The following is a 144,179-nucleotide window of genomic DNA, read 5'->3' on the forward strand; positions in this document are numbered from 1 at the left end:
CAACCTGATCAGAGGGAGGCAACTTTTCATATAGATGGAACAGATGTTGTGGATGCTAAAAGTCTGCAAGGATTCAAAGAGTCACCAATGGAATTTACAGAAATAAGCAGTATGTGTACGTGTCCAAAGTGCACCTTCACGGTCACAGAAGTTCAGTGTTATCTGCAGGCTCTTACTGTCTTCACTGTGGGCATAGACCAAATTTGGCACATTTGGATCCACAGAAGTGGTTAGGTCAGGCATACTGCAGGCATACTGATGTAGTAACTGTATCTTTGATTGCTGGCAATTCAAAACATTACAACATCTCCAAAGCAATTTTTAAGTATAGTAAAGGGGAAAAGTACTTTTCATACAGACATTTATGAGAGCAATAGAGTTTGAGTTTGTTTTCATATTTTTTAGAACGGCAGTTCTTCTTGTTTGATCAGTGTAGCTGATCCCAAACTCACATGTGGGCAAAGAGCAGAATGCCATCAGCACCACATCTTAAGCTATGTAAATGTTCACAAAATGGAGGAAATAGAAGTGATGAATTAAGTGAGAGGCTTTTGTTATGATTCTTTTAGGTTTTAAGGGTGAAAAATTGAGAATGGATCTCCTCAGAGAGGAAGGAGAGAGAATGGCACATATAAAGGACGCAATTTATCATCCTGAACACTGGTGACATTTCCATAGGCAGCTGAAGACTAAATATGTCTGTTTTTTTCAACTTGTGCTGGTAGAAGAAAGGAGCCTTATGCTCTCATTTTTAAAAGGGATATCCACAATAAAGAGAGCATAAATCAGTACACAAACTACTAGTAGAGCTGTAGTTAGCATGCTTAGCCCCATAGCATTTTCCTGTGTGGCTATTTTGGGAGGAAAGGAATTTGTTTATTTTTGAGTGCATTTTTTATGTTTTTTTTTTTTTCTTTAAGAGGCCTGCGATGTGTTAGAAAGCATCATGCGCATAGAGGAACTGCAGCTCTTCCTTTAAATTCAACAAACTGGTATTTGGTGAAAGAAACCCCTGAATGATTTACTTTTTTCACAAAGAGAGGTGAAGAGTAGAAGAGGAGTGGGAAAACAACAGATTTTTTAAATTATATTAACACTCACTACCTGCAAAAGCATTTGTAGAGAGTTACCCAAATCTCTTGTGGGCATTTCAGCATAAGTCCAATGCAGAAATACACCAGAAACGAATGACTAGTTGATTGGGCTACAGGCCAATCTCAGCTACAACTGTATGGTATCATAAAACACCTTGGCCCCTTCCACAAGAAGAAATAATCAAGTCTCCAAGATACTGTGTTCCGAAGCAATGTGGTTTTTCCAGATAATTCTCATTTTTGGAGTCACTGTTAATTTTCTTTAGGCCAACGTACAGTTCGCATTCCTGTTACAAAGGGTAACACCTTAAAAAAGAACTGAGATGGTCAGAAAGCAATAGGAAAAGAATGCTAGGAGCAATTACTTCCTCCAAAGACACCAGGAGTCACTTGGGTGTTTTAAAAACATAGGTTAGATTCAACCAGGAGGCTCAGGAAGCCAACCTGGTTTCCTCCCCCTTGGTTTTCTCCCCAGTGTGGAGCCAGCAGTTCCCCGGACAAGCCCTGCCAGCAGCTTGCACCACTGCTCCACTCAAGCAGTCTCTGTCCTTCTCAAGACTCTGTCCAACTGGGAATGAATAGTGTTTTGTTACTAAAGTTATTGCATTAAGACTCACCGCCATTGACAAGTCAGTAAAATTTTCTCCCTATAACTTATTCTAACCACACAAATCTATCAAAAAAAAGAAAAAAAAAAAAAAAGAAAAAAAAAAGTCCCACATTTCTATATAAAGTTGTTCCAGCAATTATTTTAATTAAATGATTATTATCTTCTGTATGTTATTAGAATACACAGTAGTAGCTCAATGCTCACAAAGATTTACATTTGTGTTGGAATAATATTCATGAATTGGGAATTAAAAATCTCACTCAAACGTGCCTTCACACAGTGGGCCAAATAAAGCAAAGTTGTTCAACAAGGGACTTCTGTGTTAGAGACCTTGAAAATAATGACTTAACAGTATGCTAACTTGTTGAAAAGAATCTCATCAGAGGTCTATCCAGCTATGACATGTTATGGATTTACTTTGGACTGAGCCAATGGCCTGAGGTATGCCATCACGATGAAGGAATACAACTTGAAAGATATATATGTCTGTTTTAAGCAGGAATGTTCATTCATTAGCTCACTGCTTCATTCACTAAGCTATGCACAAACTGCTACACAAATGAATGATTCAATACAGACGCCTTTAATACAGCACATAGCCGTAAGTAAGTAGCAAGGTGCTTGCCGTCATGAGTCTCCTGGTGAGACAGGGAAGCAGTTTCTTTGTGTCTGTGTTGCAAGGCAACAGCCTAAAATGGAAGAATACAAACCAGACCAGGTAAAGTATTCTTCAAACAAAAATGACCCACACACTTATATGCTGTCAATCGCTCCACACATGTCATGGATGATATGAATTTATTGGGAAAGGGGAGTAAGGGTAGAAGAGAAAAGTCATTTCAAGGTCCAGGCTGAGCAAAACTGTTCAAAACGGCAGCTCCAGGGGCCACTGAAATAATATAGAAGCTTCCATAGTGCAAACTATGCTAAAGTGGGCAATGCAGTTTATTTCCACATGTTCCCACCCTCAGCGTATGTCATTTTCTAAATGATACAGAGGAAATCGTTGAAGACTTTCTTTATGAGGCTAAACTGTTCAAAAATGGGCAAAAACTGTGCAGAATAATTTTCTAGGATGTAAAAGCAGAAGAAACAAATAAAATCACAAAGTCCTTGTATTTAGAATTTCCATTGTTAATAAAATAATTTGTCAAGGCTCAGAGAGAACACTTTTCCACGGAAAGTTCCCAAGTTTAAGAAGTATACTAGAGGAGAAATTTTAACAAATATAAAACACTGGCAGGAAAATAACAAGAGGAAGCAAAGAAAAGACCAAGTGATGTAAATGATAAAAAGTTTTCAAGAAAAGAATAGTAAAATGTCTGCCTATTTGAAGAAACATTAAATTTGACCATTCTTTTGAAGTCATAAAGTGCCATAACAAAGACTATTAAGAAGTCAATTTGGTAACCAGCTCTAGAAGGTGTTTTAATAAGATGGCTTAGAATATAAATGAAGGCAAATTCTCAAAAGGAATTCGTAACTAAAAATAAGTCTATTACAGTAGAAACAGAAGAAGGCACATTAAATAATGTTATATAGAGACGTGAGCAAATGGAATTTTGATTTAGCCCATAACTGTAGAACAGAAAACACAACTGACATTCTAACCTGTAGACCTTCCCAAACATTACTACATAACACTAGAGGACTTATGTTTTCTAAAAGTATACATGTGCCATTGCAGCTTTATAGTGATTTTTCATCATGTTTTTTCACCATAGTTTCTCTTAGGAAAAACAAACAAACAAGTTCCAAACTTTTAATGGCCTTCCCTAGCAAAATACTGTAACTGCTAATACTCCTGTTGAACAATGGAGTAGAATGAAGTGCCAGTGGAGGGCCTGATTTAAGAAGGACAGAAGATCATAAACACACATGCAATATATTTGTATACTTTTTTTTTACACAGATCCATCTGTGCTCCAGCTCTTTTTTGAGTAGCTGAAGAACTGCATCTTTGTATATACAACCACTGGACATTAAATCTAATATTTCTTTCACAGTGGACACCATGGTTTTTGATACGCATGCTTTTAACTTAGCTTGGATACATCAGTCTAGACAAAACTGCACCAAACAAAAATGACTTGAATTGGAAAAAATAAAGACAGATGCACTCAGAAGTAGGACCTTTTGTTGGCGACACTTTAAAAACAGTCCTCCTTTCTTCTGTCATTAACCATCATTTTCTTTTTCCATTTTATTTTTTATTGTGATATTGTCATTCGGAATACATATTTATACTTTTTCTTTAGCCATATTATATAGCCCAGAGATGGCTCTTGGCCCTCTAACTTGACCAACTGTAGAAATTAGAGAATAAGAAGCAACAGTTTCCACATCAGCTAAAGTACCTATCTTAGACTGGGTGTTCTGAGAGATATGCTGTAGCTCAATTTAAGAATTGCAGCAGATGGAAAATCCAGCACAATGGTATGTCAGAATTTATTCCAGACATTAATTAGTATAACTTGATACTTCTGCTCTGTTTCCAGGCCAGAACTGTCAAAGTTAAATTTTCAGAAGTTCCATTTTTATTATTAACTAGTTAGAAATCAAGCAAGGACAATAATTGATAACTGGCAGTTGAGTTGAAATATTTTTAGTTAATGAAAGAGGAATGATCGAGAGCATCCATCCCTGAATGTTCTTATATAATGTGATAAAGTCTCCAAACCATAGTAAATCAGTTAAGTTTCTTTGGTGGCTCAGTATAGGGCACATTTTCCAGACCTCGTTTTTTTTTTTCTTCCAGGTTTCTTCTGAGCTCATTTCAGTTTGTCAGTGTCTTTCTCAAAGTGTAAATGCCAGAACTGGACAGACTATTCCAAGAATGCTGTCTCTAATGACATAGACAGAGGGAATATCACCCTCTCCATCCACATGCTTAGACATGGAAAGATTGCATCTGACATTTTAATCACAGCATCACTCTGGTAGCTCAGTTTTAAAGTATTATTTGAGTCTTTTCTAGAGTACCTGCTCTAGAAGATTCAGCACTACATAAATTTTTGATCCTTTGGACTCAGATCTGGCTATGTAAATATGTCTTGCTTTAGTGAATCCGCCCTAATGATTAGCTCATTCTTCTTTTGTCATCATTAGATGTTTGTCTAACTATTATGTCACCTGTATGCTTTGCTATTAACATTTCCACATTTTCCAGACTTTACTAAAGATACTGCACAGTCCTGAACAAAGATCCTTACAGGACTAAATTGGAAACACCCTGCATGGATATCCCACATTTATGCATATTTCTTTATTGCCTCCATTTTAATTAATCTTGTAAATACATTTCAGTTGCAAATGCCAGGATTAACATTTTCTAGTCCTTTGCCATTTCCCCAGTATTCTATAAATAAATTTAAAAAAATAATAAATCATTATGTTGAAATTAAAAAAAAAAAAAAAAAGAGAGAGAGAGCACAAAAAAACACCTAACATACATGTTCAGCACTGCTTCTAGCTACCAATGGGATAGAGAATGCTTATCGTTAGCTTCAAGATAGAAATCAACCTTGGTGTCTTGTTCAAGAATAACAGATATATGTAAGTACATCTACCTTTTGCACACCATGATCAGGGATTTTACTATTTTTGCTAATTACTGGATTTAAACCATTCCTAGGATCTCATAATTTTTATATACTTAAAGCATTCTTTCTTATCTTTCTCAGTCCTCTACAGAGTTTTTCAAAGATACTTCCAGTTTCCTGTATAAATTGTCCATATTTCCCTAGAGCTGCTTTTAAGCTCGTTGCTATTACTCTTGTTTTTACATTTGAGATTTTTTTACTGTTGCCTTCATGTTTCTTCTCAATCAATAGCATATTTTTAGGCTGGAGATATAAGTGTGGCAATGTAGATTGTATTTTGACAGTGAATTTATCAAATATGAATTACATTTCACTGCTTCCTGTTAAATGCTTCCTGCCACATAATTTTACTCACCGTTTTTCTCAATCTTGAGAAATCAGTTTTCTAAAAGGTCCAATATATACATTACTAATAAAGTGCTGTCAAAGCAGGTATCGGTGAACTATACCAATATTTCTGATGGAAAAAAAATAACAACATCCTCCTTCTGTTTCCCAAAACACACCCTGAAATAAGGATAACTGTAAAAATACCCTGGATTTGTCTTTTTGTTTGTTTTGTTTTAGGATCTCTCATCAAATTAAGTTAGTAATAACTTGCTTGCTAAGAATTTATCAGTTCAATTCATCAACTTGCACTGATTTGTCCTATGGAAAGACATATATAAGACATATATAATCTCTGTGGTCTTGAAAAAGTCATTCAGTCACTCTATGCCTCAATTTCCCATCAATTAAGTGAAAATAACTGTTAATATTGCATACACAAGCATATAGCCAATCACACCAAGGATTTTCTACTTCTTTTCCTTATGCAGGAAGAATTACATTACCGAAAACTGTATTAATATATTCTTCAGAATTTTCAAAAGCTTTATTAGTGGCACTGTAATTAAATTATGAATCTGTGGATTATTTGACTTTTCACTGACTGTCACAGAAAGTAAGCTTTCTGTTGTCTGGATCTTAAATTTGACTGAGTCGTGTTAAAAAGCTCATACAACTAGGCATGTGGCAGCTTCACTGAGTATACTGAAGAGCATTACTTATTCCTTCCAAAATCAATAGTAAATTGGCATTAGATTTTCCCTTTTTCCAATTAATGGCTCAGAAATAATTTATGTTTAAAAAAAAAAAAAAAAAAAAAAACAAACCCAAACCAAACAAACCAAAACAAAACAGAATCACTTGGGGCCAAACCCACACTGTCTCTTGGAGGTTCATCAGCAAAATCAGAGAGAGAAAATAGACATAACTTTTACAGAATCATAGAAAAATGGTGAATGCAAATGTGAAATACTGCCTGCCATCAGTCCTCAGATTCTCAATTTATATTAGCTGATCTGACATTTGTCTTTACAAATTTAATTAAACTGTATATAGGACAAACAGTAGCCATTTGATATAGGCAACCAAATATGTTTCTGTTGCCACAGCTTCAAATGTGACTTGCTCAGATTTAGCTCCTATGTCAAGAGCTCTTATTTGTTTTTTCCTTTAGATAGCGAACACATACCTGGTATACAAGCATTTCAGTTTTGGGAGGACTGATTTTGTCTTTTTTCCTTTTTTTCCTTTTTTTTTTTTCCTTGTCTTTTTACCAATTACTGCAGATCTCAGCTCAAATCAGAGTACATAACATCTACCTTTACAATACACAGAGTTCAAACTCCAAACTCAAACATTTTAAATGTTAGCACCTGATGCACATTTTGAGTGCAGAAGAATTGGCATTTCCATTCTAGCTTGAAGTTCTGTGCAACAGATAATCAGGAACATCAGACTTCACAGATGTTTTTACATGTGTGTACACCTTTCACTGTGCTTAAATAATCACTGTACTTATATAATCAGGAACTCAGTTAATAATACCTTCATTTGTGAATTTGCCTATTTGGCTGAAAATACCCTATTAATTTTAGTTCACTAAAACATAACCCAGCTGTAACTTGACCCATTTTGAGTAGCTATACTTAAACCAGTGTTATGTTTTTAGTACTAAAGACTGATAACTTGATAGCTCCCCGGGGTTTGTTGGTTACGGTTTAAGCACAGAGCTGACATTACATGCTATTTTTCTGAAAATCCCAGCAGTAATATTACAGATGAGATACTGGCATGTCAAGATATATTCAACAATTAAGTTGGAATGTGGATATATTCAAACATACAGCATCATTCACCATCCTACAATTTCATTCACTTTCAGATCTCTTTAATCCTATGAAAATGGAACCGTAAACCCTAAAAAAAACAGTTCAGGAGTGTTTTTTGGGCCAAGACAAAACCAGCCTGGATTCTGTCATCCTTACCGATGGTGAACAGTAAGTTACACTGTAAATACTCGTCATTATTTCTGTATGAATAAAGGTCACAGAATGTGGTGTTTAGGGATTACATAATAATTTTTCATCTGCATTTTTCAGCATGTTTAGCATGCATAACTCATTCATTTCTGCTTCTCAGTTGGGAAGCTGATGTAAAGTTAGATCAAATGAAGTATCCTATGTTATTCAACAAGACAAAGGGAGCCAAGAATCTCATTTCTTTTTCTAAACTGATTTCAATAGAATGGGGTTGTATTCTATTAACATTTTTTTCTGCTTGACATTTCCCAAAAGCTACATTTCAAAGAAAATAGAGGCCCACCATGTCTATCTTTATTACTGTCATTTCTTTGCACATGGATGAATGCAAGCAATGGTGCTGCCTGATCACGACAAACACTTCAGTCCAAATACAGAAGAAAAAATAACCATAGGTAGCAAATCTATGGATCTGAATGATTTAAGGCTTTCATTCAGATTAATGGAGGGTTTTATTCTATTTCCCAGAATTTATGTGTTTGTTTTTTCATAATAAAGGAAGTTTCTAGCTTCTGGTTGTGAAGATAGCCTTGACAATGTAAACCAACATACTTTCATCTTGTTGAGCCCTCATCCTTACCAGCTAAAACAATAGCATCAAGCACAGTTAACTTCCCCCATTCATCTTACTGGAGTGTCAGCCTTGAAGCATAAACATGCACACTCAAGTACCAACACTGTTAACCAATTCACTGCTTATTATAACATGAGAAATACCCAGTCATGACAATTAGTGTCTGGATGTTTGTGATGTTCATCCCATGCTATCGCTTGAAAATCTTACACAGAGTAATGTCAAAATGAATATATTGAGATAATTTTCTGCATAATGTTGCATACTAAAGCTTTGGCATGTTTTTTAAACACCTCCTCCTGCATGTCCAAAAGTCTCCAAGCAGTGACTCACCTACTCCCTACTTCTAATTCTTACAGCCCATGATCAGTTTCTTCACTGCCAGTTTCCACTTCCATGAAAAAAATGTCACTACACATATATGTTTAACCTCTTCAAAAGAAGTGCTCAAAATTGGCCTGAAAGTACTCATTTATACTGATTGAAATGATTGGGGGAAAAAAAAAAAAAAAGAGAGAGAGAGAGAGAGAGAGAGATTGAAATTATTACACACCAACATCATCCTGACAGTACTGCAGTATTGCAAAGGGGATGAGGGAAGGGAGACAATGAGACTACAAGAAATTCGCCCTCTGTTCTTAAACCTTTCAGACAAAAATAAATAATACTCATTTATTATACACCAGAATCAGCTTTTCTCTTGATAAACCTGAAGACTTTAATGTGCCCGTTCTACAGCTGAAGAAAGTGAGGCATAAATCTGAAAAGATAATTCAGCAGGAGAGCAATAGCAGAGACTGTGAAGAACACAAAATCCCAACACATCTGTCAGTTTACTGAATCACTCTACCTCTGTTCAGATGGAGTTTTGTGCACTCATTGCAAACTCTGTTAATATGTGATAGGAAAGAGGCTAAGCTGCCCTCTGGCCTCCTTACCTTGAATGCCTGAATTGTAACATGTACCCACGGCCACAGCATCAAACACTAATGCCAAATCTTGCTACCAGAAAGCAAGAAATATTCATGCTTTGCCAATACTGCCAACCTGACAGAGGACAAGGCTGGTGGAGGAAATCAGCCTCTATTACAAAAACATTTCACGAGTTCCCCAAACAATGGAAGTAAACTTTAACAGGAACCAAAATCATATTCCTGATTCCTCTCTCTGTATTGTTCAGTACCCAGACCAGGAACAAATTAATCTAATTAATACACACTGCATGTATCTGATACCAGGATGCTTATCTGTGTTTCCCGCTAGAGATTTGCTTTTTCTCCTCACCTGCACTCATCTTCTGAACAGAAGTTTATTGGCAGCTTTCTCTAACTTTTTTTCTGTTCACATCTTTCCACCCCTGTATCTTTCATGAGGATACTTCAGATCAACATTTTTACATTGAAAATATGGTGAAGCACAGAATACAGTATGAAGAAGTGGAGTGTATTTTTAGTGTGTATCTTTCAGGGGATGAAAAAAATTATTTTCAGGCATAGTCCTGAGGAATCTTGACTGTTGCTTTTATTGAACAATACCTGACGTAAATTCACTCAACAGTCATCAAGATAGCATTTAAGTCAAGTTCATGTGGCCTTATGTGATCAGAAACTTTAAAAATAGATTTCAAAAACTGTATTTACTTTCACAGTAATGGTTTAGCTATTGAAGAAGGAATCTTTCAATCTAGTTTTCACTGAGAAGACACTTTCGGCTTTCAGCGCAGTTAAAAGATACAGCCAAATACTACACAACTTGCACGACTACTTTGTTACTGCATTTCTATTTAGGTATGCAGAGCAGCGTGCAGAACCGCAGCTTGTGTGGAGAGCACGAACGAAGGCAAGAGAAGAAGATACCAGACTGGCAGCAATCCCAAGCTGCTCACACGCTGATGTTCACGACAGCACATGTGGGTGCCACATGAGCAGGTGAAACTGTGATCCTACATGTGTGGAAGGGAGAACAGTAATTAAACAATCAGATGTGCTAAGTGCATCATGCTGGGACACCACTAAGCTTCAGATGGGCTGCGAGGGTTGAAACCTGAGGCAACAACTCAGGAAGCAGCAAACTTACAGCTATGATCATAAGGATTTCCGTGAGGTCCCTGAAGTGAAACGACGCCCGTAGTGTCTTGACACACTCCCCAGCAGAGTGCCAGACACTTCACTGCCTATGGCACCCTTCAGATGCGAAGACGCTAAGATTTCACTCTGGATTCGTTCCAGAGCTTCTCTCCTGCCTTTACGGGCTGCAGCCCTCCTCCGAGAGATTCCCTGCGGCTCCCTAGGACGGCGACTTGCCCTCTCAACGGGCCGAGCCCGACAGCACAGGGCATGGCCCGGCCCCAGCGGGCTGAGTGCTCTGCCCTCTGCCGGGCCAGAGCTGCGGTACCACAAGCCTAAACCACTGGCTGGCGACGATGGAGGGGCACGGGGAGCCCCCCGGCAAGGAGTTATTTCCTTCTGATTTTAATTGTGGCTGTCAAATGGTAGTGAAAGGGGTTGCAATAAAGCTCGAAGAGTTAAAATCTGTCCTTGCTTTAACAGCTTTCAAAAACTTTCATTCCAGCGAGGCAAGGATTTCTGCATCCTGTTTCATCTTCCTTCTCCATTTAGAATGATATTTGCCCAGAATCTTTTCTTTTCTTCTTTTTCTTTTTTCTTTTCTTTTCTTTTCTTTTCTTTTCTTTTCTTTTCTTTTCTTTTCTTTTCTTTTCTTTTCTTTTCTTTTACTTTTTCTTTTTTTCTTTTCTTTTCTTTTCTTTCTTCTTTCTTTTCATTTTCTTTTCTTTTCTTTTCTTTCTTTTTTTTTCTTTTCTTTCTTTTCTTTTCTCTTTCTTTTTTTCTTTTTCTTTCTTTCTTTTTTTCTTTTTCTTTTTTTCTATTTTTCTTTTTTTCTATTTTTCTTTTTTTCTATTTTTCTTTTTTTCTATTTTTCTTTTTTTCTATTTTTCTTTCTTTTCTTTTCTTTCATTTATTCTTTTCTTATTTTTCTTTTTTTTCTTCTTCCCTTCCCTTCCCTTCCTTCCGCTTTCTCTTCCCTTCCTATCCCTTCCCTTCCCCTTCCCTTCTCCTTCCCTTCCCTTCCCTTCCCTTCCCTTCTTATTTTTCCTTTTTTTTTTTTTTTTTTTTTTTTAAACTAGAATGTGATCATTATGTTAAAAAATAATTATTATCATTATTTCTTTTGATGTAGAGACTATACAGCCTGGACAACATGGGTTTAGGCTTTGCACTGTCACTGAACTATTAACCTAAACTGCATGGACACGCTATGCCAAATAGCCATGCATTTGTTCAGCTGGTCTTGGCCTTTTTTTAAAGCAAAACACGGGGAAGTTTCTCAAGAAGAGATACAGCAGAGGGTCACAGAGGGCACCTACCCCTCCTCTCCAGCCCTGACCTGAGGAGCACCATGGGGCCCCGTTGTTTCTCCCGTCCGACACTACGCACTCAGGGGGTGTTGAGCACCACAGCCCTGATTTCTTGCATCGTCTATGAGAACTGCCATCATGTGAGCAATAAATGCCCATCAGTGAATATTTCACTCCACTGTCTCCTGCTGAATGTAAGGCAGTTTGGAGCTTTGCCTCTCGTTATAGAAGCCTTGTGTATCATGAACCCAAGCTGTTCACAGACCACCTGCCTTTTCTTAACCACGCATAGAATTGCCTACCAGGAATCCCAGTGTGTTTTATATGTCATTAATAAAGTTAACATTTCTATTAAATACTGCTCCTTTCTGGGATTCTCACTCAACCTTGAGGATAATAATCGAGGAAAAAAAAAAAACTTTCTGTCACATTATTAAATGTTTGATTGCAACAGTCTAGAAGACTCCAGTAGCACAATGCCACATTGGCATCTTTTCAGTGTGGGAAATTTTTTCCATAGTTTGATTTTTTGTTGTTCTTGTGTTTTTTTTTCAAGTCAATATATTGCAAAACAGTTGCTTTCTTTAATATCACAGATTTATCCAGAGTTTACTATGCAATCATTGCTCCTTGCTATTGGAAATGATTTATTTAGCCAGTTTTGGCCTTCATTCCAAAAGGCTGAATGCCAAATCATTACAGTGTATCTGGTGTTCTGTTGTCAGAAAATATGATCTAGCATTAAGATACTACTCAGAGACTCTGAAAGCCAGAGAAAATAATTGTGGTAAATCAAAACCTCATAAATACTTTATAAAGTTGTTTTTAATGTCTATCCTTATGTGTGACAAAAAAGTACCAGTTTACATGCAATCGGAATACGTGAGTTTGGAGGCTTCATTTCCTATACCGTCTAAGTTTTAAAACAGTATTATAGTCAATCCCATATAGATGCAGAAGTCAGGCAGTTGTTGTCACATTATATTTTCTGGTACTACCACATTTTAATAAGCCAAAAGATGGTAAACTACTTTTCTAGATTTAACTCCAAGTGATATATTTTCTTTTTTTCTTTTATTTACTTATTTTTAAAGAGAGTACCGAGAGTATAAGAACTGTATACATGGCTCTGAAGTTAAGGCCACAACCATGCAAGCATATACACACAGCAAATGCTCAAGACAGTTAAAGAAAAGCACATGTCAAAGACTTAGGAGCAGCTGGCCCCAAATTCTGGCCTCAACACACCATGTGAAATTGAACATGTGTGGACTAGGTTTGACTCCCTTCAGATGCCTCTGGAACACAATAATATCTCATTGGGTAAGAAATCTGTTCTGTCTTCCAAACTACTTATGCCAATAACTTAATATTTCTCCACCAAAAAATCCAGAACAATTTTCCTGTGCAGCACATCACTGTGACAGATCACGATGATTGCCGGAAGCTTGGAAATAGTAGTATATCTGGGATGCATATTAAACTGACTCTGTCTAGAGGCATGGGAATCATGAGGGAGCAACAGGCAGAATAATAAACTCAAGCAGAGATCATGTCCAGATCTTGCTCTGTAAATATTCCACTTACTTATTTTTGGAGAACCAGAAATCTATCATTTACCTTTTACAGTTATAAAATTGCATTACCCACAAGAGAAGCGGGGCCAGAGAAGTTGCTACCACATCATATTGCATACAAATTCAGAAGCAACTAACCAATGCAATATGGAGAGGTGCTTTCTGTAAAAAGGAAACCACAGAGTCCAGGAGGGAACATTGGGTCAAAAGAGGGGGCTGAGCTTGGAGGTAGAGCCTGATCTCACTCATTTGACACTAACAGTTTAAATCATGGCTGCATTCCAAAGGAGGACAGAACTTATTTGATCACGCTCATGTATCACTGTGGAAGAAACAGAAGGCAATGAAAACATGCAAAGCTCTGTCGTATATGACAAATTACAGAAGCAATAGCAATTTCACTCACATTTGGGGGTTTTTTTGGTTGTTTTTTTTTTGTTGTTGTTTGGTTGGTTGGTTTGGTTTTGGTTTTTTTTTTTTTTGTTTGTTTGGGTTTTTTTTGTTTTTTGTTTTTTGTTTTTGTTGTTGTTGTTGTTGTTGTTGTTTTGGTTTTTTTGCTTGGATGTATTATTGCTTTTTTGCTCGTGAGAAAAGGGACTGGTCTGTATGTTCCAGATGACCAATACCTTTGTGGTCCTGGCTCAAAGGAAATAGTTCCAGTCCCCCTGACGTAGGTAAGGCTGTCAACCTCCAGATCTGGTACTAGACCAGGTTGCCCAGGGCCCCATCCAACATGGTCTTGGACACCTCCAGGGACAGAGCAGCTTCTCTGGGCAGCCTGTTCCAGCACTCTCTCTGTAAAGAACTTCCCCCTGACATTCAATCTAAACCTTCTCTCCTTGAGCTTAAAACCATTCCCCCTTGTCTTATCAAACAGCTACAGGCATCAGCTAGAGCTGTCAGACACAATTCACACATGTAGGTGTGATTTTTAAAGTTTTACCACAACAGGTATTCTATTGTGTCTAAATCAACAGATCCATTCAGTTTAGCTACAGTTTTGGGTGTTGAGTTGTTCTGCAGCTTCATCGGCCACAGACTCTGCCATCAGACACCCAAAACAAATAATAAACACTAGCTGACTGCTTCTTAGAAGCCAGTTTAAATAGTCACCTGGTACCAACCCCAGGAAGCAGAAGCAGGAAGATATCAGGCATCATGAAGATACTATACATGCAAGACTATTTTTGCATCTTCCACAGTCCCTCAATACAGCTTCCAGGCTCTGCAACAAGTGAGAACAATTCCTTTCCTACATTACACTCATTTAACCTTCTAACAAGTTCTTTCTGGATGCTGCTTCTGCTGCTGATAATGATGATTATTATTATTTTCTGCTAAAATAGAGATCTTTTGCTGACTAGACACTGGGAGTTATGGAGGTGTTAACAGCCAAAGGAGTTTTTATGTTAGGGCTTCATTTCCTGTCAAAGAAGCAATTGTGATAATCAGGAACTCAAGACTCATAGAAAGTTTTACATTACTATATTCTACAGTTATTGCATACTTTGTCATTATTTCTTGTTTGCATCTTCAGAATACATAGTTTGTGATTTTCCTTAATGTTCTATTTGAATTAAGAACTATTTTGTGTTCATGAAGTTCTACAAGGCCAAGTGGAAGGCCCTGCACCTGGGTCAGGGCAATCCCAAGCATAACTACAGGCTAGACAGAAAATGGATTGAATACATCTTAGGGGAGAGGGACTTGGAGCACTGGTTGATCAACAGGAGCCAGCAGTGTGCTCTTGTAGCCCAGGAAACCAACAGTATCCTGGACTGTATCAAAAGAAGTGTAGCTAGCTGGTTAAGAGAAAGGATTCTTCCCATTTACTTTGCCCTTGCAAGGCCCCATCTGCAGTACTGCTTTCAGCTCTGGGGCCCCGAGCACTAGAAAGATGTGGAGCTGCTGGAGCAGGTCAAGGGAAGACCATGAAGATGCTCATAGTGCTGAAGCACCTCTCCCACAAAGGCACAGGGAGAATAGAGGAAAGGGGAATGGGAATGGGAAAAGGGGAACAGGGAAAGGGGATCAGGGAGGAGGAAACAGGGAAAAAGAAAAAGAAATGATGCACAGTACAGTTGCTCAACTCTCTCTGATCAGTGCCCACCTGGTTCTCAGGTGACAGTGGTCTCCCCAGCTAATGCTCTCCAATTTTATCACTCAGAATTATGCCACATAGTAGGAAATATCTTTTTGGCCAGTTTGGTTTAGCTATCCTGGTTCTGCACCTTCCCAGCTTCTTCTGCACCCATAGCTTCCTTACTGGCAGGGTAGCATGAGAAACCAAAACATCCTTGACTTAGTCCAAGCACTGCTCAGTAACAACAGTGTGTTATCAACAGTATTTTCATGCTAAATTGAAAACATGGCATTATACCACTTACAGACCCAGTTTCTGTTGCAACCATGTGTTTCTGAGTTCTGAATCCTTTTTTCCAAACATTTAGAGGACGACAACAAAAACTTTTTGTTGTTAACTATCAGTGAATATTTCACAGGGAGGAAGGATAGTTAGGCTTGTAAAGAAAAGAGCATGTTCAAAAAAGAGGAAAAGATATTTTCAGTGAATTCAGTTTTCTGATTTCAGATGACAATATCTGAAACTTCCGTACTTTTATGCAAAATTATTGGATTACAATTAAGATGCTTTGAAATATTTTCTCTTTGTAAGGCTCTTAATTCTTAATCTCGGGGATAAAAAAACAAAAAGAAAAAAAAAAAGAAAAAAAAAAAAGAAAAAAAACACAGCAATATTCCTCCAAATACAATGCTCTCAATCCAGAAGAAAAATGAGTATTAGCACAGTAGGTGGTCGTCTTCCTGCTGAATCACTATCAATGCCTGCACCATCTGGATTTTCCTTGGAGACCTCCTCTCCAAGAACTGACAAGACCCAACCTTATTTATTTATGAGACGAGATCATAGCCAATGATTATATGTATGCAAGCAAATATAGCAATATTTGTTAAGCTCAAAAATACTGTATGAGACAACTGGTGTATAAGTAGGCTTTATGAAATTCTATGTCAGTGAAATTTTGTGTACTATTCAGCTTACATATTATTTGCTGGAAAAATGTACCCAGTAAATAAAATAAGATTTCATTTTTGTTGGGAAAAAAAAATTAAAATAATATTTTAGTAAAAGTGGATACTGTTTTGTAATTATTGCCTGTACCCATTTTTTTCATCATGCAGAACATCCAAAAACAGTAGGCAAAGTGGTAGCATAGCAGCCTACAAAAACTGAGTTAAACAGAGCCTATATGAAGAAATTAAACTAATATTTTGTGTCCAAAATCTTTAATTTATTAAGAAGTATTTCAGCTTTTTAACTGCAGCTTAATTTTATTCTGTTTAGAATTTGAGAAAAATGTACATCCATGTTTAAAGAATTTTAAAAAGAATATGGTATTTTTTAAACCCTGAAACAATACATATATGTTTTAGAAGAACCTAAATTACAAACAGAAATCTATAAAGAAGTATAAATGATAACTGAGAGCAGCAAGCTTTTAAAATCTCTGAGCAACATAGCCATCACAAATGTCCCACATAACTCAGAAATGAAAGTTCTATATTTCATTATGTATAGTTTTATACTAATATCCAAAACTAGGCAAGTAGTGGAAAATAAAGTTCAGAAGTTCATATCTAGGTTTAATACAAACTGAGCAGAATTACAAGGCACTATAGTTCTGACCTCCTACTCACTCATGAATCTCATGGTACCAAAAGACTTCTTCTTTTATAGTTAGTAATTTGGCTACTTTCCCTAAGGAGCATTTTTCTATTAACCTAAATGTTACCTACTAGTTTCTCACTTTTCCTTATTTGCTATTTTTTCATTATAACAATTCTGATTTCTTTTTTCTTTTTCCTCCCTTCTTAAAAAAATAAAAATAAAAATAATAATAAAAACGGAAACAAAAATCCATGAGATCCAGCGAGCAGACTTGGATGGCACCCATTAGTATTCAGTTAAGAGATAAGAGATAAAACTGGTGTGGGATGGAACAGTTTGGGTGGAAGGAACCTTTAGAAATCTTTTGGTCCAACCTCCTGATCATTTCAGGGCTAATCAAAAGTTAAGGCATGATATTGAGGACAATATCCAGTGCCCAGCAACAATCAACAAGTTCTCATTTAATTTCCCTTCAAAATTAGAGATGCATGTGGCTTTTGTAGGCATACACTGGATGAATACTTTAGGTAACCAATTGAGGAGCACTACCTCTGCATAAAGAGAGGACCGAAAAAGATTTCCTCCACTGCACCACTCAGGATATCTAAATTATCTAAACCTAAAGCACTCTCTATAGACCTACAACTACATGGTGAGAAGGCATTCCTAGAATTGAACCAGGCCTCAACCTATGAGAAATTACTTTAATCCCTACTTGTTCAGTAGTTATAAGGATGATGTTGAAGTCTGAATCTGAGAAATGAGGATCACCATGAACTGTACTGCCAGCTGTTGTCAAACATTCTTGCTTTATTACTCAAGCTGGCTTCTGCATGATGAAGTCAGCAGCTCTTATTACCCTACTGAAGAGACTCAGTGTAGCTCAGGTGTTGAACTCAGCTATGAAAGCACAATTTTCACCTGCCTAAAGTATAAAGGGATATTTCTAGTGACCTCAATAGAGACAGTAACAATTTCCATACTGCAGTTGTAAAGTACATACAAATAGCCTTCCAAGATTGTTGATGACTATTGCCTTCTCTTGTCCATGGCAAGAACACTGCAGAACAAATGGTGCCTTCTTACAAACAATTTATTTCCCATAGATGGAACCCTGCAGAACAGAACAGATGTCTACAAGAATGTAACAACATGAGGCATAGACTTGTCAGTCATTCTGGCCCAGCTCAGCCACACATAATCTCCCAGTGTATCAGACATTTAGTAGGGACTGCAGTATGTGCCTGAAGCTTAGTCGTACAGGCATGCTTAACCTTGAGCTCTCACACATGAATTTTTGTCTAGATCTAACTCACCTTTTTTTTCCGTTAGTACTATGGATGTTTGCCTCTTATGTTATATGCTCTGTTATTTATAAAATCATTTTCAAATGTTTTATTTGTCCATTTTTAAATCCTGAAATCTATCACAAATATTGTGCAGCCTTTTTTAAAATATGCTTTCTCTTTGTATTCATACAAGCAAGAGCACAACCAAAGCTACATCTTACAAATGTACTACGGCCTACATTATTTAAAAAATCACTAGGATAGAAAACAGAGTTCTGCTTCTTTCAGAAGCAGATTACACAACTAGGTAGAGCATTTTGAATAGCATTTACATTTATGCGAAAGTCCCAGTTCCCACTATTGAAAATATACTTATGAATCACATACTATCGTATCTCAGTTGCAGAGACAATTGCAGTGTGCAAATGCATATTCCTTCCTTTTGCTGCAGCCTCAGACTGACTCAGACATATGGTTTGCAGAATGCTTGCAACTGCCTCATTTTTGGCACTTCAAGTACAGGAAGCAATACGTTATTTGTATATTCTGTTAGGGACTAATACAACACAAAGCCCACTGAAACAGTTCAACTTTAGATCATACCTTTCAAGTCTCTCCTAGCTCGTCTACACTGCTTCCTGAAAAGGAATCACTCAGATTTTTTGTAAAGGTAGTTTGACATCTGCTCTAGTGGTCATCACTAACCTTAAGGTTTCTTTTGCATTGTTCTGTGTTTATGCTGCAGTTTTTTTCCATTGCCTCTGTATTAGGACCCAGACCTGAACTCAGTGAAGACAACAGGAATCTTCCCATTACTTTATGACAAAGGATTGGAAACCAAGTCTCCCTCTGGGATGAGAAATGAATTGCATGTCTTCCAACCAGAAAGGCTACAATCTGCATCAGGATGCTTGTCTGTCCCACCGCACCCAAGTTTCTGAGTATTCATACAAAAGCTACAGATTTGCTGTGTCAGCACGTTAGGCAGCAATGCTTCTAAAGGCAAGAAATAAAATACCATTTCTCTGATTCAGTGTCAACAATATTTACATGTCAATCCCAGTTACATTTTATGTTAATATGGTTTAAATTAGAGTAATTCACTCACAATTTTATTTCTCCTGTGCTTATGTTTTAGTCTCAGAGAAGTTGCCTTTTTTCTTGACTGATCACAGAGAGCACAATACAAATATTACACCTCAGCCTTTTCAAGCAGCGAACACACACATTGGTCATTAATTTTCCCTTTAGTAAAAGGACACTTTTCAGTTCTGTCCTCTAAGATCTACAGTAAAGTCTTTTCTTTGAGGAAGAAAACAGGTTAATAAATAATCCAAAATCTGAGGTTTATTGGCCTTTTTTGTCATTCACCTCCAGTGGGAATTATAGCAAGGAACAGTTGCCCTTGTTAACCTGCAAACATTTTTCACTCAGTTAGGTCATTGCCTCTGGCTCAAGGGTCCAATTTTCCTTTCATTCATTAAGCACATTGGGAAGCGGAGTTCCTAACCCTTTCCAGTCTAAATGTGGAACAATCACATCCCCTCACAATCAAGTGCCTATGTGCTGGGACCTTTACGTTTCACTGTGATCTCTCAGTGACGCAAATTTTTAACAATTGAAGGATATTAAGTCAAAAAGTCGTTTTCTAATTGGAGGAGCTCAGGGGATTTCAAATAATGAACTCTTATAAACTGGAAGCTGTTACATGTGCCTTTTTAATTATTATCTTTTTTTTTTTTTTTTTTTTAAATTGGGGGAGAGGGCACTGCTAATCTCAGAAAGCAGATTCCAGAAGTTCTGCCGAGGAATAAAGGAAGGCCATGAAGGATAACAGTTAAGCAGGCATAAAAGAAAATTATTGTTTTCATGAGTTGAACTGACATATTCTCATATGTCACTTTATTGGAGAGTGTAACTGCTAGAGAACAACGCTACCTCAGCTTTTAAAATTGTATGTGACAGAACTAATTCAGATATTACTTTTGGGACATTCATAACAAAGGGAGAATGTCTTCTTCCTACTGCTAAAAGGCTTTGCTATAGAGAGTCTCATTGGATGACAGAGATGGATGACTGAGCCTGGTGACTGAGAGCTGAACACTCGAGTTCTATATAAATAGAGATTTCCATGCATATAATCTCCTGTGCCAAAATATAATAAATATCTCTGTATAAATTGAGCAACAGTGTTTAAACAGAGCCAGTGATATTAAGATAAGCAGAAAAAACCACTAATCCTTCACAGCGGTATAAATGAAGACACGGTAATTAAAAGCTTAGAAATGGGAAAAACTGAAAGGGGAACCTCCAAAAAATTGCTCAGAATTGGCTCTGAGATACAATAAGGAGAAAGATGGTTGAATTAGAGAAACATGGAATGTGGAAAAGATCAAATCTAATATTTTAGTATTAGTACTGATTTCTGATCATCCCAGTTGTTCAGTAAAAGTACAGGAAGGATTCCTCATGAGCTGTATGTAATGACTTCATGGCATAGTGTGAAGGGATTAAACAGGGCATGAGATAAGCACAGTGTGATGTTGAATTTTGACAATGGGAGACAAAGGGAAGGGGATGCAGACTAAGGACTGAACAGAGGGAAACAATACACAGAGATCTGGATGTGTGGGATGATTGTAAATAACAACTCAGTTGCAGACGGAGGAAGAGAAAGAGATTGACACGAACACTGATGTTAAAAAGAAAAAGGCTGAGGATGAGAGGCTGGAAGAAGAAAAGCTGCTGTGGATATTCAACTTGCAAACACTGAGCTTCTTGTAGTCTATATGAAGATTCCCATAACAAATTGCAGGCAGGGAAGTAGAATTTTTTTCAGTGGGGAAAGATGAAAAGGGAAATTTTGGAATTATATGTTGGCCAATTATGGAAGAAATTGGAAGTGAGTCGGATTTTCAGGGAGATTCACAAAGAAAAGCAATATTGGTGCTTTTCAAAAGTACATGGAACCAGCTTCCTGCTTATTAGTACAACTTATGTGTGTCAGTGTCAACATTTTGCTAGTTCTAAAAAAGGAGAGAAGAAATATATTTTATGTGAACCAAGTGACTGTGTACATACGTACAGCAGAAGTGAAGAGTTCAGCTAGAAGACTGTAGCATAAAAAGACAGTTTGTCATCTTTCTGGAATAAATTACCAATACAAGCGGGATATTTAGCATTTCTTACATTCTCAGTGTTTCAGGGCAAGGGACTGATCAGCCACAAAGTAAGTCAGAAAATTTTGGAAGACTTGTTTTCCTTCATTTAGGTTTTGCCAAAATTAAAATGTTTACATTTATATATACAAAGATTGCTCCAAAAGTAACACCTCTTCTTTATTTCCATGGAAAATATAATAAAGAGTACAACAACACTATTTGATAAAGAAACACTATTTTTCAACATGTACACCACCATTAGTTGTGCATTTTTGCATACATGCCATGCTCATAAAAATTTGCATCAGTCGTGCATAGTTGTTTGGAACATGACTTGTCTTTCACATTGCTGTTGCCACTGTTGAAACACATACACTGTTTGGTGTCCATAAACATTCAGCAAGTGTCAGTGAATGTCAGTGGGTGCATTTTTTTTCACATGGAGGAATACAGTTCCACACCTTTGTTTCATATGCTCATCCATGTCACATACCATTTTTCCAGACTTCCCCCTTAGCTATCTGTCACACAGCAAAAAAAAAAAAAAAAAAAAAAAAAAAGGAATATTGGTGGGTAGGTTTACTCTCCACTTTCATGTCACCAGCATCCACCTCTGATGTCATGGGCCAACAAAATAAAATAGGAGGCATTATTTTTGGAGCAGCCCTCATATGTTTATGTATGCACACTATCAGAGAGAGACTTTTATATTGATATCATTATAACTGTTCATTTGTCAATATTGCACCAGACACCATGTAAAATCTAGATGAGGTTCTTTTCTCCTGTTCAACTATTTTTTGCATCCAGTCATACTGATACAAATTGAGCCAAACCTGGAAGCCAAAAGCTGGGAGCTGGAATATCCTCATTATCCCCTAGGGTTTAGGCAGATGTAGCTAGGATACTGTGCTTCCTAAATCTTTCAGCCTCCTACTTATTCCGGAACAATTTTTATTTATTTATTTATTTATTTATTTTAATGCATATTAAAATATTTTCCATACAGGCATGAAACAATGCTTGTAAAAATTGTGTGAGTGTGGCAGATTTATGCTGTGCGAATCCAACTGTCTCTCTCACTTAGTGGCTGTTACAAAGCTTTGGGCATCAGAGATTCAAGTTCCTGTAGCAGCTGTTTCTATGAAGAATAATTCCACTTCCATACAGCAAAGAGAATCTGAGTGTGACCCATTTGCTCTTTCCAACCTGGGTCATGAACATTTTTCACTTTTACTGTCCCCAAAAACAATTAAGCAAACGCAGTGGAGATTTTTAACTACTTTACCCAAGTTTTTTGGAGTGCTTGAACAGCATTGTTACACCAATGCCAGTTTCCAGTGGATTTTCTCTGAGTATAGACATCAAGTAAAACAAGTACATCTATTTCAAAGGGAAAGTATAGACTTATTTTTGGATGAATAAAGATAAATTTAGAAATATCAAAATACCCTATGAAAGAGGACTGCTGCTTTCTGCCCAATTCTAGTAGATAATACAGGCATTACTAGAAGCTCAGAGGTCTTGTCCTTGGCTAAAGGACAAAATGAATGATAGAGAAAGAACAACACTTCTGTGAACTCTTATCCCAAAACCAATGATGCTGTTGCTGCAGACAACACACTTTCAAAGTCAGCAGTTATTTTAATTTTACTGCAGTTCTACTGCTATTCAGGGCTGTTCATGAAAGCTCAGCTTCTGGAATCTTGCAGAGCTGCCTGAATTTCTGTGTAATTTTCCCCTTTAAAATAGGTTTGTATTGGCTAGCTTTAAATTTTAACTCAAAATGCTCAACCATTACAAAGCAGATGGAAACCTTTCTCTTCAATATAAGTTTTTTTAAAATTCATTAATTTTACGGCAGTTCTCTGGAATTCTGGAGCCCAATTCATAATCTTTGAGTTCTCATGCTTGGCAATACAAGATTTTTTCTTTGCCCACACACAAGCTGATGCAAGCAAGTCATGAAAAACCCTGAATGCATCTTGTTGTGGTGCACTGCCAAACCTTTGTTTGCTGACAAGAGAAGTATTTTGGAAAGGCCTGAGAAGAGCTGCAAATTTCTTTGCCAGCTTTAAAAAAAATAATAAAAAAAAATAAAAAATTGAAGTTGCACCTCTGTATTCCAGGCCACACAGGCTGAAATAATTTCTGAAACTGAGATTACGCAGGAAAGAATGTCCTCATATACATTTGTTAAAGGACTGAAGCCCAAATGCAACACTGATACTTTACATTATAAGTCAAAGTTGCAAGACAAACTTATTTTTCTGAGCGTGTATGGTAACAGCAACAGATTGTGCTAGTCCATTCAGGAAGAAACACTTGTAGGTTAACTTCTTGATCACATTGAGAAATTATTTAAGAAACACTGTTAAAGTTGTTTACACTTTCCATGTACTCTACATAAATATTTGTTTATGGAACAACTGTGTAGTGCTTTGCCTTTGTCAGCAACTGGAAATTGTTACTAATAACTACATTCAGGGTTTCAAATTCTATAACCCCTATCTGACTTCATGTAGTACTTTCCAAGAAACTGCAAAGTGAGAACTCTGGCTTGGACTTCAAGGAAAAGTTATGCTGAGATACACAAAAGTATTCTGTGAGAAAGTTGTTAAGCATTTCCCATACTGCATATTGCCCCCTATCTATCTCCACAGCCATTCAGAGAGGACTCTATATTCTTACACAAAGTTTGTTTACAGTGTCAGACAGAAGTTTAGAGACCATTCTTAAAGTCAGATCTAACCCCTACAGTACAATACAGTATCTCATCATTCCTTTCTTCTCTACCATCAAGTTCAAATGGCTCTCTTTTTATCTTTTTTCCATCTAAGTAAGTCCCTGAAATGGCCAGCTCTGTAGGGTGGTATTTATATGACAGTAGTTGTATAAGCCCCAAACTTTCTCCTCCCATTTTATTTACATCTTTCACTCTTTGGTAATTGGTTCAGCATAGTGAATGTCTACCTCCTGATGTTACATGTTACACAAACAACAGAAAGTCTGAAGTGTGCTTTTGAGATTAACTTGTTTGTCTAGTTTTAAGACATTAGATCTTACTATATTACCTTGCTAAATGAAAGAGAAGCCTTAGATATCAAGACAGACAAATTAGCTAAGGAATACAGGGCATCCTGCTGTTCTTGTTCAAGAAGCATCATTCCCAGATTCCAAAAGCTATCCCAGATAAATTAATACAGTGTTTGGCCCATTGTTAGCATACTATCCTTAACAATCTCTAGCACAGAACAATACCCAGTGGATTTTGTGGGTTAAGCTTTCTACAAAACTATTTCTTTCCTTCATACTAAAAAGGACAAAAAAGAAGAAAACACAGAGGCATGGGAAAGTAAGTCAGGCAGGAAATGTCTATATTCACATTTGTTTTCCAAAAGAAATGTATATTTGAAAAATAATAATAATAATAATAAAAGAAAACCAACACTTAAAAGTAGAACTTTTAAGCATTTAATTACTATTTATTCAGAGTCTTGTGGGTAGAATTAGTGCCACATAACAGGTCAGAAAGCTTTGAATATCCTGAAATTCACCCTGATCAACATAAGAGCCAAAAACATGGGAACTGAGTATTCTTTCCAATTTTTTAACTTGTACATTTAACCCAGGTTTCTATTTGAGAATAGAAAAGCCTTAGGGAATTCATATAATGTAAGAATTCTTAGGAGGAGAGTTAATTCTACCTAATACTAGAAAAAGCAGTTTCAGAGTGGTTCACTCTCTGTTACTTAGTAAACTCAGGAAACAAATGACAGATTATAGAGCTTGGGTACAGTATAATTAATTGATGCCCATTTCACACTTGTGATACTTGATGAAGACTGAAGGTATTCAGAATGTCACTGCATAGAAACTAAGAGTGGTCTGATGGAGTCATGAAAATAGAACAAACCACTAAGTAACTCACAAACAGAATATATATATGTGAATAAAAGTAAAACATCACTACCATTAGACTCAACACAGTTTCTTATTAGTTTCTTACTGGAGCTGATCAAGTCCTAGTACTTTAGAAAATCCTCCAGTGACAAAACATTCAGGCTTTTCTTCTCCAGTAGAGAAGTCCCCAGAAGACATCTCAAGTTTCAGAAATCACACCTAATAACTGCTAACAAAAAAAAAAAGGTGGAGAGATTCTCCATAGTCAGTACCTTCCTAAAATTCAAGGAGAGTTTATAATCTCCAACAGAGAGCATCATCCCTATAGGCCAGCCTTTCCCATTAGTAGAATCTTATCTGCAATGCTGCATAATATTTCTCTTATAAATTATCACTATCATCACTCAAAATCCCTTTATTTAATTTATGTTGCACCAGATGCAAGAGCACTGCTCAGTTCAGGCTATATTTTGGAGCACCAGTATCATACACTTAAACTCTGGCTTGAATTTCCAGAACTCTTGTCTATACAGTCAGCTGCTAACAATGTACAAAACAGTTTCTGTACTTTTTGCACAAGCCAAAGTGTGCAAAGGGATTAAATAGCATGACTGGATCAAGTAAAGTGGAGGAAGGGGTCTATGCACACACGCCCCAAACACATCATTATATTTCTGAGCAGTCCACGCTATATAGACTTTCTGGCTGGAAGAAGTTATAGCACATGAAAAAACTGCAAGTGAGAAAAAAAGGTTTCTCTTCCTCTCTCTCCAATATATACATGGAAAGAAAGGAGAAACAATTGAAGTGAGGATGTGCTTTATGAGACCACAGCAATGCTAACAAGATAAAACTAAAATGGTGCACTTGGTTCTAATAGCATGGCTAATTGTTAATTCTTAGTAGGAATTTATTTTTTTTTATGGTTTTGCAAGTAGGAGGGTAGAATTATAAAGCTCATATTTCCCAAGAAACATTAAATTTTAAAAATAAAAGAAATTTGAAGGCAATTTGATACATTTATCCATTCAGACAGACTTGAGTTTTGAAAACAATATTATTATCATCTTAGAATCATATTCTGTAATCCTGTAGAAGAGTAAAATGGTGGGGATAGCGAGTTACTCTTCTTTTGCTCAAATTTAAGTTCTCCACCTAATTCTGGACAAGTGGATGACAGGATTCTGTAAATCCAATTTCCTTCTGATTTTCTTTTTCTAAATACATTTGCACTAGCAAATTGTTTGACCCTTACATTATATCTCAACTTCAGAAAAAACATGAATCCCTCACTTAAATCATTCTAACTCCTTCAAAGAGAGCCTGCTGTTTGAATAACAAAATCATCTTCATCATATCTCAGAGAGGATGTCTAATTAATTAATTCCTAATTTTCACATTTTCTGAATATACTAGATTCCACACTGAAGACGTGCCCCCAGATGTTTATCTGTATTACCTTCAAAGGTGTCTTAGAGGGTTTTCCAGTATCAGCTGTTTCAGGATTCCTCTCAAGAATATTTTTTTTATTGCTTTGATTCATATCATTCCAAAGGTCTGCATTTTTCCTTATCCTATTTCCCCTTCCAGCAGCTGTAAGCTACCTTTGATCTGGGAATATAACTTGATAGACTAAGTTGCAGTGTTCTGGTTCCTCTTCCCTGTAGTACCAAAGGGGTCAGCCAGACACATGTGCTTATTTCTCAAATGCCCAAAGGTAAATGGCCATACTTTCGACAGTTACTGCCTGTGTTATCTTTCTGCTATTCAATCCTTGGTAAAGATTTTTGATAATATTCTTTTCCAACTGAAATGAAGAAACATTTTCCCACTGGTCTGTGACAATGCTCAGAATTAATTTTCTAAATTAAAGTTCATCGGTATTTCAGACTAAGCATCTTGAATACAGAAGACAAAGAATTTTTAACTCTAATTTGAGAGTACAGTTATTTTTTTATCCACAGACTACTGTGACCACAAATGCTCACTTGTGAGAAGAGAACATAAGAGTCAAATGTCAGTGTGACAATTTTTTAACACTGTTCTTTGGGGTCTAAGGATCAGTCCCAGCTGTGAAACTAGACTTGAAGAGAAGGTTTGTACCTGCACTTTGGAGCCTTCCTGTTCTGACCACATCTTCCTTTATCTTTCCTTTATTTGTCAGACAAAAACTGAAGAAATTCTTTTCTTATTCCTAACCAGTTGCCTCTTGTAAAATATATTTATTTCTTGTCTTTCATGTTTGCATAAGAATCTTGTAGCACTCAAGTACGTGCATTGAAAAATAAAGATTAATCACATAAACTGAGAACTCAGAAGAAAAGAATCAACTGAGCTAAAAAATGTTTAAAGTTCTGCAAGGGTTTAAAAGTTTACAAACTAAAAGGACAAGGGTTTCTGGAAGCAGACTTATGAGTAAACAACCTCACCATGACCTCATGCTCATATAAGGACTGAAGAGGAGGAGATGGACCCGTCCAGCAGGAAGTTACAAGAAATCTGCTGAGCTAAAAAACAGCAGATAAAATAATATATGAAGGTCTGCACTTGAATCTGAGGAGGACAAATCTCCAAGGACTAACTGGAAGGAGAAACTACATTACAACATTTTCCTGGCCTATAAGACTAAGTGAGGAAGTAAGCAAAGCCCAGACCCAGGGCCAGATCACCGGGATTCACTGAAGCTTTCTGCCTGCCAGAACATCCTCCAAATTGAACAAGAGGGAAAAGAGGCAACAATGACTCTTTTTTCATAATCTTCGTTAACTAGAAGCTGTAAAACAGCAAAACCTAGGGACTGACCTGGAGATGGTCCACGTGAATCTGCTGAGCTGTCCACAGGAAGAAAATTCCCAGAACAATGCACAAGAGGGCTGAACTGAAAAGGACTAGGATGTCTATCTAAACATAGAGGATGAGGTTCATCTCTCCTACCAGACAGGATACCTAGTAATGTTTGAAAGGAATTTCTGCAAACTGACCTTATTATTTCTCTAGCATGAGAAAACATGCCAGGTACTTAACAAGTGAGGAGACAATACCAGTTCAAAGAGCATCTGACCTTAATATAATGTGACACCAGAAGCAACAACTGTGGAGAGAAAAGATTGGAATGGTAATCTGTACCTATTTATATTCAGTCTAACTGAAAAAGGGGGCCAAGTAGCTAGTGAGGAAATGTGGTTAACTGGGAAAGCACTATGCTAAAGTCAAAAGGAAGTATGAGGGAAATATGAAGGTTAGGAAGGAACAGGAGCTAGAGTAAAAAGCCTGCAAGGGAAAAAATGTTTCAAGAAGCCAGAAAGTGTTTATTTAAGTGAAAATGTATGAAGCCAGAGCATGGGGATCTGGTAACAAATCCAGTTACTGTTTTAGAATGCAATGATACAGGAACATGTACATAATTAATATAATTAAATAAAGTTAGCCATCTCGGAGCAATGGATTGATTTCATATGGTGATCCAGATTAATAAAAGTAGATTTACTGAGTTCTGCCCAGAGTAATCCACAGGTTCATGTCATCCATTCCTTCAGTTTCAAATTGGTCTCATTCAGAATATAGGGAACAAAAAAAAAAAAAAAAAAAAAAAAAGAGCAAAAAAAAAAAAAAAAAAAAAAAAAAGGGGGAAAAAAGAGAAAAAAAAAAAAAAAAAAAAAAAAAAGAGCAAAAAAAAAAAAGAAGAACAAAAAAAGGGGGAAAAAAGAGAAAAAAAGAACCCATTTCTTTAATTCAGTTTTATTTATTTATTTAATTAATTTTACCATTCTCATATAATTTAAACTAGTGGAAAAAAACAGCTAAAATGTACAGAACACAGTTTGGAAGCATAGAAGCATTTCACAGTACATACCTTATCCTACAGACTTAGGATCCTGTCATCCTCCCTAATATTTCCATATTGAATAGAAAAGAACAAACAGTCCTCAGACAAATCAGAAGTGATCTCTAGAGGAGTCTGCACCACTCATTGGTATATGTAAGGAGTCTGGAAATGCTGATCTTTCAGGTTGGGTGCTTCAGTTGCGTGCCTACTGTTAGACACAGGGTGACTGTCCTCGACCAACTATCATCCCATTGGTTCAGAGACTTAGGCAAGACAAGGTTTCAGGAATCAACTTTCTATAAAATCAAATTTCCCAGACTCTGGTCTTTATATTGTAATAATGAAAAAGATGTCTGTACATACAGACTGCATAAGGTCAGCATTTATGTCCTGCAAACGAGTCCCTTAAACATTCTGTGCTCTTGAATCATTTTATAGAAGTATTTGTTCCACATGAACATTTGCCTCACCACACTTGTCCCAGCTTGTTACATATTTCTTTGTTCAAAGGCTTGGCTTCTCATTTCACAGCAATTGTTAAAGTAAAATACAAATATAAAAGCTACAGGGTGTATAATGTATAATTGCTTCCCATTCTTGAGCTGCCAGGTTTTCCCACACACATCATTACAGCAATTATTTAACAAAGAGATAAAGAGAGAAATCATCTTTCTGGAACACTGTAAATGTCACTGGAGCCAATCAGTAAGATAGAATGGCCAGTATAAGAGAGGAAAGACCTTGCATACAATTGGAAGCTGAATGATAGATGTTCATAGCAGCAAATTCAGAGAAGATAAGCAGGATGCAAGTAGGGTAGCAGGTAGGTAAAGCATATAAAGGGAGTAGTGTGCGTGTGCATGTGTGTGTACACATATGCATGTGTTTGTTTACTGTATATGAAGGAACAAAGTGAATTCAAAGTTCTATGACTCAAAATAAAAAGAGCTAAATTCATAACACGTATTTGTGTGGCAGCCTTTACCACACATGTCATATCTACAATGGTCTGCGCTCCAGATGGCTGTATAATGAGAGCCCACTGGCCTGGCCTGGACAAGGTTCCCAAGTCTCTTCTTAAGAAATCTTAACTCAGAGTGCCAGTAGGCACACAACTATGCAGGCCACATATACATATATCTCTGAAACAAGATCAATCTCTGTAAATCATACAATCTCGGGCAGGTAGGAATGCGATAACAAAGATTGCAGTAACCTTCCTATGGTCATGCTATGGAGAGGGACTTTGCTAAAGGATGACTAAGAAAATTGTGATACATTTCTCAAGAAAATATGATCTAAATTTCAATAAATTTATTTTCCATGAATTGCCGATAGTTGACTGCTCAGCAGTCAAACCTATGGGGAGCAACCATAAAAGTTTCATATCAGTACTTGGGTACTTTAACCTCATTCATTCTTTTTTAAAAGTGCTGTCAAGCTGTTGGCTCTGCTACAAAAATTGTATGAGCTAAAGAAAGACATGTGAACTCAAGCCTGAAGCAGCATTTAAGGGGAAACAGACTACACAAAGTATTAAGGCTTGTGATGGTGATGGAGACTCATGCACTCTAATTCGGAGCCTATTGGCTAGTCACAGTGAAGGAGTTTCTTGTAGGCAACATGAACTCCTGTCCTGTTATTAATATTAGTAATTCATTCTGGATGAGCCTTCCTGCCAGCCCCACCTATCATTCACACTTCATGGGTTGTTCAATTAAAAATACTAACAACTGCCAGCTTTATAACATTAAAAGCAAACAGTTGTTATTAAAATAGAAAATAACAGCAACACTTATCATCAGACCACCATAACATTGCACAGCTTGGCACAAGTCTTGAAGTCTCTGCTGTACTGAGGCCCAGTACAGACCACACACAGAGCCTGAATTAGAACATAAAATTTAAAAAACAACAATAATGATAAAAATAAGACAGTATGTCTTAATCAGGATTTGCAATATAACCATCTGCTTTACCTAATCTGGAAGTGGCAGAGCTGCTCAAACATGAACTTTCCATCCCAGGGGAAAGTCTGATATTCTGATACTTACTTTTATAATTAACTGCAACAGAAGTTTAATATTTCTCTTCATTCGTGTTCAGCTATTTCAGCTGAATTATTTCAATATCTCTGAATCAACTTATTTTATGTGTCAAATCCAAACTGAAATAAAAGCATCTATTCTCTCTGCTAGCACGGATCCCCAGGGAGTGACTGCCAGGCTGTATGGAAAACATAGTCCAGATGCACAGCATCTTTCCATCTTTTCCATTTGGGAAAAAAAAAAAAAAAAAAAAAAAAAAAGGAGCATGAAGATCCAAACAATTTCTCTATGATTTGCTAAGTTTTGCGTTCAGGCAGAAATTAAACACTGATTGATCTGAAATATTTCCTGCTCCTCTGAAACTGTCACTGAAGAAAAAATAATAATAATTTTTTTTTTGAAAGGGTGATTTCCTGTGAAAATTTCTATTTTTATAAAGCCACATTTAGTGATATGGAATATTCTGTCCAAATTTTATCCACTCACTTATTGAAATCACTGTAAATTCTAAACAAATGTAAACAAGACTCTTTGGGATGTATACACATATCTAACAACAGCACCAAAATACTGCAATAATAAACCCATTCTGTCCATTTCAGAATCAAGCACACAACAGTAACATCTGCAAATCAAACATGTCTGTATTACAGCTCTCTTGTGCTTGCACACTGTGATACAATCTTTAATTATACAAACACTTAGTATTTTTTCCACAACCCCCTCTGTTTCATTCAGTGCACAGAGTGAAAGGTAATGCAGAAATGAATCAGTGTTCCGCAGTGAATGAACCCATTGTCTGTTGCTCCCTTGCCTCACTCACTGCACAGCTTAGAAGGTGTCCGGTAAATGAGGCAAAGGGTTGCAGGAAGAGGACTGTTCATCCTGTACTCAGTGTGCCTCCTAAAAACTCTAGCACTCTGCAATTATGAACCGATTCAGAACATAGTAATTTGTAGTTCTCTTATGGCAGCAGCAAGCCCCCAAACTTGATAGTCACATCTGTACAAAACACCATGATTGTTTTCTAACATTTGAAAGAGCTAAATTTGTAATGTTCTTTATACACAGATCAGTAGGACTTGATATCAGACTGTAGCTGACTCAGACTTTCTGCAGAGAAAGGGACCATTCACTGACAAACCTTAAGCCTAATTCACACACACACACAAAAAGGAGTGAGGGAAGATTAGAAATAAATTCCTATAATGCTTGAATTAAAATGGCTCAGCCTTTAAAGAAAGTGAAATCCAGTCTGTAACAATAATGCTAGGAGGGCAACTGCTCATTTCAGTATCAGAAAGCTTGTTATGTTGTGTGAAACTGACATTGTTGAAGACTACCAAAGTGCTGATATGTGAACCTAATTTGGAGGATTTGCAAGCTGTGGAACTAGTAAGATCACAGATAACAGAGGGGTGGATCTATTACAGACTTTCTCTGGTTTCATCATGACATAATGCGCCAAAAATCAGAAAGTAAAATACAGAGTTGGCTCCAGTCCAAGCATCCAATATGTTAACTACAAACTTGGCTTAGTGGGTGCAGTAGCCAACAGATTTCAATTTTTCCAATATCCATTCATTTTTAGAAAATAAACACAATAAACATTACTAAAGACTAAAAGTTCTCATTAAAAAGACAAATCTGGCTTCTTCAAAGAAGAAGGCTGCAGTGTAAATTCGGGACTTCTATAGCACTGTACTCTTTCCATTTCCCCTTCAGTTAGCATCGTTCAGCACACCACAGACTCTGGGTCACATACAGTCATATGGTTTGCAGAGCCCCACTCCTTGTTCCCCTCTACACATCACAACTGTGCTTACTCCCTGCCTTCTGCTCTAACATACCTCCAGCCTGAACAGAAAAGATAATTTATACCATTAAGCAGGATACTCTGGCTCCAAGTTCCATTCAGTCTTTTGGCTGTTAGTAAAACTGTCAAAAAACCAATGGAAATGTGTTGCAAATACTGTAATGATTTTTTTCTGTTTAGTAAAACACCTGGTGCTGATGAATCCGATATTTTTCATAGGCTGTTATAGTAATTTCAATTGCTGCCGGCTTTGAACTTAGAACATCTTATCATCAGACTTTTTAACAGGATCTATATTGGAAGCTGAGTGAAAAAGGATGCAAGATGCATTCAAACTCACATAAAACAAAGAAAAAACTTTTTCCTATGCACTGTTCAGATGAAAAAGATAACTTCCAAGAACTTTGAGGGCGTACAGCAATGGGGTGGGACAAGAATAACCAACATCTCAAGATGAAAAAGAACCAGGCTCACTATCACCACCTGAATCTGAAGCACCCAGCAAGAGCCTCAGCATTTTTTCTTCCCACTCTGAGACAGGAAAGCACCCCAGCCATTTGGCCACATCACCTCCAGGGCTTCTGGCTTGGGTTTCTGTTTTACTAAAATTTATCCATACCAATCGTACCTAGCAAAGCTTCTTTCTCCTGAGAAAAAAATTCATTGAAAGTAGCATGCTTCCCTGCACCAGTTTAATTGTGGTAAATCATGCAAATTTCGCAGTAAAATAAATCATTGGCAAAAAGTAGAATACATTACAATTGTATTCTCCATATTAATTAACTTGGCACCTGAGTTACCAAACCAAATTTACTTGTAAGCATAAAGAGAATCATTTACATCAAACATTACCAATTTTCCTTCAAGCCAGCCAACCCATTAACTGATTCCACAGCCTTCTTGATCTCGATATCTTCTATTAAAATAGATACAGCAGTATGCAAGTACTTGAGGGTACTAAGAAGCTAAATTAAAAGCCTTAAACAAGAGTTTATAAGTGTCATTCTCCCTCCTTTTTTTTCTTGCTATAAGATCAGAGAGAGAGAGAGTGCATTGTGTTTACAAGACGTGAACTTCTGATAAGATTTATAGTGGTTGCCTATATTGCTGCAATGTCCTGTTAAACCTAATGTCCCGTTACAAAATATATATATATTATAAAAGGAATCTATATGAAAACAAACAGTGCAAAAGGGACTTTCAAGGTGGGAAAGTTATTTTAATATCAATCCACATTACACGCTCAATGGCAAGAGTGTGGGCAATTACTGAAAACCACAGGGACTTCCATTCCCCAAAGGTTTTCTGAAGACTGATACCACGTGTGTTTTCAGTGATGGATTCAAACTCCTTGTTACCAACCAAAATCCTTTTGGTTGATTCCCACCATTTAGTTTCTCATGGATTACAGTAATAACCTGACCCTTGAAAATATAAGAGAACAAAATAGCAGCAAAATGAACACATTTTTTATGTTCCAAACATAATTGTTTGTGCTATATCATAACTGAATACCACAGTTGTATATACAGGAATCCTTGCAGTATATACACACATATGGAAATATATGGAACATTCCTACAATATCTGCATGGTGTCACACAGTTAAAAATTGTCCTCAGACACAATTCCATCTCTGATCTAAATATTTGCCTTATGTCTTTATAGTGCATGTCAACATAATCTAGGAACATACACTTATTCACACTGTCATCTGAACACTATCCCTTCAGAAATATTCTTAACTTCACTGAAATAACAAAATAACCTCAAGTATTTACTAGTCAGCAAAAGTAATTTCTCTTATTCAGCACTGATACGTAATGAAAAAGATTACATTTTTATTTACTGTTGTGGGCACAGTATATCATACTGTAGAATAAGTATTTAATTGGAAAGTCTTCTACAATGTTGTTTCCTGCCAGGTTTCTCTTCCCTTTGCACTTGTCTTCCAGTCGAGATCCCCTATCTGCATGCATTGTTTCCAAATTTTTCATGTAACACAATCTCTGTCTTTTATCTAGCCATGCTGATCAGTTGGACATGGCTGATTTTTACAACTGCATGATTTTTGATAGATTCTAGCCTAATTACTGTTATATCACAACTAGTTCAATATTTTTCAATGATTTTATTTTTCCAAACTGTATCTAATGTTTATTTAAAGGCAGCTTTCCTAAATTATTCTTGGAACAAGAGCCATCATTTGCTATTGGCATTTAATGACCCGAAGATCTTTCTTTGATCTAATAAGAATCTTACCTAAACTTCTGTTGTATCATTATATCTCCAATTCACCTTAACCCACAGCTTGGACCCACACAGTTTGCTATACCAAATATGCCTTCATTTCCTATGATGCTGAACAAGTGAGATGGATACTCTTCCAACTGAACTCATCATGATACCACACTCTCTCCCATATATTATACATAGTTCAAACTGCCAAAGACTGTCACAGATGTAAATGTAGAAAATATTGGAAAACTAGACTCTATTCATTTAATCTTTTGTCCTCCTCGGGGCAAAAGAGACAAAGGCTGAAATCACTGCTGACTCACGAAATGTCTATTACCAGAAAAACACCTACTTCTTCAGGAATTAGATTTTCCCGTATAGTCCATATTACTTATACTTTAGTAACATGAAAGAGGCTAATGTGACTCTTTAAAAATTAAAAAATAAAAATAAAAAATTAAGAATAAAATTAAAAAATAAAGAACTCTAGCCACATTTATACATTTTCTCTAACATTAAAACCATGTCTCAAATAAGACAATACGCACTCTTTTAATGCATTAGCCTAAAAGGCATTGTTAAAAAAATTACCTGTTATAGGTATTGCTGAATTCACTTAGGTCACACAGGGAGATTGCAGGGTAAATTTGGAAGGACTAATATTGAAAAATGTTGCAAATATACTTTTTGCTGTCCTCACTAGTATTTTCATGACACTTATCCTGTCCAACACCATCCCATATACTGTTACAAAAAATCTTATACCAATAGATCTTCAGCCTACATACACAATGATAATGTTGTCTTGATTGGAGCTTCTGTTTAAGACAAGTTTCAGGCACAGAAAAGTTATGCCACCATAACTCATAAAGTGGTAGTTGCAACAATCTCAGGCCTTCTATTCTAACATCCACACCTCAGGGCATAAAACTGCTTCAATGAGGAATATACTTAATAGCTGTCTTACTCTGTAACAGTGAAGCTCTCTATAGTAAAGTTTTTTCTAAACAAGTGATAGCATTTTCCCATAGACCTTTCAAAACTATGAAACTGTGAGTCCAGTCACCAAGTAACATCTTTAGGAATCTTAACTCATTTTACTCTGAGATCAAAGCACATCTCTCTGAGATGTACTTGTATAACTGTATGTAGAGAAAGAGAACATGTAAAAAAAAAAAGAAAAATCCAAAACAAATCTGAACATGATTTTCCCTGTGAGAATAACATTTAAAAAGAAAATATCCCATGAAATAGCTCAGTCTCTTACTGCAAGTGCTCAGATACTGAATTCAGGAAAGCTAGTAAAAAGAACTAGGGCTGAAAGTGTACACATACAATGGTAGTAGTGCAAGAAGTGCATCTCAAGACAAAATATCCACAGAACAGAAATGCTCCCCATTTAACCATATTTATTGTTTGATCTCTCACCCCTAGGTCAAAGTTCAGAATAGTTACAGATTCAAAAGTTTCTAAACAAAACAATCCAACATAATGTAGAGAAATACCTTTGCAGATGTTCTTACATAATTTTGCATCAATGTACTCATGGTTATTTTACTGGAAAATCCTATTCTTAGATTTCAGTTCTGATCAATCTTTTAAAGTATTTTCTTTTCTTTTCTTTTCTTTTCTTTTCTTTTCTTTCTTTCTATTCTTTTCTTTTCTTTTCTTATTCTTTTCTTTTCTTTTATTTCTTTTCTTTTCTTTTCTTTTTCTTTTCTTTTTCTTTTCTTTTCTTTTCTTTTCTTTCTTTTCTTTTTCTTTTCTTTTCTTTTCTTCATTCTTTTCTTTTTTTTCTTTTCTATTTTCTTTTTTCTTTTCTTATTCTTTTTTTTTTTTTTTTTTGATGTATCTGGAATTTTCAGGGACCATACAGTATTTTACAGTATTTATTGTAAAAATCCTACATCTATACAAGAAGAGATATAGTAAGCAAAGTCATTACATAATTTCTATTTGAAGATTCATATCAACTCTCACTAACATCATAAGCCCATCTGCTTTATTTGACTTTATCCCTTTGATTTTCTCTGATGGTGTTTTAAATCCCCTGTCATTTTCTGTTTTCAGCCACATGTCTACCATATGTATTGCATAAAAATAAAGGTTATTTTTTTACCACCCACCTATAAAGACTATTTGGCTACTACAGTGTGCTGAAAATTCTTCTTGGTAGCTTAAACAGAAGATAATCAACCTGTGAAAAGCCAGCCTATGATATATTACAAGAAATCTAAAAGTTGACAAACGGAAGACAAACATTTGACCAAACAAACATGTTATTTATCACCTATCCTGGAATGAGAATCATGTCTCCAGAGATGAAGGGCTAGGGCACTAAGCCCTGATTCTAGGGCTGGAAAAGCTATTTGCTTCAGCACATTGTTTACTGGTTTGAATCCCTTCTTTGTTTCTCAGGAAATTCAAAATTCAAAGAACACTTTGGTTGCACTGAAGCTCTATGGGTTGAGTTGGAAGAGTTCTACTTAATGGATATGTCACACTTGCAGAGACTGCTTTAAGGCAGAAGATAACTTCATTCTACATCTTTCCTACAGCAATCTAAGTTTGAAGGATGCTCAAAACCCAGCAGTATCATGATCTCAGATTTCCTTTCTATACCTTACCTGTAACATTCATACAAATGCAGCATACAATATTCCATATGAAAGAAAGCTTTGGGATTTGATTTCTTAAAAGTGTTTATTGCTCATCATAACTGTACTCAGAATACATTATTAAAATGTATCGTTTCTGTGACCAGGCCACTAAATAAATGTTTTATTTCTACCATGGTGCAATGCTGCTCAGAAGCATGCAAAACCACAAACAGAACAAATTCTTTAAATAACAAACATGTACATTTTTTATTTTTTTATTTTTTTGCTTATATGTAGTTCTTAATGTCAAAAAGCAATTTTCTTGCTTTTGTGAGATAAATCTGATGACACACTCTTGACATATATTTCTGCTGTATGCCTCTTTTATCTCCTTTGTAGCATTCTTCAATGTGACTGCCAGAATGCTGTTCTAATTTGGGGAATAATTTTCTATACGAGAACTGTCAAAATGAAAATAAATTCAAAGTTCCAGGAAATAATGAGTTCCTGATTACGTGTCTGATTACTGTCAGCTCAAGGACTGCAGAGAGTTCAGAAATGGAGGACATCACTTTTCCTTTCACCAAACAGGGAGCCCTGAGTTGATGGCACAGGGAGAAGGCTTTCAAGTAGGTTTAAATTCTCCCCTGTTCTACATGAGAGTTATTTTTGAGGTCGTGTTCATGTTTTGAGACTGCATAAGATTCTCTAGTAGAGACATCTGAGTCTTATCTGCCTATTTCTGGCTTTGTTTGAGAATGTTTATATTATTCAATGTGGGAGACTTGAACTCATGACAAGGAACATGATAAATTTTCTTAATCAAACTGGGTATCAAGAGGTGGTCTGTCATCATTTCCCTTTTGTTGCACTGTGAAAGAAAGCAAATAAGGAGCATCCAGTGCAATCCCCACTTCTGTTTTAAGTCTCCCCACCAAGTCATTAAACATTCCCTGGCCTTTGTCAACAGCCTGGTAAACATCCAGAGAAAGAATCAGAATAAAATAGTTTATTTAACATTCCTCTCCTCCAACTGCTGATTAGGATAAATAGTTTGTATAAAACGCCTATCTGATCCAAAAATCACAAAAAGAAAGGATTCAGCTATCAGTAAAGTTTAGATTTGGTTTCAAATATTTTTAAACAGCAAAAGAGTTTTTTGTGCTCTTTGATATTTTCTCCATCCTCAGCACATCATGTTAGCACCGTGTCAAAGCAAAACATCAACATCAAATGATCACTGGGTAAACTCCAGTGAACTGGAGTGAAAGGCTGGAGGCTGAAATTCCAGACACAAAATAAAATTTGGAAAGAAGCCAGAATAGAGAGTTTTTTTAACTGTCTAAAATGCTAAGGAATTGATACCTAGCAAATCCTTCCACTGACTTAATGGTTTGGAAATTGTTAATCCTGTTCAGACTGATGAGTCCTCTGAGCCAAGATCATTTCCTCTGACAGGGAAACATGTCAAATGCTTCAAAGAAAAACAGAATCTTCATCTTCCAACCACCGTTCTGGTCATCCACAATGAAAACACAGCAACACCATGCCCAAATAAAGTATCTACCTAGCAACTTAGAAGTAAAACACTTCGATTCATGATTTTTTTTTTTATTTTTAACATTGAGAAAGATTTTGTACTCCCAATCTACTTGCCTTAAAATACTGGGAGGAAGGATATCCAGTAGTTAATTATGCACTATGAAGATATTTGTTTATGTTAAGATTTTTGTCATTTAGGTTTCCCCAATTCCTCATTGCTTTTGTAATATTCTACAGAAAGCAGAATCAGACAAATGATCTTAGCAGCATACAGGATAGTGGTAGTTGCTTTGCCAGTGTAGAGAATAGCTCTGCTCTGTTCAACCATCAAATCGCCATTTACAATACCAAATCACTGTGCAAGGCTTAAATGCTCCTTCTCTGTCTCTGAGCTCTGTTGGAAGAAGTCAACCAGTTTTGTGGGGGGGGGGGTTGTGTTTTTTTGTTTGTTTGTTTGTTTTGTTTGTGTTTTGTTTTGTTTTGTTTTGTTTTGTTTCCTTTTTCACTTTTATATCTGATACATTTAATACTCTTTAAATTTTGGGTCAGATCACCAGCTAACATAAATCAGCAAAGCTGAAGTTACTGGATCAGTTTACAAAACTAGAATGTTGCCTGCAGCTTTCCCACAGTAATAAAGTTAGACCAACATACCCACTTAACCAAGTGGTTAAGCTGAAATATTTGAAAACATTAAACAAATCTGCATGTTGGGTCCCTGAAACAGGAATAGGGCCTAATTTTATCTATTAATCTGATGGGTAATTTTGATTTGCAAAGCATATATCCCCCTGATGCACACATAGTATAATGAGTAAAGGCAAGGAAATTCCACAACTGAACATCACAAAGTAAGATTTTTATAAACATGATATTTTATCAAGAAATTTTAAACATGCAGTATGATGATTACATTTCTCAAATTTCTCAAATAAAGACTTCTACTGATAATAAAAATTGTGATCTCTTTTATAATTTTAAAATAATATGCTATTAAATTTCTCTTGAGAACATGTTATGTAATGTTGACATATTAAAAGATGTGTGGTTTAGATTTTGTGGTTAATATCCGAGTATACGGGATTAAAATAACTACTTTAATAAAACAAGCAATTAAATATAGATCAGTTATCACTTTTGTTTTTGCTTGTGAAAAGAAGATTAGTGTTTATAGAATCCCTTCTAGGAAGTAGCTACAAGTCTGTACTACTGACTGAAGCAGAGAAGTTATCACTGAAATCATCACCGAAAGTAATTGCTTCTCCCAGTGCTAACTCTGGCCATCAGGAACCATCAAGAGAAACGAAAGAATCTGATGTAGGTGAGGAAGAATAGCAGTGTACACCTGTTCAATAGTTGTATATCTGTTTTTCACCAAATGAAACGTAAGTATCCAAATTATAGCTCCACATGACATGCTTGCATGAGTCTTCTTGTCTCTCCATTCCATACATCCAGTGTAAAAGCAGTAATGTTGTTTCCTACAGCTTAGAAATACTTTAAAACCTTATGACTTCATCAGTAGTCTCAAAATATTTATCATCTTCCTGAATGCTCCAGCTGACTTCTCTCTTTTAGTAAGCCTGTCTTTCTTGTAGTAAGAACTGACTTAAAATATTGGAACAAATTGCACAAATGATGGAACTGGAATGCAAAGACAGAGAAATGTGGTCTCCTGAAATGTAATGCTTGAAAGGCAGACGGTTATTCTTGCAAAACAGGGAGTGCTAAGGAGTATTTCAACAGGATGGAGACAGCAACACCTGTTGGCTACTTCACACAAAGAATTTTATGAATGTAATTTAAAGAAGGAACTGAGAAATACATGTATATAGGCAATATGTTCTCACTGAAGTGTGAATATATAGGATAATGCATTTCTAGTATTTTGACATTAATTCTGAGTCAGAATGAAAACAGAAACATTATTAAGGAAATAGGAAGTCTGAAACTTCTCACTTCAGAGTCAACCTCAGTACTTTGGCATTCAGTTTCGTAAAATAGTTTCAGACATCTCTGAGGCAGCTCAGCCCCAACAAAAGACCCCAGCACATCACAGAAGGATGGCTTGGACTGACACAAAGTGTGAAACTCCCACTTCCAATACACATTATTACAGCTCAACTTACTGAGCAGGGAAAACTAATAGCAAATAAATAAGTGACTCAAATCAAATTAATAAAGAAAAGTCTTACCTTTATCTTATTCTAGCAAACAGTAGGATAATGATATTGATTTCAGTATTTCTATCTGAACATTTTAATATTGCTTCTTCATATTCACCCTTACAATTAATAACACATTTTATCTGAATGTAAAAAGGAATTCCAATGTTTTTCTAACACAGTATGGTTTGTTTGTACTTTTTCAGCCAGTTTCATTCATAATAGTGGCTCTAACAGGAAGGTGTAACAGTAGCTAAAAATGAGGTGTATCATAACACAACAGTAGTATGCAGATAGCATAAAAAGAGAAAAAGCCAGCTATCATTTCTTAACTCTAACAGTGAAGCTGGAGCTGGATCTCCCTGAGCACACACACACAAATTAATAAAATAAAACAAAATTTGCCAAAAGGCAAAGCAATTTTAATACAAAATAAGCACTGGAACACCAAAATATAAAGCACTAATTAAATTGGGTTATTTCAGTTTGGAATTCATAGTCTGGAAAAAGTGGGCAGCAAATTATTGTATGTTATCTGCAAAATGATTCCTATGCATAAAACAGCCTTGCAGAAAAAGGAAAGAGGGAAAAGAATTGAGCAGTGGAATCCCCTGTGAAAGTATGTTTAAAAATACTGAGGTTTAACATAAACCAAAAAAAGCAAAAAAAAAAAAAAAAAAGCAAAAAAAAAAAGCCAGGAAATTCTAACTTAAGCCTAACAACTCCATCCTGAACCCATGCTGCTGAGAAAAATAAAAGGAACAATGCTGAGATTTCAGAACAGCTTTGCAACTGAGCTTCCTGATTCCCCTCCGTTTGTTAAACCTGCTTAATGTTAACATTTAACATTTGAATAAATAGTTACTGCATTTACAACTGCTCAGATCAACTAAGCTTTACAGTGTTACTATAGTGTAGGTTCATTGGTGAAAGCCAAGCCATTGGGTTTAAGCACTTCTTATGGTATTACTGTGCAAACAAACATCACCAAAGATTAGTGAACATCCAGTTTTATGGCAACCCCTTCATATGGTGCTGTATCAAAGTAAATGTGAATTCTTCAGTTGGTCTTTAGATAATGCAGCATTTTTCATGTTATTGTATTATTAGTAATAATATTATTTGTATGCCAAAATAATTATTATCCCTGACCATTATTTCTACATTTACAGTAATGGATTTTTATTATGTGCTTCTATTATAAGTAATCAGTACACTGGCATTTTCTTTTCAATTATTTTGCTGTTTTATACTGGTGTTTGATCTTGGATATACTGGAAGCACATATGTGCTTCTGCTATGTGCTTACCTATGATATTTAAGTAACATTTCTGGTAATGATTCTTATTTTGCACAATTTCCATTTATTTATTTATTTATTTTTAAGATTATTTCACTCACATTCAACACCTGGGGAAAGGAAGATTTCAAACTTGCTCTATCAGTGGAAATCAATTAATTTTAGTAATTTTAAATATCTAAAAAAAAAAAAAAAAAAAAAAGGAGACCATTCCTGCTCATGTTCTGATGTAGCAATAATATTCATTCAATACTGAAACAATGCTATTCTGCCAGTCAACATTAAGAAATATTATTATGCAAAATAAGTGCTGAAATTCAGACATTGCAGCACAGCTTGGACATTAGCTTACCAGCTAAATACATTTATCTACAACTACGAAGGTCATATTGTATTGATGTATGTGTATGCTGAAAGTAGAAAAAAACAAACAGTACTTACTGAACTATCTACTGAGTTTTCCCTTCAGTTCTCACTGGCAACTAAGACTTTCCATCCAGACAAGGACTGCTTCAGTACTTCATAAAGCACACATCCAGACACACTGACTCCTAATCATTTCTTGATCAATATTTGAGCACCTGACTAGCTTTATAAAAATGTATTCCTTTGTTTCAGTCACTGATTTTTAAACACTTGTTTTTCTTCTACTTTGACCACCTGTTTGCTATTACATTCAGTTCAGCGTAGGTCTCAATAAAAACATTTCTGCTGTTGCCTGACCAAATGGACACTGATTATACAACAGCTGCAGTTTGATAGGTGCAAAAGATGAGCATGTGAAAACTGTGACAATGTGTTTTGAAGATTTAAAAATTAAAAATAAAAAAGGAAAAATATAGAAAACAGCGCTTTGTTCAAAAGCAGGTACTCAGTCAAGATTATAATTGTTCTTTATTCTGTAAGGCAATATACGAATATTAAGTGTTAGAGAGTCCCTATCTTGAAATCAGAGTAAGTTATCCTAGAACAGAGTAGAAGACAGTGTTGAGAGGCATACAATATTTCACGAACACAGACCTGAGCACCAAAAACAAAGCAGAGGAGGTACAAATCAAAGAAGACAAGGGCATATGTGAAAAGACTCTCAGAGGATGGGAGGAAGCAGAAGAAATTTGGAGCTAACAGCCTATTTGCTTAGTGAGAGAACCTAGTCAAAAGCATGAAAAATTCAGCCAAAATCATCAACATTTTTGTTTGTTTTATTAGGTTTTCTTTGTCAGTAAGTATGAGCAAATGCTGCTGGAACTGCAATACTGGAGAACAAAAATATTTTTAGATACAAAAGCCTCACATACATCTGTTATACCTCCGAGTGTGGCACAAAATGTGATCCAAGGGTGGAACAAAGTTCCACAATGAGTGAGTAGAGAATAATTATACATTCCAGAAGTCTTTTAAAACATAGCAGTGGCATCTAGTGAGCAAAGCATCAATTTCTATTGGGAAGAAATTCAAAAGTGGTATTGAACACTGAATTAGCTAGAAAAAACAACTCACAGGGATTAAAAACACCTCCAATAATTAGAGGATGAATCACAGTCCTAACCAGAAACTAAGAAACTAAATCACATGAAAGATTAACGTGTAGGTTGCACCATAATAATGACTGCAAGAAATGGAAACATTCCTGAATCACGTTACTGCAGAAAAAAATGCAAACTGCATCTCCTCCAGATTCCCAGTGCTTTGTTTTAGTAACTTCTCTCTGCCTACTTAAAAAAAGAGGACTACATTTTTACAGCTAGAAATAAGTAACTCTCTTCTTCCAGAATTTGGCAACTGCTGCCCCATATTGGAAGTTCTGGGAACTCTAACTTCAGCAAATTGTGCAAAATATGTTATATAGAGCATAATTTATCTTGTGAAGTGGTGAGAAGGGAAGGGAAATTATTCACGCAGTAGTTTGGAGAATATTCTAGGACAGCTGCAAGGACTGATTCAGATAGCCTTCTTGAAATCCATAAGTATCAGTAAAGACATTTGCATCATCTTACAGCAGAACTCAAAGCAATTTAGTGAGTGTACAGTTTTCTCAAGAACTTTTACTCATCCTTAAACATTTGGAGTCCTGAAGCTGTAGAGTTATCTTTTTCATGTGAATATGTAGAATAATTCCAGGCCTATGTCCTACAGAACACGATTTCAAAATGTGCTTTTCAGTCCTACCTTATTGACATATGGACCAGTTAATGCACTAGGTGAGGATAAAAAAAAGCAAACAAAAGTATCAAACATTCTGATGTGATAACAATCTTACTGTAAAAAGCATGAAATTGTCAATGGGCTTTTAGGGCTTGCTTGAGGCAGATATTAAAAATAATTCCTTTCAATAATAAATTTCAAAGGTGTCTTGAATATGAAAGAGTACAGCTTGGCTGAAGCAAAATACTATTAATTGATTCCATTAATAAATTATTCCAGTGATTCTCCAGGTATTTATTCACCCATCCATCAGCTGCCTTTTTCCATAAAAAAAAAAAAAAAAAAAAAAAAAAAAAAAAAGAATATATTAAAGCACATATTAGCTATTCCCTCAGGCTCACAGCACAGTTTTGGCTCAGCTAGAAGCAATTCCCACTTTGTTGTCCTAGCAGCTCATCCAAACTAGCCCTATCAAAACTTGATATTATTTTTCTAGCTTTTAGTTCTATGTTTTTCTTTCATCTACTCTGTTCCAGCCCTAGCTTCTTGGACAGGGAGAAAAGAAAGCAAGCAACTAATTAATACAGAAAAAAAACAACCAATGAAACTCCAAACACATCAAGTTAACTCTCTGGTTTACATCAACCAATGTGGGTTTTTTTTGATGAATTTTTATGAATTTGAAGGACCCACTTTCCTTTCAGCCCCAGGGCCATTACTGAAATACAATGTACTCTCATGAGCAGACTGCACTTTTAGAAAGCTTGGAACACCTGTTCTGGAATTTTTCATTTCAGTCTATTACAAATAGATTTCAAAACATAATGAAGCTGGCTGTAGATAAAGAAGCTCTAAGAGGTGGAACATGGGACATGGAAAACTGCTGACTTAGCTAATTACTAAGAATGAAGTCTGTGCCTTATACTTATGGTTGGATTTTTATTTTTTTCCCCCCAGAATGTTTTTTCTCATATAGAATTCTTAAGAGTTGAATTATGTTACAATGCAATGACCAAAAAAATCCCCCAACTTTCTTTAGATGTGTAAAATCAGGAATGTTACGCTAAGGCAACAAAGTAATCTCCAGGTGTTGTTGCGTTACTTGTGTCTGTGCTTTGGGGAAGACATCAAGTACTGGAGTTCAAAGAAGGGTCACAGAAATGATATAGGGCATGGAAAGAAATAATTCTCAATTACGGCTAATAGCATCTACAACTTAGCAAGCATAAGCTTGATTGCAAACTACAGACACACACAGGGAAAAATTCTGATAAAAAGATGCTTTTCAATTTTGTTGGCAAAGACTTTGCGAGGTTCATTTTCTGGACACCAGCACAGTAAAATTCTATCCCTAAACATGACAATGGCTTGTCAGCAAAGATGACTAAACATGGGAAGTCAGGGAACGTGATATAGACATTCTAAGGTGAAGCAGTTTCCCTGTATTAACATTTCACTTTCACTGAGCTTTAGGTAAATTTTCTTTGGCCTGTCCTCCCACAGATAAGTATGTTGATATGTAGGCAAAGAGACAGTGAGAGGAAACTGATCAGATAAAAGTACAGCCCTTTCAAATGTCATAACAGAAGGATCAATATTTCCTACCTCCCCTCACCTTATATATGCTCATAAATATTACACCTCTATGCTATGTTACACATTTCAGACTTTAAGATTTCAGTCTCATATAAAAGACAGGAAGACTTATTTCCTTTCTGCTTTACACAACACCACTTCCTTATTTTTCTTCTGTACTGCCATTTTTCTTTCCCACATCAGAAAGAGACCACAGCTGGGTCTGGGGTGCTACAAGAGAAAAGAAAGAGAGAAATCTTTCATGACCATGAATTGTTCATCTTGCTTACAACCTCATTCTGATCACAGGCATGGGTTCCAAGACGATCCAGAGGCTGGGAGTTCCTCCACAGATTTCCCAGGCATAATCAGGCTGGGGCTGATGGGCAATAAGGGACCTGGCAGCCAGGGTCCATCCTAACACCCCGGGGAGGCTGGGGATAACAAGACAGTCCTAACCCTGGGCATCATACACCTCTGTGGGGACTTGAATGGACCAAAGTTAGGATGGGCCACTGGCCTGTGGGTATGTTGGCCCAGATTAGCAGCCAGCACCGAGTAGGGCAGGGCTGAGCAGAGCTGGAGATCAGACCCACTATAGCACCACTGGGGTAGAGGCTGATTGCCATGTGGGCTTTGGGAAGAGTGGAGGAGCTCTTTGGGGTCTGACAAGGGACAGTCCAGCCTGGCAGTGTCCCCAGGCTCAGAGTGCTGAGTTGGGTAGTGATTTCTTGAGGCACTCTGACAAAGACTGCTATGTATCATGTGATTGGCTTGCTGGTATAATTTCAATGTTTTAATCAAAACAACTCCCTATAATTTCTGGGTGACTGATATTTGCATAGCTGCTATTCCATACATCTTTGCTCTTAAGGACCAAAACATTTTGTTATAAACTGTTATAAATGTGTGGGTATAGGGATGTGGACCACCCCTAGCAGTCAGCACCAGTAGTGCAAGGGCAAAGGATACCTTGCCCTGACATACTGTGAGTCTTACTCCACCTCTCTTCTTATAAATCTTTTCTGTCACACACAGTACCAGGTTCATTTTCAATGCTTAAGTCATTGAGCTAAATCTTGAGATCTTCTTTCTGGATTACTTATAACTTGATATAAATGAGCAAAGTGTAATAGTGTTTATAGTGTGCACACACACTTTTAGCAGAATTAAATATAATTCTACAACTTGAAAAAAGCAATCTGCCTACATAGCTGACTTGCCTCAGCAGGGAAGTCATCAAGCAAGCTTTGCAGTGCAACTACGTTCAGAAAAAGTAAAGAAAATAAAAGACTTAGTAGAAGGATTGAAAATGTAGGCATCTCTGCCAGAGGTTAATGGAGAGCCAAGTAAAGAAGCAAAGCACTAAGCCCCTCCTGTGCTAGACAAAAGAATAGATGCTGGCTGGGAAAAGCAGTCGCTTCCCTCCATTGGATAGGTGATGCAATAGCTTTGCTCTAAAACACACTTTTCCAGAGTCCCCATTGAATTAATCAGAAAGCTTCTGAACACAGACTGATGTGCACCTCATCTCTCAGCTTCATGTCAGTCAGGGTGCAGACCTCACTTTGCATTCTATCGGACAGAGAAATTGGACAAAGCAAAGGTTAAGCAAATTAGTTAATCTAAGTCTATGAACAGAAGGCAACACTTCAACAATTACTGAAAGGAAGTTGAAACAGTAGGGTCTAAATTATTATACTGTGAAACTAATGATGGCCTATCAGTTCTTAGGCCAAGTCTGTCCTAGTTTACAAGGCCCAGGCAGTTCCAAAGGATACTAGCCATTCACAGTTCCCAGTGGAACCATTTAGCTGCTTAAACTAAAAATAAATGAAAATGAAAATAAAAATAATTTTAAAATAAAACTGCCACTTTGTGAAATCTCTGCTTTATCTTCAGCCCTGGGGAACTGAAGCTGCCAAGGGAAGTCTTGTCCAGGCTCCATCCACTGAGGCAAATTTGCAAACCTCTTTAGACAGCCGCAGTTTTCCAGGACTTGTTCTGATTCTTCAATGGGTACCTAAAATCTCAATAGTACTCCCATCATTCCATCCAAAACAGACAGACTGATGAGCCTGATAGTGCTCTGAGGGAACAACAGGTGGCAAAAATATTCATACTCCCTCATCTATCCGGGACTTATTAAAAACAAAGTATAAATGAGAAAGTAAACACTAACTAACAAGAAAAATAACTTTAAGTTCATTTCTGCCCATTGGAATGTTTTACTAGGCTACTGTTAGGCATCATTCAATCTCTTTGCATAATCAAATATTCTACTACATGAAGTAAACTGCTCAGCAAAAGGAGACAGATTTCACAGTGAAAATACTGAAGTTATTATTATTATTATAATAATCTAATTTCCTTTGACTCTTTGATAGTCTAAAAATCCAGAAGAAAAAGTTGTCAAAAGTGAGCCATAATTTATTATATTTTGACAGCAATCACAGGAGTCACAGGAAAAGACTGGAAGTGCCAATATCTGGAAAAATGCACAAAAATAATAGTACATGCCGTAATATATCTCCTTTGACTACAACTCATTTTTTAGTTACTGTATGATATTCTCACTTACTGGACGATCTCTTTCCATCTTAATAGAATCAGTAGCATAGGTGTCTCAGAAAATGTCAGCTGGTAGCTGGGAAGAGGTGCACCAGACTGATCAAAACTAAGTTCCCCACTACTGAAAGCAGAGAATAAAAGTCTTAGCTACTGGAAAGCTTAATAACACTTTCATTTCAGCCTTTGACTTTTTCTTCCCTCTTTCTTTCTCTCCCACCTATATTCTCTTTTTCAAAAGCAGAGAGAGAATTTTTAAGAATGCCATCCAAACCAAACTTATTGATTTAAAACAAATCAAATTTGAATCAAAAGGTAGAATTTGAAGGGAAACAAAGACAAAATAAACTATGTAATAGAAATAAATTATTGGAACAGAACCAAAGTTCTTTCTTTAATTTAAAAGAAAAAATTTGGTTCTATTTCTGCACATTCATCTTTTCAGCACTGTATTAGTTTGGGAGGAGAAAGTAAGGACTAAAATGGGGAAAAACATAAACATGAGAGCAAATGTCAAATAATTCTCTGTCTTAGTTAATTCAGGGAGAGGAAAGACTGTGAGAGACAAGCTCTGTGAGTTAAGATATAATTTCGCACATTTAAGTACATTACAGTGTTTTTATCTTTAAGAGTCTATCGTCCTTCAAGGAATAAGGGAGCATTTTGATCCTAAGGATAAAATCACTAAGAAGTCTCCCTGTATAGTGTAATGAATTAAATCAAGATTAGACTGCAGGACCAAACATGAATCAATAGCTTGTACTATTCCCCGCAGTTCTAACCCACAGAGATGACAGTCTTTTCACAGATGTCTCACTTAGATGAAGTTCCAACTGCCAGGTCAGAATCAGAAAAAATGAAAGAACAAGTAAATCAGTGGCAGTAAATATTGTTGCCCTTTGATTTCATGGCAGTTACACACTGATTTGCAAATGTTAGGAAAGTATCATCTTTTCCATGGATTGTCACTGTTGTTTCCACTGACAGCTACAGTCTCAGGAATCTCACATAATGCTCCCGCTGGAGGCCTGTAGTGAAGAGAATCTACTGAATCTTCTATAAAGACCTTTACAAGTGTGAGTTTTTAATGCATTTATTTTGCTTTTCAGCTGATTTCAGGGTATACTGGTGTCAATGAAGGTGATCATTTTGTTCACTAATGAGGGATAACTGAAGGATATGCCACTCTATAAGTTAAAACCAGGAGAAGAATCCAAAGTAGTCATTTAGGAAAACTATTAAATAGCTCCTCATTTCAACACACACTTAAACCCAGCACTGTACTGGGATCCAGGGAATCTGTAGTTTAATTCTGCCAAAAAACTTTAATTGCCTGAGATACTTGATCTATAAAATAGATCACAATAGGATATTTCTATAAAGTGTTTTGAGATTTCTAGGTCAGTATTCTACATAAAGGAGACTTGTTTTTTTTCTGTAGACAAAGTCTTCAGATGTGAAACATAACCTCTATATAAATCAATCACAGTTTGCCAAACTTGCAAGACTTCATATTTGAGATTTACCGTATTCGGAACAATGCTGTATTTGCAAGCTGGCCTGAACAAGAATTCTTTTTCTGGTGTGTAATTTCTATTGTTCACCTCTATTTATTATTAAGGAAATAGATCGTATTGTGCCAGACCCAAAGGTGGTATTAACTAGTAGACGCCTTTGCTATTGAAGTAATAAATTATCAAGTTTTTATATCAGGTTTATTTAAGAGCAAGTCTACATTCATATGCTGAATAAATGGAGCATTGTTTCAGAGAAGAGATTCTGATTCAGAATGGATTCCAAATTTCATTGCACTGAATTGATAAAAGGAAAACTTTTCCCTCTTTACTACATGATAACATACAATTACACTTAGAAAAAGTACACAGAGGTAGGCATTCCCACTAGATTACTGACCTGAAACAGATAGGAAATAGTTGGAACCTCCACATTTATGTTATCACCAGCTTTCCACATTTCATTTGAATATAAATGTTCCTCTTACGCTTAGACCCCTTAGCAATGCAACAGCTGGGAAAAAAACAACTCAAAAAACAAAAAAATATATGCCTTTCTACACTGAAATGTCAAATTGATTCTGTTACACTTCTTGCATTTTGACTATGCTTCTTTTTTCCTCTCACTTTTTAGCCTTGTCATTTTATTTCCACGCAAAGAATTTGGCCCTTTGGTGCATTACAGAGAATCCAAGGGACTAACCTTTCAGTGTTGGGAAACAGCTAATGTTCCTGCCAGTGAGCTAAAGCTGGAGTATCCCTTTGTCATGGCCAAATTTATGACACGGATCAAAAACTATAAAAAGCTGTGTTGCATCCTGCCATTAAAAAGAATTAATATTTTCAGTGGTATGTTAACCAAAGTTTTTCCAGTGTCTCTCGTTAAAAGCAGATTGTTGACTTTTCATCCTAGTGTGCCAAACATTTTCACTGAAACCCTAACAAGACTTTCATCTTACAACCATTATTTCTTAATGGACTTGGATAGGAGTAGTGTACAGGAATGGATTTCCTTTTCAGCTCAGTGCAATGGCCTATCATTAGTGTGCTGGGTCTTGGAGAACCATTACACATGCAAACATTTAAAGTATTTCCAGGGTAACTACTTCTCTTTCCTGAAATGCAATTCATGTTTTATCTATTATATTTAAGTAACATTTGGTCACATTTTACCTTTCAAGTATCTCTAGTATGATCACTTCTCATTCTGCTGTATAGTAAAAGTCATAATGAATGAGATCATACACAAAAACATTTTTTTATGTAGTGGATTTTGTAGAACTTTCCCCTCATCTTGGGCAATAAATCTTTCTCTAGAAACCACAAAGCCCAAATGCTGACCATTTGACAAGAATACTTTATGATGATATCACTTGCCACTTACTTATTATTATTGAGTAGATTATAGTCTTCATATTCAGACAAAAAAATAAAAAAAGACAAAAAGGGAAAAAAAGAAATACTGTTTGCCTTTTTGTTGCTTCTATTTTTAGTGATTTTCTGTTCATTCCTGTTTTGCTACTGGCGGTCTCCTCATATCTCTCATGAAACAGCACTCACTTACATTGCAAGAATGTATTTTTTTTCAAGTCGACATTAGTGGTGTCAACTGCTTTCAAAAGCTGCCCATTCCTCCCGCTAAACCCTCTCATTTCTCAAATGTATTTCTAAAGATTCCTTAACAATTACATACACAGATGCAGTTTTGGAAACTTTCAACCTTTGATGGTATTTTGAATCACGGTTCTATTGGCAGTGAACGAACTCAAAGTAACAACCCTGGAGTGTGATACCGTCAGTTCTAAGAAGCTGTGTAATATTTATGCCTTCATTCAGACTTTATATCAAATGTAACAGGCTTTGCAACCTTCATTAAGAAAAGTTGGCACCCAGAGGTTACCATATGTTCCTCTTTTTAGACTAGAGTTTAAGCGCAGATGTATATTTATTTTTCCACTCTGCAGTCCTCCTTGAACTGCTCTTACTGCAAAGCCAATGAAACCATTGCTTTAATCCCTCTGGCCTTCAGGGTCCATCATATGGCCCTTACTATTTAAGAATTCCTTTTAATGTGCTTCCTATTTCCTTGTTTCTGCAGTATTTATAGTGTTCTGCTTCAAGAGGCTTTGTTTTCCTACGGGTATCGGAGAAACTGAAACCTTGGTATCACACCGAAGGTTTAACTAAAGCCAAATCCACCTAAGTCAGATGCAGAATGGTTCATTCCCCACTGTCCCACATTCACCTGACATTTTCTCAATTAGCTGAGCCATTCCAGATAGCCTTCATTAACAGACTTGTCAGCCATTTTTAAGTTGGGCTCCTCACAGTCCCAATCTGAAGCTCCTTCTTGTTTCCCAGTTATTGTTTATTTTTACAGCACTTTTATTTAAGACATCCAAATTCTGAGCCTAAAGTCATTACTTAAGGTTTTTCGATAGGCACTTGTCACCCTGTTTTATCTGTGATAAAACAGAAGGATATATCCAAAATTTCTATTATTTCTCTTTCTGCCTTGTATTATTTCAAAATTTACTTCAGGACCAATCCAAACATGGTTGAATTACTGAAAGCATCACAAACATAGCGGGTTGTTTTTGGTTTTTTTTTTCTTTTTTTTCTGATGAGGAACATATTCCTGTTCATTGGAACTATGGGCTCCACCCATTGATTCAGAAATGTAACCTTTAGTCAGAATAGCAAATGTAGGGCATGCTGGAGGCCTTAAGGTTATTGCTGAAAATAGCAGCTACAGATTTGGCCCCATTTTCTTCTTTTCCTTTCTACATTGGATATTTTGCAAGAGATGAATTCCTCTGTGCTTGATAGTAGTCTATACGATTAGACTTTTATACTATACTTTATGCTTCAGCAAATCCCACAGAACTCATTCTGTTTTATGTTTCTTCTTATAGGAGACTATTATATGTAAGCTGAATCTCTTAACTATATCAAATCCAATATAAACACCCTCTTTATAAGACGCACCTCACTCTAATGCTCAGTGTGGAACTCCTAACAAAAATTATAAATGGAGTGCTTTGTTTGGGCATTTAACTCTTTCATTTCTAATATCAAATCACAATGTTTAAGTGGCTTTTATTTTGCACTTGAAAATAAGTATAAAGGGAAGCCATAACTTATCCCATATGATGTGTTTGAGCAAATCTGGGAGAAGATTTTAACGAGAGGCAAAAATTAAGATGTAACTTAGCCAAAGGTTTGAGTTGATTCAATCTCATATTTTTTTCACAGGGATGTCTGGGAAGTAATGGGGGGGGTGGGGGGGGGGGAAGGGAAACGTGCTAAAAGTTTGCTAATTGTTGGAGAATTCAAACCTGTTTTCATTTATTTGAAATTATTACATAATGGAAGCGGGACGCTATAATTCAACCCAAATGGACAACTTCAATAAGCGGGTGGAAATGATTCAATACATTAAAGAGAAGCTGTTTCAATAACAAATCTTTATTATAATCAGGAGTGAAGTGGTTAATTTAAGTTTTTACTAAAAAACAGGCTGGCAAAAATGTTTCCAGGGATGTGGGGATTTTTTTCCTTTTACTCAGTAGGGGTTTGGAGAGGAGGTTTGGAAGGGAAGGAGGGCTTCGGTTCCAGGATCCCCGCATTCCCACGAGTTCCATTAAGGAAGGGGGAAGGGCTTCCTGCTGAGGCAGCCATCTGCAGCTTTCTGTGAACAGCAGGAACCAAAGGCCTGGTAAAAGGAGAGTAAACCCAGGGTGACAATTTTGCCCACATTCAAAGGCAGAATGTGGTTGATTTTTTTTTATTATTATTTTTATTAGTGGTAGTATTATTACTACTATTATTATTAAGGAGGAGGGAGGGTTTCTCTGGCAGAATTAGCAGGTCTATAATGGAATATTAATTACAAAAGAACAATAGTGGTGCAGGCAGAGAAGCGGAGAGCGCAAACACACCCTGACAGCCTCTCCTGGAATGCGCCGCCAAAAGCAAGCTGGGATTGTCATCATCCAAGCTACTGTCGCTCTGCTGCAAGCTATCTGGAGTCCATGGATTCATGGCTGAGGTCCCCTTAAGTTATTGCTTTCTAGGCTAGAGTAAATTAGACCTGGATTTTTGTAAAGTGCTGTCACTTAATACCTATTTTATTAAGGTTATTTTTATGCCCATAATTTGAGGCTAACACATCTGTTATTTCCTCCACTGCCTGGCTTTGGTGAACATTGCCTATGGAAAGTAACAAAGAGTGACACTGGAAAAAATAACAAGGGTGTTTTAACTTCCAACATCTGGAGAAAACAATATTAAGGAAACAGGAACAAATAGGTACGGTAGCCTACAAAGCAAAAGTCCACTTTTTAACAACAGTACATAGTTTAAATGCTACAGTAGATTTTTATGATTTTAGTCTGGGTAATATAAACCAAACAAAAATAAAGAGAAGATTGAAAATCTCACAAAAGAAGAATCAGTTCCAGTTCTTGTTTAGGTCATCCTTATGTCAAAAACCCAGGTACAAAGTAGAGAGAGAAACAAAGAAGTACTCATATCCCTTCCAGAAAAGAGTTTTAAAATTCCACCTCAAAAGCTTCCTGTTGTGTAGTTTTCAATAAAGTTTTATCACTACTACATACATGTCCCTGGCTGCTACCTACACAGATGTGGAGGATTATGCTGTATCATTTGAAGCTAAAAAATCAAATTAAGTATTCCTGTGGAGTGATACATACCAAAATTAAGAGTGGTGGTAATTTTCCAATGGGGGGAAAAAAAGAGGAAAAAAAAAAAGAAAAAAAAAAAAAAAGACAAATATAAAACATCTTAATATTTGCATTCACGTGTTTGACTATAAGAAAACAAAACAGAAAATGTATCAAGAAGTCCTTCAAGGGAAGGGATGCATTTAATATACAAACATCTATCTGGAAACACCACATTTCAATACCACTGTTTTTTCTTCTCTAAATTTGATAGATTTATTTTTACAGTGTGCATTCCTAAACCCTCCCATTTGTTGTCTGAATTCCTGTTTGTGACCTGGGAATTCCAAATTTATGATGTCATCTTCTGCCTTTTTTTTTTTTTTCTTTTTCTTTTTTTTTTTTTTCCAAGGGTATTGTATCAGAAAATGAAAACAGTACGGAAGTATTTCCCTATCCCTTCACACCCTCTCCTCCTGTTAGTAAATGTAGCCTTGGCATCAATTTTAAAAGAAAGAAAAGAAAAAAAGTAAGCAAATATTTTTATCAGGAATGTAACCTATCCTTACCATACTCTGCAAAACAGAAGGCCTATCTGACTCACAAGCATCGCAGGATGCATGTAGAAGTAGCTACTAATTTCTAGCTACTGTTTTGGGGTAAGGAAAGATTTCTGCTTTCATTTAGTATTTTCTTTTAAAGAAAACAACACACAATTCTGTGGAAGATTTTCTGTCTTTTTTTCCATTTAACTCTCCAAAAGGAGGACTCTGTTCCCAACAGCAAGTGATTGTTTTACCAGTTTTGCTCCTATGTAGACTATATGTAAGTAAAATCTGTCTCTTGGCCAATGATGAGAAGTAGATAAATGGTAGTTAATAACAGATGCTCCTAATAGCAGGACCGTTTCTTGTGACAGCAAATGCCAGAGGAAGTCATTACACATCTAACAGTAGATGTGCTTTTAGTTCCCAGTACAAATAACATGGGCTACAGGTCAGTAAAAGTCTCCTGTATTTGAACACATTAGTTTTCAGTAGATTTGTCTTCCTTTAGCTAAGTAATAGGTATAGCTGAGTGCTTTTCTGTTAAGTTTTACTTTCTGAATAAATAACAGTTACTCCAGGCATGGATGGGACAACTCCATTTACTATACAGGATGCAAAATGCTAGCTTGCAACACAGGAGTAATTCAGAAGGCCATGAGAAACCTTACAATTTTAAATGATAACAGATAAAACCATAGAGCAACATGAAAGCAGACAAAATGACTGACACCCTAACCCAGAAAATCCTTCATATTCCAAAATATTTTACAAATGCTCAGCATTTCACGGGACTAGGTTCAAAGTTACCTGTACAAATAGCATTACCATAACAACTCTAAAATTTTGATTTTCTAAAGAAACTTTTAGGTCCAAAACTACATATATCAAACTTAAAAATATCTATAGTTGCCTTAAACACCACCAACTTAGATCACAATGTTTGCACAGCAAACATTAAGAAGAAGAATGTTTTTCTATCTTTTCAAAGTAAAATATTATTTTCCTTGTACAAGTCTGCAAATGCAACACTGTATCCCAGTGCTGAAATCAAAGACAGAAAGAGAGAAAGAGAGAAAGAGAGAAAGAGAGGAAGAGAGAAAGAGAGGAAGAGAGAAAGAGAGAAAGAGAGAAAGAGAGAAAAAGAGAAAAAGAGAGAAAAACAGAAAAAGAGAGAAAGAGAGAAAAAAAGAGAGAGAGAGAGAGAGAAAAAAGAGAGAGAGAGAGAGAGAGAGAGAGAAAAAAAAAGAGAGAGAGAGAAAGAGAGAAAGAAAATTACAACTTTGTCTTAAAGGCCTCACATTTTATAAGTTCAGAAAAGTGATGTGATTATTTTGAAGCAAGAAGCTCCTACTGGCTGGCTTCATTGCCGAGCCCCACAGCAGCTCTCCCAAAGCTGCCAGTACTGAGATGTTTCCCTCCTGGAAAGACACCAAACTCTTACAGTGATATTTAAAGTTCATAATGTGGATCGTATCTTATATGTATATGTCTATAACAACTTCTATGATTGTTGTGTACCAGTTAGAGCAGAAAATTCCTTGTGATTCAGTGGACTGAAACTGATGAAAGATAAAGCATCTGTCTGAATAACATCTAGAGGTTTTTTAGTTAGTTAATACTGCAATAGTTTTACTCAACAGGAATAGTTTACCTATGAGTAGCACCTCAGAGCAACATGCAGATATAGTACACACATTCACAAAGCAAGTAAAACTCAACACAGAATATATAGGTATCAGGAGACCTCTCTATCATTGAGTCCTCAATGTAAGGCTCCAGTGGGATTTGAAAAATGCATGGGCTCTTTTCCAGCCTTGTGAGGTGAATTATATCCAGTGAGACTGCAGATATGTCTGCACAGACAGGTGCAGGCAGTTCTCTCAATTCCTCAGTGTCTCTGGTCCCAGCATGCTGCAATCCAGCTCCAACACAGAGGCTGCCCACATTTTCATGAGAGGTAGGATATATTCCCTTGGGCACAGTCAACCTCCAGACATACTAGCTAAGAATATACCAACTAATTCATGAAACGGATCCTTTTTTTTATGCAGAATGTTGCTTAGAAATCAAATTGCAGAAAGTAGAGTTATTTCGAAAATCATACAATTTAAATGTGTCTATATCAGTACAAATGACTTTACCGAACTTGCTAGAGTACCAGTGAGCAGTACATAACAATTTAAAAAAAAATATCCAGTGCATTTATTTCTAAAGATATTCAGTCACATCCAGACGTCAGTGCAAAAGAAATAAGGCCATGAGGTCAGCATTTCTTTTAAATCCTAATGTCCTTCCTCATTTATAATATGTGCCATAGAATGAAGGGAAAGAGGTAAATGAAGGAATGAATGCCTAACAGTTTCACTTATAGCTTCTTTAGTGCCAGAAAAAAACTACACTGTGTTTATATTTATAATACTGGCAAGTCATCAGCTCAAACACTGACCAATGACCCCAGCTCAGTGAAGTACCTAGAGATGTTTTCAAGTATTCTTTGTGTGTAAAATAAAGCAAAAGCTTCAATTAAAACATATGCTTAAATTACTGGCCACACAAACTGCAGCTGAAAAGCAGGCAATTGTATTACAAATTATTCAAATTATTCTGAAAGCCTATCACAGAATCTGATTAATTTGCAATATGGGGAAGTCAACAGGCAGACCAACATCTGTCAACTAGTGTTTGGGGCAAGATATCGATTCCCAAGTGGAGTAGGGTTAAAGTGTTACAGCAACATGATCTAGCATCATTTTCAAAAATTCACAAGTGAAATACCCCAGGGAATACACCCAGGGAGCACTAGGCCACGTTTCTGAGAAGACTGGAGTTAAGCATAGAACCAAGTGGAAATCAGAATGAGAAAAATCAGATGGTTTTCAGACTCCAGAAATATGCCTAGGAATTTATAGACCAGATAAATCTCCAGGTTACCTGCACTTCAGGTCTGCCAGAAACTAACCTTTCCTTATTCTCCACCCCCTCTACAGCTGTCCCTCCTCTTCATCAATCAGCAAGCTGTAATATGTCTAGTCAAATATTTTGTATGGCAAATAACAACATTAAGAATAATAATAATAAATAATAATGGACTTTATTCATCAGAAGGAGGCAGAGAAAATACCAAAAACTCAGCAGCTCCTCTTAGCTTTCCACATCGATTTAGATAGAATGTCATATAAGCTAAGGGAAGACTTTTCTGAGCTCAGCCTCATGGACTCAGCAAAAATTTGAGCAGACTTTGCTAGAGCTATTATAGATCTGAAGGTAGCATGCAGAGCAAAAAAAGCTGAGAATATTTGCTAACCTATTCATTGGCTGTTGCTTACTATTGTTCTCAACCAAGAGGTAAGGACACCCTACTTGGGTTCTAATGTGATAAGCACTCAGTTACAGAACAAACCACAGGAAAGGTAGGGATCATTACTTCTGTGCTCCTATTAGACCTCGTTTCTCCTTAATGTTAACATGTGAAGCCTGAAACAAATACCCATTTCCTTTGTACCATGGAAAGAGGTGCAGAACAAGTAATTGAAAAAAGCTATTCTCTGGCTTTAATAAGAAGTAAGCCAACACGATATAAAAAACCCCTATGTTTTGCAACACCTGTCACAACTTCAAAGAACATAAAACGTAGCTATTGTGCAAATAACAGGTGTCAGCTTAGAGATGTGAGATCCAATATGTGGCAGAAGCACAGCAGTTCATGTGGTTGCTGCTCAAAAGCAAAAAAAACCAAAAAAACAACACATAAAACCTCTAAAAAAAAAAAAAAAAAAAGAAGAAGAAGAAGAAGAAGGAGAAAAAAAGAAAGAAAAACCAACACCAACAAACCCCTTATGACACACAACAGAAGACATTGTTCAAACTCTACATTTCCATATTATCTCATAAGTAATATATCATTGAAGCATGCAAAGAGATTCAAGAATAGATTGGAACAGAACTGAGGTTGAGAAATCACGCACTAAGGGCCAGGAAAGGGAGAAATGAAGATCACCGCTTAATTTTACTTCTAAAATACAGCTTTCTAAATGCTATAGGCGGATAAACTCAATGCAAAGTAGATCATCTGGAAAATAAAAAGAAAAAGCAAGAAAAAGCTTGCATGATCTGAGAGATATAATCTCAGGATATCGTTTCCTTGTCATAAAAAATTTAAAGCAACACAAAGCTTCTAAACTGATCAATCCCTGATGCAGTCCTAAAACCAGGCAGAACTGTACAGTTACTCTAAATGAGAATATGCTCAGTGACAGAATCACTGACAACATTAAATAATCTGATCCTAAAAACAAGTTCTGTGTTAACTGCAATTAGCATAGGAGGTGATGTCTTAAAATATACAGTGGACAAATATATTGTAGCTGAATCTAAGAACAGCTTATTTATAATAATTTGCTTGTGATATCTTATTTTTGAGTCTACTGTCACTAAATTTATGCTAAGGTCAGAAGTTAAAATTTCAGGGGTTAACTACATGAAATTTCCTTTTCTTTCTTTTTAACTACCCAAGAGGGACAGAGAGAGTAACATCCGCTTAGTAACAGCGCTTCCTCTGTGATGCTAACTGTGAAATATGTAGCTGGCCCTGGGTATTAACAAGGAGTATGTGCTTGAAGCATAGAAACAGACTGGGTTGTTTGAAACATAGCAACAGACTGGGTTGCAGGGTCATCCCTCACTGCTACCTAATTTGGCTTATTGAGGGATATTTGTGATCTGGGTCCCCTGAGGAACTGTCAAAACGACTCATCCAAACACCATATCTGGTGTGTTTATCATCATGCTATTGTATATGAGGACAGAACTTGCTTTATGCATAGGCAGATGTGCGTTTGATGTAAGGTTTTCAGGAGTGCTTAAGCAACTTAGACATACACTCTAATTTTTCAGAAAATGCTTCAAGAACCTAGGGAGCATGTCTAATGGTGCAGCAAAGTCATGAGATACTTTGGAGTGTCTTACACTGAATTAAAAAAAAACCACCATGACTCTGATCAGCAGTTAAATATCTGCTGCTTCCTTCAAATAAGGCAGCAACTGAAAACAGTTTAAACCACCAGCGGTAGATCTCCTAGAATTAAGAGCATTTCTTATCATTTTTAGTGAGCCACCTTTTTCTACTTCGGTACTATTCCTACGTCTCTTAGCGGATTTCTCTATGATTATTACATTCTTTGAGCTCAAATCTGAAAATTTCCATTTTACCTAAATTTTCTCTCTTCAAACTGATGGATTTGTATTTTCAGCAAATCAAATACGAAGCATTCATCACTTTGCTTGGATTTCAGGAGGTACAATGCTGATTGTCAATGGGACAAACAGCCCTGTCCAGTACTTCGCTGATCTGTGCCTTGCAGCTGCAAGCAGCTTCCACTTGAGACTGCTTCTTACTAAACAGACAGCTTCAGACATTTTCAGCCTGATAATTTAAAGTTGTGCCCAATTGATCCAGTTAATTTTATCCCAAATGTTTAACAGAGAACAACAGCAACAAAGGCTGCTATGAATCCCATATTTGAGTCAAGGTTTTTAGAATATTACCTATGCTATGTGGCACTAACATGGAATTCTAAAAGTACATTGTTACTAACAACTTATTTTAACTTGTTTCAAATATCAAATTTTCAATAAAAGCAAAAGCAGAGAACAGACAACAGCATATTTTTAAACAACTGTGGTTAAAATATCTCTTCTTCCTTCAAAACCCCTAGTAAATGCTTTCCTTTAAAGTTATCTTCCATGATTCCAGTTCTTGAGAACTGAATTTCTTTACTACTTTGCCTGGCTTAGCCAGTTCAGTCAAGTCTTCATCAGCAGCTGGGAATGACATGGTTATCAGTTCATTTAGAACCAAACTGTGGTACCCTAATTCATGATGAATGTGAATTTCTTCTTCCCTCACTAGTTTTAGTAGCTAATTAAAACTGATTAAAGTTAATAATAAGTCAGTGCTGCAAAAGTCCAGCATGTATTTTAAAAATAGATACATTTCCAAAATATCAAAGAAGACTGGAATCTGCAAAATGCAACTCCTGAACAAAAGTTTTGGATTCAATTGCAGTAGCCAAGAAAGTAACATTTTCTGATCCCTTGAGATGAATTCTCTGCATCATGTGAAACTTAAACTTTTATCTAAGAGTACCCCTCAGAAACTGTATGATATTGCAATCTGAATGAGCAACGAAGAAAGACAAGGGAATAGCTGAGGACATGCTCTCTTCCCATCAGAGAAATAGCTGTCATGATTTTGTTTTACTCCCCTGGTGACTTCCTAACAATCTTCTCTATTTCTCTCATATGGATAGAGAGGAAGATAAAGAGGAATGCTATTTCTCTAGAGAAGGGACAGCTACAGGCAGTAAATAAAAGCCACAGAACCGAAGAGTAGTACCTGAAAAAAACAAACTACTCAAAAATTGTTATCTTAGTTCTGAACACAAATACTTCTCTCTACTGCAGAAAATTTTTGATGTTAAATTTTTGTTCATTCTCGCAGAATTGCTAAACTGTGACTCAGTTGTATTCACCCCATAGATCATGGATTGCTTTGAGGACCCTTGATTTGCTCTATTTTTATACAGAATCAACCAAGCCAGAGTCACAAATAGTGCCCAACAACATCTTTTCCAGCCATCTCTGATCACTAGTTTTTTTAGTGACTACATCATAGATGGAAGAGTATCACCTCCATGCATTTTGTGGAGGTTGTAACCAGCCTTTATAAACACTCACCTACCACTTTTTTCTTCTTTTTGCAGACTGAAACAATGTGGAACATAATCTTATCTTAGCAATCCTTTTATCATTTTGCAAAGTTTCCATGTTAGAACTCAAGCTAACTTGCATTAGTGGCAGAGTTCTTTGCTGTTTACCATACTTTGACAAGCACTATATATATGTACACCTAACCTTCAGCTTTTGTTTAAAATAATTCCCATCGCCTACAGATGAGAACTGTAAGAAAATCTGTGCTCTTTATAATATTTTGCATTGCTGATTTCCTCATTTCCTCTTGCGCACATACTGTCAGTTTCTGAATTGGAAGGAAGTGGAGAAACCACAGCTGGTGGTTTCTAAGCCCTAACAAATTAACTGATCAAAACGTGCAATGTCCTCTGCATTGCAGCATTCACTCCCTACATCATGATATCCATCACCCACCCTCTTCCTTCCTCCTCAGACTCTCAGAAGATTCACACTATATCCATTCCCAGAGTTCCTCTCAGATTCCCCAGACAAATGCCAATCAAGGCTTCCTTTGTTGGTGCTATGTACATTCCTCCATGAACTATAAAGGGTAAGAATGTCCTAACTTTCTACAGGCTATCATAGGCACGTGCAATATTATTGTCCCATAGTTTATCTTACCATGCCCCAGAGAAATCTCATCATCCTGTTTTCTTTAAATGGACTGCAGATATATTAGCCAAGCTTCCTCACTACTGAGTCACTGACCAAAACTGTTTACAACTTCATAATGAGTCACCTTCAGGATTTGGCTAATTGTCAGTAGAAGGATTTACCGTTTCAGCTAGTCACTGTTTTGTCTTATTCTCCTTCATCTTGTTAATGTAATTGCACCTGTAGGGATTATGAACATAAAATTACTCCCTCCCACTTTCCCTTTTTTCCCTTTTATTTTATTTGTGCTACTGCATGTAGACTGATGTCACTTTCTATCTCTAAATTGATAGTTATTCCAAAACGTTGACTTTCATGTTGTTTCAGGTTCCTGTGCCACAGGAAATCCACTTCAGATTTTATTTATTTATTTATTTATTTATTTAATTATTTTTTGCACATAAGAATATCAGATGACATTCAAAAGCGTTATATTTTTGGGCACATGTTAAACTATACTTAGTATGTGTCTTTCATCCCCCTCATTCTGTGAATATTGCAAATATCTAAGATACTTTAGAAGTCATGTTGCATTTTCCTGCATGATATCTTTTCACTTTTTGGAACGTGTAAATGACTTAGAATTCTGTTTGCCCAATAAATTTCCTTTTTTGGCTATCCGCTGCCCTGAAGGTTCCTTCTATGAATGTTACATATTTATTAATTCTTCCCTTTTCTAATCACTGTGTTTAGCATGTCCACTCAGCACCTAACTCCCCTTCAGATCTGTGCTCCTTGCAATCAGTGGTTGGCTGGGATCCCAGAGTTAGTCACATTCATTTTCTATTTCACCTTCAGGCTTTCACATACTGCTTCAGAGCTATTATCGTTATGTTTCCAAAACAGGAGTGCAATATTAATATTTTCATTATTTCATTATTTTCTAAATTTATCTTGTAAATATGTTTTTATATTACTCCCTTTCCTTAATATGTTGTTTTTTATTGTTGTTTGTATATATTTTTTTTCCAAGTGCTTGATAAATTTCCTGTAGGAGTCTTTCACAATTTATTTTTTCTAAGGTGGTGTTTGCTTTGTGGCACAAAAATTCTTACTGCAACAGAATTGGGGTGAGAGGTAAATTACTGCTATGAATTAGAAACAGGCTAAGAAACCAAACAAAAGAGTCGGAATTAATAATCCGTTTTCAAGGGAAAACGTTAACAGGAAGATGACAAGAACTCAAGATCTGAACCCACTCTGCCAGATGAAGGGAGAATATAAGGATGCAAGTAAAAATATTATTGTATTTCATTATTACTAACAATATAAATAAATCATACCTAAGTGCTGTGCAACTAAATCCTTGGAAATCACATCCCAAAAAAATCTCACCTGTACTTTCTGTTAGTAGTTTCTGACAGAAACCTGATTTTAATTCACAACTTCAACATTTGTGGACAGATAAAGCTGCTATCTTGTTTTCAAATAGTAAACCAATTATGTGACAGGTACATCTTTTAAGAACTACAAATCTTGTGGATACAAGACACAGGTATTCAAAAATTGAATCCACTAATTAATATTTCAGCTTTGTCTACTGTTCTTAGCTACAGATTCTTTGGCACACCAAGTTTATCCAGACTTGTTCTCCCACCCCAAATTTAAGGATATTTCTGTGTTCTCTGGTACCATTTTAGACTAATGTGTAACTAGCCAGCCCTATGATCCTGTTTATTTTTAAATCAACCTAGATAAACAAAACTTTCCATTTTTCATCGTTGTTTCTCTTTATGTAATTAATCTTCTGAGGGGTTACAAATTAAATAGTACTTACTCAACCCAAACGGAAAGTTCATATAATAGTTTCTTTCATAAAGAACAAATCACACATAAATTCACATTTCTTGAATATGGAAATAGTCACAGTGATGAAAGTTATACTTAGTACACGTGGAATGCATGCTTCATTTTTTAAGTGTTGTTTTTTTTCTTTATATATGTATATATAAATGTAAAACAACGATGCTAGTGAACTTCAAGATGATGAAGTTTAATGGCCTCTGGAGCCTGCTCAGATCTAGATGCTTCAGTCTAAATGTGAATGTGTATTCAGTACTGTAAACAAAAAAATTCAGTCTGAAAGACTCATTGCCTTGGTGGGAAATATTATTTGTGCCAGTGTGAAGAGCCAGTGCCTGGTTTACATGATTTAAGTATTGAGAACAGTGATCCACATGAAGTGCTACTCAGTTGTAGGCTGGATTCCACTGTAAAGCTCTCTGATTTTATGCTTGTTTTTTGATGAGGCCAAGAATAGTGGATTGTATAGCCTGAGGTACAAATAGAGAGAGCAATAGACACCGCTCTCAATTGCAGAACTGACGAAGGATCTAGTAAGAACCTTTTTTTTCCAGATACTGGACTACACATTGATACTTTTCCCAGAGTAGTGCAGGGTAATAGACCTGCAGTTATAGCCAACTAGTTGTTTGTACACTCTGACACACACAGCCAGAAAATAAAGCAGACACATTATGGATGCAACAGAGCCAATATTCCAAGTTTGCTAGGGGAAGGGAGTACTATTAAACTTCTGTTCATGAGGATCTTCATGCGCGTCTGCCTTAAATGAAAGTTGCAACTTTGTAAACTTAACAAAAAAGAATTACATTCATAATAAGCAAGATAAAATGTACTCTGGGTTTGTTTGATCTGACAGCGTAGGACAAGATAATCTCAGTCATGAACTCTTAGTGTTATACTACCCATAAAAAACTGGAATGATACACGACCAAAATGTAGAACATGTGCATGTTCATGAGAGTCTCAGCATAATTTTTAATTAGATGTGTTTTGAGCATCTTCTCACTTAGTGGGCTAAATACACAAGTATTTTTAAAAATACAAAAACAAGTTGTTTATGGGCAAACCTATGAAATCTTCATTTCAGAACCAAAACAAAACCAGCATGAGTGCTGTTCTTACCTCTGCTACTACAGCTAATACGAAAACCAACTGCTTAGACAAGTTGTAATAAAAAGTCTGTTAACGGACTTTTCAATTATATGCTAGACATCTGCCAGAGAGAATAATGTTGAGTTAGATTCTCTCTCCTGGTTCAGTAACAGACTGCACTCTATAAATAAGCCATATGTTAGTATGAAGCCCCACACATATAAATGGAGATATTAGTGAGTAAAATTGAAACAGAGAGGATCAGGCTCGTGAGGTGACTAGGTTTCTCAAGATTTGCTATTGAGACTGCTTTTGTTTATTATTTTGATTAATGCCCTGGCACTGGAGCATTGGAATATGCTTCAAAAGTCTGTAGGCAACACAAAGATAAGAGGCATTTGTCAGAGGAATGGGTATTTGTGAAATGAAATGCAATGACATTCAGTGATGAGAATCACAAAACTTGTATTGAAGGCTATGAACTCTTTCTGAAAAGATTCCATAGGGTTTGCTCTGGAAATATCTGTAGGAGGAGTACAAACTACAAAAATAATGTCTTGTTAAGACAACACTAGAGAAATAGGTGTAAATTCTTAGTATACAACTGTGTAAACTTTGGGAAACCTCATCTGCAGTACTGCATGCAACTTGTTTTCAAGGGAAATAATTTCAGCACTAGAAAAGTTGTACAGATGACATACTAGGATAGTCAGAGGAATTTAAATTTTATCTTATGAGAAGAAATTAAGACTTCAACTGATGTAAAATAAATATATATATTAATTTCTTATATTTCCTAATAATTAAATAATTATTAATTAATTTCCTTTAAAAAATCATCAGGAAATCAGAAAACACATATTAAGCCAACAGCTAGTGCTGACACAATAAGTCAGTAAGCAGCGATCACAAATTACACAAGGCCAGAAACAGAAAGATGATGTCTAGCTATTACAGTGGTAACCTTATGGAAGATCTTTTCCAGAATAGAGATACAAAAACCATAACCGCACTTGAAAAAAAAAAAAAAAAAAAAAAATTAATAGGCTGCAAAAATATATAGTAGCTGTATCAAATAACTTCCAGAATACTTGCATGTAGCACAGAAATTAATTTCCATTCCTACATTTCTCTCTGATGCACTCATTTAGAAGTTTAAATGCTCAACTGGATAGTTTATGGTTCTAGATGTCCATTTCTTGTTCTAGAGGGGACAAACTACATTCCAAACGCAATTTTGTTCTTATTGCAACAGTGAATTCTTATGTAAATTAGAGGAAACAGCAGAAGAATAATCTCTATTGGATAACTATGCAACCATCATCTCTAATGAGGAATATAATTTAATCCAAAAAGATGTAGGAAAAAGTAACCAGGAAAAAATGATGTTTAAAACAGATTGCACCAAAGACAGAAATCATAACATAAGTCAATTATTAATACTGTTAAAGGGGGGAAGAAAGGCTGTCTTGGGGCTAAGTGACTGGATGACTGTGAAGACGAATGGGATCTGGGGGTGTTGGTTGGTGCTTGGCTGAACACGAGCTGATGGTGTGCCCAGGTGGCCAAGAGAGCCAATGTCATCCTAGCCTGCACTAGAAATAGTGAGGCCAGCAAGAGCAGAGAGGCAATCATCCCCCTGTACTCAGCTCTGGTTAGGCTGCACCTTGAGTATTGTGTTCAGTTTTCAGCTTCTCACTACAAGAAAGACATTGAAGCCCTGGAACATGTCCAGAGAAGGGCAACAAAACTGGTGAGGGGTCTGGAGCACAAGTCTTATAAGGAGCGGCTCAGGGAGCTGGGATTGTTTAGTCTGGAGAAGAGGAGGCTCAGGGGAGACCTCATTGCACTCTACAACTTCCTGAAGGGAGGCTGTGATGAGGAGGAGCTTGGCCTCTTGTCCCAGGCAACAAGCAGGGACCCTAGGGAATGGCCACAGGTTGCACCAGAGGAGGTTTAGATTAGACACAGGGAAAAACATTTTCTCTCAGAGTGGTCAGGCACTGGAATGGCCTACCCAGGGAGGTGGTGGAGTTGTCGTCCCTGGCAGTGTTCAAGAGGCATCTGGATGAGGAACTATGATATATGGTTTAGTGGCTTATGGTAGCAATGGTAATGGGAGGACGGTTGGACTAGATGATCTTGTAGGTCCTTTCCAACCATGTGATTCTATGATTCTGATTATATGCTTGTGTTGTACCATCTTAACATCTTTCCGTGTCTAATTAGTTCATTAAATTCAAGCAATGGGTTCCAACTGAAAGTTCCATACTTTCTTTTGAACTTCTGAAGAAATCTGCTACAGAAAAGCCCTTAGATCTTACTTTACTAAGTTTAGGCAAAGTCAGAATTCCTTCAAGACGTGCAATCCTTCATAAGCAGAGAATAAAAATATAAACATTGGTTCATTTCTGATCTTCTGCATTACTAAGATTTTGTTCTACATGCTCAGATCATTCATTCATTCAAAAAATACATGCTTAGTAACTGCTCAAAAAGTAGATTGAATTCTTTAACACATTATTATTGCACTGACTCAATAAGCCCTTAGTTTACCAAAGAGGATATTTACTGTAAATATGGCACTAAAACCAGCTGCATCACATTTACACAAAAAGAAAACATACTGGATTGTTTAGAAAAAGAGGCATAATATAGTGGCGATTGCTTTTCCCTATACTTCTGAATTAAGAGTTTGAAATACTGTGCTTGAGGTCCCATAAAGCTTGGTATGCTTTAGGAACAGCACTCCTACCTTAATTTGGGCCAGGCTCATTTTTTCACTTTGAAGAAACAAAAATGAGACTTTAACAGTTCCAGGAGCCTGCAGGAAGCTGCAAACCAAGGGCTCTAAAATACTCACATGGGCAGAGCTCAGTTCATAGTATAAAGCATAGTTGAGGGAGATTGACTTTGGATCAAGACAGATCTTTCTCCCCAACTACCAATGCAGAAACAAAAAGAAATTAGTTTATTTTCTTCTCTGTCTCCTTTCAAAAATTATGAAATCCTTGTTGACATTATGCGTGCTAGTGAATTGCAATTACAACATTCATATCATTTAGGGATATTCATGATTTACAATAGGTTAAGCACGACAAAAACAGTAAGCTTCATCACCAACTTTAGGAAGCCATGTCATATTTAGATTCAAAATCTCCTTAGGTACAAATAGAATGGGAGCTCCCACTACTCATTCACTCCAAAAAAAATAATAGGTTTTCAAATCCCATCATGGGATCAATTTCAGAGATACGCGTCATACAGAACTAAGTAGTTTAAAGCTTTTAGCCAGGAAATTCTGCAAATTTGTCCTAAGATTAAATGGTGCCATGCAACCCAATCACATTACAGCTCTATTTTGAATGCTTGCACTTGGCAAAGCCTCTGGCTGAAGATGTTTTGTATTTTTTGGCTCCTGCAGAGTTTGTACTAGAAAAACATTTTTGGTACAGTTGGCATCTACTGTTTACTCTCTTAAAAGGGCATGGGAATACAATCCCTTTAACTGCTGTTAGGTATACACAAATCTTGAATTGTTGAAGTCTAATTTCCTATAACATGAAGCAAATATACAACTTGTCCAGTCAGGATGATCAAAGATGGGGATGTAGAAAGAACGTAATAAGATTGCATCAGAAAAGAAGCTTACTGTCTGGCATTGTTGTGCATGTGATAAAGACACGCCTACAGTATGATTTAGAACTTGCTTGGGGGAGCGTGTATGAGCTGCAATTAGTTGGTCAAGTGTTGATAAACACAGCCACCATAGAATAGAGCAAAGCGTGAACTGAAAACCTCAAACTCTGGGCAAATATTTAGGTGGCTAACCCACAGTGAACTCCAAATTGCCACAGGTAACACTTTGGTTACAGGATTTATATTCCTATGTTGCCATAACGTGTAAAAAAAATTTCCCACATGATTTTGTTCTAAGTACTTGAATGCAGCAGCAGGAGGGAAATACATGACACAAGGTTGTTACTGGACTGCTTCATATGAAACTCTACTTCATCAATAAAACTACATTTTTAAGTTTTCCTGACACTTGTATTTTTAACAAATTCTCTGCCATCTCTAATATCTTGTTGCAGTTGCTAAGCAGTATTTAGAACCCAAGCTGGAGCTTTTCTAGTGAAATTTCGAAAGAGTTTAGACACGCTCTTCCTTACTTGACTGGATTCACAGACTGAAAAACAACCTTAAAAACCTAGAATAATAGTGTCTGCTTGCTTTTCAACAGACCCACCCATGATTGTGTGCTTTAATTTTTCAACAAGATGTGGAGGTAGGGCCTGAGGAAACCCATAAAAATGTTTCGTTTGGCTTTCTGGCAGTTTTCCCCAGCCAGAGGGCATGAAAAACACTAAAGATGCAAGACCCTGCTAAGTTTCCATAGAATGCCTGACTTGAACACTGCAGAACATTTTGTACATCCCAAAGCAGTGGACTGTATTACTCCATTCACCCTAGGGACAACAAGAAGCAGCAGCAGGTCATCAACTGGAAACTGGAAACCTGCCATCTTTTAATTAGCTGCTCTCTACTTCACAGTAATCATGTTTAAAATCCTCAATAATGCAGGTCAGATTTGCTGTACAAGCTCAGATAATGCCAAGCCAAATTTTTAATTACATAATTAGCCAGCAACACCTTTTCAGATGTAATAAATAATCATCTCCTCATTAACATAAGGAAGCATGACATATGGCCAGGTTTTGTTCTTTCCTATTCATAATCATTGTCCAGATAAACAAAAGACCATCCCAACTGACTATGGACTCAAGGACCATCTTTTCTTTTCTTTTCTTTTCTTTTCTTTTCTTTTCTTTTCTTTTCTTTTCTTTTCTTTTCTTTTCTTTTCTTTTCTTTTCTTTTCTTTTCTTTTTTTTTCTTTTCTTTTCTTTATCTTTCTATTTCTTTCTTTTCTTTTCTTTCTTCTTTTCTTTTCTTTTCTTTCTTTTCTTCCTCTTTCTTCTTTTCTCTTTCTCTTTCTTTCTTTCTTTACTATTTCTCATTTTTCTTTCTTCTTCTTTCTTTCTTTTTTTTTCCTTTCTTTCCTTTATTCTCTCTCTTTCTTTCTCTTTTCCTTTCTTTCTTTCTCTTGTCTTTCTTTTCTCTTCTTTTCTTTCTTTTTCTTTCTTTCTTTTTCTTCTTTTTCTCTTTCTTTCTTTCTTTTGTCTTTCTTTCTTTTCTCTTATCTTTCTTTCTTTTCTCTTTACCTTTTCTCTTTCTTTCTTTCTTATCTATCTCTTCCTTCTTTTCTCATTTCTTTCTTTTTTTCTTTCTTTTCTCTTTCTTTCTTTCTTTCTTTTCTTTCCTTCTTCCTCCTTCTTTCCTTCTTTCTTTCCTTCCTTCTTTCCTTCTTCCTTTCCTTCTTTCCTTTCCTTTCTTTCTTTTTGACAATAGCTTTCTATTTCTCTTAACGTGGATTTTATCTCAAATTCCTTGCAGAAGTCCTTCAGATACAAGGACCAAATTCTCTTACACCCAGTACAAAGGTTATTTTAAGCCACCCTGCTTCACAATGATTCCAAACAAACAGGTTTATGAGCAATCACTAGAAATATTGTAAAAGCAAATAACACTACCTCATACAAAACGTACACAAGACCTTAGAGCAGAGGATATCAAAGGCATCAAAGTCTTATCATCATTTCACAGACTGTTGCTGAACTGAATAAGAAAGATTAAGTGCTACCTAGTCATACAGCAAATCAGTTCCTGATTCAGGAGCAGAATGCAGGTCTCCTGACTACTAATCCAATAGTATGGGGGCAAATGTTCTCATCTGGATCTAAGAGGAAGATCTCTCACATCTGGTCTCTTCTCCAATTCCAGCATCATTTTGTGTTGCTACTTGTTGAGAGTGCTAGGTTGAAACGTGATCCTGGCTGTGCATTAAAAAACAAAAATTCAGATTTAGATGGTGGATTCATATTAATACAAATTAATAAGTTTCATCTGTTAATACGCTGCAGTATATTGTGTAATATAATATAATCCTAGTAATATGAGCCCTCACTACAGCTCTCTGCTATTAAATCATTGAGAAAAAGTGGGGAAAAACTGCCAAGCTTATGTGCAAATTATGAAGTGCGTGAATTCACAAGATTCTGTCTTACTGACAAAAGTAAACTCTTTTTGAAATAGACTGATTTAGATAGCTGATTTCTTTAAATACATTTATTCTACCTTGCAGGCTTCATCCATTTGGGCAGGAAATTAACTTTTCAACCAGTGATCTTTTTCAAAACACCTCTTAATGTGTTATTTTCATATGGAATTCTAGCAAAAATAGTTCTGTATAAACACACCCCAAAAATAAGTTTACAGTGCCTGACAATACCCCAAATATTTTGGTAGGTGTAGTGCATTCAGGCACTTGGCCCTGAGTCAGAACTCAAAGTCCTAATTCACAAAAGAGCACAGAGGTGCACTCAGAATTTGGCAGGCCTGGAGCTTCAGTCTCACACCAAACAGACAGACAGGCAAGCAGCCAACCTTTCAAGAACTACCTCAGGCTGCTGTAGATCTCCCACCTCTCAGCCTAGACATTTCATCAACCACTGGATCATCCCTCCTCTCCAATGGATTCTGTTATAATGAGATGTCTTGGGGAATTCCTCTTGACGCTATTCTCACTCTTTAATTCCAGTCCTCTCTGCATGATCCTGCTCTTCATCATCCCCCACTCAGGGGAAAAGAGATGAGCTTGAGGTTTCCCAGTTCTACAATAGGAGATTTCTTTCTCATACTTAAAACATTCAGGCCTGTTTATCTAACCTGCTACGGCTTAACAATCATGACATGTAGGCACAAGTGCCACCAGGGATCAGCAGCATTAGTAAATAGAGAGGAAAGGGAACTTGTTACATTTTCCTAATTAATTCTCAGGTAGGGGCAAAATAGGAGCAGTTCTCCTACACCTGGAAAAGATCACAAAACAAGCTCTAGCTGACAACTTTGAATACATCCTGTGCACTTATGGTATATTTCTTGCTGCACAATCTGTGTCTATGTCAGAATCTTCTCAATTTTGTAACCAAAGAGTTCTCTGGGAAAGACTATTATTTTTCCAATGAATTTTTTCCAATGACCAAATGGAATATGCTAATGGAAAGTCATTCCAGTGAAATGCCTGCCTCCTTCATTTGCCAAAAAAACAGAAAGGTTTTGGTAAATGTCATCAGTTGTTTATTTTAGAGAAAAAAATGTTCTCTGCATGTCATTTGAAAACCAAGATGCAGTCCATATTCCAAAATTTGTGGGAAGATTTTGGTACTTATTTCCATACTTATAAAAATACAAATCCTCTTATTTCTCATTAATAATCAAAATCAATGACTTCAGAAATTGTTAGATATTCATTACATAGGACCTTAAATACTTCTATGTCTAAAGAAAGGAAAAGCAAATGTAAACATTAACCCTGCAATCTAAGTGAGAAAGCAGCTATAGTGTGTCTTACTGGTGTCAATTCAAACAGTTTTCACTTGTTCCACTGAAAAAAATAGATTCCTTCAATGGAATTTTTTTTCTGGGGGGTGGGGGAGGAGGTAGATACAAAAAGATAAATGGCAATTTGTCTTACTAACAAGCATACACAACACATCTCAACTGAAGTTAGATAAATAAAATATCTAAATCAGATGTTAGAGAAAAAAAGGAAACAACAAAAAAATAAATAATGAAATATGTAAGGTAGCTGACAGGCTAAGACTGAGGCACAATGGATGTATCTACTCTGGGAAATTAGGTGCATTAGTTCTGGCTGCTGTAAACAACAGATTTGTCCTGGCCCAAGACCTTGCTATTAAATCCTCCCGTTCTTCAAGTACAAGGCTACATTCATTGTACCACTTGAAAACAGTCACAGATGTATGCTATGTCCCATACTGCAACCAGAAATAAGTGACCCAAAAAGAGGTCATGCTGGGACTGCTGAAGCAATTCGGCAGTACATCTGAACAAATCTCCACACACAAAATAATATTGCCCTGACTTGTATGCAGACAATGAAGCAATAATGATCGCTAATAAGTGCACACAATCCTCCTGCTTCTCCGAAAGACACTAGCAATTCTTCAGACATGTGGCCTGTTTCATTACTAGCCTTCTATTTCCTTTTCTTTGACACTTTCAAGGAAAAAGGCAAGTCAGTGGAAAGTCATCCTACAAATGATGGAATCATTTGAAAGAAAACAATAACCAAAGGAAGTAGAATTAAAGTAAGATTTAAAGACATCACTTCTGAGCTTTTGCAGTTCTACCTCGGAAAATATTATTTTTAGGACAGCATTTGAAACTCTAAGTACTTGCATACCTTCACTGTCTTTCCTTATATATATTATATGTATTAGTACTTAACAACAAACAAACAAACAAACAAACAAAAATACAGGTTTCTTAGGCATTCCTAAGCACTCAAGGTCATGAGTTTCCTTAGTCATCTCTAAAACTTTTGTTTGATTTGGAATTATTATAGGACTTGAATAGAAATATCTTTTTTCCTTTTAAGCTTATATCACAACATAGATTTAGAAAAAGTCATCTCACTGGTTAGGGAAAAAAAAAAAAAAAAAGTAACATTGGATTTGGATTTTAACTTATGGTTATATCATTAGGAATATGTATTTCAGGGCTGTGACCTTACAGCTGCAAAACATAGAACTAGTTTTATTTCACAAGTTTTTGTCCAAACAGTTTCTTTCATTTTGATCCAAATAGTTTCACACCCACTGAGTTAGACTTTGACTTTCAGATTCAAGAAAACTGAAAATTTCAATCAGTTCCTCAGTTAGAGTAAAATGGCGTAGCTCCACAACGGAGCAAAAAAACTGACTTCAATGGAACTACACCGATTAACACTGTGTGAGGATCAGATCCTGATCAAATTGAAACTCAATTGAAATTGCTGTGCTTCACCTGGTGCTTATTCGCACCTCACATCAAAACCATGCAATGCTATGAATTTTGCATGATTCTGATCCAAAGCCACACACCATATATGCTTAAAATTGAGTTCAGGTCGTTCAGGAGTTCCACAAAGCCAAGCAAATCTTTTGATAAATATGGTTTGCGTTACTAGTTTGTAACAAAACTCCACACCAGGTGACTTTTGTGTGGTCTGGTGTTTCATTGTGAACATTTTGCACTGCTCTAATGAAACGATTTCTAAAACAACTAAAGGATGAAAAAGTTTCGGTTCAGTGCTTTAACCACAAGTTCCGTGATACACACACAAACTATGACCACAGCATTAAGCCCCTGATGTCTAAAATTTGAAACATAATTCCCTGTTAAAACACCTAAATAATACTGGTGTGATCTTCTAGTGATTGTGTGCAGTGGAGTGCAGTTCTCATTATCGGTATAACTGCAAGTCAAAACACTTAGCCTTAAGACTTTGCATAGGCTAATATTTCATCAGAGCTTGTAAAGGAATTGTGGGGGTTTTTGTAGGTATCAACACATAAAAATACCTGAAAATGCAGATGGTCACCTAAGGCTGGATCCAGTGAAGGCACTGGACTCTCTAGTGGTGGCCAAGAAGGAACTCACTGACAGGAGCCTTCCCGTTCTCTTTAGAGTTTTGGTGGTAGTCACAACTCTGAGCATGTAGGACCATGAGGCTGCTGCCTTGCCTTCTGCATGCAGAAAATGCATATACCGCACGTACAACAAACCACATAACTCCAAGAAGCTTTGAACTTCTTGCATTTGCCCTGAAGAATGTGATTTGTAGATTTGATACATACAAACAAAATGCACACCCGGGATTTCTGGATTGCTCCAGGCAAAGTCTTCTTGTAGAAAAAGTAGATATATTCAGAAAAACTGTGACAAATGGCAGCCTTATCCTAGTAAGAATTGTAACAATGCTTAAAGATTTTTTCACTACTCTTAGCAGAACAGCATAAAAACAAGACAAGGGCAAGTACTCACATGCAAATGAGCCCACAACGCAGTGGGCAACAATATATCCCTTCAGGTGGGATGAATACAGTATGCGACTCTAAGCTCTAATGCTTCAGAAAGGTAAAAAGGAAAAAACTAAAAAACAAAACAAAAAAAAAAAAAAAAAAAAAAAAAAGAAAAAGAAAATAAAAGAGGAATATACTATTTTATATTTTTAACTCAGCCTTGGAGAAAGTTGAGAACCCACCTCCTCAGAGTTAGACAGGCATGGCTATACAGACAACCAAAAGTGTAACCACAAATTAAAATTGAGGCCTACAGTGAGAAAGCATCTGAATTTAGGCACTTCTGGCATTATATGGCACTAGGGTGCTGTCTTCAGGTTACACGCAACTCTGTTCCATACAACAAATTCCCTATCTTTTACTGAATTTAGCTTATGATGCAGATTTATGATGCAGATTTAAGAACTACAAAGACATCTTCAACTTCATTAAGTAATTTCCATAGACCCCTGATTTGTCACTGTGCCTCTCGCAAAATGCCACCATCTCATCCCGGCTGTCTGTACCTACACCTCACTGAACCACTTCAGCTTAACGTCGCCCTATAAAATACATCTTTTGGCACAAGGCTCCTCAGAAGTCACAGAGCTAAGACCATCTCCATAAAAGCTCATATTTTGAGAGAAAATGCCCTAGGTTTATACTGTTCCTGAAGCACAGGACACCTTACCTAATCTGCAAGGCCTCAAACATAGATTTTCTTCCTTTAAGCAAAGTGATCAGCTATGCAAATTCTGTGTATTCATCTCTCTACATCTAAAGATGTAACAACACCATCAGATGACAGCGGCTTCTCAAATAACAGGAGAAGAACAGCTACATGTTTCCCTAGCTACTAGTAAAGGTATACATCTAGGAAATGAGAAACCAAAGGAATGAGTCCATAGACTCTTGCTGCATACTCTCCAGTGCCTTTCAAGTATCTGTCACATAGTTCCTTTACTGTGATCTTCAAATGTGCTCTCTGCATCTCTGAGCATCTTCTCCTTAGCACCTTATTCCCATCACACTGTGGTAATCAGTTATTTTCAAAGTGAGAAGTAACTTCCTAGTTTGTACAATGAGTAGTTCAATGTTATTACAGTACTTTGACAGTCTCCAACAGTGATCTGAGCATTAAATCAAGCTGTAAATGAGACAGACGGGATTAACATTTTTCTATTGAGAAATAGCATGCTTCTTTACTCAGTATAAGGGCTTACTGCTGGCACAGTTCTTCAGGCAGGAAGACAAGAATTTATTATACTGAACGATGGTACAAATGCTTGAAAAATACGTTGTAATAGGTCACTCATTTCCCTTGGAAACATCTACTGCTCTTTGGACTTCAGCCATATTGGTACTTGACTCTAACTTTCGCTGTCTTTCACAGAAGAATGTGATGCAGGAACTTGAAGACAAGAAGATAAAAACAGATAAACTTTCCCCGTAGAAATTTCAAAATATGAGGGAATGGAGAGAATGTTTCCTTGGGAAAATTAATCCTGTTATTGCTAGCACCAAAACCAACATCTTCTATTGTCCAATCTAAAATGCTTTCATGGGTCAAAACTACTTAATCTGTTTCCAAAGTCATTCTATTTTTGGGTCCTCACTCTGCCCATTTACAGAGCAGCAGGGCCCTAAAATTTTTTGCACAGTAGAGTGTTTAATTTTACTTAGGCTACCACCCCTTCCCAGTCCCATAAAAAGGTTTACATACAATAGATCACAGAGACTATAAACTAAGGACAAAGACTTACACAATGCTGCTGAGGTAATCCTTTGTGCTCTGCACATACCGGTGCTGTATAATATTTGAGGAAAAGCACTATAAACTATTTCAGACATCTGTTTTTAAGGTTGCAGAACAGTACAATGTAAAAAACAGACACTACAAGGACTCACATTTCCACTGACTTCAAATGATTCTGGATATTCAGAGGAGAGCACCAAACTGAGTAACTGCACTCCCAAATGACAATGATAGCATGACGTTAAATGAGACAGATTCTCATGTTGCCACTGTATTGTACTGTCATGGTTTCTCTGCTCTCCATATGATGAAATAGGTGTTAAGCAGAGTTTGACAACTGTGCATTTGCCTTATCATACTCGCTGTTAATTCCACTATTAGGTATTATATCAGATTTCAGTGCCCCATTTCACAGAGCACAGCATCTGCTTACTAGAGATTTCACTGTTGTCTCTATTCAACAGAAAGCATAAATTTTAAACAAAACTGCTTATTACATCTATAGTTCCATGCTTCCTTCTAATACATAAAATACTTTATCCAAAATCAATTCAGGCATCGCGTCATAATGAAGCTGAAACAAAGCAGCCTTTTGGGCAGCTGCTCAACATTCCTCCTTCTGCCTTGTTTTCTTTTCTGTAAATGAAAGGAAACAAAGGTTCCTGTTTGTTCTCTAAGCTTCTGCCCATAGCACAGCATCCTCTCCATAGCAAGCCAAAAGCACAGCAGCCATCAGTGACATAGCTGGGCATAGGAGAAAGCAAATACTTCATTAAGTAGATCAATCCTTTCAGGGCAGTAAAAGAAACAAATGTGTTATATCACCTCCATAACTTTTAAGAGCCACTCAGATTCTCCATTATATGAAGAAGTGTGCTTAAAAAGCTTTCTTAAAATTCAGGTTTTCAAATTTTGGAGACAGTTAGGTATGGATGGCTTCCTTATTTTGACCCAAAGATGCCTGATTTTCCCTCAGTGAGTAGGAGAATTCGAAGCCTCTAGCTCCAATATACTTCCACAGAGTTTTATTGGTGCAGTGGACTTTTTGGTGGTGTTATATTTTTATGTGTGTTTTCTTTTGTTTGTTTGTTTTTTGTCTGCTACAGCTTACTCTGTTGTATACTCTTAATCTTCATTTAGTGCATCACGACATACACTGCTACAACAGACTCCAGAACTTTGTGAAGGCACTCTACCACCTACAAAGCAATCATAGTCTCCAGCTTCCTTGCAGTAAATTGCTCAGCAGTGGGCTTACTGCCAAAGCCCTGCATAGCGATCTTACAGCACTCCAGATCCCACTATGAGTACATTTGGGAGGTTGCTGTTGTTAGCTTGTTTTGTTTTTTCTTAAAGGCTCCTAAACTATACTCTTGAAAGAGGGTCTGGTTTATGTTTTCTATACTTGGAGGTATTATATACGAAAAAAAGGAAAAGAAAAAAAGAAAGAAAGAAAGAAAGAAAGAAAGAAAGAAAGAAAGAAAGAAAGAAAGAAAGAAAGAAAGAAAGAAAGAAAAAACCCAAACACACGAAAACCTAGAAAAATAAAGCAGTAATCACTGTATACCTAATCAAATGAAAAACATGTTGCATTTTCCATCTTTTTAGTTATCAGTGAAAACCTGCCAGTATCACTGATTGTACTATAAGATATCAGCCAACAGCTGTTAGCAAGCTAGATCGTGGGTAGCTAAGGTCCTGCATATTGTATTTCTTCAGCTGAGGACAGCATTTAATTGTAGCCTAGGAAGTGATGCTCAAAATCTTTGTTTGATGTACCCCTTCTCTGAAGCAGGTAAGTGAAAATCCAATGTCCAGAATGAGCACAGACTGTGGCAATTACCTAGATAATTTTAGAGCAAGTAAGAATGTATCTTAAAGGCTGTTCTAAGGGCTAGTCATCTGGACCATTCAGTGACTTGGGGCTCCATGAAAGACTTCTTTATGAGTTTTGCTCCAATTGTATGCTTTACAAAATCCATATTCTGACAATATTACACCAGTGCAGGGATAGATCTGGCTGCTGTCTCATCCCTCACACTTCCTCCCATTCAGGTACTCTCTTGTTGAAGCAAGATCTTAGAGGCACTAATGGTATATAAATGTTTGTTTTTGAGCAAACTTATCACTAATGTAATCTTTTTTAATGAAAATGTCAGAATAACTCAGACATCAACTTAACACAGAACTAGCCTGAAAAGGACTCAATGTCTTTATGACCAATTATGGTCAAAGAAGTTTTTGTTTTGATAATAGTGTGTTTGACGATATCTGTCCACAGAAGGAGGATGTAATGTTTCCTACTTGACATACCTTCTGCATTGTGTCTTGTTTTCCTGTGTTCTCATTTTTCCAGGTTCTATTTGCCTCTCAGTTTTTTTCTTGGGTGACATCCCATTTTTGGTTCATTGTTTTTTATCCTTAGAATAGCAGACCATATATAATAAGCATTAGGGGGAAAAAACAAAAAAAAAAAAAAAAAAGTGTATGGATGTTCTGTATGTCTCCTGTGCTAAAGAGCACATGAATAAATTTACAAATAGGACCGAATTGAGAATAAAGTCAAAAGTACCCTTTTGAATATCCAACTTCCAGAAAAAAAAAAAAAAAAAAAAAAAAAAAAAAGATTAAATCTTAAAAAAAAAAAATCTTTAAAAAAGCATTAAATCTTGCTTAGTAAATCTAGTTCATTTCATGGTTCGTTACGGGTAGGGCATTCAAATCTAAGATCTTCTTTGTTCTCTCTCCTAGGTTTCTGTATTCATATACAAAACTGAGACAGAGAACAAATACAAGAAAAAAAGAGTACTCACCTACACATTCTCCAGGAGGACGAAAGTCCAACACATCCAGTTCCTGGCAACTGAATCTACTTCTGCTTTACCCGGAGAAGATGCACAGGTGCTACAGGCTCAGTGTAACTGATGAAATAATTGTTACCACCTGGAAGAATTTAGCTACTCAGAGTAGCATGGCAAGGAGAAGAGTTTGGGCCCAGCAGCCAAACTGCATGTAACTATCAGAGTGCCTCACTGCAATTCTGTCTTTGTTGGTACACAAAACACACTGCCTGTAGACAAAAATGACAAGACTGCCTGGAAACAGAATAGAAATTAAGCCAACATGCCTACAGAGATGTAGGTAATTAGTACAGGGTCAGCAGTGCTAATAGAAAAAGTGGCTTTGAAAGGCTCCTCTTGAAATCCATACTCAGTGATCTTAAAACTTCCTGCAACACATAGCACAGTTGGCTGCAACTGAGTGAGGAAAGGCAAACTCTTCTATGTTCACGGGAGCGGGGGAGTTCAGTAAATGCAATGTAAACAGCTTGTCTGCTTTCACAGATACATCAGCAGCGGAAGAAAATCTACACGGTATAGGGTGCCTTTAAAAATTAATGTGTCTTTAGAAGACTTTGATTTCTCTCCACATTACAAGTTCCTTAAAAAAGGTAACTTTTTACTGCTGTGTAAGCAGAAAAGCAGAGACAGACTCTATACATGCAGGGAAAATGGCTGCACAGCCATGAGAATGCAGCCACGCAATGGGTCAGTTGTGCTGGACCTCCCATCAGTGTTCCTGCACATGTATCTATCTAAAAAGTTACGGTAAATAAACATGTATCTGATCACAGTACAGTGTGGTCTTGACTCAGCAGGGACTCTCATCTTTACATAGCTGAAATCGCTTGGAGGCAAATATGGACATCTCAGTAAAGAGAATGACTTTTAAACCAGTAAATATGGATATATCCCCATAACAGTAATTGTTCTGCATGGAGCAGGCACACAGGGATAGGAACTGGTAGTTCATAGCTCTGATTTCTGTCCAAGTGCCTGAATAGGTTGAGAAAAATGTAGCGAGGCTTTTTAGTACTCACACACCACTTCTCATCATTGGATTAGCACCCTGCCCTCCCTTTCCCCTCAACATGGCCAGCATTGCATTGGCATGCTTTTCCTCTTGAACCACTGGCATCCTCTTCCAGATGTCACATCTGAGAAACCTGGGCAGGACTGGTAGCATGTGAGACTAAGGCATGTTTGTATGCATGTGGCATCCTCTTCTGACTGCTTTTATTGAACACTTCTATATAAAGAACATACTTGCAGAGATCAAGTTTCATTTCTGAATAATTATATATATGAAAATGAACTGAGTAATTGAATTCCAATGAATAATTCAAGCAGCTGTAATATTTGAATCTATAATCTGCCAGAGTGTTATATGATCTTATTTCCATTTGATTCCTGAGAAGAAGTGCCTTACAAGCAGTGGTACATAAAGTTGTCTCTAAACACAGACACCATCCATCGTAAATGTTTAATGTCCAATCATGAATTACAGCACCTGTTTTAAGTAATCAGCTACTAAAGGATGCATTAAAAAAAAAAGAGGACGGAAATAGGGGTTTCTTTCAAGGAAGATTATTTCCTGCTGTTGAATTTCTCCATCTTAATAAAGTGCCATATTCAGTCTTTGTTCTTGCAACATCTACTGTGCTTATAAATGAAAACTGAAACAAAGATCCTAGCATGGAATTTCAATTACAACACCAAATATGTCAACTTCATTTTGCATGCACAATGGTTTAAATCCTTCGCTACCTGTGTACGCACAACATGCTACAAAACGGCCCACAAAAATTTGTTCACTTCTTCAGTGATTTTTGCATCAGTTGTCTGCTATTCCAGTTGGTTTCTTTCTTTTCTTAAACATACCTGATAATTTGTAAAATGTCATTTTTATTACACCTGGTCATATTCACCTGGAAAAAAAAATACACTCTGTGGAGCCTCTGAAAAATTTATTCTAATCAGGACAGTATCTTAAGAGTTAAGTGGCAGGCAGTGAGTAATAAAGGATCAGCAATAAATGCTATAAGTCAATGCCTTACAAAAAATAAAAAATAAAAATAAAAAGTGAGGAGATGTAATAGAGAATAGAGGGAGAAAGGTGTGGAGGAGAAGCTCGCAGACTGTTTTGAAATGATTCGCATGCAAAAAAATACGGAAAAATTCACAGTGGATCTGTTTCTCAGGGTGTTTAGTCCAAGTGTCATTGGCAGGAGTGAAGGGGCAGAATTTAGAAACATGAAGCAAGGAGAAAGACATAAAAAAAAATGAAACGAGAGGAAGGACTTTGTGCCACTTTTTCCTTTTGGCCTTTATGCTCTACACACATTTTCCTTACCCTTACTCATACTTGTATGTCTGGGGGAAATGTTGGGATTGGGAAGTGATCCATGAGAATGAAGCAGCTTGAAAAGCATTATATTAGTCTGTGGAATAAGTAATACTTAACCAAGTGAAGTAATGGAAACCGCTTCACCCAAGTCATTTAAAATTGGACTGAATAATGCACTGGAGATTATGCTGAAGGGAACAATTCTACATTGGCAGGAATATGGACAAGATGACTTAATAGATCTAGTGTCCACATGCCAAATCCTGAGATCCGGATCCAGTTTTTATTACTCTATCATTACTAAAGTTGAACTTCCATTCACATTATTGAGAACTCAACCTGACACAAGAAAAAATAACCAGAAGCTTCAGGATTTATGCATAAGAACATGAATAAAAGTCTTTTCCATTTCATTTAAAAATTTAACTTGCTACATAAAAATTATAAATTTTCAGTGCAAAAGTTACAGATTTAAATGGAGGTCTCCAAATTGTCCCAAACACCCTTCCCAGGAAACTTGCAGAGTTTATATAGTTTGTCAAAGCTCAATGGAGTATTTGATCAGTGTGAAAACTTCTGCTCACTTAAAATAAGTTTGTGTGTATGCGTTATTTGTTCCTGAAATGGGTAAATACAACTGTGAATAAAATATTGTGATGAAAATTGAAGTTTATTTTACTAAATAAATATGGGAACAGTACTAGAAGTTGTCATTAAAAAGTGGCATATATAGGTGTAATCAGCAGCATTTTCCTTTTTACTGAAGTGATTTCATTAAATAATGGTGGGGTATTTAAATATAAATGATAAGTTTATGCTAAATGGGGTCTGTTTTCCTTAGAAAATAAATGTGTGTAAAAGAATCCAGATCGCTCAGAGATTGTTCTGAATTCTGATTTGTTTTAACTTTGAAACAAAACCTTACTAATTAAACCAAAATAATTCCAGAAGATACTATTAGTATTTTTTTTAAGAGACTGGAAGGTGCTCTATGGATAGAGATCTGTATGTACAAGAGTTGAATGCAGTTAAATGGTCCCAGTTTTCACTTCGCTGCCATTCACACCAATAAGTGTTGCCTACTAAGATTATTCCTGACACAGAAAATGTTAATCAGTGTCCCATGACTCACTGTGGAATAATGATAGACAGAAAAAACAAAAGCTATATTGAGTATTCAGTAAGATAGATTATGTAGATAATTCTTTATTTTGTGATATTCAGAGAGGAAACACATTTGTTCTATTAAAGTTAAAACTTTCTAATATGAGTAGCAAGACTGAGAGCTATAGGACAGTGAAATTACCTCTTGTCTAATAGGAAAGCCACACTAGAAGTTAGCTGGAGTCTTACAAAAGTTTTTTACATTATAGTGAACCTTTTCAGAGAAAACTTCCTTATTTATTCATATTTGTGCATTTTCTGAGTTCCAATCTTCATAAGAAAGGGAAGAGATTATTCTCAAATCTTTCTGGAGTCAGGTTGTTTCCCATCACTACAAGGGTATGAAAAGTTGCATGTTTCCAACATGAGTACAAATCTTCTCTGGTTAAATGTTTCTCAGTTTTGTGTTTGATTGTTTTCCTAGATCTATAAAACAAACCCCAACATACTACCTTTAAAAATATCAGTAAATTGAAGAGAAACTCATTAATTAGCACATCCAGATATGGGAGAAAAATAATGATGGTGATGAATTAACCTTGGAAGGATTTGCAGACAGATCTCAACCCCTGTCCTGTCCTTTTCTACAAGGAATGGTTAACCAACATTTCTGAGGCTAAATAAAAACACATAGGTCTGTCAGGTCAGAGTAGTCAATGGGACTTGGGAATTGACTCTTCTTTTGCATGTCCCTGCAAGGCCACATTTCACAGCACAGTTCAGTGTTTTTCCCTCCATGGCCCCTTGCGCCCACCTGGCACGGGAACAGCATTATAGTCATGGTGTATAAAGAGAAAGGGGAAATAGACCCTGCCCTGTTCCAAGCCAGGAGAAGACAATCCCCAGATAGTTTAGCCTCAGCTGCACCTGCCCATATGGGATCCAGCTTCCTCCTTTCACAAACTACTTACCAAGGTTGTCAGGCACACTGAAAACCTGCCACATGTCCAGGACTGAAAGGTACTGAAGTAGCTGGAGGGAAAACACAGGTGGTCTGGCACTACTGGTGTAACAGAGCAATTATCAGGCAGCCAGCTTTGGCTGTGCAATTTTAAAGGACCACAAGTGCTGTTTTAAACTGCACCACCTACCTAAGCATATTTGGTTAATCATGGGAATTGGGAGGACAAAGGACACTCAGAGATAGATATTGTCAATACTGTATTATTGCATTAGCACTTTAGTAACACAAAAGCATGCATCAGATTTCCCCATGTGCTCTCAAAGTATAAAAATGGTGTGAAATACGTAAGTATAAAATTGCTGCTTAGAGAACTTATGGTCTGTGCAATGACCAGAAATGCTACAGTCCTCCCCAGCTTCATCTATACCCTACAGTTGCACCTGATTGCTTGGCTCACCATTATTTTCAAAACCAAAAAGAAAAAAAGAAAAGAAGTCTTTCTGTTTCAAGTTTGGAAGGCATCACATTGCTTTCACAGTATGCTTCATCTGGAACTGTATTTAAGTAAACTCAAGAGAGAATATCCTATGTAGGCAATGCAAAATCATGTGTGATTTTTTTGTTGTTGTTTCAATAGACAGGACTTGAGTAATGTCGGGGTTTATGGATTTTATTTTATTTGGAGGGACTACTTTTTAACGGAAGCAGGAAGGAGCCCTTGGACACAGTAAGTCACAACGTATAAATAGCTCTACTGAGAGTATAACAAAGGCTCTTTTGTGCTTTTTTACCAGCAGAGCCAATAATATATGCAACTTAGCAACATTAAAATACCTCATCCCTACTTATGACACCTCAATCTTATTTAAAATATATATATATATATTAAGACATCCATTCAGAATTTCTGCCATAAGCATATTATTTTTATACAACACTTCAGAGAAATCATACACAATTTGAAAGAATTTGCTTTAATAATTGCAGAAAAATTCAAGTAGCTTACTCTTGTCTGACTACTAAATAGAACTTAAAATTAATTCATTTTGAACTGGAATACATGCGTGGATATATGCTTCTCCGTATGATTTCATATTTTTCCTTCAAGGTGAATACAGTGAGAAGATTTCTTTTTAAAAATTGGACTATAAAGGTTTTTGGTTTTTTTTATTAAATCAAAAACAGTAGATTTCCTACTTTGCAAGCATTCTGGACCTCATTTTAAGCCATTTGAAGGAGTTCTGAAGTTTATTGGATTTTAAATACATTCTTTCTTTCATCAAGGGTCTCTTAAAGGATAGTTTAATCTGTCTAATTTACATTCATGAATTTCATCTTTTAAATGCCAGGCCCTAGGACCATCAAATCCTTGGGCTTTTCATTCTTATCAAACATAATAAAGTGATCATATGTAACCAGTAGGATCTATTTTTTTTATATTATTATTATTTTTATCCAAATGCCATTTTCAAATCCAATTTAGGTCATGTAGGATGCCAATTTTGCACAGTTAAGAAGATAGACAAGTTTTCCAAAGAAAGATTACCAGTAGTAAGTATAAACATATGTCAGTTCATTAACTCTTTAAAAATATCCAGCACATCAGGCCCCATTCCCTTCCACATTTTCAAATACTACAGGAGATCCCGCTTGAAGTTCTGTAACATCCTGATACAGATGCTCCCAAAAACAAAGGAAAGCTTTTGTTTTCCTTGTGGGGCTTGTGGTCAGGCAAACTTCAGTACATCCAAACACTTTATTGAGTGGGCTTGATCACATGTTGATATTTGGGACAGATAAGGGGCCCTTGCAGACCATTCTAGCCACTGATTAGAACAGCTTCCAGTGAAATACTCTCCAGCTGCTCCATAACTTAAAGAATCATTATGTCTTACTTACAACCAGAGACAGAAGCTAAATTTGCCTATTGTCAGTCAGTCAAACCCTCTCCCTCTCCTGCAAAAGTTTACCTGTGTAAAACTTGATTTTCTTAAAATCAATACAGATTCTACACAAGGTGTTGATTTGCCTTTCTTAATCAAATTCTTTTTCCTCAGCATTATGGTAGAATTATGGAAATAATTTTTTTTCTCCCTGTACTTTGAATAAGAAAGGTTCCGTTATTTCCAAGTTTAGGAGCAACCAAATCTAAATCCATGCTAATCCCTAAAGTCAAGTAAATGCGAACAACTCCTTAGAAATCATGCTAATATTACCAATGACTTTCTTCCTCTGCTTAGCAAGGTGCAAATTGATACAGACTGATAGATGTGGGCTCTGTTTCCTTGTGCAAATCAACTAGCACACCAAAAATAAGTAATTTGTCCAACTTGAATTATGTGCTAAGCATCTTATTCCTTGCATACACAATGCTTTAATATTAATAAAATAGTCATGTATTTCTTAGGCTTAGCGAAAAGACATTCTTTAGTGGACCTCTGTACTCTTATGGGGGTAGATGGAAATTCTGCCATATTCAGTACATCTTTCTTATTAACATAAACTAGATGAGTTCCACTTTTAGCTATAGTTAAATAAAAGTTATGAGGTAGACTTTGTTATCTCAGGTACCTACATATTTGGACAAGCAAAGATGACAATCCCTCCTTTCCTTGGTCACCAAACAGAAGGAAAAGTTGATTGTTGGCTGACTTCTTACAGGTTCTTCAAGCAATTTCTACAACATTAAATTGGTATTTCAGATTTTTTCAGCCTCTTCATTTTTCCGCAGCTAGCCAGCCATACAGAACCCATTCCCCAATAAAGCTAGTCAATCCCATATCACCTCATAAAGAAAAATAAGTCTACAAAATTTATTTTAAATTCAATGATATCTTAATCAATAAAACTCACAGAGCGCTTCTCAGCACCTTTTCACAAGAATGGAGAACAACTTTCAGTCATTCAAACATTAAAAAAGCTTCCAAGAACCCAGTTCTGTGCTTTTGAAGGAAAACATGAACAACACCTCAGAGGGCAGAGCCCACGTGCCTGTGAGGTACCTGTGCTCAAGGCATCACATAGCAGCTCAGCCCAAAAGGTGACTGAAAAAAAAGTAAAAGCAAGTAAGATTCAAAACATTTTCCTGCCTCCATGAATGAGCAATTAATCTATTCTTGGAGCAGCTGATATGGACACCATTCATGTGAGCTCATATATAGCAGGCAGTCACTATGGCTGTCCAGCAAAATCCTTGCTTACCTCCTGTTGCTATAAGATAACACCCTTCCTTCTTTGATCAGTGATCTAAGGGGAGTAGGCATCCATGTCACGCTTACCTGCTATCAACTGGACATACACGGAGGTGGGGAAAGCCTCAATATTATTCCATTCCTATTTGTATCCCACAGTAAAGGTTGTTATGAATAGGTAGAATCAAATACCCTTCAGAGGCTATGAACCAATATAAATCAAAGGTATCTCAGTCAGCAAAAATATTACGTTTATGATATTCATTTGTGTGGCGTCATTGGCATATATATACAGTGCAACAAAGAAAGCTTTTCCTCAGTATAGACCTGAGTCTTTTATATTGTACCTCCTAGGTACTGAAGTGTTTGACAAGATTTATAAAACTGAATACATGAGAGAAAAAATGTATAGGCCTAAAATCTTCTGGCCAAGATCACGTTAGGTAAGTGTTTATACTTCCTGATTAAGTATGTTTCCAGCAGCTATCATTTAGAAAGTCTGCACCACCTCCATGAGAACAGAAAGTAAATATCTATATTAAAAAAAAAAATAAAATCACTCCAATATCCCACAATATCCACACTTCCACCAGCAAGTAAATAAGATTCATTTTACATTCACACTTGAGTTATTGTTAAGCAGCCAACAAAAACAAAATATGAAGCCCTACTGAAGAGCAGTTTTAATTTGACAGCATTTCTGAAGTGTCTGGGGAAATCTGCTGTCTATGAATGCTACATAAATTCTGCCGTTGTTTTCTACAGTACTGCAAAAAGAGAACTTCCAAGTGTCGTTCACAGCAGGAAATGCCTTCAGCCTATTTCTACCCACAACCAATAATTCTTAAGTTAATATCTGGTGGGCCCCTCCAAGCATTTCAAAATAGTATGTTTTCTGCAGCGGGCTGTTAAGAACAGTATGACCTACAGAAACTGGTGGAATGAGTTGTGCCATCTTGTACTGACGTATTTTCCTGACAGTTCTGTTTACTGTATCAGTGATGCAAGTTGTGATTAGGAAAAAAAAAAAAAAAAAAAAAAATAGCATATGGTGATTATGAGTTGTTTTTGCTTTTTTTTTTTGGAACTTTTTCTTTGCAAAATAGAAATCGTCCTCACACCCTCGCTCTCTTTTCTCCACCCCTCCTCAAATCCCTCAGTAATAAAATGTTGATGTACTTCAAGGTTTAGAAAAAAGGAAGGGGATTTTTCATTTGACTTATCACCGCACTAAACTTGCTTCTATTTCATAAAGAAAGTGCACTGCACCTACTCATGATGTTATTTGCTATACAAGATCAGATTTAAAATATTTATTTATTTGTAAGTTTTGTATATGCCATAGGATTGAAAAAAATAGTTACAGAACATTCAATACTATTTAATAAGTAACATCAAAAACCACATAGTTGACAGTAAAAGCTGCATTAATCATCTCATTTTCATATTTTCCACCTACTTTTTGCACCTTTTAAGTGGGCCTATTACAAGTTCTAGCTACAGGTGTAAGAGAAGTAACTTAATGACTGTGATAATTGATGCCAGCTGAGGAGCTGGCTGTAAACTTCGAGCTACATCTCACTGAAGATTAAAAAATACATGCACTACTGAAGAAGAGACTTATGCTGTGAAAAACACACTAGGAAACTAAATTAGGTCATTTTTAAAGTGTTTCATTTTTCCCTTTTTAAATAGAGCAGCATGATGGAAGATACTTTTTCAATGAACTTTTTAAAGTTCAAATAGACAGCAACACAAAACCACAGAGTAAAAAATAGAGCATTAAAATCACATTGTGGTGTACACTAGAGTAATTTAGATGATAATGTGAAAAATGAATTTCCAAGCTACTTGTCCTGCACTTTCAATTTTAACCTTAGCTTCAGGATTATACATTTGAGAAGCAGACAATACCCACTCAGTTAGAAAGAGATTACCTTAAGTCTCCCTTATGAAAAAGAAGGGAGAAGTAGGAACTTGATGCTCATAGCTATGCCTGTTTTAGCCGTATTGACCCCATTTGTGTTACAGCACACTGATGCTAAGAGCATTGTGTTGATTCAAAAGCTCAGAGATTTGAGGAACTACTCCTCATTGACTGTTTTCTTGTTTCTGGCTATTTGAGCATCATACTTTTTAAACATTCACCAAATAAACCTGGGTTTTCAATTTTCAAACTTCGTGTTTTTCAGAAAAGAGAAAGTCATTTTCTTTAAATTCATCAGGCTAAAAAAGTCAAGCTGAAGTGCAAAAGTACAATTTCTCAGTGCATCCACTCTATCCTTATAGTTGTTCCATTTTTGAGTGACTGAGTATTTGATTCAGCTCAGGCAGCCACCACTCCCAGTTCCTGAGCCCCAGCCAGGTCTCTCAGGCCCATTCACAATTCCAGCACTAACTTTCCATAATTATTTTATTTCCTTAATCTTCCCAATGGCTGGTTCAGCCCCAGGTGGGCCTCATTCCTCTCCAAGTTCAATAAGACAGTCTCTTACTCCCTCTGCTCTCCTGTCTCCTCCAATTTTGATTTTTGCTGGCAACCTCACAGTATCTCCTCTACTCTCCCTCTTTTACACACACACACAAACATGCACATGTACACCCACAGAATAACATGGGAAATGCTTCAACCATTGAAAAGAAACTGCTATTTTCTACACCTTCAGAAGAAGGAATGGAACAAAGGAGGATGACCGAATGAAAAACAGAAAACAGAATATCAAAGAGAAAGCAGGACAACTCTTTAAAGAAAATGAGAGAGAAGAAAAAAAAATATGTATAGAAGAATTTAAATATAACAGCATAAAAACACTGAAAAAACATTAGTCATAAAGAAAATGATGATAAAAATATGTAAGAGGTGCTGAAGATGAACAGAAAATGTAAAAACGGGAAAAAAAAAATCAAGCTCCAAATAATCCAAAGCTCAGTGGGGTTAAAGCAATTTCTATCCATCTGCCCAAAGCATGTCTCTAGAAGTATTTTAAAAGATCCAAATAGTGTTCATTTTTTTCAGTTATTTTGCTTACATAACAAATTCTGTCAATTTTAGTTTATCATACAGTATTACTGCATATAATTAAGAATTTTTAATGCTTAAGTACTCCTTCAGCTTTTTCCATATGTGAACCTGGAGTGTAATGCATGTCATTCTGCAGTGCTGCATGCTACACCCTGCTCTAGCATCTCGCTGTGCTCTACAGAGACTCGTCTGTCAGCTGCAGCTCATGAGGTATTTACATACATAGCTGATTTAAAGCTGTGGCCATGTCTACACCCTGCTGTAGCATCTAACTATGGTCTACAGAGATTTGTCTGTTGATTGCAACTTAATAAGGAATTTACATACATGGCTGATTTAAGGCTATGTCTAACCTGTGGAATCCATGCATGCTTCCCAGCTCCTGCAGCCATGTGCACGTGCATGCATGCATGCCCAACTCCCTGTTAACTCCCTTCCTCCCTCCTCCCCCAAGCCCCAGATTTCAACCCCAGACACTGAGGGACACAGCCATGGTGCACCCCCCACAATCCAGTGAGGGCCTTTGGGAGCGCTCTCTGGCTGCGTTCACAGCAGCCTGAAGCACAGCTTTGGCTAGTGGCAAATATTTTGTGAGTTGAGCCTTTTGTGGATGTTGTTCTCTGATAGTTTTGGCGAGAAAAAAAATAAAAATAATAAAAAAAAATCTTCCCTCAAAAGAAGAAACAAGTTCAGTTCATATTCAAGAGAGATCACTTTAGCAGCTTGATGCAATATTTTGGTAAAGCAATATGAGTACTCAGCTCAGCCGGTCTGGCAACAAAGGACACACAGCCTTGGTATAAGCAAGCAGAGTGTTTATGTGGTTAAAACACCATGCAGCACACTGGAAGTGTATTCCTAGGTGTCCCTAGATCAGGTTTGGCCATCTGTACTTTGTCAACAATAGCAATTCACTTTTTAATGAATGTTTAAAATCTCAATTCTCTTGTGAGTAACAGCTATAGAGAGCATCAGCTATTGCTGAAAGAACAGGGATTCTAGGAATAAACGGAATATTGTAGAATGGCATACGGGAACCGGTGACCTCATTATTCTGGAAAATGTCTCCTTTTGAACCACAAGGAAATCTGACAATTGAAAAGGTTAAGCCTTGAACAATGGAGTTTCACAGAGATAGAGCAAAAGCAAATTTGAACCCCTTCTGTACTTATGGCAGTTCTGTATTATGTGCCATATATTATCATGTTGTGTTTGGCATTATTGTTGTTGCATCTTTATTAATGATGGGCTAGAAATAAAACCCAGATGTAAACATACCTGCACTTCCAAAGGTCTTGGCTTTAGCTAAGAATACAGCAGCTGAAAGCTATCCTGAGCACATTTTGCTCTATAAGGTTCATATTCTTCCTTTAAAGCAAATCAAACAATAAAAAAGAAGGAAAATATTTAAAATAGCAAGTAAATTTTCAGTTATAATATAACAATGTATTCTCTTGCTTGCTGTAGTTTGAATAAGTATCATCATACTGGTAGAGATAAGGAACACATCTAACTTTAAGAAGAAATGATAGAGGATAAAAATTTTGCTCTCTGATCTGCAGAATACTAGGAACAGAGGATACTTCATTTTCTTACAGTTAAGGTTTTTCATTGTTTGAGTTTATTAGAGGAATTACAGACTAGTATTTTGCTGACACTGAGGTCTGCACTGGATTATTAGGTTGTAGGACACAAAACCATATAAAGAAGATGTCCTTATTCCAATTGCAATGGAGGAGAAAAAAATATCCCCTGCTGACAGGCCTACTCACTCACAAGTCTATTGGTGTCAACATATATAGCAGTAGAGATAGAATTGCTTAGGAAAGAGTTTGTTACATCTGGTTAAAGGGAAGTGTAAGAGCTAAAGGGGAGCAAAACATTGTATGTCAATATTTGCCCTACTGAGGAACAGCAGACACACTGTAAATGAAGGATACCATACAGAAAGAAATAAGTAACCGCATGTATTATTTCAGCCCCGTACCCCAGCTGTAAGACATTATTTGAAGTTATAAGGTTATAATGGTTGCACAGCTGTGGGAAGGTGAGGGTCATCCATTTTACATACATATTCAAATTAAGAATGCAGAGCTGCTGGCACAGAGCACCATTCATGATGTGGTACAAAGGTAGGAATGTGAAGAAAGACTGTCAAAAAAAAAAAAAATCACTTTTCCTTTACTCATTTGGAGATGGCTGTGGACATTTACACTCATCTCTTGGTTGTGCATGGTTAGGTCTGAAGATGGAAAACAAAGAGCAATGTGGAAATATAAAGTGCTGATTGACAGAAAATTTAGAAGCCTGAGACAAAAAAAACAAAACAAAAAAAAAAAACTCCTCCCAAAGCCCAAATTTACATCCAGTTCTAGTGGCACCTAAATCCCCTGTGTCTGTGTTCTTTCTTGTTCAGTATTGAAATAGGTTTCTTGAAACCTACTTCTGTCCACAGCTAGGACTTCCTTGGCTAAGTTTTCCTTAAGCCCCACCTGGATGCAAAGCCAATGCTTTTTATGTATGAATATGCTTGCACAGCAATGCACATAGAATAGCTTAGGTTGGAAGGGACTTACATGAACATCAGATAGCTCTTAAAGAACTAGGCTGGGTACCAGAAGATCATAATTTATCACTCCCCACTGGCTAATTTATCTTGTCTTGAGAAGTTGTAACCATCTTCCACTATGTCTAAGGAAAAGAAAAAGAATCACTGAGTTTGGAGAGGGCCTCTGAAGACTGTCTAGTACGATCCCCATGCTCTAGGTTAACTAGAGCAAGTTGCTCAGAATCATGTGTTTTGACATTTAGGTAACTCTACAGTATTTGTGGGAAGCCTGCTCTAGTGTTTGTCTGCTTGTACCCCAGTGAAAGATGCTTTTTCTTATGCTTAAAAGGAATTTCTTCTATTTTTATGTGTTGATTGCCTCATGTCATTTTGCTGAACATCACTGAAAAAACAATCTGGCTCTATTTTCTCTACTCCACCCTGCATATGTACACATGTATAAAATCCCTCGCAGTCTTTTCTCCAGGCTGAACAGTCACAACTCTCTCAGTCTCCTCTTAAATGACAGATACTCCAGTCACTTCATCATCATCTTGGTCTTTCTCTGTATTCATTCCAGTATGTCTATATCTCTTCAGCACTGGAGAATCCAAAAGTGGACCCAGCATTCCAAATTAGTCTCCCCAGTGCTGAATAAAGGGGAAAGACCACTTCTTGACCTACTGACAGCACTCTAACGCTGCCAGGGAGGCTATTGTCCTTCTTCGACACAAGGGTGCATTACTGGCTCCCACTGAATTTCCTGTCCTTCAGGTACAGCGGTTCTTTTCTGTAAAGTTGATTTTCAGCTGAGTAGGTCCCAGTATGTACTGATGCATGTGGGATGTTCTTCCCCAGGCGCAGGACTTTATTTTTCTCCTATTGAACTCAACAACATTCATGTTAGCCCATTTCTCCAGTATGCCAAAGTACCCCCGAATGACAGTAAAACCATCTGGTGTAGCAACCACTCTTTCCTTTTGTTCACAGTTTTGCTGAGGGTGAACGTGGCCCCATTATCCAGGTCATTAACAAAGATGTTAAAGAGTACTGGCCCCAGTATGAAGGCCTGAGATGTCCCACCATTAGTGACTCCAACTAGACTTTATGTATCCAATCATAACATTTTGATGGCAGTAATTCAGATGGTTTTCTGTCTACCTTGCTCAATTTTTCTAACACTTACTTCATCATTTTCACTATGACCATGTTACCGGAGAAAGGGCTGAAAGCCTTGCTGAAAACTTGGTAAGTATATAGGCTCTCCTTTTATCAAACAACATTGTCATTTCAAATATAAGCTATCAGCTTGGTCATTCATAATTTTCAACTTTGCAAACCCATACTGACTACTTGTAAGATTCATCTTTTCCTTCATAAGTTTGGAAGTGTTTTCCAGAATTCTTTGTTCCATCACGTTCCCAGAATTTGAGGTGAGGCTGATCAGCCCATGAACTTTTTGTCCCTCTTAAATGGAAGAGTGGCACTTGTCCTCAAAATCCTATTTGATTACTGCACTCAGAGTGAATCATGAGTGGATTTGCTGTTTAAAAATATCAGCGTCATCTTTCCTCATGGGCTCTTCAGTTACCTGTGACAGATTAACTTCCTAACATACTGCCATGTCACGAGGAAATATATGTTATTCTCTCAAAAACTTAATCCATGTAATGCCATAACGCAATGGAAAGTACAGAAATGACAACACAGTAGCAAAGCCCCAGGCTGTAGCAAGTGAGGATATGCTCAAATCCAGAAGCCATGGACATAGAAACATAGGAGGTAAACTACATACCCTTAGAAGGGCTCAGGTACATAAGAACCTCCAACAAGATATTCTTGTTTCTACTGCCAGCCCATAAATGTGGTCTGGGAAGGGGTGGACTGTGGCTCCAACCCTTCCGTCACTCAGGTGCATTGCATGCACCTGAGGTCCCCTTCCTACCTTCCCACCAGGTGCTCAATCACTGGTTCAAGCCCTGACTTAGCATTTCAACTACATATGGCAATAAAATGTAATGGAATATTCGTGAGAAGGTACAACCTCTACTCCCATACCACCAGCATCCACTTCTGACATCATGGGCCAGCATGATAAAATAGGAGACATTTCTTCCAAAGCAGCCCTCATAAAATCTATAATACAATGTATATAAGAACAAAACTTATTTTAATTGTTAATTTTTCTTAATTATTTAAATATATAAAAAAGAAACAAAGGCATACAACTAACAGGATATTTGACCTTGTTTTTACAAAACTATCACATCAGGCTAGTTTGATGGAATGGTTGCAATTCTGAGTGAGTTCTTAAGGCATTCAGCAGAGATTTTTGATGAAACCTTACTCTTCCTGTGCTTCATTCTTGAAAAGAGTTGTTCACAAATGTGCATACTGCCAAAAGCGATGACAAATAAGGTGGGATTGTGAAGTGAGTAGTATTTCTCTCTGGTAAAATGAGACTTGTAGAGGTCTGGTAGAGAGACATGATCAAACTTTTAGTTGCAACTCCATATATTCCATTTGAAAATCTGCAAGTCATGTATTTATGTCAACTGAAAATGGAGTCTCAAATAAAAAATAAAAAAAATTTTAAAAAGACATTTTGGTAGTCTTGGAACCTATTCTCAAATTCCTTTATCAGAACAGAAAGTATGCCTACATATTTTTTTGCTGTTCACAGCACTGTGTTTAGCCAGTGTATCAAAATCCATAAACTTCTTTGTCTTAACTTGATCTGGCTCTGAACTGCACTCTCCCTGTGCCCTGGTTTCAGCCCAGACAGGTTTAATAGTGCACTGATGTTCAGTTGGTGCTGAGAAAAGGTTGTGCACCTTGGGCTGGGTCAGGCCATGAGAGGCAGAGCTGCTGCCATGATGGCGCAGGGCAGGGTATAGTTGCAGTGCAAACTATGCCAGGCCTATGGGCTGCAGGTTGGACACGCCTGTAATAAGAGATTAATCAAATCATTAAAAAGTGAATCTTGAAGTGGTTTTATATTTTATTGTTAAAAAGCAAACATACAAGTATCTCAGTATATCTCGCTGGATCTCTTAGATACTTCTTTGCCTATGGACAGTTGCAGCTGTTTGACTTCCCTACTACCTCCTTCCTAATTTCTTATTAGGAAATCACTGATTTATGTAAACACTCTGGATTCAGCAAGATAAGATAAAAATGTATTTGTATATAAGGAGATTATGTGGAAATAGCAAAAAGCAAGTCTGAATTATATAGGAAGATCTAATTCTAGGCAAAATCAAATAGGCCTAGAGATCCCTTGCCTTGAACACAGAGCTGGCACCAGAAGAGATGAGAAGACAGAAGTCTTTAAAAAAAAAAAAAAACAATCAAGAGGCTAGCACACGAAGAAATGGGGAGAATGGTGCTGAAGCATATATGGACCTGAGTATATCAGAACTTAGGTATCAAAATATTGGCTATTTTTACTGTGAACATCCTTTATAAATAAAGAGAATTTTACTTACACTACACTTTACCAAACTGAAACAAATCTGCTATGCAGAGACAGTGAATACCAGAATAAAGGAAATGGTGAATGCAGTGTGACTACTGAACACATGTATGTTATGCCATTTAAAATGCCTGAAGATTTCCAGTCAGCTTACTAGCCGTTGCTCCAGAAAGACACAAGTCTTATTGCCAGTCCTACACTGGTGTCCCAGGTACTTTGTTGCATCTCAGATGGCATTCATCATCTTTATTTAGGCAAATGAACATAAGATATTCAGACAGAATGTGTGTAATTTGTATAATCTTGTCCCACTTGTCATTGCAAGCTAGAACTGGCTATTTTGCAATCATATTTTTCCTACATTCCTCAGCCTTCATGATTGGTTGGGATGTAATGAACATCTTTCAAAGAGAAATCCAAAAGAAGAAAGAGGCCTCATGAATCATCCCAGCCAAAAAAGAATAACCTGTTGATTCAGAAAACCCAGCAAGTCCTAAGATTTCTAATCACAAGCCAAATGCTCTTGGCTACAGAGGTTCAATCCTTCTTTATGGGATATTAAAAAATGTTCTTTATATTTAATAAGAACTTCTGAAGCACTGGAAAGAAGAGTGCATGTGCATGTATTCCATGACAGAGCATCTACCTTTTCTGAAACCAGATTGCAAACATCAGTTAATATTTAACTACCTATTCACGCCAGGGAAAAAAAAAAAAAAAAAAAAAAAAAAAGCCCAAATTTAGACCATGCACATCTGATACACAAAACACTGGCACAGAATTTTTTCAGATAAATTTCAGTAGAAAAAGGTGTGGAATACTTTCTATTTGAAGAAGATTGGGCAGACCAGGACTGTTCTGCTTGAATAACAGACCACAGAAACAGTAATAAAAGTCTATAAAAACACTGAATGGCAAGTAGAAAGTGGATAGGAATAACAGTTCATGGATTCTTCCATTGCAAGAACTATGAAATAAAAGCACTGGTTGGCAATATCAAAGTACATTGAAGGAAGAGATTCTTCATGCAAGACACGTCATGCATGGTGCATGCAAGCTATGTGAATCCTTTTAGAAAGGTGTTCCAGGAGATAAGATTTTATATATTTTTTTTAATTGTGTGAAAAGCAATCGGAAATATTCATGGTACAATTATTAAAGAATATTAAGTACGCAGTTTAATTGCACATAACTGATGGCAATTTGCATTTGGAAAGAAAACTATGATAAGTGTTCACCCTTAAGCAAAAATAGCCCTTAATAATTCACTACTGACTACTCTCAGACAGAAGCTCCTGGCCTGAAGAGGACAGTGATCTGTCTGGTGTGCCCATTCTTATGTTCCTCATATGCATGAAGTAGAGCTGCACTTTGCAAACAATGAACCCTAAGCTAACATCTGTCTCTTTGATTTTGAGCAGAAACTCCATTGTGGAGTTCCAAAACTCGTTCTGAAATTTGTTCATATATTCCCAGCATTATCTGATGAAAAGAATAATAAAAAAGAACACTTTGTTTTAAAAGTCCCAACCAGCTCCTCTGTTATCCAAACCAAAACTCCACACTTTCCTGAGGCTTCCTTGCCAGAACCACAAAAGCATTGGCGCCTTCTATAGGCTCAGACACCAGGAAAATGCAATACATATCTAAAGAAGACAGATTGCCTGTCCTTACTGCAATGATTTTAAGGCTAGTGCTCCACGGGGGAGAGAGACAGAAGACAGCCAGGAAAGACATCGCGAAAATAGACTGTGAGCTTATAAATCACCAGTGCACTTCAGACACGGAAGCTGGAAAGATGACGTCTATTTTGAAGATTAACTATGATGCATGTTAAAGCAAAGCAAGCAGATCTTTTTATATCAATAAAGTGCAGAATACTTTGGGGACAAGAAAGGAACCTTACTTCTGCCTCCAACGAAAAAAAAATAAAAAATCAAAAAGTTTTCTTGAGGCAGACACTGGAATGGGTTATTTTTGCCCTATACTGAAACATAACCTCCAGACCATAGGTGGGAGGAGGATTGGGGAACTTGCCTACTATTAATCTACTATGGAAAAAATATACGTTCTTACGATGATTTTCTAACACCAAAGAATTTGTCTATTTTAATAAGCCCAGAAAATCTAGGTGTCTGGTGATTTCTTGTCATAAATCAGGATCTCATTAAAATGAAAAAAAGTATGAAAGGAAGGCAAAGATTCTGGCAGGAGTCTTGAGAAAACAATTGAAAAACATTTTTGAAATTTCATTCATTTTCATGCAATATGTGTAAAGGCCACAGCTCTAAGCATTAGTAGTTCTGAAGACTGCCAGCTAAGTACCTAAAAGCTCCTAAACTTGCTGAATTTTAGACCATGAATTCAAGTTTTCTGCCTGAGTCTGGATATTGCCTGCTTAGAGTGAAGTGCAAAGCTGTGGATGTGGGAGGGAGGAACAGAAAGTCAGGCTACCTGACCAACAGGAAATTCAAAGTGCATCAATTGTATGAGTCCAAAGAGCTGTTGAAAAGTAAGATAAGGTTCAGAAGGGGATTACTGTGTCCTAAATGTGATATTTTTATTGAGAGGGCAGTGCTTAAATTACATTTTTATGAGCCAGCGTGGCATACCATCACTTTTTCATTTTACTGGGAAGCTTGCTGGGACTTCTCTGGTTCACAGCTGCAGAATGGATTAATTTTATCCTCCCCTGAATAAGACCTTCAGTCTCACTGCAGCTTCTAACTTGGAAACAATGTACAAGGATACTACAAGACATAAATGATTACATCATCAGATTAGAAGAGAAATGGGAACAAAAATGGACTTTACACAGTGTTCAGCTATGTCTTGATTCAGTAAAAAATATTTATGTGCATGCTAGTCTTAAGCATCCATTTGGTGAAGCAGTGAAGTATGTCCTTGGGCTTAATTGAAGTTAATGGAACTTAAACAGGTCCTGAAGATAATCACGTGCTTCACTGCTTCATTAAGTAAAAATACAAATATCACAAGGCAAGGTTTATCCTCAGGGAATTCCACCTAAATTCCACCTAAATACCAAGTGACATAGACCTATAAATCACATTGAGGATATTTACTATTAAAATGCATGAACAAAAATGTGCTAAGGGAAGTACAGATTGCATGAGAGCTAAGCCTCAGAATAGCACTTTGTTTAACAAGATATCTGAGACATAAGACTTGTTTAAGTGTAAAATCAGAAGTAACAACAGTGAAACCAAGGCCAATGCAGCTGAGGTCAATATTAAACCCCACAGAAAAAGCATGGGGAGGGGGAGAAAAATGGAGAACAGGTCCCCAGAAAATGTGATAAATAAGTGAGGCAATATAGTTCTACTTCCACAAGCCAGGCTTAATCCTTGCTCAGGAGTAGACACTGTCCAAGTATTTAATCTATCCCTTAGAGAGAGTCAAAAGGATCAAAAGCATCACACAGATATTTTAAGGGGAAGGTCATATTCCAATTGAGGACTAATGACTATATCGTTTTCTTCAAGCATGGAGATTTCTGGTATGGGAAGTAAAACTGCAATGTTTGCAGCATTAACTCTGGCTGTAGGGTGTCTGCTGTCACATCAGCTTCTTGAACCCTTCTTCTTTACTCCAAACTGCCCTCATGCTGGGAGTCTGCAGCTCCCTGTGTTTCTCCTACAGCTTTTCCATACCTTTCAGCAAAGGGATTTCTTTAACAAAACGGAGCTCTGTGATCAGATCACCCGAAGCCACTGCTATGTCTCAAAACTACCAAAGCTTTTGTGGTTACAGAATAATTGTAGAGAGCTGCTATAATTTAAGAGCAGGGATTTTTTTTTCCACTGTAGTGGTTCAATGTGTGTTGTGTGCACACATGTGCTTCAGCACAGATGGAGATTCAAATGAATATCAGACCCTTTGGTGTGAGTTCAAATTTCCTGAAGGTGTTGGAATGTCTGTAAAACATCAGATGCCCTTTTGGTTGTTTTTTATAAATACATTTTAATTCTCTGCTGATTTGACATTTCACTTTATTTAGAAAAAAGATGGGGGAAAGAATGATAATATATTGAAAAATGTTGTTACAGAAAAATAGTAATAATAATAAAGGAAAAAGGGAAGAGAAGAGGCTTCTATGTCCCTGGCAGCTACCTGCCTTTCTACAAAGCCACCTATGATTCTTCTACAACCACAAACAAGCCAGGTTTTCTTTGTGCTCAGTCCAGACAGGAAGTTCAAAATATGTACATCTACTCCAAAGCTATTAATCTTTTTTACGAGATTATTGAGGAGAGTAGAAAACTATTATCATCTTTCCTAAAATAAGTTTTTACAAAAGCTTCAGGGTTCTCAAAAGTAAAGGTTTAATTCTTTCTTTTTTCTTTCCTAGTCCATTTACTTCCTAAAAATAATTACCTTATGACAGATTTACTTTTGTATTAACTGTATCTTCAGGAAAAACTAAAAAATGAAATGAGAGGAAAAAAGAAAGAAAATCTTTCCTACCTGTTGTTTTTAGTATCATCCAGAGGTACTAAACCATACTAACATACCACAGGCCTTTCCTTCAACTTACTACTGTCAGTCCAGTCCCCCAGGTGCACACCTCAAAGGCCAAAGAATGCATTGCATGAAACAGTTTCTAAATGGTCACTAACACTAAAATAAATAAATAAATAAAAATGAAAGAAAAAAAAAATCAAAATCAAGAAATCCTAAGCCATTAGATTTTTCAAAATGGTTTCAGTTGCATATTGAAAGAAACATAAAGAGAAGCAGCAACAGAAATCAGACTCGAGCTTCTAAACAAATGTCATCGCTGCTTAGACTTCAGTGAGGGTGTTAATTATTATCACAAAGTGAAGAAACCACAGAATTGTTGGACCAAACACACGTTTCATGTGGAGAAAGTAGTACAAACAAACCAAAAACATACATCATTTTCCATGGAGTTCAGAAAAGATCCATCTATTTATTCAACAAGCCTTAGGGATCCTCCTCCTGTACAAACTATCTAACCTACTGCAATGCAACTTGCATCCCAAGGCTATTACAGCCTCCCATAGGCCTGTAATTTATTAACTATCTCAGCTATGAGATTACAACTGCAATCATTCTGGGTGCTCTTAAAAAAGAGCTTTTTACATGAATACTTAGCTGTATTATGATAGTAATGTGGGAGGAGCAACCTTATCCCATGTGCTCACATTTGCAAATCCTTAAGTCACATATGCTGAACTTAAGATACATAAGTATTCTTCCTGGTTATGTGACATGAGATAAAACTACAGAAAAGAGTGTATATACCATACCATATAGTTGAGCCATGCACCTGGTGAAAAAAAAGTTTTCAGTGCAATCATACCACAAGGAACAATGACACACAGAGTTCAAAAGTTATCCCAGAGAAAAACCAGTACCAGGAGCTTCACATTAAAGCAATAGAAAACCCACAGTAAGCAGGTTTTGAAGAATTTAGAAGGTGTCCTTTTCCCCCTTCAATTTCAAGGTGATTTGTGACCTGAAGCTAGATAAAATGTAGCATATCCTAGTCTGTACTTACTGCTTGGTATTTATGGACAGAGCTGGCAATAAAATTTCATAGATCATGCAGGGAAAATAGAGATCAGCCACTTCACTGATCTTTTCTCTCACAATTACAAGGATAGATCATTATAGGTATCAGCAGTGGCTGTACAGTGGTTTGAAAAGACAAAACATAGGTTAAGTGAAGACAAAGTAAATTTGCAAGTGTCTTACAAAGCTGATTGAAAAAAGTCCATTGGAGTTAAGATTCAAGTCAGTCATAATGAACCTTTGAAAATTCCTAGCAATACAAGACTAAAACCAATGGAGTATAATTGTTTTTGTTTAAGTAACTTTGAGCTGTGGTCAGCCAACATTAACAGTTTGAGACACCTTACATAGTTTAACTTAAAATAGATTTAAAGTCTAGATTTTCAACCAATCTAAAACAATTCCACTCCTGTATTTTTAGCTGATATATAAATTAATTTTTTTTAATGCCTCATACTTAAAAATTTGCAAGCAAGTTAATGCTGCACAAACCACACTTTTTCTTGAATTTATTGCCATCTTTTTAGAAAGTTTACTTAAAAGAATATAACTCAAATATGCTCTTTGCTATGAAATGTACTTTTCACATTCATTTTGCCAGAGAAAATACTCATTTTCCAGAATGGCATATTTCATTTGCTACCAAAGAAGACTGTCTGTAACATAAAGCCAGTGGCTCCTTTAGAAGAAAGAGAAACAATTTGACATGGTAGGTCTGGTATCCTTCTGCAATATCAAATGAAGCCCTACATTTTCAAATTGATGCATGGGAATTTAACCACGTGGTGCCCATTAAAGAAAATGCCAGTTCTCATAGTTTATGAGGTCACCAGAAGTCCTTGATGGAATTACACCCCCATCCTGCATGGCTGATTCTCTTGTATCACAGACAGGCTGCACCAATGCTCGTAAAGTCAACAAAAAGAATCTGTAGTCATTTCAGTCACATTTGGATCAAGAATTTCCACTGAGACAAGAGAAATAAGAGAGAAATACATTACTGAACAATTGTTAATTTAACAGCATGGCATGGATCCTGTGTTGATACATATTCCTGTATAGCAGGAGGGAAATAATGTCTTCCTGTGATCGTGCTGGATGCATCTGATGGAAAGAGAAACACTGGGGAATATTCCTTGAAAAAACAAAGGACATCCTGTGAGAATTACAAAATAATTCTTTAAGAATCCCTAGTTGCTATTCTACAAAATACAAAACACAGTATACTTGAAAAATAAACATTCTTGTCTCTTTGTGCATCATCTGTTTTTTAATAATTTACTGTAGTGGTGCACATCTCTCAATTTTGTGTTTATTGGACTGAATCATTAATATCCATCACACACTAATAAGATTCCCCTTCCAAATGTGAAACAATCTTTTTGTACAAAGACCTCGCAAGTTCTTTTATTTTAAAACACATGTTTAATAAAATCTATAGTCTATTGGTACCTTGATTTTCATATTCCCTCAGTTGGAATATGAACTTGCTTTAGTGATAAACTGATATACTGATAGAATACATTCTAGTTTGTTAGGTTTCAGGTAGTGTCCTTTGGTTATATCAGTAGAAGAACATGGACTCAATGGACTCCTGGATCTATGTATATAAGATCTAATTATTTTACTCAAAAGGAAGCTCTTTGTAAATCCATGAGATGATGGCTTAAGAATTGTCTGGCTGGACAAAGCCAAAGGATTGTGATTAGAGGTTCTGTGTCAGGGTGGAGGCTGTTTGCAAGCAGTGTCCCTCAGGGGTCAGTCTTGGGACTGGTGCTCTTCAACATCTTCATTAATTGCACAGATGATGGCACCAAGTACACCCTCAGCAAGTTTGCAGATGACTCTAAGCTGAGTGGTACAGTCAATACACTGGAAGGAAGGGAAGCCATCCAGAGGGACCTGGACAGGCTGGAGAAGTGGGCCCATGTTAACCTAATGAAGTTCAACAAGGCCAAGTGCAGGGTGCTGCACTTGGCTCAGGGCAATGCCAGGTATTTGTACAAAATGGGGGAAAATCTTCTTGAGGGCAGCCCTGCAGAGAGGGACCTGGGGGTCCTGGTGGACGAGAAGCTGGACATCAGACAGCAGTGCATGCTTTCAGCCCTGAAGACCAGCTGTGTTTTGGATGGCAACAAAAAAGGAGTGGCCAGCAGGGAGAGGGAGGTGATTGTCCCCCTCTACTCAGCTCTTGTGAGGCCCCATCTGAAGTACTGCACCCAGGCCTGGGACCCCCAGTACAGGAAGGATGTGGAGCTCTTGGAGCAGGTCCAGAAGAGGGCCACTAAGATGGTCAGAGGGCTGGAGCACCTCTCCTATGAGGAAGGGTTGAGGGAACTGAGATTATTTGCCTTGGAGAAGAGAAGGCTCTGGGGAGACCTCATTTTGGCCTTCCAGTACTTGGAGAGTATAAATAGGAGGGGGAACGGCTGTTTACAAGGGTGGATAGTGACAAGAGGGAATGGTCTTAAACTGAGACAGGGGAGGTTCAGGTTAGATATTAGGATGAAGTTTTTCACTCAAAGGGTGGTGAAGCACTGGAACAGGTTGCCCAAGGAGGTTGTGGATGCCCCATCCCTGGAGGCATTCAAGGCCAGGCTGGATGTGGCTCTGGGCAACCTGGTCTGGTGGCTGGTGATCCTGTACATAGCAGGGGGATTGAAACTGGATGATTATTGTGGTCCTTTTCAACCCAGGACACTCTATGATATGATTCTATGATATTCAACATTAAAACAAGGACCAGAAATTTTCTAGGAATAGCTGCATAACTAACATAGTCGGGATTAAGTCAAAGGAAGAAATGTCCTAAACTAGTTAAGAATTTAGGGAGCAATTTGGCAATTTGTATGCATACATACATTAATACATACACACCTTGCAAACAAACGTCTAGGAAAAAGCAGACATGCTAATTGAAGGAGATCTGCACATGGCAAATAATCTCTCTGAGAAAAGCAACAAATTTGGAAGCATAACAGCCCCAAGATTAAGATAATTGCCTTGTGTTTCCACAGGTGCCTGGTGCCTATGGTTTAGTTAAGTGGATAGTGCAATATTGATTTTAGAGTAACTTACAATTCAGATCAGTTCAAGCAGTAAAATCCTGGTACTTCAATGTAGAAACTGAACTAGGAAATACATATAGTACAATAACTGTACTGCTTCTAAATTCTACTGTCTTCATACTTATTGCCCTGTCTGTCCACAAGCTGGATAGGTCACATCTCAGATAAGTGTGAATTAACCATACAGAGAATGCAGAGCTGTATCAAATGAATTTCTGGAGCAGCTGTGGAGGCTATGGCAAAGTTTCAGATCCTTTGAATAGCTAATCCCAGTGGTACCATGGCTTTTCATTTTTCAGGAAAGATTCTTTTAACGAGACTGGAGTGAATTTTCTTCTGTCTTTTGTTTTGGTCTCTGTTATTACTATTCTTCAAAAATAAAATAAAATAAAATACATTTTTAAAAGGAAAAAAAAAAAAGAAAAAGAAAAAGGCAGGAAGTTCAGAGTAGAGTACCTTTTTCATTAAAAAGGATTGAATCACCCTATAAAGGACAAAGTTTACAGCAGAAATCTGTGAAAGAAGCATTGTGTACCTGTGTTCCTATCCAAACCCTATGATATAGCCTGTAATATTTTACTTCTTGCAGCCAGACTGCCTTACTTTCTGGTGCTTAAATGAGCAGTCAGAATACACACAGCTGGCCTGGGTTATTCCCCTCTCCCATCATCTCTTCACCCCTCTCGACATCAAGCTTCAGATAAATTTTACTGATGAAGACAATACTTCACAGAAGGAAAGATAGGCATTCTTCAAACTGTACAGCTGAACAGTGCTATTTCACTAATAAAAAAGTCCAGGGTATCAACTTAAAAGCAGGAAAGGCAAAGGCTGGTAAGCTGTGTGGAAATGGGAGTGATGGGAGCCTGACGTGGCAGGCTGTAGAGGGGGACATTTCAGTCCTTGAGCTGGAGCCAATGCCAGTCACGCTACACAATTTTAAACAGCACCTCAAAAGTGAATGTTTATTTCTGCAAAGTGTCTGACTTCCATCTGAGAGTATTTTGTATGAGCTGAGAGGAAAGCTATCCTTTCTTTTTATAAACAACATAACTTAGGTAAGTATTTGACACAGATAAATAGTTTGCAAGCAGTATAGAACTACTAGTTTGGAATTTCCAATCTCTCCGCTTACACTTACAGTCTATTGCCCTGCTTTCAAGGAAGTATTCACATCAGGTTGGAGTATTACATGCTATCACAGAGTTCAGGTTTTTAGTATGATTTTAATATAGACTGAAAGATTAAAATAAAATAAGTACTTGAGGCTGTTATTCAGATTAAACCTTTCAGTTCTTTTGCCTTCACCATCAGTAGTGGCTACTCGAATGATACCATCTTCATGATCACTGGCATGCTCACCCATTGAGAGCTCCTCTTTTCTTCCCCACCATCTTTAACAGGCTAAAGGAATGTATCATCATTCTAACCCTCAATATTTCTTCTGTACCACTTAGGGAAGAAACAGCCCATCACACACAAAAGCAGATGTGTGCTAGCTCTTGGCCAAACAGCTAGAAACCTAGGAAGAAGAAGCTTAGCTGAAACCAGTAAATTGAGAGTTAAATGAGTTCTTTCTTCGGCCGTCAGCAGGCAGCAGGCTGTTGTGCCGGCCACAGAGAGCCACTAGAGGGAGATGTGATTATCACCTTCGGGACGCATTGCAACTGCAATGTATTACAAGCGCCAAATGCATATGGGGCAAACGCTGCCATGTAGAGAACACAGAAATAGATTTTTTTTTTCTTTTAATGGACAGTCCTGCAGTAAATACAATATGGAAATTGTTAGTGAATCTCAATGTGGAGGACAGATTGGTTGCCATTTAAATCAAAATGATTTCAAGGTAGAATCCAATACTCAGCCAGCACATTTTGGATGAAGATGCAGAAACTTATGAAACTTATGAAAGTCATTGTTGAGGATATCACATTTAGAAGCTAATTAAAACAACCTCTTCCATGCAAAATCTTCAGGTTGCAAATGGAGTAGCTATTAAGAACATTTGCTAAGACTTCAGCAGAGATCTAAAAGGAAACTTCCACCGTAATTCACAAGTAAAGGATGGACTTGCGTTTTTCCACCATTATAAACCCATGCTTCTTCCTAAAATGCAGTTACATTTATCTTAGACCACGCTTTTAGATTAGAGTTATGTATCTTCTGCATCAAATAATTGACCCAGAATGGACTCATGAAAACAGATTGATGTAATCTTTGAGATTACGATCCTAGGGCTATAAAATAGGGGGGAAATGAATTAATTATTCAGTAAAAAATAAAAAAAATAAATCAAAAACTTATGATTTATTAGGAGTAAAAGCAACTCATGCTTTCCTGTTAAGTTATAGTATGAATGGTAGCATTTTGAACTCTTGGCCTAAAATAGTTATATTGAGCTTTGATCCTTAGGACGTTAACAGACGGAAAGCAGAGGAGTGAATTGGGGTGAATTTAATAGTATCCAGAGATAGAATAATTAACTCTTATGGTGCCTACTAGTTAGCAGTTAGGAACCAGAGGAAAAGGATTTAGGAAAATAAAACCAGGAACAGAGAAAAGGCATTTCAGAGTATATAGATACATAAATTATTGGAGAAAAAAACATTATCATCCTTCCTTAATGCAAGTAATGAAATGAAGGCCAAAATAGTTTTCTTTATCATCTGCAAAAATGCATAACTGAATGCAAATTGTCTAAAAGGTTGTAGGCCTGTGGTTATAGTCATATCTCCCTTCTTAATTTTCACTTCTTACACTGTTGAGTTTTTCAGTCAATTTACTCTCTACAGCATACACATGGCTTCATAGGATAACAACGCTTTCTATGAATTATGAGAACTACAGAGGCTCACCTGGCTTTCCAGCTTTATTAACTAGATATCAAGTCCTACTTGGATAACACATAAACTAGATCTGTGTAGGTTGGACAGACAAAGGACTTCACACTTTTGCACTCCCTGATTTATTTCTAAATGTCTGCATGAGATCATACTGCTCAGTGTAGTGCGTCTTCCTTGTTATAGCAACAGCTTGAGCTCAGGCTGTCTGTAAACGTCTCACTGCCTTTTCAGAGGTGCTAAGACCTTTCTGAAAAGTACCTTTTCTGTGCAGTAGAAATAGATCAGGCTTGGAAATGGTGTGTTGTCCATACCACAGATACGCTCAAAACCCAAGTAGTCTGTAATCATGTGTACCTTCCCATTTACTTGCTATGATATGCAATGATCTATTCCTATCAAAACAAAAATAAAAGAAAACAAAACAAAAGCAGAAGCACCAGAAAAAAAAAAAAAAAAGGAAAAAAAAAAAAAAAAAACCACTTAGGACATATTCCATAGCTAACACAAAGACTGTAGACTGAGAAGAAAAACTAAATGATTCCATAAGTACTGGAGAGATGTTCTTTACATCAAAAGAAGAAGCATTTCACTTTCCAAAGTGTAAGTCATCAGCACAGGTGACAATGTCTTTCCAAGTGAAAATATTAACCCACTTCACTAAAGCTATGTAAAAACTCAGAAAGATATACTTCACATGATTATGTATTATATACCGAAGGGAAAAGGGAGGAAGGAAGGAAGAAGAAATCTCCCCAGTCTTTTTGCAAATGTATACAATAGAAGTCATTGAAAAGCCTCTCAGTATTTTGCAGTACTGGACAGTAAATCAATGTAATCTGCATTTCTGCAGTAGCAGGAAACTTTCCAAATGATCGCTATAAATGGAGCACATGTTTTACGTATAGGTTACTATTTTTGGCAGTCCATCAAACCCCTTTGATCTCTAGACAGTGGGGTTTCATCCAGCCAGCAGGACAAGAATAAAAGGCCAATATTCTTCCTGTGCCAAGATCCACTCAGAGCAGGAGATGGGGAGCCGGTTATGGTCACACAACTCAGCAGCTGCTCCCACGTCAGCCAGAGCCACAGCAGAACTTAGATAAGTTTTTACAGTTCAAGTATACCAAAACTAATCCCAGCTTCAGTCCCCAAGATGAAGAACCAAAAGTGCTCTGTTCTGTTCCTGTTGGGCTCTCCATCACACCCTGTGCCAGCACAGGAAGAATTGGCACAAAGCTGTTAATGCCGCCTTGTCTGGGCTGGAAGGCTCCCTGTGTAGAGACAATTCCCCTGTGGGAGGCAGTTAAGCCAGCACACTGCAGCACCTGCACATAACATAGTGATGGAAACCAGTGGGGAGGGCCTGGCCTGTGGGCCCTCAAAATGAAAAAGACAGATGAAAAAAAAAAAAAAAAGAAAGAAAGAAAGAAAGAAAGAAAGAAAGAAAGAAAGAAAGAAAGAAAGAAAGAAAGAAAGAAAGAAAGAAAGAAAGAAAGAAAGAAAGAANAAAGAAAGAAAGAAAGAAAGAAAGAAAGAAAGAAAGAAAGAAAGAAAGAAAGAAAGAAAGAAAGAAAGAAAGAAAGAAAGAAAGAAAGAAAAAATAAGCCTAGGGAAACCAGGCAGCACAGGGGGATTAGAAAGAAAAGACCAGAAAAGTAAATAAATAAATAAAATGGAGCAGATCACTTCCTGACTGTAACAGAGCAGAACTTCAAAAAAGATCCACACAGCTCACAGTGTTGCTGACCAGACAGAGCCTGCAATGCATGAGTGTCCCCTTGTTCTCTGGATTCTCATTAAAGAAAACGTCAGTGTTCATGACTCCTCTTTTGAACAACTTGGAGAGTTTAAATGGGACCTTGGTCTATTACAGACCCTGTGAAAATGAGAGAGCAGCAAGAAAGAAGCATTTTGCCATGTGTGAACAATGCACTATGGGACACAATCAATATTTGTGAATGTGTAGCTCTCAGAGTTGATCCTGACAATAAGGAGAAGCCAGTGTTGACAAAAAGAATTACAAATATCTAATTTGCCCACTACATTCTTTATTCTTTTCTTTTTTTCTCTCTGAAATTCATTACACCCCTGGTATATATATAAAATACACTTTCATTAGCCCGTCATCAAAGCACGCAAATCTTAAAACCCCTCTGCTGTTCTGAGTGACATATTTCAGGAATAACTAGTCAGGAATAACTGCTGTAGATGTGTCTGGCTGCTGAACATGAAAGTTTGGGTGCTGCTGACTGCCTGGCAGCTGGCCCAGCATTTAACCCTGCTGTTTTAAAATGTCGTAAAATAAGCACAATTTAATCTTTTGAAACCTTTCGGTCAGTGACTGTGATTTCCGCAAAAAATGACTTCAAAGGAAAGACAGGCACCTTTTTTGATGCCTTTTTAAGCAGTCATGAGTTCCAAATTATTTTTAAAAAGGGAAGCAAAAACCTCAAAGTGTGTAACACCTCCTCAGGATTAGATGCTGAAGCGATATGTAAACTGGGCTGTAAAAATCGATCCTCCACTAGCGATGTGGCTCAGAAAGATATAATTAAAAGATAATGTCAATGGAAAAAGAATATCATCATAGACTAATGGGCTCCTCCTGACACATAAATGCCACAGCAAAGCCCCCTTTTTAATGAAAAAATACCACTAAGAAGCCAAGTGATTTTATTTTCAAGGCAGGATGTGTTGAAAATGTTCTATTTCTGTTGCTATATGTCTACTTTGCCAAATGTCTGACATAGAGTTAACACTTCCACCTTGCAATGTTCATACAATGTACAGCATTTGTCCGTGCCTTGGATGCACTTTGCCGTACCTGCACAAAATACAGCTTACTTTTGCATATAGTGTTCCTTTATGGTACTACATTTTCATCGTAATATAGACTGAAGGTTTCCTTTCTGGAACTTTAATGTGGGGAAAATTTTCCAAATTTAGTCATCTGACACAGATTCCATTCAAATTGATTCAGGGAATGTGGACTTTTTTAGCTTCAAGTCTACTTAGGGATAAGAAGACAGTTTTTCATCCCTCTCAAAGCTGAGTTTCCAATGCTCTCTAAAGACACAGGAGATAAAAAGTGACAGGTGAAGATAGCCTGAAAATTAAACATATTTGGAAGTTACAATGCATCACTTATTTTTTGCCTCCATAAAAATAAATAAATAAATAAATAAATAATAATAATAATAATAATAATAACCTTTCTACTGTTTTCAGGTTTGTTTTGGAAGCAAAGCCTTTAGGCATTTTCCTGTTAAATCAAAGTGATACAAAGAGCATTTGATCCATCAGTGTGAGCTAGGATGCTCTAAAGACGTCTACCATATGTGGTCCACTAAAGTCTTAGGCGTCTTCTGCTTAGTTCCTGGCTTTAGACCAGCATGAGGAAAGACATCACTGATGAGCTGCTCAGACCAGGCTAATCTGGACATGATTTGGACAACTATTGTCACCTGCAGAATTTTAAAATCAAAAAGGGAGGTGCCTTGCAAGGCTAGGCGCCTCCAGGATTAGGCAGCAGCCAAGCACGGGTTTCTGGAGAGCACTTTTGGATACTGTTCCACCTACATCCTGCCTTAGGTGCCTAAGTCCTTTACTGGAACTAGCCAGAAAGGCTGGATTCCCATTGAAGTCAAGAGAAGGATTTACATTAATTTAAGTGGATTGGTTCAGGCCTTAAAATGAGAACCATGTGTGCATCCTTATGAAGAATCTGGTCCCTTCTGTTTATGCATTGTGACTTCTTGCTCTGTTGAACCATTCACTTACACTAAGCCACAAATAATAAGTCAAAATAAGATTTGGAAAGTAAGAAAGTTTTGGACTTTCATGTTCATAGCCTATGCTGTTCTCAGTGGTTGTGGTAGCACAGCAGTCATCCTGGCTAAGTGGCCAGTCAAGTCACATATAGTGCTCAGGTCATACATAAGCTCTAATTGTATTACTCATTTGGCTCATCAATACTTTTCCACGGAGTTGAAGGAAGGGAGGGCATATGGAATAGAGAAGCAGGAAAACTAATGAATAAGAGAATATAACTTTCAGGGTTCTGGCAATGTTTTCACATCCATTTCTTGCTCCACTCCCCTGAGGTCATGAAAGCAAATGGCATAGTCATTTCCTTCCATCTGTGCTATTCTGAACAGCAAACGAGAACTAATATCTAAACTTTCCTAATAAGTAGGAGTGGGAGGAGAGCTGGGTAATAATTAGATACTGGCTAGCAAAGCCTTGTAGATTATGTGACTCAGAGACAAGTTTATTTAAAATGTATTTTTCTTCTTCCTTTTCCTATTTTGCAGCACAATGAACCTTTAAATTAAAAAAAATAAATAAATCACCAAACCCCAAAATTCTACACATTCCTCACAAAGCACAGGAGTAGAACTGTGAAGAGCCAGGCCAGCTCAGACCCCTTTTGTCAGAAAATGCACACAACCCTGCAAGCACTGTGATGGGACAGCTCACCAGGAAGACCCAGCAGTGGCAATGGCTCCCCTTCCCTGAGGAATCCCCTCAGCTCCTGTTGCAGCAGCCTCCTCCTGGCCTGCTCAGCAAGAGTGGCTGGCAAGACCTCCCCAATGCCACACAACCCTAACAGCTCACACTCCCTGCCCCAGGCCTCAGAAATCAGAATTTAGAGCCCTGGCGATGCAACAAATAAATAAATGAACTGAGCTGGAGAGGTTTCTGGAGAGGCCTGTGGGCTGTGCTTCCCCGAGTGGAGGAGAGGAAAAGAGCTTCTGTAGGCGTCTGGCTGGCTGGGTTCCTGCCAGAATAATGATTTCAATGTTACTGTGATTTCACCAAGCAGAACACTGGGGCACCTAGGGTCTTGGTAAGCAGTTTTTTATAACCATGAATGTAAATATGGTATTTAGTTAAATTAATCCCCTATTATACAGAGAAAATATAAGCTGTGAAGAAGCAGCATGCCTTGCCTCTTGGGTTTGTGCATAAAGGAGCGGCAACAGGTCCTGTGCAATTCTGGGTCAGTGCTGGCCAATGTTTTCATTTAAAAATGTGGTCCACGTACAATAATTCTGCAGCTGGCATAGTTAACTTTCATCAAGGCTGCTCTATGTGTTGGTTCCCAGCCTGCTGAATGGGCATAATGATTGCTCATTTATATGTAAACCAGAAACCATACTACATGATTTGAAAGTCCATTAGACAGCAACCAGATTTCTTTGCCACAACAACATGCATTTCTGAGGGGAAATAAAGATCATGTAAAAAAAAAGAACTTGGAAACCTGAGTTATTTTTTTTAAAGAAAGTCTTTTCCAAAGCAGTGCTTTACTTATCTCTTCTGAAAGATTTCATATAAGACTACTTATTTCTTTTATTTTTTTAAGCTCCAGATGCTTTGTTTTCCAAAGTACAAAGTCATTTCAAGCTAGAGAACAAGAATATTTTTTGAAGAGAAGTGGAAATTTTTGGTCAATAGAAAATTCTTCCAGAGTTTTTGCATAAAAAACAAAATGCATCCCAAGCTTTTTCTATGGGAAGTTCCATTTTCACCTGACTTGTCACCTGACATTTCTATTGAGATCCACTTCATTGAAAGTCTTCCACCTAACTCCTCTGCTGTGCTTTATGTTGATGTCCAGTAAGCAGAAGTCAACCAGAAGGCTCTTTTGGCTCCAGGGGTATTTGTCTGACCTATATTCCTAGGAAAAAGCAGCATACCACTACTATGGCAGAGCCTGCTGAAGTTTAAAATAAGGGTGGATCCTGACTTTGATTAGGTCACTTTTTTTTACTTTTTTTTTTTTTTAATTTCAAAAATGTTTTCCCCTGATTTTCATGGTAAAAGGTATTTTCAATATTTTACAAGAAAATACTGAATGTCCTTATTAGCTGTAGGCCATAAATGCCACAAAACAGATTTAAAAACTGGAATAAGCCCAACATAAATGCTTGCTATTGGTGAATATAAGGGCATACAAAACAGCGCAGTAAAGTCACTATACAATATCAGGAAAACCATTAAAAAAATCTGGAAAAGCATCAAGATGGCTGGCCTCTTTGTAGTTTCAGCACAAAAATTGAGCCTTATTTCTAAATATTTTCCCTAGTGGGAAATAACAGCTTGAAAATAATCCCAGATGTATTCATTTGTGTAATGTTTTGCTGCTTGAAACATATAGGCATGGAAAAATTATTGAAGGTTTCAATTCTGGACTTGTATTTTAAAAATGTCAAGCTTTTGAAAAACAGCATCATTTTTCCTTAAAAGCTATTCATTTACCTGGAATGTTGGCCAGCAGGCCTACATTATAGACTTGGTTTAGTGAAGATTGAAAAACTGCCCAAAGGCAAAGGAGAAGTAGGCAATTTTTTGTGGCTTAGACTATACTAGCACAAAATACAGCTGAGTTGATTTTTGTACTGGCATATAAAAGTTTTGCAAGTATGGGATCTTAAAAGTGATCAAAAGCTATAGCAGGTTTTTAAAAGGCTCAAGGGTTTTTTTTCTTGTTGTCTTCTCACAACCAAAATCTGTATCCTGAGGTATGGACAATTAGAAAGTCCTTGTTAAATGGCTACTGAAAACAATAAAAATCCCTGCCCATAAGTAATAATGTCCAAGGGAGAGAAGATGAAAGTATGTTTCTGTTTGCTTTACAAAATAAGTTGTTTACTAAAATGTTCCCATTTGGGGTAGATAAACATAAAACTGCTCACACCGAAAGCTGCAAGAAGTTGTCTTGCTGAAGAAATGACAGATTTCATTTGTAACATACAATCTAGACCATTACCTTGAAAAGCTATTTTTCTAGACAATATTTACAGCCCAGTGTTTTCTGTGACTGGTTTTCTGAGTTATGCAGTAAAAGGTGTTATTGCAATGTAGGTGTCAACAAATAATTTTAACACATTGGACTTATCCATTTGTTTTTCAGGGTTTTTTAACTTCTAAGAAGTCTCTGGTCCACTAAGTCTTTCTGTGTGTGTGTTATACACTATAAAAGAAAAATGAAGAAGAGTCAATAGAAACTTAGATAATTAAGATAGTCAAGAGCCAAAACCGTGGATGTGTGAACAGATATTGTAAAAAAAGCAGAGGACATCCATCCTACAGTGCAAAGGGAAATGTATGTATTCTGAAAGGAGTAATAGGTACAAAAAAAACAAGCTTGTGCTGAACTAGCCCATTCTAGGACCAGACTATTGCTGAATGTGTATTAGTGAATGTAACTAAGTAGTTTGGACACATTGCCACGTGCTCAGAGTTCCACTGGCTCACAGAAGTCTTTCTGCATAGCACTATTATCTGTCCAGCTTGCCTTGACCCTGTTCAAGAAAGTCCTGTTAGACTCTGGGCAATGCAGTGTGTGTATGGCAAAGCGCATGATGAACAGGGAACTTATCATCTATCCTGTTCCCATGGGAATCATTGCCAAATTTTCTCTGATTTGCTATTTAGGAGGAATCAAGTCTTAAAGTACAATATAGAGGTTACCCTTCAGGAAATGCTGCCATTACATGGCGGGCAAAATTTAGCTGGCTGGTGATTCCATGAAAAGTATTTGTTTTCCTTCTGTAGCAGCATCTTCTGCTACATTTGCAGTCTTCCCCAGATGCAGAACCAGATCTAGAACCTGAGCTCTTCTAGAATGATTCAGAGTGCTCATGGCTTAAGTCAGCTTTGCCCTGACAGTGAGTGCATCACATGTTCCAGTGGGAAGTGTTGTAAGTGGTGTCTTTTGTTCAGTAAATGCAATATCTCATCAATGACAGCAAGAAAAAGCTGTTTCGTGGATACCTCATGCTGCCCCTTGCACTGTCATGCTAATAGCCCAGTAACTACTAAAAACTCAGCCATAACTCTTCCCACCCAAGTGCTTCAAGGAAGATTTTAAATGGCCATTAAGACAAATTGGGAAAAACAATTTCAGGAACAGAGTTTCTGTACATATAATTCTGAACCTAGATTATATTCCACAGCAAGATGCTTTGACATTTCTTTTAAGCACTTTTCATCTTATTTTACAGAACCACAGCTCTGTAAGAACTCTGAAGAAGAAAATGTGAATATATGAATGTGAAGAACTTTTACAAGCAGGGAAGTCCTATCTGATGCCCAGAAGTGTAATCAGCCACAAAACGGAGACTTATAATAAAAGCTGGGTAACCATGGCTCCCAGCTCCTGATAATTAGCATATTTGAAAAAATGGATCAATAAATATGTCTAACCTCAATATTAAGAAAGAGAATTTGTGTAGACATCATTGTCATCCCCATGTAGAGCAGCTGCAGACATCTTGGCAGATTAGGAGAAATCTAATATGTGGCCTCCAGTTCTATTCTAAGTATAATTTGTTTTGTTTGCATGTATAAATAAATTCTGGAATGGAGATAATCAAATAACTTGATAGCAATTCCCTTGTTCAGGAATCATAGCTTATCCCTAATACCAGGATTACAAGCAACAATTCCACCCAACGAACAGATTTTAATATGAGACCAAAGCTAATAGCAAACTCAGCTTCTGCTAACACAGCTCCCTTCACACAAAACTTTGTATAACCCATGTTTGACAAAACGAGTATATCTTTCTATGAAGGAATATTTTATTTGCATGCTTGTATGAAAAATAAATAAATAAATAAACTGAATCTGGAGGATTGAAATGGCACCACCTGGTGACACCTGCCACACATCATGAGTGGTTCTATATTAGTATCCATGAAGGCACTTTTGTTATCTGAAGCTTAGTAGAACAGCCTGGTGTGTGATAGTAAAACCCTTTAAGAGAGAAATCTTAATCAACCACCACTTTTTTTCTATTGTGTTGCTATATCTTGCTGTAAAGACAATTGTAGACAGGAGTATGGATTCACATACTTCATTCAGAAATTACCAGAGTAAATCACGTTGTATTTGAGACTCACCTCACTCTAATTTATAGTTCAGTTCAGACCACTGAACTCAGAAGTAAAATTTATGGGGGAAGAGCTATAAATTAAATTGGATAGAAACATAATTTTAGTCCTCCAGTTACTTGTACAGTTCGATTTAACACATAAAAAATGGAGTATAATACTAACTTGTTAATAAAATGTGCACAGCGCTGACATGTAAAAACAGTTTTATAATTGGTTGGTCCACTCTGTTAGCCTTGTTGACAACACTAAATTTTCAAAACCTTACATTGGTAACGTTGAGCTAACATTATAAATGCAGAAAGCTCATAAATGCATACAACAGAAATTCATTTGGCCTTTGATTTTTTCGGGGGGTGTCTTTAAAGTGAAAACTGTAAAATTACCACATAATAAAAGCCAGTACGCTGAACACTAATTGCCCATTTATAAAAAGCTCTTTTCCTCCAATCACGTAGGTGTGAGGCATAAACTTCTTGAGTTTTACGGAGCTGCGATTTATATTTTCAGTCCTGTTTCTCTCTATTCCATTTCATCTTAAGCTTATAAAAGAAGAGCTGGATTTTATTAATCTGCATCAGCATTCATTGGATGTTAAATCTACGAAGATCCCTACAGGGTTTTAATTGTGGCTGAATTGCCAACAATAATTGGGCCTCCTGCTAACCACGGAGAGCAGCCCACCCTCGCTGCCGGGCACAACTACGAGCTCCAGCACCAGCCCCGATAGCCCACTTTGTCAGCCGCCCAAAGGGAAGTTGTCAAGTCTGGGACCCTGCTGCTTTATTCCTATAACTATGTTTTAGAAACACCTCACAAGTGGAATTGTGGTTGCCTCATCCAGAAAATGTGGAAAGGATTAATGTGGCATGTAAAACAAATCACTCCTGAGCTCAGCTGAGAAAGTGGGTATTAAAAGCACTCCAGTCAAAAGAGCTTTAGTGAAAGGGTCATGGTGATATACAGTCAGCACATGTTGGGCTGGTAAAGCTGCAGGGTGTTTGGGAATGGTAATGGTCCATGGGTGTAAATTCTTTCAAGACCTCTTAAAGGCACATGTGTTTCTTGAGCATGTTCTCCAAACAAGGACCTGTTATAGGTTAAATTCACTGGAGCTTTTAAACTTTATTGATTGGTTTGCGGTATTCCAGGTTCACTTACTGTTGGTTTTTTTGTTGTTGTTGTTGGTTTTTTTTTTTTTAATGCTGTTGATAAACACAGAAAAATATCCTGGTTTAATCTAAATCTTATAAATCTATAAACTATGTGCTATGAAGCTTCATTGTAATATATTTCAGAATGCGTTATTTCTTTTCTTTATGCCAGTAATCACTGGCTTCACAAGAGTTAAGGGTCTACTGATATTTCTTTTATGAATGCAGGTTGGTTAAGGCGTCTTTACTTTTGAGGTTAAAAAATACAGGCCTTCAACTGTTACATAGCATTTAGTATGCCTTTATATATGTTTGTAATATCTGTAATGTGATATTTCCTAAAGTTATTAAAAAGATGGCTCACAACAGCTTCTCTTGTAAAGCTGGGAAGACATTCAGTGCCTTGCAAAAGCTTTGTTTTATAAGATTCCCTACTCTTTTTTTTTTTTCATTAAGAATTTCACTGTGATTTAGAATGAAGAATAAAAGTAAGTAAGTGTGATAACAAATATGTCATATGTATCTATTTTCTGCCCAAAGAACTGCCACTGCAAGATGGAAATGCCTAGGGTTAGTTTTCAAGCAGCAGATTACCTTGACTTCGGTCAGAAACATGAAAGTTCAGTAATTTTGTAAATTAGGCCTTCTGAAGGATCACTTCATTTAAATTTGACACAGAGATATTTCAGAGATGTATGTGTCAGGTGCTGAACGTAATACTGCCACAGTTTTTCAGAAGAAGAATGCATCTATTTGCTATGGTAATTGCCAGGATTTAATTAAATTTGCTAATAACTGCTTCCAAGCCACACTATTTACCTGAGAACGCATCCCTGCAGCAAGTGGCCAGCATTCATTTCTAAGGAAGACTGTGAGAGTTGTAGACCGAATGCCAAGATTTGGCCAGCAGTATGCAGCTTTGGTTACATGCACAAGAGATTGGGGGTTTTCAGTCTTTTTTCTTATTGCAGCTGTTTTTATATAAGGCCACTGTTAATTATTTTCTGCAGTCATTTAACTTGTTCTCACTATAACAGTCTTGCAAACAGAGGCACAGATTGCAGTTACATGATGTGGTAGGTGAAAATATTTGTTCTGAATAATAATTTTTGATTGAAATCGGATTTAAAAACACTGAGGAGTTCTTTTCTTACAAACCCACAGGACTGTTGTGAACAGAGACCATGGTTAAATGATCAAAAACATACTTAGTCAAGTTAAAACAAATAAATAAAATAATATGTGACCTTGGAAAAGTTTGGGTTCTATGTAGGTTCTGGTTCAGTGCCTCTGACTTTGGCTCCAGCTACAGCCATGACTACAAATATTTTTTCACAGGCTTCAGCAATGACACCATTTGTTACTTTTGCTTAGTGCAGCAGTAGGGAAAGTCAAGATCAATCATTCTCCTGCAACATTTCCACCATGCAATGAAGTTCCAAAAAAGGGACACACGGTAGATCTGATGTCATTGTCTGGCAATACTGAGCTTCAAAATTAGGTTTTCTGTGCTCTTCCCCTCCAGGAAGGTGAAATGTGACATGTTGCCTATCTTGAAACAGATGTCCTGTAGATAGTTAGGTAAACAGCTAGCTAGCTAGGTAGCTAGATAGATAGATAGAATTTACAGCTTAGGAAACGTTTTTCTTTAGGCATTCTAGGCTATGGAGCATGAACAAAGGCTGTTACTTCTGTTTTTTCCAAGAGCATACATTTACTCTGTTAGACCAAGGAAAAGATTCTACACCTTGGCAAAAAAGTTACTGTTTACCTTTCCATCTAGTTCTTATTTTATAACAGAATCAGTCTTGATAGTATTCATACTAAAACCTCAAATCACCTGTTTTGCTGGAAAACTGATTGTTTTAAGTCTTAATACTATTGGCTTTTAAAATTAAATTCTTTGTAGAACTGTCTGTAAAGTTTTGTTTCTTTTTGAGAAGAATCTGATATAAAACTGTATATTCAGATTCAAAGGTTTCATCAACAAAAATCTGCATGTTAAGTAGAATTTGAAGAATGCATGAGATGAAAAAGGAGAATATTGCAGAAGCTCTCCTTTTTGTTTCTATTTTTTCAGTTTAGTTTTAATTTAGTATAATGTATTTAAAACCCCACATTTCCTTTCTGTTAGAAGACAATCCTAAAATCATCCACTAATGTTACACAAATAGTAAATAGGCTTGATAGAATGCCACTGGTTTATGTCCTGAGGATGGACTCCTTCTTATCCAGCATCAACGTTTTAGCTGCAGTAGGGTGATAATGGTCAGGTGCTGTCAGAGGAACAAAGCCATTGGTCCTTATCAGACATTTCTCTGACTGAAAAATTTAATTTGAACAGTTCTGTTCATTAAAACAGAAAAGAAGCACAGGGTATGCAGCTAATAAGCTCTCTGTGCAACTGCTTACTCAGCTGTTCCAGTTCTGACCCAACTCCACACTCAAAAACAAGTTTCATTGAGAAAAGCAAGGTCTGAAGCATGGTGGACTCCCCAGAAATTCCCTTCCTCTTATTCTGTTGTCTTTCCTTGTATAGCAGCAAGAACTAGGGTCATGCTATGCTAGGAGGCGTATGAATGCTAAGAAAATGAATATAATTGCTATGAAGATTATGTAAATGTAAGGTCTTCAACAGTAGTCAGCTTACACTCTCCGAAGTAGAAAAGCAGGGAAGAAGAATAAATAAATAAATAAATCTAAAATCACAACAGTATTAGTATTTTTTCCCTCTCAAATTAAGAATAAAGTTGTTCTCATGTGTACCTAATGAGTTCCATTCAGTTTGTTCAATGAGGCTTTGACATGGGCTGATCAAGTGTTAAGTCAGATTTTTTGTAGGTTTGGGAGGAAAAATGATTGGTTCAGGAGAAAAAGGAAAGAAAACAATGAGGCAGGGAGCATAAGAATGGGAGGAAGTTGTAGCTGGATAAAATGAAAAAAAAATAAATAGTAAAAATTCTTCTGATTAAATCACTTACGTTTGAAAAAGGGTATATTGGGAAACAAAAGTTGGCGCAGTGGTAGGAATGCCGCTTGCAACACCGGAGGCCCGGGTTCGAATCCCCCCTGCGGCACAAGTGGTAGAAGTGCCTCTGCTACACAGGAGGCTCGAATCCCGGGGGTTGGACTCGATAATCTCTAAGGTCCCTTCCAACCCGCACAAGACTATGACTATGATACTATGATGATATTCCCCATAGTTTTCTCTAATAGGAAATTAAAATATTATTGCAGTGAGACCTGGTGCTTCATTTTAAACAGATAGAAAAATATATGGATATTTCACACGTTTCGTATCTTTGAATTTTAAATCCAAGATTTTTCGTTTTTCATTTGTTTCTTTCTCCTTCATATTTTCAAGAAGCATAAAATAAAATGATAAACACTACTAGGTGGCAGAGAAGTCTTCATCTTAAACTAAAGAAACATCCTAAATTCAGAAAAGCACACACTTTTTCCTCATTACGTTGAATAAACATTCCTGTCTCTTCGAAAAAAATGGAAAAGTGACAAATTTTGTACGATCAAAGATGCTACAATATGCAAAACCTGTCTTACATTTTCTGCCTTCCATTGCATGAGGGGCATGGTCACTGCTCAGCGACCCTGTTCAAAGCAGAAGAAGAGAAAGGCAGGCAAGAAGGAGGAATAGCTCCCTTTTCTTTCCTCGTCTTTTTCTCATAAGCTGCTGCTTTCCTTCTGTTTGCTTCTTTTCTGTTGCTCTCTTTCTGTTTGCTTCTTTTCTGTGTGGTCTTCTTCACACTTTCCAGGCACTTGACACATTTTACCCGCAAAATTTCTACTACATTTATCTGCAGAATGTGTTCAATAAAGGGGCATGAGCACATATCACTTTAAAATGGAGTCTGATAATGTAAATACTCACTTACATATACATGTATATATGTACTAAAAACATTTATTGGAGTCTTTCTGTGACACTATTGCTTTCTTATTCATATACACCATGAACTTCTACAGGCAAAATAAATTCTTTGCAATTGAATGCTATTTTGATTAAATTGCATTGTTTATTCACATACTAAGTTCATTGGTGCAATATGTCATTTAATACAGCAATAGGAAGTAGATTTTGCCACTGTAAGAAACAAAAACCTAGTAAAGATTATGAAAAGTCTAACCAGATGTTTTCTAAACAAAACAGAGTAGATACAGTAAGCAAGTGCCCTTCCTAACATCTTTAAACAGCAATGTTCAGGCAAACAAAAGGAAACACTTTTCATTATGACGCACAATTATATTATGGAACTTGTTAGCACAGGATGCTGCAGAAGCCAAAAGTATAACAGGGTTCAAAAGGAGATTAGACTAATTCATGAAGGATATGTCTATCAATGGCTATTAAGCACGATGATCCGGATGCACCTCTGGCAAAGGAAGTCCCTATTCCAATGGCTACTGGAAGTTGGGAGGGATAATTTTCATGTTCATATATAGAAAAATATTATTTTAATTAAGCACCTTGGAGAATTGTTAAGTACACAATCTGCTCTTATTCCTGCTGGAATACTTAGATGTTTTTAATGTTCTACTTAGAGCCTCCTTTTAGGGATGTGAATGCTAAATCAATCCTTTAGAGTCAAAGCAGCAACTTCTTTTAAGATTTACCTGATGTTATTCGTCCAACTTGTAGAAATCTCTCTATCTTTGTAAAGCTGCAACATCATTTCCCAGAAACCTGGTAAGTATAACTGAAATAAAATGTGATATGTGCACACCTGTACAGCAGATGACTACATTAAAGTGATTAAATAGCATTTCTTTTGGTTTCTTTTAATTTGAACCTTACTCCATTATACTCCTGCTAAGAAAATGTTAGAGCCAGGACCCCTCTGTGCAAACCTGTTTACAGAAACTTAGGATGCAGCTCTTGATTTTATGAACCAAGCACAGATAATTGTTAAACCCCAAAGAACTCACCTTGTTTCTAAGCTCTTATGTTAACACTGCTCTTCCAATGGCCTTCCCTTTGAAATGTGTTTGGTGCCATTTATTGCAATTATAATCTAATAGAAGATACATTTGGAGTGTAAATACCCAGATTAAATCTACCTTGAAAACTCAGATGGAATCAGGTTTATAGCCTAAAGGCAACTTGTGAATCCCATAAAGCACTGTTCAAGGGACCTGGTTAGTGTTCTGTACACCTGCTTAATGTTTTTAGTTTTGTTGTGGTTTTTTTTTTTCCATAGTCACAAATGTCAAACTGCTCAGTAACGCATTGGGGTTTGAATGACAGCCATGCACTTGAGTACCAGTTATGGTTTTTCACTACTAAATTGGACTATAAATGATGAAAAAGAGGTCAGAAAGGAAGTATGGAAGCATACAAATTTGAAAGGGGAAACTGCTAATAGTCATAAACCGTGTGCAATCAAAGGACTGGCAAGTCATTGTGAATTACCTGCTCCATGAATTACAGATCTAACTGCATTATGATATGGAATTTTCTAACTCCTTTCATCTGTGGTGCAATGGCTTCTAACAGCTCTCAGATCAAAAGCAAGGCTGCCAGTTAAACCTTGGAAAAAAACCCCACAACACTGACTTTCATTATGAGCATTTATTTGTTAAACTTTTCTTAATATGCAGGCTTTGTTATTTATTGATTCACTGATTGCATGTACTGTAAGTATGTCACCTACCAAATCTGAGGAAATGGCACAGAAATGATCAGCAGTGTGACACCTAAGCACAAGTCAAAACTTGTAAGCACGTGCACATAAGCACTCATAGCTGTAAGTTTCTCCACGGGTGGTAAAATGCCAAACAAACTCAAGGTTTGTGTTGCCTCCTTATTCTTTTTACTCCTAATCAGAATACTTTACAATTAGTTACATGTTAGTAGCTTTAATAATTGTATAAAGTTAATGAGACAATTAGCATGCACATGCCAATAGCAACCAAATGAAGACCCGGTTCAACGTGAACATGAGCAGTGATGAAATGATTGATGTCTGCAGGTGCTCTACATGCACTCAAAAACAAAACTCAAAGGTCAAGCTATGACCATAACAGAAAAGTTCAAGCCAATAAGAATATCAATGAAATCATATAACTATTTTTTTTCAGTTGGATATTGATTTTTCTTTGTATTAGTGCTTGAAAAAATATTTTTAATGAATCACATTTTAGTTGAGTCAATTTTCATGAATACTGAGAAAAACAGAAGTATTCCACAACTGAACAATTTTACAGTGTACTCAATGTATATATACATATATATACACATACACATATCCTGACATAACTTTTATGTTCAGTGTGTGTCTGCTGAAGCAACTCCGAGTTTGGTCAGAGATGGAATAGTGAGTTCATTTCAACATGATGACAGTCTGCACAGTGAATGTGTCCTTTTTTGTGTCTATCACAGAAAATAAACTGTTCAGGAATTTATAGCTCGGACAAAGTCTCAGTGTGAATGTACTTGATGCTTTCCACGTAAGATCATACATGTAAATATACAATACACAAGCAAGCACAAAGCAAAGATTAGATCAGCCTAGAAAATAGAAGTTCTCTTCTGTTAAAAAAAAAAAAATAAAATAAAAAAAAAAAAAGAGTTTTATAACTTTTCCTGAAGAATTCCTATTTTTGTAAAGGAAAGAAATGCTACTGCAAGAGAGCCTACCTGAGAGCAAGAGCTCCCTCTTCCATGCTTCTGTCAGCCAGCTACCCTGCACCAGAGGCCGGGCTGTGGTGCCTGAGAACTGGAAGAGCAGCTGCCTGGGGAAAAGGGGGCCAGGGGATCCTGGCTGGCACACAGCCGGGAGCACAGCTTCCTGGACAGCCCACCTGCCTGCTTTCCATTGAAACTTTCAATGGAATCAACATGTTCCTGCAAAATGTTTAAATTCTACGAAATCAGCATTTTCCAATGGAGAAGTGTTCCACTCTAAAATTTTCAGCCAGTTCTAGTAAGCAGAGCATCTTGAACATCTCACACAAAGGTGGAGGGGTAGGACAAGAAACACTTACTTTAGAGACAGGCAGACAAAATTCTGCCCACCTGCATTCTACACCATAGGGATGTATGTCATCATACAACTGCGTATACTTACTCCATTATTACAACATGATTAAAATGTCTGAAGAGCAGGCACTATGAATTTGATGTGGCCAGATGTAAGGCCATAACAAAAAGTCCACTTGTGAAATGCTTGGAAAATGTCACTAAGAAAGTTACTTTCAACTACCACAAGAATAACAAAGAAACATTTTCCTCTCCAGTCATGATTTTCTGTTAAAACGAGTTAAAAACTACAAAGATGAAGTTCTAAAAATATGAAATCAAGATAAACCATTATTCAGACAATATTTTAAAGAATTATATCTGGATGATAGGAAATTGATGCTTGAAAGTTTTCCTTGAGTGAGAATAATGGACCTAAATTTGTTTCTTTACCACTAGAAATAGTTTAGAGAAAGATAAATTACATCTTTTTGTGGCTGATGTTGGATCTCTGAAAGACAATGCAGAAATTATTGTCAGCAAGTTTTATTCAAACTACATAATGGCAACTGGATCAAACCAGCTCTTTAATTTTTATTTCATTACTCTTTCATGGACCAGTCTTACAGCTATTGATGTCCTTCAGTTTGTTTTTTGCAACTGTAATATTTAGGAACAAAACTCATTTGCCTTACAGCAAGTCATGCACTAGATCAGAATCTTCTAGGGTGCAATTTCTCTTAATCTAACAGTGGGCAAATCATCTCAGGAAGAATGTGCCTATTTTGCTCTGTCAACTATAAAAGGAAGATATGGTAACAAACTTGGGGTAAACATCTACAGTGTCAATGATTTAGGTTAGGCGAGATGAAACTAACCCAACTTTCTTTTAAGATAAATTTTCGTGGACAAAATTACTGGTCAAACACAGGTTTTAGATTACTAGTGCTTATATTGATTTTAAGTTTTGCAAGAGTGAGTTTTAATAAACAACAGCATAGTGACCTCTGTGCTTTAAGTTCTTGACTGAGGAAATTTTGAACAAACCAGACTTTTATGTCATAGGAGAACAAAAATAAACAACAACAGATAAGCATCCCATCTTTACAGGAGGCTTCCCTGGGGAAAAAAAACAAAACAAACAAACAAAAAAAAAACAGTCTGTAAAGCTCAGACTTTAGGACAGCTGAACCTGGACACATGTCTCTGGCAGGGCCCTTTTCAGGGCTGTGCCAAGCCCCCAGACACAAATATTCCCCCAGGCACAACAGGGACATCGGATGCCTGGACCACCTCCAACACAGCACCAGCTTTTCCAGGCACTCCTCATCCTGCAGACACACAGGTTCTTATACACTGGAAGCCATATATAACATGCAAGTCCAACATACACAGTAATTTTCCATTCAGTGTGTTTCAAGGTCTTAAATTATTTTAAATTTTATGAAATCATGCATGCTATTCAAAAATTTCCAGCTAATGCTTCTTAAGTAGCCCCACCCCAACACACACACAAGGTAGTTTATTGTAAATATATAAAGGCTGAGAACTGTAACAACCTTGCTCTCCCTTGGGTAAAAGAGAACACTATGCAGATATCACTCAGGCTATATGGTGGTTGCTGCAATCCCAGATCAGTTATGGGTCCAGGAGGGAGATATTTTGGGAAATATACCAAAGGCCAGCTATGGACCATGTGAAGATATACAGGTACAGTCAGTGAATAACTACTCATAAATATATATTAATATGTATATTTTATGCAAGCTGTGGGGAACTTGGAAAAATTCCAGGACACTTAAGCATGAATTATATGTGTGTGTTTGTGTTTAAGTGGAAATGCAGGCACATGTACTCCTCATGTGCACCCACAGTGACTTGTATATCTGCTATTTTGACTTGGTTATGGAATGTACAGAGTTGTAAACAGAGATGGAACTCAAAATTTTACCATATCTCTTTGGACACATCTCTATGTTTCTACAAGACCTAACTCATTAGATAAAAGTATCCCTTGCTTCACAATCACGCATTACTGATGTCATCACTTTTTGGTAGCATGCATATTTGTGAACAAGTATTTTCAAAGATGACACACAGGAAGAGTAAAATTTCAATCAAACGTTCTGACAAACCTCTGAGAATTCGCTGAGAATTGCAACTGCATCCACTGAAGCAGACTGATGTGTTAGCTTCACAGAAACAAGGGCAATTTTATGCTTTTGTTCCTCTCTGTTACATGTTTTAATAATAAATATTTTAAAATAGAATATGTTTTGTTAGCTATATATGTTTACAGACCAAAAGGCCAGTGGTATCCTAGGTACCATCAGAAGAAGAGTGGACAGCAGAGCAAGGGAGGTAATCGTCCCCTGCTATTCTGCCCTTGTGAGGCCCCAGCTGCAGAACTGGGGCCAATTCTAGGGTCCCCAACACAGTAAAAATGTGGAGCTTTTGGAGAGGGTCCAGAGGAGAAAATTCCTCTGAAAATTCCTCTTATTCAGTCACTTAAGGCAGAAGATATAACTGCTACTGATCGGTTTTCTGGTTTCCCAAGAAAAGTATTGGTCACAATTTGGTAATGAAAAAAAAATAGCTTCCACCTGTCCAAGGATGAAGGCTCACTGCAAAACTCCCAAAGAAGGCAGTCTCCAAGCACAGACACTTCCCATTCAGCTGCCTGCCCTTAAATAAGTTAAGGACGGGTGGACCCTCAGTCTATATTGGGTCTACATCTTCCAGTTACTCAGGTGAATTGCTTGTACCTGAGCTCCCAGGTGCTCAGTCACTGGTTCAGGTCATAACCTAACATTTTCCATGCAGATACCTGTTAAATAGATGTTCTGTGTAGTCTAATATAGTCTTTACCAATCTATCAGGCATGTGCTGGAGGGCTCATATGGAATCCCCTTACAATCTGAGAATACTCACTGGATCCAGCTGAACACATCATCACCATCCAGATAGTGACTTACCATCTTGTTAGAGATTCAATTCCCCACAATAATACAATGCTATACATTGATGATGACCTCAAATTTTTTTTTTCTCTCTTTTTCTCTCCAATGCTACTTTTTTTTTTTTTTTTTTTTTTTTACAAAGATACTTAGATACTTGTTTCATAAATACTTTGATATGCTCAGAGATATATGTCATATTTTTTTTTTTTTTTTTTTTTTTTTTTTTTAACACAAATTGTCTGTAAGTCAATATACAACACTACTTAAATATAGGAAATCTAGAAAAGAAATACAGGAAAAGGAGGTTTCTTGTAAGAATCTATCTATGTGAAGGAACAGGAAAATGTAGAAATTGCTAGAATTCAAGGGAAAGAAATATGAAATTGGCAAGATTCAAAATAAGTCCACCTGTCTAAAGATGACTTCAACTGTGAACACTTAGGGGAACTCAGGCAGTTACCACCCACTGTGAAGAGAACTGAAGGAACCAAGATGAAGATCAAAACAGACCTGACCCTGACTTCCCCTTGCCCTAGCACTCCCCTTGCTTACTCTGTCTTAATTCACTTACCGTTTTTTCTGAAGTCAGTCAAAGAAAAGGGCACACAATCATGGCCTACACAACTTAATTATTTTGTAAAATATAAAAGAATAATAACAATAATCAGACTTTCTTAATAAAGGTAAGTATTAAGTTTCTTGAAAGTTCATTTAAGGTTCTTTTTCTTCTGCAAAAGGAGCATGTGCAGAATGGATGAGAATGGAAGGAAGAATTCTCGTGTTTCTTTTTACTAACATAATTTTGAAACAACTTCATATACCTCCAAGGAATTAAAAGAAGCTCACTATTTTCAAAATGAGGTAAGAATTTGGCCCATATCATGTACAGAAACAGACTCTTTTTAACAAACTGACATTAAGAAGACCCTGATCAAGTAAAAACAGTTCAGTGAACACTGGTCATTAAAGAAAGGGTCTTCTATGAGCCTATAGAAAGAGATCTCCATTTATAAATACTTATCTTTTGCAAAGTAATGGGGAAAACTGTGTTTAGCCACATCAGCAGCAAAGGCTCACATAAGGAGCAGGAGAAGCAATAAAGTTCACATAGCTTGCTTTCGTATATATATGGGTTTCTTATACCACGTGTCATACATTGAGTTTGTAGGAATAAATATTTTAACTATGTTTTTTCTAACTGAAAACATTTTCCACATGTGAGCAGACATAAAAGCACATTTAAAAAGAAGACTCAGTAATCAGATTTTAAACTTTGACTTTAAATTTGAAACAGAACTTGAAATAAGTCTTTGGGGATGTTCCTTTCTTTGAAGAAATGCACAATTCCCATTACCAGCTTCAAGCAATGTATGGCAGCACTCAGTCACAAAAATGCAACAGAACTTCTTGGGAGTGGGAAAAGGCCATGCAAGACATATTTAAACAACAAGAGTGTAAAAGCAAGCAAGATTTGGGAAAGGATTTGAAATTTTAAACAATATCCTCAGGACATTCCTTTGCTTATCTACCATTAGTTGTTTCCAGAGAAATGTTCTGTCAATTTCCATTCCCCAGCTCCCAAACAAATGAAACGGTTACTACAGAAAATAATTATTTTTCAGAAATACAGAATTGGTTTTACACAGAATTACACAGAATTATCAAGGTTGGAAAAGACCTAGAAGATCATCTAGTCCAACCATTACCAATACTTCCCAGCTAAATCATATTCCTCTGTTTTCAACAAAAATATGGCCAGTGAGGTGACATGCAGAATGGATGGTGTTGATGGGTTTTGTTTGTTCAGGACTGGCTGTCAGCAGTACACAGTAATGCCTGAACAGTGATCAGATGGCAAAAGAAAACAGCAGTTACTCATCATTGATTGTACACTTGATTTTTATTTGTGTGTGTGAGAAAGTTCTGCATTGGGGCACACAAGGAGCCAGGAAAAAAAATGTATGAGGAAGGAATAGAAAGAAATGAAGCAAGGAACCCTGATCCTGAGCTGGATGGAAGTATTTTTCCTCCTCTGGAAGGACACCCATGCAGAACTATCTACAGTAGCAGTTTTCTCTCATTTTCCCTTTGCAGTATTTAGCTTATGTCTCTGTTTCTTTACATCTTACTACCACTCCTGGCTTTGCTAAGATGCAAGAACTTTCAGGAAAATCACCTTCTGCTCACAGAAAGGCAGTGCAAGAAAAGAATGCAGAACATGCTTTGAAGAACAACAGATGTTAGAGAAGTAGATACTACCGCTAGAGTAGTAGTTCCCACTTGTAAGTATCATTCTGTTCTTTGATGTGGTCTGTGTATACTCCCTGCTGCAGAAGCCTAGCTAGCAATAAAACACCAACAGAGGTGGGTCCAGCAAATGAAATAAGATAGCACAGGTACATACAGTTCACAAACTGAACAGAAGTAATCTTTTTCGTCAGTACACTGTTCAGACTGGCCCCTCAAAAGAAGTAACTAACTAAAAGTTAAAGAGGTTTTGGTATATCTTATCTAGGAAAATAGGCTGGGAAAACCAGCAGCAAATACATGAAGGACCTTGTTTTTGAGCTCCCATTAAGAAAGTCCCTACATGTAATAATTTACCTCTCTTTTCACACTAGCCCAATCACATACTGTTGGCTTTCTTTGGCACTTAGGAACTGCCTCACATGAGCTCACACCAATAGCACTGGGAAGAAGAGCACTCATTCCTCATGATAATTTCTAGAGATGACATATCTTCATGACAAAAGAACAAATTGTTCTACTGCATCTGACTAAAGGTTTGTATGATAAAGAATCTGATCCATAAATATAAATATGTACAGATGAGTAAACCTGGGATACTTCCCATGAGACATCTTTTATGGTTGATCTCTTTAAGGAAAAAGGAGTGTTTGTACCTTCCTGTTTCATAGGCTTGACATACTGCAACTTTGAATCTCAGCGACTGATAGTGAAATGAGGTTTTGTGGTCTTCACTGATGTAACCCAGTAAAAATGTTTTGTCACTTATTCTGCCTTCTTTGACCGAATGTCAATAGAATTAATGCTTGCTTGGTGGCCACTAATAGCTGTGTGTTGATGGATTTCAATCAGACTCTTACAGGTACTACAGGCTTTGTGATTTCCATTTCATCTGTTCTTTTGCAAACAGGAAAGTGAGTGGGGAAAAAAAAAAAAAAAAAAAGAGAGAGAGAGAAAAACAACAATGAAAAAATTGCACTGGCTTTTGATACCATAACACGATAGACTATTATTATATACCCAGTTATTTGTAAAATCAATCTTAAAATAGTTTTTGAATCTTTACCACGTTAACACGAAATCAAACAATTGTTACTGTGGTTGGCTGTTATTGTTCAGTTCTTGGACTGTTTTTTTTTTGCTTTCATTAGGAGGGGAAGGGGAGTGGTGAAAAATAGGTAACAAGCTACCGCAAAAATTCCAGTTAATGTTTTCTTGAAGGAATTATTTATCTTGACTTCTAAGACACTTCTTTTCAAAACACTGCTGAACTTCACTGCACTTAGGGGCACAAAACAGACAACCTGAATGAATGCATAACTGGGGTATAGTGAAAATTTAAATAAAGCAAAAGCAAATGCCCTTTGGGAATGCATTCATATCACAAGTACCATAACAGCTGGCACTGGTTGATCCGCTTTTGGCAGTCACTGAAGCAACATCAAAGACGGTATGTTTCAGAACAACTGATGAGTCAGCCACAAAAAGTTGAGAGATTTAGTTCAGAGAAGCCCATTTATTATGTAATGAAATATTTCCGTAACATCCCATATTTGACATCCCATAAGAATTCCAGTTACACACTAAGCTAATAAGACCACATATTATTGAAAAAGTAATAGCATACCTCAGTATCTGACCCTCTTGCCAGCTGCATTTTAGGCTTGTAAATATTTAACCATGTGGGGCTGTAATTTTCCTTTTTTTTCCTGTTTTTCTATAACTCATCTTTTTCCTTTTTTTTTTTTTGTTTATTTATTTTTGTTTTTATTTTTTCCTTTTTCCCAAACTAATTAAATATTGTGTTTCTTTCCAATAAAATCTCTTGGGAGGAAAAAAAGTTGTTTTGTTCCTGTGAAGTAAGGCCTAACAAACCCTTGTCAAGAATCTCTCTGATATTCATGCTTTCAAATAGGACTACGAAATTTGGGCTATAGGAAAGATTTGAGAAGGTTTTTATGCAACTTTCATTAAGGTATTTTATAAATAATCCAACAATGGTTTTGAACTTCTAGAACCATTTCCTGACACCTGGAACATTATTTGGGCTTCATACAAAATATCTTGGAAAGAACATTAGCCATTTCAAAAATATTTCTCCCACAACAAAAAAATATGAAAACAGTAAGAAGTCAAAAGGTGGTAAAACACCTACCATAATATGAAGCATTGAATAAGAAAAGGGAGAAGTATTATTTCATTTTTCATTATCTCTGCAATGGAAGTGGAAATGTTTGATTGTGTATCACACACAATATGTTTTGTGTGAAAGTTTCCTACAATTATGTGCTATGCACTATGGAAGACAGGCATGCATTCTTTTGATCTGACCTCTCAAATTTACTGCATTTTCACTAGCTAGATACTTTCAGCCCTTTTTCTAAGCTGTCAATTACAGCTTCATTTGCAGCTGTGCTCTTGAAGCTGGAGCTTCCATTGTACAATTTTAGAAGGCCTGGGATTTATTTGATCTATGGAATTGTAAAATTCTGCTTATAAAAACATAAAAAGTACATAAAATATTGAAAGCATGAGAAGTAACTACTGTGGCTGGACAAAATCTACTGCCTCTCAGTGGGATGATGAACTGATGAACCAGCAAACACAAGGAAAGGAAGAGGAAGAAAAGCAATAAGGGTTTGTCCATTTCTGGAAAGTTTGGCTTGCTAACTCAGAGTGCATGGAACAAGTTGCAGTGGAAAACGAAACTAGAGAATATGCAAAGCTGGGAGATGAGATCATCTCCCCAAAACAATTCTTCAAATTCATAGACACTTCTGGATTCATGAGGTGAGAATAAGCAGCACTGAGGACTGTAAAACACATCTGTAGCATTTGAATTTGTTAACATGAACTTGCAAGCTGTCTCCTCCTAGAAGCAAGAAGCAGGAGATGTCCTGGAAATGAAGGACAGAGAAGCTTAACTGTTAAAAAAAAAAAAAAATTCTTAAAATGAAAGTGACAGTAGTTTGCATCCAGACAACCTCTCTGCTAACAGTCTACACCAGTCCAATCAAGTGTCACAGCTACCTTTTAAGTTTTCATCAGCATATTATTTTGCAACAGTCCATTCCTGAAAATGGTTGTTCCCAAGTGCATAATTATTCACACATGGAGCCCACTGAAAACAATGGGTGTCAGTGCATGAGTAACTACCTGGAGGGCTGAGAGTCCTGAAATTGTTTCTGCACATGATAGGTGAGTTGCATATTTGCAAGAGAATTTTCTTTCACTTGTGAATTCATGCTTTTGTTTCCAAAGCTAAAATGGAGATAGGCCCACATTAAAATAACCAGACAAAACCTTCTGAACTTCAGCAGTGGATAAAGGCCAAACCTACAGCAAGCTCAAAATTTTGCATGTATAGTGGCTCTTTATAGTGGGCTGGATCCAAACCTCACATTGAAAAATATCCCCAAGGCGATGGAACTTGGATCTGTGCTTTCCGGTTTGAACCCAAACTGAAAGTGTTGCAAGAAATGTCTCATTAGTATATTCTGTAGCATTCATCTCCAGAAATCTGTCTTTGAACAAAGGCACATCAACATTTGGGGGGAAAAAGAGTAGTTATTTTTGGATAACCTAAAGGTCCTCTAAGTGTTGTAGCTCAATATTTTTGGAAATCACAGTCTATTGCAGAGCTGCCTTAGATCTCTCTATTGGCGTAAGCAGGGCTGTATTTTGCCACAAGAATATCAACATCACACTCAGGGTGGCCAAATTCAGTTTTCAAAGATAACAAAAAGGATCCTCCAAGTGAAGGTGGGATAAAATGGAATTAATTAGTCAGATTTTGGGTGACTATAACTGAAAGCCATGTCTTTCTTTTCCTACCTTCTATTGTTTAGGATACAGTATTCCTCTGCCCCACTGTCATGACAGCCTTTCCTCTTCCTCCTCCATTGTCCATTCTCTCCTGGTCCCTAGGAGTTGAAAGGCAGGGAAGGGACTGGGATAAGAGGGATAGTATTTCCTCCACCAAGTTCATCTAAAGCAAAAACATACAGTGAAGCGATACAGGAGACATTGTTCCAAACTGAAAGACCTTTGAATAGTAATAACTTTTCCACTATTTCAAGCAGCTTTGGCCTTCATGTTGACCCACAAATGTCTTAGCTTTTCTCCACTTGCTTCACCACTTTCTTATTTTTCTATGTGACTAATATTTGCCTCCCTGCTTCCTATATGGAGCCAAATTTGAAAACAAGAAACCAGAAGGGTAAAGAGAACTAGGAAATTAAACTGTATTTATCTTTTACACTGTTGTGCAATTTTCGAAGCATAGACCTTATCTTTCAGTCCAGAAATCATACTTCTGAAAGAATATATAAAGGACTCTGAATGGTCGCTCTGATTGCAGAGGGCTAATATTCTGATTCTGAAAGTATGATGCAAGAGGGGTTTGTTTGTTTTCTGTTTGTTTATTGTTGTTGTTTGGGGTGTGTTTTTTTTTGTTGTTGTTGTTTGTTTGTTTGTTTGTTTTAATTTGAATGAGAACTCTAAGTATACTTCCATAAAACACAAATGGTAATTAAGTTTTGGCTTAGTGCCTCCAACTATTTGTAACTTGTATAAGGAAGTTGTCTACGTTAACTAGTACAGGTCAAATATATTTACCATTGGATTAATGGTTAATTGGTTAATTGGATGTATTGGGTCTGATGTGTCAATGGCAGTTTTTCATTTTTACAAGCAAAGGGATGTCTCTTTAACCTACAGAATGCAAGTATACCCTATCCACAGCTAAATGTTTGGAAATTATAAAATCGTGGGCACAAGTTCAGAGGCGCAAGAGATTCTGGATGCTGATTTTCTCCATGGCTTCTTACTTGCAGTAGTAGAACCCTAGAATTCTACAGAGTAATTATCACTAATTCATAATTTGCAATAATGTATGTGTTCGGTCATTCTAGCAAGATCAGTCCCCCGCATCCTTAAAAGGATTTATGGTTATTTTTGCTTTCACCCAGTGGAAATGTTCAAAATATCTCTGTGATTTTTGAAACAGTTATATGCAGTTTTTAGTACTTTCCACTATAGTACTGATTAACCCAGTAATAACCAAATATTTTTTAGAACATGTGCCTTTGGAATATTGCTGCATGTACTCTACTTTTAAGTCATTAGCTGCATGATGAAGGAGATTTTTTTGAATGTATTTTTGGAAGCGAAATCCCAGTGTTACCACAGCTGCTCTGAAATGTGTTGTGACAAAAAATATCCACACTAAGTATCTTAAAATACATTTTCCAGCTACTGGGGGAGAAACTACTGGAGTAGTCTCTTTCAGGCCAGTAAATTACACATAGCAACATACATATGTTAACTTCCAGTATTTCCATATTTATAGACATTAACCTTTTTCTATCCGTACCTAGCATTGTGGAAATATAAACTACATGGACCCAAAACATAGCAGTCTTCTCAAAACTGCACTGTGTTCAGCACTCATCTCAGCAGCCCAAGAAATCCTAGCATGTTGTATTGATGTGTCTGGTGTCCCAACCTAGTCCACCTGCGGAGCAGCTATCTGTGCCTGGCCAAGCTCAACTGTCATCAGCCCATCTGCAGCCAGTTCTCCCTCCAGTCACACTGTCACTCTGGAAAGATCAAGGCTTATCAAGCTGCAGCAGTGTCTCTAAGGCAGAATTAATGAACACAAAATGCTGTGTCCCTGGCACACTCCACACTGAATACTGAGGGTTTTCACTCAGAAGTCTTCAGGGATATGAAATAAACACTGCTTTCAAAGGCTCTCATCATAGTATATTCCTCTCCCAATTTTTCAAAGACAGCTGACATGTTAGTCAAGAAGTCATCAAAGCAAAATATCTCCCAATCACTTCTAAATGAGAAATCACTTACTGAAAGGAAATGGAGACAATGGAGCTTATACTAAGCCACTCGAGATGTAAATAGGACTTCTGCTGGTCTTTCACACCGGTATGTCTAACTCTATGGCACCTTTGGCTTCAGCTACTTACTGTCATTACTGCTAACTTCTGTTACTTTATTTTATTTTATTTTATTTTATTTTATTTTATTTTATTTTATTTTATTTTATTTTATACTAGTGTGAGCCTAAAAGAGCCAGAAAAAAACTGAATATTGTTACCAAGGGCAGAAAACCCTTCAACAGATGGGGAAATGATCCCACTTGGCAAGATTCAATGTTTGGTACTTAAAAAAAGGAAAAAGCTTTTGGATTTCAGCCACTAAATCCAGTCCCCATTCTTGGACTGTGCAGAGTAATTCCCAGAGCTCAAAAAATGTAATGTACTGCTGTGGATCATCCATTAAACTGTCTATTGAATGAGGTATAATGCTAAGCAGGCTGAGGAGAGTTTATCATTCAGATTAATGCAACTCCAACTCACAAAAGCTTCAGAAATGGCTTTTGTAGGCAGGGCAACTTGGTGCTAAATAAGTTTGTTTGCTGTGAGAGCCAAAATGTTAGAGCATTAGAAGCCCAGAAGAATACAGCTATTTCTAGGGGTTGAGTCATGACACAAGTATGCAACAAAATGGAAACAGAATAAACACTAAGAAACAAAGAAAACTGCATGAATTTCTATTTCCAATAAAACCTCAGCAATAACATACCATGTCTTATAAAAATGTCACAAATTCTTGCTCTGAAGGCAATTTTTAAAGAGGTGGTTTTGTCCAGTCAGTGGCCCTTTATGGAACTCACTCTGATTCCACAACTCCTTTGGCAATAGTCTGAAATATGTCATTTTCAATTGCACTCTGGATGAAGTTTTTAAGCAGCTATTGAGTGTGCTTCTAATATTGTCGTCACTGTATGAAACATCGTACACATAGTACCATTAAAAAAAAAAAAAAAAAATCTATAATGAGAATGGAGAATATGGCTTTACTTAAAGATTAAGAAAAAATGCATGTAACTCAAATTTATTAAGCATTTAAGAGCCAGAATGTTTTTATCTAAAAAGCAAACAAACAAAACAAACAAACAAATAACATGACAGCTTAGCATGTTGAAAAGAATAATCTTTTCTCCAAATGATTTTAACTCACTTTGATTTAAATGAAATACTGTTTTTAATCGGGCTACCCTCATGCTTCACTTTATAGGTACCATAGCTATAAAAATCAGAAAGCATTCATGACATGAGACAATGAATTAAGATCTCCATTTCTCAGTTGTTTATATTGCTCACACCCTCAAAATAAAAATGTCTTAGTTATTAAGTGATTTATTTAAAAATTAACTTTAAGTCATACAACTATCAGTATACATATAAATACTCAAAAAATCGTTTTTCACTTATTATCTCAGTCTGTAGCTAGGGGGATAAAATGGGAGAAGAGAGAAGAATACACAGAACTCTTAGCATGAAATAGATGCAGTTACTTTATGTTGAAACCTGACTTATATTCTTCTTGGTCCACAGCCATAATCTCTGACCTCATAATAGTACAATCACACCCCTCCATGGTTTTATTGGACTTAATTATTCAGTCCCTCAATACCATGTAGTGCCCAAAGCAGATGAAAAAGGTGTAACATTTATCTTAAAGATCTGGAGTACTTCTCTGTGGTATGCTATACATCATTTATTAAGATGTTATTTCATGGCTATGCTTTGAAGTGAGAAACATGTGGGATGCAAGGGCTGTATGCATATCAATTCAACAATTTCCATGCTGGCATTTTGTAGAGGCATCCATATATGGGGCTATACATTAGCTACCTCAGTCTCTCTGTACCTCATGAATATTGTCCTATTTCAGTACTGCTTAAGGTATCTGGTTATTTGGTGTTAGTAAAATACATTGTCAATGAATGTACAGTAAGTGAGATTTCTGGCCTTAGATTCCTTCCTTATAAAGCAAAATTTGATAATGCTGAGAAGCATTGAGACAAAAATTAGAATATCTGTGTAGCTTTGCCCTAGTTTAAGAAAATAGCATCAAAACAACCTGAACCAAACATGGACATAAGTTGCCTCAACCCCCAGTGGAGATTCACATCAAGGTCATCTGTCAAATAAGCTGTAGCAAAGTACATGTGCAAACTGTTTCTTATGACAAATGCCCTTTTCTGGCACTGCAAATAAGTGTTCTTCATCAGACTGTGGGACAATTTGTTTTAAATTGCAGCTAAAATAGATACAATGAACTTAAAGTGATAGGTCAAAAACAGAAATAAAAGGTCTTACAGGCATGATTTGTAGTTTAGCACAGCAAAAGGCTAATATAAAGACTGTTTCTTAACCAGCATGTGGAATCACTTACTTGAGACTCAGCCGTTTGCCTGAAATGGTAAGCAGCATCCCCCAGCTTTCTGAATTATATTCAAGTAGCAAAAGCATGTGTAAAGAAAGTAATGGACAATAAATGGAGAAAATCTACACCTCTTCTTTCATCAGCTTTTACATGAAGACCTACCTCTCCAGTGAAACAAAAGAATTCTACCATTACACATTCAAACCAGAGACGAACAAGTAAAGGTAACAAGCAGTCAGTCCAGAAGTGAAGAATTTTGCCAGAAAAACCTAACCCATCTCTCGTGAGAGTAGTAAAGTAAAAACAGAATTTAGGGACCACATGAATTTCTATGACTGTAAAGATCCTTCTGTTAGGACTGTACTCTACTATTTTACTCTGATTTCAGGAGTATAATTTTACCAGTTATGCAGAAGACACACACACGAAAAAAGAAAAAAACAAGGAGGTAGGTTTTGTGCTTTTTTTATTATTATTTTTTTTGTGTGTGTGTGTGTCTTCTTGATAAAGTCACTGATAAAGACATTAATATTGACATTTCATAACTGCTCCTAAATACCACACTATGAGAAGCAGCTCTCCAGATCTCTAACCAAGGAATACTGAGGGACCCCTAGGAGAAGATTTGAATAATAAAATACTTTATTACATCTCTGAAGACTATTTTAAATGTTTCCTTTTAAGAATCTTCCTCAAAAGGAATTTAGGATTTCAAGTGATTTGAGCGTCATTAAAGTAAGCCTTGAATTTGTGCTCACAGAGTTCAGCCTATGCTGTATGAAACTTTCTACCAGCTCTCCAAATAAAGTAATAACCTTCTACCACTGAAAGCTACTTAACACTAAGGGAAAGAGCCTGTGTATTCAATACAGGTATCTAGTACCGATTTAACCATAACATATCAAAGATGTCCATATTTCAACAATCCATACAGCTAAAATAGCATTAAATGCTTTTGTTTAGCTATTTCAATTGCTTCCTACATACCCTAGGTCTGATTCCTGCTGAGAATCCATGACAGAGATGATTGTCTACAATCTATCTATAGCTTGTAGTGCATAGTTGTCTAAGGACAGATGCCTTTCTGAGGTGACATAGCTCTACCAGCCAAAGATGATCCCAAATGGCTTGGAACTCAGAAATGCAAAGCTGCCATTCCTGGGCCTCCATCAGAAGATGCCTCAGGAGCAACATTTCATGTCCTCCAGCACATATTACCAGCAAAAGCCAGTGTTGATGGTTTGAACTGGCTCAAAACTAGGCTTTGACCCAGCTCGGCTAAAAAACCTAAGTCAAGCCTTGCAGGGATAAGAACCTTAAGTGATGACTTGGTAACAAACAGCTGGGCATAGTAACATCTTAAACTAACACAGCTGTCTGCAAAATGAACATCTGTCCATGAGCTAAGTATATAATAAATGAAATAAAACATACACTATGGACAACTTAAAAATTCAATTCTTACTAGTAGATGTTCTCTTAAATCTTACAAATTTCCAGATATTTCTTTCATTACAAATATGGAAACCCTCATTTCCCTAGTTTGTGTCATTATTCTCTGTCAGCTTAAAGAAAAAGAAAGGAGATACAGAAATCCTACAAAGCTGGTCATATAGAAAATTGCAGTCTTTAAAATTTGCATAGCTGCCTTTAATGCGGCATGTTTTTCATGTCACTTCTGCCACTGCCTGAAATGTACCACCTACCATCTTACTGTGTCGTCACCACTCTTTAGTCTCCATAAACATTCAGCAAGAGTAGCAATGGGTGAAATATTTCCTAATGGAGGAGCTCAATTACACACTTTTGTTTCACATACACTTTGAAGTCAGACACCATTTAGTCAGACTGTCCCTTTGCTGTCATTTGTAACATGGCACCAAAATGTAATGGAGTATTGGTGAGAAAGTTCAACTAATACTGCTATGCCACCAACATAAACCTCTGACATCATGAGCCAATACACTAGAAAAGGAAGAATTACTTTTGGAGCATCCTTGAGTACGTCATCTTTGCATTGCTGAAACAAAATTTTACTTTGTGATTTTGCCCCCTTTTGGTTACTTAAGAAAGCTTCTTAAGGATTTCCCAATAAATAATGTGTAACTTGAAAGCTATTACTCACTGGTAATAATAGTTCTTGTTAATAAAATTTCTGTCTTCATAGCAATTTGTATGTGTCAGTTCTCACACCATTGTGAAATGGTTGTTCATGGTAGACTTGGACAAACTGCTGCCTTGAAGACAGATACACGGCTTTGTGCTGCTGTGTCACACAGTCACTTCACATGGTGAAGGTTCATCCTTTTCTAACTGATGTGTCCATATAGACAGTCCATCCTCAGTTTATCTCCTTTGATGGTAACAGGAGCACAGCTGGAGAGTTTCTGTACTTCAGGGTCTTCCATACAAAACACAAAGTGGGTAAACTATCCACAGCTTTCCATATACAGTAAAACCTCTACTAGAAAGTTATAGCAACATCAGATGGGGTCACTTTATGTATATGAACTATTTCAAACAGCTTTTAATCTTCCCAAAGCTTTGGAGAGATAAGAAGAAGCTACCTTTATATTAAGGGTGGAAGCTTAAAAATCAAAACAGATACAACGACCTCACATTATTCAGAAAAATAGCAGAAAAGCAGAAGTTTACACCAGAGCATCCTCTGTCCTAGTCTGCTATCACATACATCAGCTCTCCTGGATTAGAAATCAAAAGGTGTTTGACAAAATCTGAATCCCAGATTTACAGGACTAGCTGTTGCTTGAAGGAGGAAGTATGCTTGTCCCATGATTCTGACTCCAAATGTTATTTCTTCTTTTCCTAATGTCTACATTAAGCCATTTTCTTAAGGATTTTTCACACAGGTTACAGTGACAGTGAGACTGGTACATAACTACAACACACAGCCATTTTTGTGGCTGTGGCCTATGAGGGGCTGGTGTATTTGTAAACTGCAGTATAGTCTCTATAGATTCTGCTGTGCACCAATCCAGAGCAAGTTGTATGTAGTCTGTCAGAATGTCCTAGCTTCATGTCCCTTACTGGCTCTGTCTTGCTGACATGAGCTGGCAGCAGAGCTTTCTGTTGTGTTTTCAATTCCCAGCCACCTACTCACCAACCTGCAGAGCTTTCTGCTTTTCTGGGAAAGAAGATCTTCAAGGCTGCCCTTCAGGGGTTATGGAAAATTAGCTCAACTCAGCCAGAGGAAACTGCTGTCAGTACTCTGCTGTCATCTTCTCCATTTGATGCTGCCATTCAGAATGGAGTGCTGAGTTTTGGGATCTTCCCTTGACACAGTTTTCTTCCAGAAATATTCACCTTTCTCAAGACATATTCACTCATATCCTTCAGCATACAGCTGTTTAGTTTTGTTTCAAATTACTGTTTGAGTTTTCAGAGGTCTGAGACTACCAAACAGTTGCATATGCAGTTGTGGAATAAAAATGCATAGTTTCACTGGTGTGAGTTGCTCTCAGCATTGACGAGCATTAATGAGAACAATCTTAACATTTGAGAACTCCACAGGGATTCTCATTCCTAACCCTTTGAGCAACCAGTTGAGGTTCAGACAGCTACTCCATACAACTCCTGTTAAACCAACCATACAGCAGGTGCCTCCTGCAACAGGAGTTCAGCTTTCAGAATTGGTACCTACATGTTTAACTCGCCTCCAAGATCAGCCTTGCAAGATGGTAAGAATTACTTTGTACAGTAGACCTTCAGGAGAAGACAGAATACTTGACAGAAATGCAGGACTGGGGACCTGTGTTTGATAAAGAAATACTTTGAGGCAAATTGCTTTCCTCCTTACTTCCCAGAAAAGTAAGGAGAATTATTCTTTTTCCAACAGGAAATTGTAGGGTGAGGAACTGACTCCATTACAGTTCATGAGTAATACACCAACAGACTAAGGTGTAGGTGGATTTCATAATAGTGCTCATCCTGTAAAAGTCCCATGAAATGGAGTAAGGGAGAACAGTTACTGACAGGATGAAGGCTGGACATTTTTTGTAAGTATTTGTACTTTCTCTAAAGAAAGGGAGTGAGCAGTGCTAGTTCTCTTGACAAGAGTTTTTCACTATATACATCCTTTGCCTTCAGGAGCACACGCAAACTGGATTAAAAAAAAATAATAAGGACAGAGAAAGACAGAAAAAGAGTTGTTATAATTCAGTTCAGAATGAGGGTGGATTGTGATAGGACAAGGTGAATGGTTTTAATCTGAAACAGGGGAGGTTTATGTTAGATATTAGGAGGAAATTTTTCACACACAGGGTGGTGACACACTGGAACAGGTTGTCCAGGGAGGTTATGGATGCCCCATCCCTGGAGGCATTCAAGGCCAGGCTGGATGTGGCTCTGGGCAGCCTGGTCTGGTGGTTGGCAACCCTGCACATAGCAGGGGGGTTGAAACTGGGTCATCACTGTGGTCCTTTTCAAACGAGGCGATTCTAGGATTCTACGATCTGCTATAGGTTTTTTGTTTAAACTCTGCAGCACTTGTTTTTTACTTGCACTTGTCACAGGACCCAAATGCACATCTGAGGCACACCATGATAATGACTGGTAATATCCTATGATAAACAGCATATTATTTATTTTGATTAGCTATGAAATGAATGTACATTAAAATGCAAAATCTATGGCTCCCTTTCTAAGATTATTCAACATATGCTTTCAGTCCTACAACAGAGAAATGTTCAGACATCTCCCACATCCTATCTAACTTATGTATGCAGTGTAACTATGTCCAACTCTGGGATCTCCTCCTGCTGTTTTATTTTTCCTGTTTTAAACGCAGGACAGATCATTACTTTTAACTGATAAGGAGATGAAGAAGAAAAAAAAAATGTAAAAGGAAAAACAAAAAAACAAATCTTTTGTAAACT

The sequence above is a fragment of the Coturnix japonica genome, chromosome 2, assembly GCF_001577835.2.
Source record: "Coturnix japonica isolate 7356 chromosome 2, Coturnix japonica 2.1, whole genome shotgun sequence".
In the NCBI taxonomy this organism is placed as follows: domain Eukaryota; kingdom Metazoa; phylum Chordata; class Aves; order Galliformes; family Phasianidae; genus Coturnix; species Coturnix japonica.